The sequence below is a fragment of the Salmo salar genome, chromosome 15 (genome assembly GCF_965601325.2).
Source record: "Salmo salar chromosome 15, fSalSal1, whole genome shotgun sequence".
Taxonomy (NCBI): domain Eukaryota; kingdom Metazoa; phylum Chordata; class Actinopteri; order Salmoniformes; family Salmonidae; genus Salmo; species Salmo salar.
The window spans coordinates 5883202-6007500 of NC_138305.1; the positions used below are offsets into that span (position 1 = coordinate 5883202).

At 43.0% G+C, this 124299-nt stretch overlaps 5 protein-coding genes across 11 annotated transcripts in view; 4 read left to right on the forward strand and 1 right to left on the reverse strand.

Annotated features, from left to right (window-relative positions):
- Positions 1–16285: 16285 nt before the first annotated feature.
- Positions 16286–18501, forward strand: LOC106570878 (C-X-C motif chemokine 11-1-like). The gene is made up of 4 exons (XM_014143446.3): positions 16286–16401; positions 16602–16728; positions 17368–17461; positions 18481–18501. The coding sequence occupies exons 1-4, from the start codon at positions 16332–16334 to the stop codon at positions 18499–18501; spliced, it is 312 nt and encodes a 103-aa protein (XP_013998921.1). The 5' UTR covers positions 16286–16331.
- Positions 18502–51342: 32841 nt separating this feature from the next.
- Positions 51343–52571, forward strand: cxl13 (C-X-C motif chemokine 13). The gene is given in 4 exon segments (NM_001141099.1): positions 51343–51471; positions 51682–51817; positions 52142–52222; positions 52297–52571. Coding segments are annotated over 4 exon segments (357 nt in total). The 5' UTR covers positions 51343–51407; the 3' UTR covers positions 52373–52571.
- Position 52572: 1 nt separating this feature from the next.
- Positions 52573–78739, reverse strand: LOC106570868 (CCR4-NOT transcription complex subunit 6-like). Of its 6 annotated transcripts, XM_014143436.3 has the most exons (15): positions 78522–78738; positions 77917–78171; positions 76642–76763; positions 68706–68892; positions 68376–68461; positions 68104–68193; positions 67576–67644; positions 65203–65360; positions 64834–64988; positions 64170–64321; positions 63370–63597; positions 62990–63192; positions 60271–60479; positions 57094–57161; positions 54728–55517 (listed from the first exon to the last, which is right to left on the reverse strand). In XM_014143436.3, exons 3-14 carry the CDS (start codon positions 76751–76753, stop codon positions 57098–57100), a joined length of 1713 nt encoding a protein of 570 aa, XP_013998911.1. In that variant the 5' UTR covers positions 76754–76763; positions 77917–78171; positions 78522–78738; the 3' UTR covers positions 54728–55517; positions 57094–57097. The 6 variants fall into 6 exon arrangements, with proteins under 6 accessions (XP_013998913.1, XP_013998911.1, XP_045551334.1 ...); XM_014143438.3 differs by lacking the exons at positions 54728–55517; positions 57094–57161 and adding an exon at positions 52573–54064 and having other exon boundaries at positions 78522–78737; XM_045695378.2 differs by having other exon boundaries at positions 54728–57161; positions 78009–78171; positions 78522–78739.
- LOC106570869 (large ribosomal subunit protein uL1m-like) lies at positions 78121–96656 on the forward strand. Its single transcript, XM_045695379.2, is given in 6 exon segments — positions 78121–78194; positions 88432–90915; positions 93610–93681; positions 93814–93900; positions 93902–93926; positions 94932–96656. Coding segments are annotated over 5 exon segments (411 nt in total). The 5' UTR covers positions 78121–78194; positions 88432–90777; the 3' UTR covers positions 95021–96656.
- A 9217-nt stretch (positions 96657–105873) lies between these two features.
- fras1 (Fraser extracellular matrix complex subunit 1) overlaps positions 105874–124299 on the forward strand; it is a 359498-nt gene continuing 341072 nt past the window's right edge. For both annotated transcript variants that reach the window (XM_082961570.1, XM_082961571.1), the window contains exons 1-2: positions 105874–106452; positions 110946–110977. In XM_082961570.1, the coding sequence (XP_082817696.1) occupies positions 106383–106452; positions 110946–110977 (102 nt within the window). In that variant the 5' untranslated portion in view covers positions 105874–106382. The remainder of the gene's footprint in view (positions 106453–110945; positions 110978–124299) is intronic.

The window sequence follows — 124299 nt, forward strand, 5'->3', positions numbered from 1 at the left end:
TATATAATACAAAATGAGGTGAGGGCGATGGAAATGCATTTGGAGGTTGATCTACTTCTGTTCTGTAAATGGCACTGTGTGCTCTTTTTGAAGGATGGGTCCCAGCCTCTTCAGGGTTATGGGATACGGGGGGTCGGGGGTGGTCTGCCGGGCATTGGGATGACAACCCAACTCGGGTTGAGGAGGGCTTTTAGCGGGTGGAATAGTGGTGACCAATTGGAGGTTTATTTAGTAGCAATGCCAATATCATGGTACAGCTATATAGAGACTCAATCATCATGTTACTTTTTAATGGTACGTTTACAAACATAGATTTTCATAAATATAATTGAAAGTTGTGTCTCATTATGGTAATTAGTGAAATAAGTATAGCCAGTTCAACAATTTTAGATGAAGTTTTGTGGAAAAGGACAGGGGGGGGCGAAATATATTTCTCCTGTGGACAAAGAAATTCAAAAGGGGTGATGGTATTAATTAACAGTAATTTTGATCCAAATGTGCAAATCGTCCAAACAGATCATCAAGGTAGATGGATTATTCTAAATATGTTATTGGACAATAAACAGATATGGCTTATTAACCTATACGGTCCGAATAATGATGATCCAAGCTTTGAAAATATATATAAGAATTTATCAACTCTATAAGCCACACTAGACTCTATTATTATGGTGGGAGATTTGAATACGGTCTTAAATACCTCTATGGACCGGAAAGGAAATTACACTACAAACTATCACCCTCAGGCACTTAAGGAAATCATGAATGTCATGGATACATTGGAATTAGTGGATATATGGAGGCTTAAATTCCCTGACCTAGTGAGATATACATGGTGGAGGCTTAATCAAGCAAGTCGTCTTGACTACTTTCTCATGTCATTTTCTCTGCCACCAAAAGTTTAAAAAGTGTGGATAGGGGACAGAATGCGGTCGGATCATCACATAATTGGCATATATATATTTCTCTTACAGAATTTCCACGTGGGTGAGGATATTGGAAATTTAATCAAAACCTACTAGATGATAAATTGTTTAGAACTAGGACAGAAGAATTTATAACTGACTTTTTCAGACATAACATAGGCACAGCAGATCCCCTTATTGTATGGGACACTTTTAAATGTGCCTTTAGAGGCCATGTAATTCAGTACTCATCTATGAAACAAAAGCAATTTAGATCAAAAGAGTCCATATTAACAAAGGCAATTGAAGGACTAACATAACAAATAGATAGCAATAAAAACTGTACCATAGAGGCACAGAATAAGTTAAAGGAAAAACAAAAAGAAATGGAGGAACTTATTCAAGAAAGATCCAGTGTAATATATTATAAAAATAAAGCGAACTGGCTGGAATATGGGTAAAAATTAAACAAATTATTTTTCAATCTTCAATATAGAAATGCTACCATTTTTTTATTGAAACTTGATTCACTGACTGATATTTTGAAAGAGGAAGTAAAGTACTTTAAGAATATGTTTTCATTTCAGTCTCCTCCATCTCCACTAACTGAAACTAATTGTATAGATTTTTTTCCTAATAATAATGTAAAATAAACATCTGTACAAAAAGACTCATGTGAAGGCCAAATTACAGAGGAGGAACTTCAGCCTTTAAGGATGGGAAAACTCCAGGGCTGGATGGCATACCTGTCACAATTGTCGTAAGGATTAGACCAAAATGCAGCGGGTATGTGAATGCTCATATTTCCTTTATTGAGAACACGACACAAAACAAGAAAACGAAAAAAACGACCGACAGCTAAACAGTTCTGCAGGCTAACCATAGCAGTGCAAGAACAACTTCCCACAAAAGACAGGTGGAAAAAGGGCTACCTAAGTATGGCTCCCAATCAGCAACAACGATGTACAGCAGTTCCTGATTGAGAGCCATACCAGGCCAACACAAAGAAATAAACAACATAGAAAGAACATAGAAATACAAAACATAGAACAATACCCAAAAACACCCGACAACACAAAACAAACACACCCCTGCCACGCCCTGACCAAACTACAATAACAAATAACCCCTTATACTGGTCAGGATGTGACAATACCAGTGAAAGTATACCAAACCATTTTTGATATACTCAGAGGACCATTATTAGCATGATTTAACCACTCCTATATAAATGGTAGATTATCGGACACACAACAAGAAGGTCTGATTTCATTATTACTGAAACAGGACCCAAGTGGTGTACAGTTGAAGTCGGATGTTTACATACACTTAGGTTGGAGTCATTAAAACTCGTTTTTCAACCATTCCACAAATCTCTTGTTAACAAACTATAGTTTTGACATGTCGGTAAGGACATCTACTTTGTGCATGACATAAGTCATTTTTCCAACAATTGTTTACAGACAGATTATTTCACTTATAATTCACTGTATCTCAATTATAGTGGGTCAGAAGTTTACATACACTAAGTTGACTGTGCCTTTAAACAGCTTGGAAAATTCCAGAAAATGATGTCATGGCTTTAGAAGCTTCTGATAGGGTAATTGACATAATTCGAGTCAATTGGAGGTGAACCTGTGGATGTATTTCAAGGCCTACCTTCAAACTCAGTGCCTCTTTGCTTGACATCATGGGAAAATCGAAAGAAATCAGCCAAGACCTCAGAGACAAAATTGTAGACCTGGTTCATCCTTGGGAGCATTTTCCAAACACCTGAAGGTACCACGTTCATCTGTACAAACAAGAGTAAGCAAGTATAAACACCATGGGACCATGCAGCCGTCATGCCGCTCAGGAAGGAGATGCGTTCTGTCTCCTAGAGATGAACGTACTTTGGTGCGAAAAGTGCAAATCAATCCCAGAACAACAGCAAAGGACCTAGTGAAGATGCTGGAGGACACTGGTACAAAAGTGTATATATATATATATATACACACTAAAACGAATCCTATTTCGACCTGAAAGGCCGTTCAGCAAGAAAGAAGCCACTGCTCCAAAACCACCATAAAAAAAGCCAGACTATGGTTTGCAACTGCACATGGGGACAAAGGTCGTACTTTTTTGGAGAAATGTCCTCTGGTCTGATAAAACAAAAATAAAACTGTTTTGACATAATGACCATTGTATGTTTGGAGGAAAAAGGTGGAGGCTTGCAAGCTGAAGAACACCATCCCAACCGTGAAGCACTGGGGTGGCAGTATCATATTGTGGGGGTGCTTTGCTGCAGGAGGGACTGGTGCACTTCACAAAATAGATGGCATCATGAGGGAGGACAAGTATGTGGATATATTGAAGCAACATCTCAAGACATCAGTCAGGAAGTTAAAGCTTGGACGCAAATGGGTCTTCCAAATGAATAATGACCCCAAGCCTACAAATCTGACTCAGTTACACCAGCTCTGTCAGGAGGAATGGGCCAAAATTCACCCAACTTATTGTGGGACGCTTGTGGAAGGCTACCTGGAACGTTTGACCCAAGTTAAACAATTTAAAGGAAATGCTACCAAATACTAATTGAGTGTAAACTTCTGACCCACTGGGAATGTGATGATGGAAGTTAAAGCTGAAATAAACCATTCTCTCAACTATTACCTGACATTTCATATTCTTAAAATAAAATGGTGATCCTAACTGACCTAAGACAGGGAACTTTTACCAGGATTAAATGTCAGGAATTGAGAGTTTAAATGTATTTGGCTGAGGTGTATGTAAACTTCCAACTTCAACTGTATATAAAGATCCAGTCCATTTAAAAAATTGTAGGCCTCTTACACTTCAGTGTTGTGATGGAAAAATCCCAGCAAAATGCTTGGTGCATAGAATAAAAAAATTGTCACATATTATTCATCCTAATCAGACAGGTTTTTTACATGGACGATACATTGGAGATAATATAAGACAAATACTGGAAACAATAGAATACCATGAAATATCGGGGACACCAGGCCTGGTTTTCATAGCTGATTTTGAAAAGGCGTTTGAGGAAGTATGACGGGAGTTTATATATAAATGCCTAGAATATTTCAATTTTGGGGAATCTGGGGAAACAAGGTTGTCCACTATCGACATATATATTTATTATTGCCATCGAAATGTTAGCTGTTAAAATTGGATCCAACAATAATATTAAGGGATTATAAATCCGTGGCTTAAAAACTACGGTGTCATTGTACGCTGATTATTCATGTTTTCTTTTAAAACCACAATTAGAATCTCTCCACGGCCTCATAGAGGATCTAGATACTTTTGCTATCCTCTCTGGATTAAAACCAAATTATGATAAGTGTACTATATCACGTATTGGATCACAAAAAAATGCTAATTTTGAATTACCGTGTAGTTTACCAGTTAACTGGTCTGACGGAGATGTGGACATACTCAGTATACAAATCCCAAAAGAAAGAAATGATCTCACTACAATACATTTTTATAGAAAGTTAGCAAAAATAGATAAGATCTTGCTACCATGGAAAGGAAAATACCTGTCTATTTGTGGAAAAATCGCCCTGATTAACTCTTTAGTCATATCACAGTTAACCTATTTGCTTATGGTTTTGCCTACACCTAGAGACCTGCTTTTTAAATTATATGAACAAAAAATATTCAATTTTATTTGGAATGGCAAGCCAGACAAAATTAAAAGGGCCTATTTATATAACAAATATGAATTCGGAGGGCAGAAATTATTACATATTAAAGCATTAGACCTCGCACTAAAGGCATCAGTTATACAAAAGTTATACTTAAATCCAAACTGAGTAAATTGGTAGGAATGTCTCATCCTATGTTCAGGAATGGCCTTTTCCCCTTTATTCAGATTACAACTGCTCACTTTCGGTTGTTTGAAAAGGAAATAATCTCCAAAATATTGTTATTTTTTAAACAAGCCTTAGAAAGTTGGTTGCAATTTCAGTTTGTTCTAAAAAGACAAACAACAAATATTGTGGTTAAACCCAAATATACTAATTGATCAAAAATGAGTATTTTTCGAATACATTTTTAAAAAGGTATAATTTTAGTGAATAAAATCATAAATAGGACTGGTGGAGGTATGTCACACATGCAACTAACACAGACATATGGAAATGTCTGCTCTACCCAAAATTACAACCAACTAATTGTAAATCAAATCAATTCAAATCAAATTTTATTTGTCACATACACATGGTTAGCAGATGTTAAAACCTCTTGAGGATACCCTAGGATAGGGGGCGCCACAGCGCATTTTGAAAAAAAATCGTTCCCATTTTCAACGGCCTACTAATCAAACTCAGAAGCTAGGGCATGCATATACTTATTATATATGGATAGAAAACACCCTACAGTTTCTAAAACTGTTTTAATGGTGTCTGTGAGTATAACAGAACTCAAATGGCAGTCAAAACCCCGAGACCGATTGAAACAGGAAGTGGAATTCAGAATTGTGGACTCGACTTCTCATCTTTCCCTATAAATCACACCGTTAACCATGGTTCAGTGAGCACTTCCTATTGCTTCCACTAGATGTCGCCAGTCTTTTCACAGTGGTTTGAGCCTTATACAGTCGAAACTCAGTGAATGAGAGTCATTGGAAATTGGTCACAGGGGATGGGCCATCACCATTATGACGCCAGCGGCCATGTCTACCCCCACCTTTGGAAACGGTTTTAAAGGCAATGAAATCATCCCCCTCGAATCTTATTGGCTCTCTTGGTGTTACAGGCCCTGAAGATTAATGTTTTACAACGTTTGACATGTTTGAACGAACCTACAGGCGGGAGAATCTCATTTTATCCGGAACTTCAGCCCTGCGCTTGGAGAGAGCCCTAGGACGCGCTACCAACAGCAGGCTAATGGAACGTGAAGTATGGACTTTTTCGACCGAAAATACATCTGTTGTGGACCTGGGATGCTTTCTGATGAAGACAACTAAAGGTAGGCGATTACTGACAATATTATACAAGATGAGATGTGACATGCGATTGTTCCAAGATGGCGCCGAGCTCTGTATATTAGCTCATTTTCTGAGTATTGCAAAGTGTGATTACCCAGTAAAGTTAATTTAAAATCTGGTATGACAGGTGTTCTCAAGAGATATTCATCTATAAATGTTAGATTGACAATATAAATTTAAAAAATCGTTATCGGATAGTAATTTAGGGAATTGTAGCATTGTTTACCGGGACGCATTTGAGGGGAAATTATTTAGTCAACGTCAGACGCCGATGTAAAATGCTGTTTTTATATATAAATATGACCTTTATTGAACAAAAGAATGCATGCATTGTATAACATGATGTCCTAGGTGTGTCATCTGATGAAGTTTGTAAAAGGTTAGTGCTGCATTTAGCTGTTTTTTGGTTATATGTGATGCAAGTGGTTGGTCGGAAAATGGCTCTGTTGCTGCTTTTTACGATGGACTCATCTAACATAATCTAATGATTTGCTTTTCCTGTAAAACCTTTTTGAAATCGGACGACGTGGGTCGATTCAGGAGAGGTGTATCTATAAAAAAAAAATATATATATTATTATTATTTTTTTTTAATTATGATTTTTTTTAATGCTAATTGGCGATATGATTTTTCACTGGATTTTGATCCCGCTGACGGGATGAGACGCTGAAGAGGTTTTAATGCGAGTGTAGCGAAATGCTTGTGCTTCTAGTTACGACAATGCAGTAATTTCTAACAAGTAATCTAACAATTTCACAACAACAACCTTGTGTGTAAAGGAATGAATAAGAATATGTACATAAAAATATATGGATGAGCGATGGCCGAACAGCATAGGCAAGATGCAGTAGATGGTATAGAGTACAGTATATACATATGAGATGAGTAATGTAGGGTATGTAAACACTATATAAAGTGGCATTGTTTGAAGTGGCTAGTGATACATTTATTACATCCAATTTTGTATTATTAAAGTGGCTAGAGATGAGTCAGTATGTTGGCAGCAGCCACTCAATGTTAGTGATGGCTGTTTAACAGTCTGATGGCCTTGAGATAGAAGCTGTTTTTCAGTCTCTCGGTCCCTGCTTTGATGCACCTGTACTGACTTCGCCTTCTGGATGATAGCGGGGTGAACAGGCAGTGGCTTGGGTGGTTGTTGTCCTTGATGATCTTTTTGGCCTTCCTGTGACATCGGGTGGTGTAGGTGTCCTGGAGGGCAGGTAGTTTGCCCCCGGTGATGCGTTGTGCAGACCTCACTACCCTCTGGAGAGCCTTACGGTTGTGGGCGGAGCAGTTGCCGTACCAGGCAGTGATATAGCCTGACATGATGCTCTCGATTGTGCATCTGTAAAAGTTTGTGAGTGTTTTTGGTGACAAGCCAAATTTCTTCAGCCTCCTGAGGTTGAAGAGGCGCTGCTGCGGCTTCTTCACCACGCTGTCTGTGTTAGTGGACCATTTCAGTTTGTCTGTGATGTGTACGCCAAGGAACTTAAAACTTTCCACCTTCTCCACTACTGTTCCATCGATGTGGATAGGGGGCTGCTCTCTCTGCTGTTTCCTGAAGTCCACGATCATCTCCTTTGTTTTGTTGACATTGAGTGTGAGGTTATTTTCCTGACACCACACGCTGAGGGACCTCACCTCCTCCCTGTAGGCCGTCTCGTCGTTGTTGGTAATCAAGCCTACCACTGTAGTGTCATCTGCAAACTTGATGATTGAGTTGGAGGCGTGCATGGCCACGCAGTCATGGGTGAACAGGGAGTACAGGAGAGGACTGAGAACGCACTCTTGTGGGGCCCCAGTGTTGAGGATCAGCGGGGTGGAGATGCTGTCTCCTACCCTCACCACCTGGGGACGGCCCGTCAGGAAGTCCAGGACCCAGTTGCATAGGGCAGGGTCGAGACCCAGGGTTCTCGAGCTTAATGACGAGTTTGGAGGGTACTATGGTGTTAAATGCTGAGCTGTATTCAATGAACAGCATTCTTACATAGGCATTCCTCTTGTCCAGATGGGCTAGGGCAGTGTGATTGCATTACCACAAAAATGGAAGAGGAAAATAGAAAGGGAAAAAAGTAAGGAACTTGTATGTCGGCCCTGCATTAAAGAACATAAATGGTTAAAGAAAAGTGTGATAAATAAGAACATAAACCAATTTCGTTTCGGACCAAAAAACTGACAGCTGTGCCATATAAATTGCAAAATAGTTGGGAAGACATTTTCGATGTACCCATTCCATGGCACATGGTTTATGAATTGATACGCAAACAACGCCGGATACAAACTTCAAATCTTTCAAGTTAAATTACTATACAAAATTCTTGCAACCAATAGAATGTTATATATATGTGGGATACAATCTTCCCAGCTCTGCAGATTTTGCTGTGAGGAGGCATTAGAACATTTATGTCTCTCTCAAATGGCAATATTGTTGTTTAGGATAGTTGTCTTTGTTTCAGTTTACTGCGGAGCCCCTAGTCCCACTGAACATGCCTCAGATACCTCCTTTGTCCCACCTCCCACACATGCGGTGACCTGACCCAGCATAACTAACGCGTCCAGAGATGCAACCTCTCTTATCATCACTCAATGTCTGGGTTTACCTCCACTGTACCCACACCCCACCATACCCCTGTCTGTACATTATGTCCTGAATCTATTCTACCACGCCCAGAAATCTGCTCCTTTTATTCTCTGACGGAAACATGGATTACCACAGAGAACACTGCTACTCCTACTGCTCTCTCCTCGTCTGCCTACGTTTTCTCGCATACCCCTAGAGCATCGAGCCAGCGGGGTGGTGGCACTGGAATCCTCATCTCTCCCAAGTGGACATTCTCTCTTTCTCCCCGGACCCATCTGTCTATCTCCTCATTTGAATTCCATGCTGTCACAGTTACCAGCCCTTTCAAGCTTAACATCCTTATCATTTATCGCCCTCCAGGTTCCCTTGGAGAGTTCATCAATGAGCTTGACGCCTTGATAAGTTCCTTTCCTGAGGATGGCTCACCTCTCACAATTCTGGGTGACTTTAACCTCCCCACGTCTACCTTTGACTCATTCCTCTCTGCCTCCTTCTTTCCACTCCTCTCCTCTTTTGAGCTCACCCTCTCACCTTCCCCCCCTACTCACAAGGCAGGCAATACGCTTGACCTCATCTTTACTAGATGCTGTTCTTCCACTAATCTCATTGCAACTCCCCTCCAAGTCTCCGACCACTACCTTGTATCCTTTTCCCTCTCGCTCTCATCCAACACTTCTCACTCTGCCCCTACTCGGATGGTATTGCGCCTTCCCAACCTTCGCTCTCTCTCTCCCGCTACTCTCTCCTCTTCCATCCTATCATCTCTTCCCTCTGCTCAAACCTTCTCCAACCTATCTCCTGATTCTGCCTCCTCAACCCTCCTCTCCTCCCTCTCTGCATCCTTTGATTTCCTCTGTCCCCTATCCTCCAGGCCGGCTCGGTCCCCCCCTCCTGCTCTGTGGCTCGACGACTCACTGCGAGCTCACAGAACAGGGCTCCGGGCAGCCGAGCGGAAATGGAGGAAAACTCGCCTCCCTGCGGACCTGGCATCCTTTCACTCCCTCCTCTCTACATTTTCCTCTTCTGTCTCTGCTGCTAAAGCCACTTTCTACCACTCTAAACTCCAAGCATCTGCCTCTAACCCTAGGAAGCTCTTCGCTACCTTCTCCTCCCTCCTGAATCCTCCTCCCTCTCTGCGGATGACTTCGTCAACCATTTTGAAAAGAAGGTTGACGACATCCGATCCTCATTTGCTAAGTCAAACGACACCGCTGGTCCTGCTCACACTGCCCTACCCTGTGCTTTGACCTCTTTCTCCCCTCTCTCTCCAGATGAAATCTTGCGTCTTGTGACGGCCGGCCGCCCAACAACCTGCCCACTTGACCCTATCCCCTCCTCTCTTCTCCAGACCATTTCCGGAGACCTTCTCCCCTACCTCACCTCGCTCATCAACTCATCCTTGACCGCTGGCTACGTCCCTTCCGTCTTCAAGAGAGCGAGAGTTGCACCCCTTCTGAAAAAACCTACACTCGATCCCTCCGATGTCAACAACTACAGACCAGTATCCCTTCTTTCCTTTCTCTCCAAAACTCTTGAACGTGCCGTCCTTGGCCAGCTCTCTTGCTATCTCTCTCAGAATGACCTTCTTGATCCTAATCAGTCAGGTTTCAAGACTGGGCATTCAACTGAGACTGCTCTTCTCTGTGTCACGGAGGCTCTCCGCACTGCTAAAGCTAACTCTCTCTCCTCTGCTCTCATCCTTCTAGACCTATCTGCTGCCTTTGATACTGTGAACCATCAGATCCTCCTCTCCACCCTCTCCGACCTGGGCATCTCCGGCGCGGCCCACGCTTGGATTGCGTCCTACCTGACAGGTCGCTCCTACCAGGTGGCATGGCGAGAATCTGTCTCCGCACCACGTGCTCTCACCACTGGTGTCCCCCAGGTCTCTGTTCTAGGCCCTCTCCTATTCTCGCTATACACCAAGTCACTTGGCTCTGTCATATCCTCACATGGTCTCTCATATCATTGCTATGCTGATGACACACAATTAATCTTCTCCTTTCCCCCTTCTGACAACCAGGTGGCGAATCGCATCACTGCATGTCTGGCAGACATATCAGTGTGGATGACGGATCACCACCTCAAGCTGAACCTCGGCAAGACGGAGCTGCTCTTCCTCCCGGGGAAGGACTGCCCGTTCCATGATCTCGCCATCACGGTTGACAACTCCCTTGTGTCCTCCTCCCAGAGTGCTAAGAGCCTCGGCGTGACCCTGGACAACACCCTGTCGTTCTCTACTAACATCAAGGCGGTGACCCGATCCTGTAGGTTCATGCTCTACAACATTCGCAGAGTACGACCCTGCCTCACACAGGAAGCGGCGCAGGTCCTAATCCAGGCACTTGTCATCTCCCGTCTGGATTACTGCAACTCGTTGTTGGCTGGGCTCCCTGCTTGTGCCATTAAACCCTTACAACTCATCCAGAACGCCGCAGCCCGTCTGGTGTTCAACCTTCCCAAGTTCTCTCACGTCACCCCACTCCTCCGCTCTCTCCACTGGCTTCCAGTCGAAGCTCGCATCCGCTACAAGACCATGGTGCTTGCCTATGGAGCTGTGAGGGGAACGGCACCTCCGTACCTTCAGGCTCTGATCAGGCCCTACACCCAAACAAGGGCACTGCGTTCATCCACCTCTGGCCTGCTCGCCTCCCTACCTCTGAGGAAGCACAGTTCCCGCTCAGCCCAGTCAAAACTGTTCGCTGCTCTGGCACCCCAATGGTGGAACAAGCTCCCTCACGACGCCAGGACAGCGGAGTCAATCACCACCTTCCGGAGACACCTGAAACCCCACCTCTTTAAGGAATACCTGGGATAGGATAAAGTAATCCTTCTAACCCCCCTTAAAAGATTTAGATGCACTATTGTAAAGTGGTTGTTCCACTGGATATCATAAGGTGAATGCACCAATTTGTAAGTCGCTCTGGATAAGAGCGTCTGCTAAATGACTTAAATGTAAATGTAAATGTAAATGTCCCCAACGCACTAGACGACCAGTTGTGATAGCCTTTAGCCGTACCCTCATCCTACTCCTCCTCTGTTCCTCGGGTGATGTGGAGGTTAACCCAGGCCGTGTGTCTCCCCAGGCACCCTCATTTGTTGACTTCTGTAACCAAAAAAGCCTTGGTTTCATGCATGTTAACATCAGAAGCCTCCTCCTTAAGTTTGTTTTACTCACTGCTTTAGCACACTCCACCAACCCTGATGTCCTTGCCGTGTCTGAATCCTGGCTTAGGAAGGCCACCAAAAATTCTGAGGTTTCCATCCACAACTACAACATTTTCCATCAGGATAGAACTGCCAAAGGGGGAGGAGTTGCAATCTACTGCAGAGATAGCCTGCAAAGTTCTGTCATACCTTCCAGGTCTATACCCAAACAGTTCGAACTTCTAATTAAAAAAATTAATCTCTCCAGAAATAAGTCTCTCACTGTTGCTGCCTGTTACCGACCCCTCTCCGCTCCCAGCTGTGCCCTGGATACCATATGTGAATTGAAACTGGAATATGCTTAACACCCTTGCAGTCCTACAATCTAAGCTAGATACCCTCAATCTCACAGAAATCATCAAGGAACCCACCAGGTGCAACCCTAAATCCGTAAACATGGGCACCCTCATAGACATTATCCTGACCAACTTGCCTTCCAAATACACCTCTGCTGTTTTCAATCAGGATCTCAGCGATCACTGCCACATTGCCTGTATCAGCTATGGGTCCCCGGTCAAACGACCACCCCTCATCACTGTCAAACGCTCCCTAAAACACTTCTGCGAGCAGGCCTTTCTAATCGACTTGGCCCGGGTATCCTGGAAAGATATTGACCTCATCCCGTCAGTCGAGGATGCCTGGTCGTTCTTTAAAAGTAATTTCCTCACCATCATAGCATGACCCTTTCAAAAAATGCAGAACTAAGAACAGATATAGCCCTTGGTTCACTCCAGACCTGACTGCCCTTGACCAAATGGAATAGACAACAGGTGGAAATTATAGGCAATTAGCAAGACACCCCCAACAAAGGAGTGGTTCTGCAGGTGGTGACCACAGACCACTTCTCAGTTCCTAAGCTTCCTGGCTGATGTTTTGGTCACTTTTGAATGCTGGCGGTGCTTTCACTCTAGTGGTAGCATGAGACGGAGTCTACAACCCACACAAGTGGCTCAGGTAGTGCAGCTCATCCAGGATGGCACTTCAATGCGAGCTGTGGCAAGAAGGTTTGCTGTGTCTGTCAGCGTAGTGTCCAGAGCATGGAGGCGCTACCAGGAGACAGGCCAGTACATCAGGAGACGTGGAGGAGGCCGTATGAGGGCAACAACCCAGCAGCAGGACCGCTACCTCCGCCTTTGTGCAAGGAGGAGCAGGAGGAGTACTGCCAGAGCCCTGCAAAATGGCCTCCAGCAGGCCACAAATGTGCATGTGTCTGCTCAAACGGTCAGAAACAGACTCCATGAGGGTGGTATGAGGGCCCGACGTCCACAGGTGGGGGTTGTGCTTACAGCCCAACACCATGCAGGACGTTTGGCATTTGCCAGAGAACACCAAGATTTTCAAATTTGCCACTGGCGCCCTGTGCTCTTCACAGATGAAAGCAGGTTCACACTGAGCACAAGTGACAGACGTGACAGAGTCTGCAGACGCCGTGGAGAACGTTCTGCTGCCTGCAACATCCTCCAGCATGACCGGTTTGGCGGTGGGTCAGTCATAGTGTGGGGTGGTATTTCTTTGGGGGGCCGCACAGCCCTCCATGTGCTCGCCAGAGGTAGCCTGACTGCCATTAGGTACCGAGATGAGATCCTCAGACCCCTTGTGAGACCATATGCTGGTGCGGTTGGCCCTGGGTTCCTCCTAATGCAAGACAATGCTAGACCTCATGTGGCTGGAGTGTGTCAGCAGTTCCTGCAAGAGGAAGGCATTGATGCTATGGACTGGCCCGCCCGTTCCCCAGACCTGAATCCAATTGAGCACATCTGGGACATCATGTCTTGCTCCATCCACCAACGCCGCGTTGCACCACAGACTGTCCAGGAGTTGGCGGATGCTTTAGTCCAGGTCTGGGAGGAGATCCCTCAGGAGACCATCCGCCACCTCATCAGGAGCATGCCCAGGCATTGTAGGGAGGTCATACAGGCACGTGGAGGCCACACACACTACTGAGCCTCATTTTGACTTGTTTTAAGGACATTACATCAAAGTTGGATCAGCCTGTAGTGTGGTTTTCCACTTTAATTTTGAGTGTGACTCCAAATCCAGACCTCCATGGGTTGATAAATTGGATTTCCATTTATTATTTTTGTGTGATTTTGTTGTCAGCACATTCAACTATGTAAAGAAAAAAGTATTTAATAAGATTATTTCATTCATTCAGATCTAGGATGTGTTATTTTAGTGTTCCCTTTATTTTTTTGAGCAGTATATATATATATATATATATATATATATATATATATATATATATATATATATATATATATATATATATATACAGACACATTCAAATACAAAAACACAGTCATGGGAAGCACAAGTAAAGCATCACAAATCAACCAGGAAAACAGTTACATTCCTCTACAAGGTCCCCAATCGATACCTTAAATTGCCCAAACAACACCAGAACGTCAACATGAAATGTATTTAGATTTTTAAGGTATCTAGTTTCAGGCGTTTTTTTTATGCTTGCTATATTAGGTTAGCTCCTAGCAGAACTCGGAACATCTGTGCCTCGCATACTCCGTTAAAATACCTTAATTTGAAAAAATGCTGAAATAGTAGTTTGTCCCTCTTGAGACACTGTGACCAGTATATACTTCCTTAAAATGTTGTCATAACATATGTATGAACTGTTTCGCATGGGAGTTATGAGGACGCCTTTAAGTGGTGCCAAAAGCGTCTTAGGGTTTTGCCTGACGTCGTGATCTTTGACATCATGGAGAAGTAGCCACGAAGGCCATGGTTAACTTCTGCAGCGTTTGCCGCAAATGGCACCTTATTCTCTATTCACCGCACTACTTCTGACCATTGTCCATAGTGCTCTGGTCAAAAGAAGTGCACTATATAGAAAATAGGGCTCTGGTCAAAAGTAGTGCACTGTATAGGGAATAGGGGGCCATTTGGGATGTGGTAGAAAGACAATCTGTATCATCTCTCTGCCTTAAACATGCCCCAAAGTTCACTGTCAGAGAGAGTGTTTCTGAGAAACGGAAATCCTGTGTGAAAGGAGAAGCAGGGAAAAGGAGAAAGGAGCTGAGACAGAGAAAAGGGGAACACCCTCTCAATTCAATTCGAAGGGCTTTATTGGCATGGTAAACATATAAATCTAATTGTATTGGTCACATGTACCGAATAAAACAGGTGCAGACTGTGAAATGCTTACAAGCCCTTAACCAACAATGCAAGTATTTACTAAATAAACTAAAGTAAAAATTAAAAGAGCAACAATAAATAACAATAATGAGGCTATATACAGGGTGTACTGGCACTGAGTCTATGTGTGGGGTACAGGTTAGTTGAGGTAATTGAAGTAATATGTACATGTAGGAAGGGGTAAAGTGAGTAGCAGCAGTGAGTAGCAGCAAGTAGCAGTAGCTTAATAAAAAAAGGGGGGGGGGGGAACTGAAGGCAAATAGCCTGGGTAGCCATTTAATTAGCTGTTCAGCAGTTTTATGGCTTGGGGGTAGAAGCTGTTAAGAAGCTTTTGGACCTAGACTTGGCGCTCCGGTACCACTTGCCATGCGGTAGCAGAGAGAACAGTCTATGACTAGAGTAACTGGAGTCTTTGGCAATTTGTAGGGCCTTCCTCTGACACCACCTAGTATCGAGGTCCTGGATGGCAGGAGGCTTGGCCCCAGTGATATACTGGGCCATACGCACTACCCTCTGTAGCGCCTTGCGGTCGGAGGCTGAGCGGTTGCCATACCAGGCAGTGATGGAACCAGTCAAGATGCTCTCGATGGTGCAGCTGTAGAACGTTTTGACAGAATTCTCATATAGGTGTTCCTTTTGTCCAGGTGGGAAAGGGCAGTATTGAGTGCAGTAGAGATTGTGTCATCTGTTGATCTTTTGGGGCGGTATGCAAATTGGAGTGGATCTAACGTTTCTGGGATGATGGTGTTGATGTGAGCCATGACCAGCCTTTCAAAGCACTTCATGGCAACAGATGTGAGTGCTACGGTTCGGTAGTCATTTAGGCAGGTTACCTTGGTGTTCTTGGACACAGGGACTATGATGGTCTGCTTGAAACATGTAGGTATTATAGAATCGGCCAGGGATAGGTTGAAAATGTCAGTGAAAAGACTTGCCAGCTAGTCAGCACATGCTCGCAGTACACGTCCTGGTATTCTGTCTGGCGCTGAGGCCTTGTGAATGTTGACCTGCTTAAAGGTCTTTCTCACATCGGCTACGCCGAGCGTGATCACACTGTCATCTGGAACAGCTGGTGCTCTCATGCATGCTTCAGTGTTGCTTGCCTCGAAGCGCATAGAAGTAGTTTAGCTCGTCTGGTAGGCTTGTGTCAATGGAAAGCTCATGGCTCCATAATAGTTTGCAAGCCCTGCCACATCAGACAAGCGTTGGAGCCGGTATAGTATGATTCAATCTTAGTCCTGTATTTATGCTTTGCCTGTTTGATGGTTCATTTGAAAGCTGGATTTCTTATAAGCCTCCGGGAAAGAGTCCCGCTCCTTGAAAGCGGCAGTATGTTTACATCTATTGCCACTGCCAGAGAAAGGTTCACATGGGCAGGGCTTACTATAAATACAGTATACTGTAAATACAAGCCAAGCTCTCCTCCATTCACAACATCCATCACTTGACTGAGCTGTCCATCCAGACTCTTAAAGAAACTGAAGAAGCAGTATCCATGACCAACATGATAACATCAACAGTCCTCATCAGCTTCCTGGCCTGTCTGCTCCTGGTCAATGTTGAAGGTAACATCTATGAAATATTTTGAATTATATTTATAATATCTTTGACATCTTTATTAGAAATCTGTAGCATATGAAGCAACTTGCAAAGCCAGGGAAAAGTGTAGTCAAATATTACGTTTGATTTCTGACTGAAGAGTTTAGTTCTTAGCTGCAATCACACCATAACCAAACATGTCATAACCTTTTCTTGTCATCCCCAGGCCAGGTGGGTCATTCTAAAGCTCGGTGCCTGTGTCTGAATGGAATGGTGAACCACGTTAAACCTGTTCTCATTGAGAAGCTCGAAGTGTACACCTCCAGCCACTCCTGCCGGAACATGGAGATCATGTAAGAAATCTGTTTGTGTGTCTGTCTGTATGTCTGTCTGTCCGCCCATCTGTTTGTACTATATTAATATCAGTGCATATTGTCTGTTTGTACTATATTAATATCAGTGTATATTGTCTGTTTGTACTATATTAATATCAGTGCATATTGTCTGTTTGAACTATATTAATATCAGTGCATATTGTCTGTCTGTACTATATTAATATCAGTGTATATTGTGACAAGCTCAGTAGATGGACACAATGGTAAATGTTACTATTTATTTTTAACAAGATTCAAAAGGCACTCGCACATCTGAGCAATCTTGTTACAGGTGCATGGCAACAGTTGAAACAGGATGAATGAAAAAAGGAAACCGCACACTGTTCTTGATAGTATCACTGATATTTAATAAGCTTACGTATCGGCCTAACGGCCTTGGTCAGAGCTTTTGACGAAGGCCGTTAGGCCGATACGTAAGCTTATTAAATATCAGTGATACTATCAAGAACAGTGTGCGGTTTCCTTTTTTCATTCATACTATTTATTTTTAACCAATTGAAATTGTTTACACCTGTTGTAAGATAATATTTTGTATCTCTATGCTCAGTTGCAAAGTTGTGATGGTACTAACAGCAGTGTCTGTCCATGTGTGTTCAGTGTCACTCTGAAGAACGGAGAAGGGAAAAGGTGTCTGAATCCAGAGGCTCCATTTGCCAAGAAAACCATTGAGAAAATAATGAAAAAACAAAAGGTGAGGACTGCAGTATATCCGTACATCAGTATGTTAGTACATCAGTATATCAGTACATCAGTATATCAGTATCAGTATATCAGTACATCAGTATATCAGTACATCATTATGTCAGTATATCAGTAAATCAGTACATCAGTATATCAGTATCAGTATATCAGTACATCAGTATATCAGTACATCATTATGTCAGTATATCAGTATCAGTATATCCATACATCAGTATGTCAGTACGTCAGTATATCAGTACATCAGTATATCAGTATCAGTAAATCAGTACATCAGTATATCATTATGTCAGTATATCAGTATCAGTATATCAGTACATCATTATGTCAGTACATCAGTATGTCAGTACATCAGTATCAGTATATCAGTATGTCAGTACGTCAGTACATCAGTATATCAGTATGTCAGTATGTCAGTACGTCAGTACGTCAGTATATCAGTATGTCAGTACATCAGTATGTCAGTACATCAGTATGTCAGTATATCAGTATCAGTATATCAGTACATCAGTACATCATTATGTCAGTATATCAGTACATCAGTATGTCAGTACGTCAGTATCAGTATATCAGTACGTCAGTATATCAGTATATCAGTATGTCAGTACATCCGTATGTCAGTATATCAGTACAGCAGTATCAGTATGTCAGTACATCAGTATCAGTGCATCAGTATGTCATTATATCAGTACATCAGTATCAGTATATCAGTACGTCAGTATGTCAGTATATCAGTATCAATACATCAGTATATGAGTATATTAGTATCAGTATATCAGTATGTCAGTATGTCAGTACATCAGTATCAGTATAGCAGTACATCAGTATATGAGTACATCACTATATATGTATATCAGTACATCAGTAGATCAGTATCAGTATATCAGTGTCCGTACGTCAGTATATCAGTACATCAGTATGTCAGTGAATCTTGAATCTGTATTTATTAGTAGTTTTATAAATAATACATGTATTAATTATATAATTATAATAATTTATTTTCTGTTTCAGGAGTGTGCAGTAAATCTGTGAACTAATGACACCAATTCCACTAAGAACTTGATGGAACAGAGAGCACCATGAGAGAGAGATAATCCTGATGAATTACCACAGTTGAGACAGTGCCCTGAAGACTGCCTGAATACGTTTACACTGTTTAATGGTCCTTAGAAAGTCCTTTTTTAAATTGACAAAATTAGTATGTCTTACACAATATCACTTACTACTTGAGAGACATTCATAAAAACTTCCAATGGAAACTTAAATAGGCTGATATTTAGTTTTTTAAGTCAGTTTAATATTTTCTTGAATGTTCAATTGTTCATTGTTCATTTATGCAATTGAAAATATAAAAAGTATGTAAATATGTAGATATATTTTTTCATTTTGGAAGGTCAAGAATTGAAATGTTCTACATTTTGTTTAGTTATCAAAATGATCAACATCTGTGTAAATACTGTATATTCTATATGTGTTGTTTATGTTTTCTATCAAATTAATAAAGACGCATTTGACTCTACTTTTTGGTCTATTTTTCCTCTGTTCATCTAGACTTTGATAGCACACCAAATATCACTATAATGATGATAGTCAGATGACAGACTATGTAGAGTGAGATGTCTTCTAGAACATACCCTAAAGGAACACATTATGTAGAGTGAGATGTCTTCTAGAACATTGCCTAAAGGAACACATTATGTAGAGTGAGATGTCTTCTAGAACATAGCCTAAAGGAACACATTATGTAGAGTGAGATGTCTTCTAGAACATTGCCTAAAGGAACACATCATGTAGAGTGGGATGTCTTCTAGAACATAGCCTAAAGGAACACATTATGTAGAGTGGGATGTCTTCTAGAACATAGCCTAAAGGAACACATTATGTAGAGTGAGATGTCTTCTAGAACATTGCCTAAAGGAACACATTATGTAGAGTGAGATGTATTCTAGAACATAGCCTAAAGGAACACATTATGTAGAGTGGGATGTCTTCTAGAACATAGCCTAAAGGAACACATTATGTAGAGTGGGATGTCTTCTAGAACATAGCCTAAAGGAACACATTATATAGAGTGGGATGTCTTTTAGAACATAGCCTAAAGGAACACATTATGTAGAGTGAGATGTATTCTAGAACATAGCCTAAAGGAACACATTATGTAGAGTGGGATGTCTTCTAGAACATAGCCTAAAGGAACACATTATGTAGAGTGGGATGTCTTCTAGAACATAGCCTAAAGGAACACATTATGTAGAGTGAGATGTATTCTAGAACATAGCCTAAAGGAACACATTATGTAGAGTGGGATGTCTTCTAGAACATAGCCTAAAGGAACACATTATGTAGAGTGAGATGTCTTCTAGAACATAGCCTAAAGGAACACAAACACATCTAGAAATCATTATCCATTTTAGCAGCAACTACACATGTATAGAGCTTTCATACCATCTTCATAAAAACAACATAGATGCTTCGTAAATACTTGAAAGCAAAGTAATGCAACAAAGGTTGAGATAGGTCCCTTCATCTTTTCCTTCTAGCTCTGAATTTGATGATAACTACTTTATTGAGGAAACGTGTACTTATTACGACTCTGATATGTGATTGTCTCACCTGCCTATCTTAAGATTAGTGTACTAACTGTAAGTCACTCTGGATAACAGCATCTGTTAAACTACTAAAATGTTAGAATTGAAAAAACAGAATTGGGGGCGCTGTTGGAAGCCAAGGATGTAAAACGCGTTTCCCTATCGCTCCTGAGGTAGTGACCAAATGTATATATTTAACCTTGCAAAATGTTATATATTTCTGTTTGACCAGGCGTTTGAAGAGACCCATAAACAATTCAGATCAAGTTTGAGAAATGTAAGTTTGTAATGTCGTCTACCCGGCCAAAAATGGAGTCTGCAAGAGCAGGCCGCAGCAAGCCCGCGCCCTCTTCTGATTCACCCCCGCCACCGGACGCTGCTAATGCCGGCCCACGGAAACACTGACTGTGGAGATGCTACAATCCGTGATAGGCACCCTCAAAACTGATATTTTCGGCAAAATGTACTCTTTCTACCAATCTCAGGTCAGAGATATCAATCGTCAAAGACGAGCTTAAAAAAATCTATCGAGAGTATACAGAATAAGCTCGACGCACACGGAGTGGCCTTATCGGGTTTGGAACAAGGTGCTACAGACCACAGCACTCGCATTAGCGAGCTAAAGGCTAACGTTGGCTCATTGACAACTAAGGTGGCCTACCTCGACAATAGAGGCGAAGATATGGAAAGTAGAATGCGGAGGAACAACATTCTTCTACTGGGAATACCGGAGGGAGTGGAGGGCCCAAGACCCACGGAGTTCATGGCCCAGCTGCTTCAGGAGCTGCTCGGTCTGGAGGAGAAGCCACTGCTAGACCGGGCCCACTGCACTCTGCGTAGCCGACCCCAGGATGGAGAACCCCCGCGACCATTTGTCATCAGGGTGCATTTCTTTCACGTCCGCAATGACATACTGAGGAGATTGGGAGAAGCATCCCCTCTCCTCTATAAAGGATAAAGAGTCTCGATATTTGCAGACTACACCACAGCTGTGGCTAAGAAGTGGGCTAGCTTTGGAGCTGTGAAGCGCCAGCTACGCGCCTGCCCGGGCGTGAAGTTCGGCCTCATCTACCCTGCGGTTCTGAGACTGACTTTACCGGACGGCTCCACGCACAGATTCGAGGACCCGGCTTTAGCGGCAGATTTCATCAACAAGAACGTCAAAGCGGCTGTTGTACCGCATGGTGTGGAACAAATGGTTGGTCAGCAGGCTAGTTAGCAGGCCGAATGGTTTGCTAGCGAAGCCAATTCTACTGGGTTCATCGACATTTGAATGTCATTCTCTTTCATTTCTAACCCAGGTTGCTGCCTCTAAAGCCAGTATCTGGCTGTTTTCATGGTTCAGTCGTAGTTTTACCATCTGTATTGCTGTTAAACCTCTCTTAACCGAGGTTAGTTTTCCTTAGACTCTGTTGGGGACCAATCTATGTATGTTTGGCTTACTCTAGTTAAATGGTCACAAATCTCAGGTAGCACAGAGTAAGAGTTATCATGCTTTGCTCTAAACCTTTTTTGTATTTAGGGTTTTGCTTGCATCTTAGTTGGGGAGATGCTTCGGCAAGGGAGGGTGTGAGTGAAGGTTTTTTTTCCCTCTTTATTTGTATATAGTTTTTATATGTCTTTTGTGCCTCGTCGCTTGTCTTTGTTTTTAAAATTTGCGCTTTTAGGTTCAACTAAGATCCTCAGTCTACATTGTACCTTGTCCTATACACGTCCTCTCTCTCTTAAAACATGACTCAGCCTAGTGTAGCACATCCTGCTGGAGGGAATGGCTTTAATTTTCTCACTTGGAATAACCCAGTTAAACGTAGTAAGGTGCTACACCACCTTCATCAATTGAAAGCTCACATCAGAAACTCATCTGAAGGTATCACAACACTCAAGTCTTAGGTGCAGATGGGTAGGTCAGGTGTTCCATTCCTCATTTCAGATTAAGGCAATTTTACTTCACAGATCGGTACCTTTTATATGTTCTAATGTGATCGCAGAACCTCATGGTAGATACATAATTGTCATAATTGTCAGAATACAAATGTACTTCTTGTTAATATTTATGCTCCTAATTGGGACAATGGTGATTTTTTCAAATCGGTTTTCTCTACACTCCCAGATGTCTTCCCATATGTTGATCTTAGGTGGTGACTTTAACTGTTGGTTAGACCCACATTTAGATCGATCCTCCACTAAACCTACCACCTTTATGTCTGAATTCGCAGTTTCAGATCCTTGGAGAATGTTTAATCCAGCTGGAAAAGCATACTCTTTTTTTTCTCATCAGTTCACCACACTTTTATGTGCATAGACTACTTCCTTGTAGATGACAGGCTCCTCCATTCCATATCTTCATTTAATCCAGTTGTTGTATCTGACCACGCCCCTGTTACTATGGAAGTAGCCTTTCAAAATGTTGACAATCTGCGACCGCCTTGGCAGCTAAATACTCAACTGCTCAGCAATGAACACTTTGTCAATCTTGTTTTGAGTCAATCAAATCGAGTTTTTCATGATTACAAATAGAACCCCAAACATCTCTGCGTCTACTCTCTGGGAAACTTTGAAAGCTTATATCAGAGGTGAAATGTTTTCCTACACCGCACATGAGAACAAACTGAAAAAGGGATAGGCTATCTATGTTAACACGCTGTATTGCCCAATTAGATGACATTTATGCCGTTTCACCATCCCCGGATATTTATAAGGAACGTTTAACTCTGCAAGCAGAATTTGACACATTATTAACAGACCAGGTTACTGACCTGCTTGTCAAGTCTAGCCTCTTACATCTAGACGTTCCGCTAGCGGAACACCTGCTCCAATATCCAATGATAGGCGTGGCGCGAATTACAAATTCCTCAGAAATCCCAAAACTTCAATTTTTCAAACATATGACTATTTTACACCATTTTAAAGACAAGACTCTCCTTTATCTAACCACACTGTCTGATTTCAAAAAGGCTTTACAGCGAAAGCAAAACATTAGATTATGTCAGCAGAGTACCCAGCCAGAAATAATCAGACACCCATTTTTCAAGCTAGCATATAATGTCACATAAACCCAAACCACAGCTAAATGCAGCACTAACCTTTGATGATCTTCATCAGATGACAACCCTAGGACATTATGTTATACAATACATGCATGTTTTGTTCAATCAAGTTCATATTTATATCAAAAACCATCTTTTTACATTAGCATGTGACTAGCATGTGACTAGCATTCCCACCGAACACTGCCGGTGAATTTACTAAATTACTCACGATAAACGTTCACAAAAAGCTTAACAATTATTTTAAGAATTATAGATACAGAACTCCTCTATGCACTCGATATGTCCGATTTTAAAATAGCTTTTCGGTGAAAGCACATTTTGCAATATTCTAAGTAGATAGCCCGGCATCACAGGGCTAGCTATTTAGACACCCAGCAAGTTTAGCATTCACCAAAGTCAGATTTACTATAAGAAAAAAGTTATTACCTTTGCTGTCTTCGTCAGAATGCACTCCCAGGACTTCTACTTCAATAACAAATGTTGGTTTGGTCCCAAATAATCCATTGTTATATCCAAATAGTGGCATTTTGTTCGTGCGTTCAAGACACTATCCGAAAGGGTAAATAAGGGTTACGAGCACGGCGCATTTCGTGACAAAAGAATTCGAAATATTCCATTACCGTACTTCGAAGCATGTCATCCGCTGTTTAAAATCAATTTTTATGCCATTTTTCTCGTAAAAAAGCGATAATATTCCGACCGGGAAATCGTTTTTTATTACAAAGAGAGTGAAAGTAAAAGCATGCTATCCCCTCATGCACGAGCCTCAGTCTAATGGCCCTCTGATAGAGCACTTGCCAAACGCGCTAATGTGTTTCAGCCTGGGGATGGAATTACATCGTTCAGCTTTTTCCCGCCTTCTGAGAGCCCATGGGAGCCGTAGGAAGTGTCACGTCATGCCAGAGATCCCCTGTATTTTTTAGAGATGATCAAGGAGGGCAAGAAATGGTCAGACAGGCCACTTCCTGTAAGGAATCTTCTCAGGTTTTGGCCTGCCAAATGAGTTCTGTTATACTCACAGACACCATTCAAACAGTTTTAGAAACTTTAGGGTGTTTTCTATCCAAAGCCAATAATTATATGCATATTCTAGTTACTGGGCAGGAGTAGTAACCAGATTAAATCGGGTACGTTTTTTATCCGGCCGTGCAAATACTGCCCCCTAGCCCCAACAGGCTAGCTAAGATTTTGAAAGTATGATGTTGACATGATCAGCCCAATCAAAGCTAAGGTAGATCTATGATTTCACATTCTTTTATCTGTGGCCAATGACCTTGAGCCCTCTAGGATGATTCTAATGTAACTCTATGGCAGCACACAAGGGGCTTGAATTTTCAAGCTCTCCCTGTAGATTTTGTGTTGACATAGTGTCCCCATGAGTTACAGAACACTGAGCCAAGAACGGCGCAACTAGAGAAAATTACCAACCCCTACGCTCTGTATTTTCCGCTGGCTGCCCCACCACCACAGAAAGCACTAAACTAGGCTGAAACACCTGCATTTTGGAGCTGCCTTAGTCAATCAACAAAAATAGACCATGTGTGCAGCGGTGGAAAAAGTACCCAATTGTCATACTTGAGTAAAAGTATAGATACCTTAATAGAAAGATTCACTTTTACTTGAGTAAGTCAGCTAGTAAAATACTACTTAAGAAAAAGTCTAAGAGTATTTGGTTTTTAATATATTTAAGTATGAAAAGTAAATATATTTGCTAAAATATACTTAACTATCAAAAGTAAAAATAAAACTATAAATCACTTAAAATTCCTTATATTAAGCAAAGCAGACCGCACCATTTTCTTGTTTTTAAAATGTACGGATATCCAGGTTCACACTCCAACAATCAGAGATTATTTACAAAAGATGCATTTGTGTTTAGTGAGTCAGCCAGGCCAGAGGCAGCAGGGATGACCACGTGTTCTCTTGATAAGTGCGTGAATTTGACTATTTTCCTGTCCTGCTACGAATTCAAAATGTAACGAGTACTTTTGGTTGTCATAGAAAATGTATGGAGTAAAAAGTTCAATATTTTCTTTAGGAATGTAGTGAAGTAAAAGTATAAAAACTACTTAAGTAGTACTTTAAAGTATTTTTACTTAAGTACTGTACACCACTGCATGTGTGTACGCGGCTTTATTAACTAAATTCTTTATTTATTTATGTTTACATTGTTTGCAAACTGATATGTGACACATTTTAATGCCAAAATAAGATGCAAAACAGGTGGGGCTGCCCTGAATGACGGGTTGCCACCGCTCGGATACTACACACAATCTACTTTATAACAGGGTTTTCCCTGGGGTTGGGACCCATGTCGTCCAAAAGGTTATACTTCTGACTCATCTGTCCATAGAACATTCTTCCAAGAGTCTTGATGATCATCCTGGTGCTTTCAGGTGCTTTTTTTGGCAAACCCGAGTCAACTTTGTTGGACGAGATGAGTCCCATTTATGTCTGGCGAAAACCAAACACTGCATTCCACAGTAAGAACCTCATACCAACGTTCAAGCATGGTGGTGGTAACGTGATGGTTTGAGGATGCTTTGCTGCCTCAGGACGTGGACAACTTGCCTTAATAGAAGGAACCATGAATTCTGCTCAGTATCAGAGAAGTCCACAGGAGAATGTCAGGCCATCCTTCTGTTAGCTGAACATGAGGCGCAGCTGGGACATGCAGCAAGACAATAATCGTAAAACACACAATCAAGTCTCCATGAAAATGGCTAAAAAGCAACACATTTGAAGTTTTAGAATGGCCTAGTCAAAGTCCAGACCTAATCCAAATTGAGATGTTGTGGCAGGACCTGAAATGAGCAGTTCATGCTTGAAAACCCACAAATGTCTCTGAGGTTCAGCAGTTCTGCATGGAAGAGTGTGCCAAAATTCAAAAATCAACAATTACAGGAAGGGTTTGGTTTCAGTCATTGCGTCTAAAGGTCACACAACCAGTTATTGAGCGTAGGGTGGAAATTACTTTTTCACACAGGAGAATTGGGTGTTGCATAACTTTGTTAATTAAATAAATAAAATAAGTATTAAAAAAGTGCTCAGGTTCCCTTTATCTAATATTAGGTATTGGTTGGATATCTGGTAACATTCAGTATCAAAAACATGCAAAAGTAGAGACAATCAGAAAGGGGGAATTTACTATTTCATGGCACAACACTAAATACATTGTTTCTTAATTTCCTTGGCATATTAACTTATGGGTTACTTTTAAATTGTTCATACGTTATTATTGTGAAGTACCATTTTATCATGACATGTAGGCCTAAGTAAATACCTTGCCATTACTGTACTTACCTTTTCTCCACAGAGTGAACTTCAGAAAAAAAAAAGAAAAGTCTGTCTGAATCCAGACTCTGAAATGGGTAAGAAGACACAGACTGAGTGGGTCTTGAAGAACTGACCCAGACATAATGACCCAAACTATGTAATGATGGTGGAAACTGACCAACTCGCTCTAGATAACAGCATCTGCTAAATTACCAACACTTAAATGTAAATGTAACTTTGTTGTCTTTCTCTGCTGTCTCATCATTGAGTTCAGATACTTTAGACTCCTTGAGGTACTTTAGTGCTCCTTGAGGTACTTTAGTTCTCCTTGAGGTGCTTTAATTCTCCTTGAGGTACTTTAGACTCCTTGAGGTACTGTAGTTCACTTTGAAGTACTTTAGACTCAGATGTACAGCAATGGCGCCGACAGAGATGGACGCCTCGCTTATTATTTCTTACATTGTTAGCCCAGAAAATCTCAAGTATTATTACCTACAGCCGGGAAGAACTACTAGATATAAAAGCAACGTCAACTTACTAATATTACGACCAGGAATACGACTTTCCCGAAGCCGATCCTTCGTTCGGACCTCCAACCTGGACAGACGGAGCGGAGCGTTCTACTGGTCAGACTTAGAAGGCGAGCACACCACCCACTGCTTCCGCTAGCCGATGTGAGCGACCTGGTTTCTTCACGCATCACGCCGACAGAAACAAACATCTCTCTGGTAAGAAGAAGGGCTGGGGTGTATGCCTTATGATTAACAACTCATGGTGTAATCATAACAACATACAGGAACTCAAGTCCTTTTGTTCACCTGACATAGAATTCCTACAATCAAATGCCAAGCGTATTATCTACCTAGAGAATTCTGTTCGATTATAGTCACAACTGTGTATATCCCCCCGAGGCTGCATTTATTGTAGCTGGTGATTTTAACAAAGCTAATCTGAGAACATAGTTTCCTAAATTCTATTAGCATATCGACAGCGTTACACGAGATGGTAGCATTCTGGATCACTGCTTCTCTAACTTCAGCGATGCATACAAAGCCCTCCCCCGCCCTCCCTTCGGCAAGTCTGACCATGACTCCATTTTGTTGCTCCCAGCCTATAGACAGAAACTAAAACACCCCTTCTCAGGTCTAACCAACGCTGGTCTGATCAATCGGATTCCACACTTTAAGATTGCTTCGATCACGTGGACTGGGATATGTTCCGGCTAGCCTCAGACAACAACATTGACGTATATGCTGACTCGGTGAGCGAGTTTATTAGCAAGTGCATCGGTGATGTTGTACCCACTGTGACTATTAAAACCTTCCCTAACCAGAAACCACGGATTGATGGCAGCATTCACACAAAACTGAAAGTGCGAACCGCTGATTTTAATCAGGGCAAGGTGACTGGATACATGACCGAATACAAACAGTTAGCTATTCCCTCCGCAAGGCAATCAAACAAGCTAAGCGTCAGTATAGAGACAAAGTAGAGTCGCAATTCAACGGCTCAAACACAAGATGTATGTGGCAGGGTCCACAGTCAATCACGGATTACAAAAAGAAAACCAGCCCTGTCGCGTACATCGACGTCTTGCTCCAAGACAAATTAAACAACTTCTTTGCTCGCTTTGAGGACAATACAGTACCACTGAAACGGCCCGCTACCAAAGCCTGTGGGCTTTCCTTCACCGTGGCCAACGTGAGTAAAACATTTAAATGTGTTAACCCTCGCAAGGCTTCTGGCCCAGACGACATCCGTAGCAACGTCCTCAGATCATACGCAGACCAGCTGGCTGGTGTGTTTACGGACATATTCAATCAACCCCTTTTCGAGTCTGCTGTGCCCACATGCTTCAAGATGGCCACCATTGTTCCATTTCCCAAGTAAGCTAAAGTAACTGAACGAAATGACTATCACCCAGTAGCACTCACTTCTGTCATCATGAAGTGCTTTGAGAGACTAGTCAAGGATCTGATACCCTAGACCCACTCCAATTTGTTTACCGCCCCAATAGGTCCTTAGACGACACAATCGCCATCACACTGCCCTATCTCATCTGGACAAAAGGAATACCTATGTAAGAATGCTGTTCATTGACTACAGCCCAGCATTTAACACCATAGTACCCTCCAAACTCATCATTAAGCTCGAGACCCTGGGTCTCGAGCCCGCCCTGTGCAACTGGGTCATGGACATTCTGACGGGCGGCCCCCAGGTGGTGAGGGTAGGAAACAACATCTCCACCCCGCTGATCCTTAGGCTCTTTGAAGTACTTTAGTTCTCCTTGAGGTACTTTAGTTCTCCTTGAAGTACTTTAGTTCTCCTTGAAGTACTTTAGTTCTCCTTTAGGTACTTTAGACTCATTGAGGTACTTTAGTTGTGCTTGAGGTTCAACGCTACAGTGGTAATTACCAAGGCCTGTATTACCATTAAATACCTGTCTGTATACTAAGGCTTCTTCCCTGAGCAGGTTTCAACAGGGGCACAGATCGCCCATTCAGATGCTCTGATGAAGTACTTTAGTTCTCCTCCTGACAATGTAATTAGAAAGGAGTCGATTTATTTCAACGCTACAGTGGTAATTACCAAGGCCTGTATCAACATTAAAATACTCTCTGGAATTACCTGATGAAAGAATATCTTTAAACAGATACTGAGGCTTCTTCCCTGAGCAGGTTTCAACAGGGGAACGGATCTCCCATTCAGATGCTCTGATGTGGAACAACCACAATAAAAAACGTAGACAAACAATATGAAACTTCTGTTTGCAGCAGCCTTGCCTTCAAGGTTAAAAGCTTTTATCATCCTTTAACTTTCTAGGCAGTAAGTAAATTAAAAGTATAATACAATTGTTATTTCACAGGGTTGTTCCGTTGTTGAATTGTACCTTCATTTTTTACTTGTTGGATTGTTTTCCATATGTAGTGTAATGGAAGTGTGGTCTCTTATGTAAAACCGTTGAACCTGCATCTGTCTAGGACTAGATCTGTCATAATGCATTAAAACTATGTTATCGTCGTGAGCTAACCTTGATCAATAAAGATTCATAAATGAAAGCATTTGATAGACATTGTACGAAGCCCATTGTATTTATATGAATAAGAAGATAGATGAAACTATTGGACCTCAGTTCAGTGCTTGACAAAATCATACTGCTGCACACTTCGTAAGTGAACCTTCCGCTCAGGGGACAATTGTAGGAAACAATATTATCTCAACACATCCTGTCTTATCACCTCATCATATCCACATATGCAGGCAGGAAACATGTCTATGGTTTACAGGTACTTCTCCCTCTCTGGGAGTTACCATGCCTCTCCACATGTTGTCACATGCCACCCACTCGTTCATTTCATCACATATCACTCTCAATGAAACACACCCTGTGCTAATAACAGTCCCAGAAATGTACCTGCTGGTTTAAATGTAAAAGTTGTTTATGAATGACTGCCTCCTGTCCTCCATGCTCCTCCTTCCCTCTGTCTGTCTCTCCCCTCCCCCGATCTCTCTCCTTCCCTCTGTCCGTCTCCCTCCCTCCCTCGGTCTCTCCCCTTCCCTCTGTCTGTCTCCCTCCCTTCCTCCCTCGGTCTCTCTCCTTCCCTCTGTTCGTCTCCCACCCTCCCTCGGTCTCTCTCCTTCCTTCCTGTCCATCTCCCTCCCTCCCTCGGTCTCTCTCCTTCCCTCTGTCCGTCTCCCTCCCTCCCTCTGTCTCTCTCCTTCCCTCTGTCCGTCCGTCTCCCTCCCTCCCTCGGTCTCTCTCCATTCCTCTGTCCGTCTCCCTCCCTCACCCGGTCTCTCTCCTTACTTCTGTCCGTCTCCCTCCCTCCCTCAGTCTCTCTCCTTCCCTCTGTCCGTCTCCCACCCTCCCTCGGTCTCTCTCCTTCCTTCCTGTCCATCTCCCTCCCTCCCTCGGTCTCTCTCCTTCCCTCTGTCCGTCTCCCTCCCTCCCTCTGTCTCTCTCCTTCCCTCTGTCCGTCCGTCTCCCTCCCTCCCTCGGTCCGTCTCCCTCCCTCCCTCGGTCTCTCTCCATTCCTCTGTCCGTCTCCCTCCCTCACCCGGTCTCTCTCCTTACTTCTGTCCGTCTCCCTCCCTCCCTCAGTCTCTCTCCTTCCCTCTGTCCGTCCGTCTCCCTCCCTCCCTCCCTCGGTCTCTCTCCTTCCCTCTGTCCGTCTCCCTCCCTCCCTCTGTCCGTCCGTCTCCCTCCCTCCCTCGGTCTCTCTCCATCCCTCTGTCCGTCTCCCTCCCTCACCCGGTCTCTCTCCTTACTTCTGTCCGTCTCCCTCCCTCCCTCGGTCTCTCTCCTTCTTCATGTCCGTCTCCCTCCCTCCCTCGGTCTCTCTACTTCCTTCTGTCCGTCTCCCTCTCTCCCTCGGTCTCTCTTTCCGTCTCCCTCCCTCGGTCTCTCTCCTTCCCTCTGTCCGTCTCCCTCCCTCTTTCCATCTCCCTCCCTCCCTCAGTTTCTCTCCTTCCCTCTGTCCATCTCCCTCCCTCTTTCCACCTCCCTCCCTCCCTCCCTCCCTCCCTCGGTCTCTCTTCCTCCCTCCGTCCATCCCCACCCTCCCTCGGTCTCTCTCCTTCCCTATGTCCGTCTCCTTCCTTCCCTCGGTCTCTCTCCTTCCCTATGTCCGTCTCCCTCCCTCCCTCCCTCGGTCTCTCTCCTTCCTTCTGTCCGTCTCCCTCCCTCGGTCTCTCTACTTCCTTCTGTCCGTCTCCCTCCCTCGGTCTCTCTACTTCCTTCTGTCCGTCTCCCTCCCTCCCTCCCTCGGTCTCTCTCCTTCCTTCTGTCCGTCTCCCTCCCTCGGTCTCTCTCCTTCCTTCTGTCCGTCTCCCTCCCTCGGTCTCTCTACTTCCTTCTGTCCGTCTCCCTCCCTCCCTCGGTCTCTCTCCTTCCCTCGGTCCGTCTCCCTCCCTCCCTCAGTCTCTCTCCTTCCCTCCCTCAGTCCGTCTCCCTCCCTCCCTCGGTCTCTCCCCTTCCCTCTGTCCGTCTCCCTCCCTCCCTCCCTCGGTCTCTCTCCTTCCCTCGGTCCGTCTCCCTCCCTCGGTCTCTCTACTTCCTTCTGTCCGTCTCCCTCCCTCCCTCGGTCTCTCTCCTTCCCTCGGTCTCTCTCCTTCCCTCGGTCCGTCTACCTCCCTCCCTCTGTCCGTCTCCCTCCCTCCCTCTGTCCGTCTCCCTCCCTCCCTCTGTCCGTCTCCCTCCTTCCCTCTGTCCGTCTCCCTCCCTCCCTCTGTCCATCTCCCTCCCTCCCTCTGTCCATCTCCCTCCCTCCCTCTGTCCATCTCCCTCCCTCCCTCTGTCCATCTCCCTCCCTCCCTCCCTCCCTTGGTCTCTCTCCTTTCCTCCGTCCGTCTCCCTTCCTCCCTCGGTCTCTCTCCTTCCCTCTGGCCCCCTCCCTCCCTCTGGCCCCCTCCCTCCCTGGTTCTGGAAGGTGTATTATTCTATAGGCTTGATTGACTTGTTCTCATCAACATTCAATGGACATGTTGTTGTCAGTCAACTGGTCAAACAGCTTAAAGTATCATAGTAATTATATCCACACATGGACAATTTTTCCACACAGGCTATTTTGTTCTAACATACACAATCTCCAGTGGCAGTCTAGCCCTCTACTGGCTGTCTAGGGTAGTGTTTATTTTTTATTGTGTAAGGGTTTTCATCAAGCACTAAGGGGCGCTAATATCATGTGTCATTCTGTCAGTGTTGCTCAGCCTCACCATCACTATTTCACTGACTACCACCACACCACAAAGTCTATAGAAAAAAAAACACACAAAGTCTACGCCTATTAAACTGATTGTACATTTTCAAGTCCTACAGAGAAAAATGCAGTTTTCTCAGCTGAATAAACTAGCTGAATAAACCAGCTAAATAAACCAGCTAAATAATCTAGCTGAATAATCTAGCTGAAATAGTGTGTGAATGAAGTCAGCTGATTAAATTAAACATATGGTTAAGGGAACATAGACATGGTCCCAAGCTAGGCACGCTAATTTCCTTATTTCTTTTTTCTTTCAACACTTTTTTCTCCCCAATTTCGTGGTATCCAATTGGTAGTAGTTACAGTCTTGTCTCATCGCTGCAACTCCCGTACGGGCTGAGGGAACATAGGTCTGAGGGAACATAGGACTAAGGGAACATAGGGCCCAAGGAAAATAGGGCTGAGGGAACATAGGGTTGAAGGAACATAGGGCCCAAGGAACATAGGGCCCAAGTAAAATAGGGCCCAAGGAAAATAGGGCTGAGGAGACATAGGGCCCAAGGAACATAGGGCTGAGGGAACATAGAGTTAAGGGAACATAGGGCTGAGGGAACATAGTGCCCAAGGAACAAAGGACTAAGGGAACATAGAGTTAAGGGAACATAGGGGTGAGGGAACATAGGGCCCAAGGAAAAAACGGCTGAGGGACCATAGGGTTGAAGGAACATAGGGCCCAAGGAACATAGGGCCCAAGGAAAATAGGGCCCAAGGAACATAGGGCTGAGAAGACATAGGGCCCAAGGAACATAGGACTAAGGGAACATAGAGTTAAGGGAACATAGAGTTAAGGGAACATAGGGGTGAGGGAACATAGTCCTGAGGGAACATAGGGCTGAGGGAACATAGGGCTGAGGGAACATAGGGCTGAGGGAACATAGGGCTGAGGGAACATAGGGCTGAGGGAACATAGTGATGAGGGAACGTAGGGCTGAGGGAACATAGGGCTGAGGGAACATAGGGCTGAGGGAACATAGGGCTGAGGGAACATAGACATGGTCCTAAGCTAGGCACACTAATTTACAATGGAAACCAGACAACAAACATCTATAAGAGACAGCTCGATTAACAATTCTAACAGCTTTCACATTTTACTGCCTGGAATTTTGTGATTCTCATGGTTAGTGCTATGGCCTAGCTGATATGAGGGAGGGTTACTGTAGGCTAGTGATGTGCTGGTTGACTCATAACCCACAGCCCGCGGAAAGGGCGGGTTTAGGGTTATGAAATAGTGTGTGCATGAACCGCAGGAATACACCATCTGATTAAACCATCTGATTAAACCATCTGATTAAACCATCTGAATAAACCATCTGAGTAAACCATCTGAATAAACCATCTGAATAAACCATCTGAATAAACCATCTGAGTAAACCATCTGATTAAACCATCTGAATAAACCATCTGAATAAACCATCTGAATAAACCATCTGATTAAGCCATCTGAATAAACCATCTGATTAAACCATCTGATTAAACCATCTGATTAAACCATCTGAGTAAACCATCTGAATAAACCATCTGAATAAACCATCTGATTAAACCATCTGAATAAACCATCTGATTAAACCATCTGAGTAAACCATCTGAATAAACCATCTGAATAAACCATCTGAGTAAACCATCTGAATAAACCATCTGATTAAACCATCTGATTAAACCATCTGAATAAACCATCTGAATAAACCATCTGAATAAACCATCTGAATAAACCATCTGATTAAACCAGCTGATTAAACCATCTGAATAAACCATCTGATTAAGCCATCTGAATAAACCAGCTGAATAAACCATCTGATTAAACCAGCTGATTAAACCATCTGAATAAACCATCTGAATAAACCATCTGATTAAACCATCTGATTAAACCAGCTGATTAAACCATCTGAATAAACCATCTGAATAAACCATCTGAATAAACCATCTGATTAAACCATCTGAATAAACCATCTGAGTAAACCATCTGATTAAACCATCTGAATAAACCATCTGAATAAACCATCTGATTAAACCATCTGAATAAACCATCTGAGTAAACCATCTGAATAAACCATCTGAATAAACCATCTGAATAAACCATCTGATTAAACCATCTGATTAAACCATCTGATTAAACCATCTGAAAAAACCATCTGAGTAAACCATCTGATTAAACCATCTGAATAAACCATCTGAATAAACCATCTGATTAAACCATCTGATTAAACCATCTGAATAAACCATCTGAATAAACCATCTGATTAAACCATCTGATTAAACCATCTGAAAAAACCATCTGAGTAAACCATCTGATTAAACCATCTGATTAAACCATCTGAATAAACCATCTGAGTAAACCATCTGATTAAACCATCTGATTAAACCATCTGATTAAGCCATCTGATTAAGCCATCTGATTAAACCATCTGATTAAACCATCTGATTAAACCATCTGAATAAACCATCTGATTAAACCATCTGATTAAACCATCTGATTAAACCATCTGAATAAACCATCTGAGTAAACCATCTGATTAAACCATCTGAATAAACCATCTGATTAAGCCATCTGAATAAACCATCTGAATAAACCATCTGATTAAACCATCTGATTAAACAGATGAATAAGCCTGCTGATTAAACCAGCTGATTAAATTAAACCAGAGCTCATGACAACAGGAACTCCAAGGGAGACTGGTCTCTACCCATACACACCTAGACACTCTGAATTCTCCCTTATCACTATATAGGCCTAACACACCAGACAGAAGCATCAAAGTTGAACCTTCTGAGTGCAGTCTTGTGTTTCCATGTGGGTTCCTGAGTGGTTCCTTGTAGGTTCCTTAGTGGTTCCTTGTGGGAAAACCTAAATAGGATGGAGGTAACATAGGGCTGAGGGAACATAGGGTTGAGGGAACATAGGGTTGAGGGAACATAGGGCTGAGGGAACATAGGGCTGAGGGAACAAAGGGCTGAGGGAACATAGGGCTGAGGGAACATAGGGCTGAGGGAACATAGGGCTGAGGGAACATAGAAATGAGGGAACATAGGGCTGAGGGAACATAGGGCTGAGGGAACATAGGGCTGAGGGATCATAGGGCTGAGGGAACATAGGGCTGAGGGAACATAAGGCTGAGGGAACATAGGGCTGAGGGAAGGTAGGGCTGAGGAAACACAGGGCTGAGGGAACACAGGGTTGAGGGAACGTAGGGTTGAGGGAAAGTAGGGTGGAGGGAACGTAGGGTTGAGGGAACATAGGGCTGAGGGAACATAGGGCTGAGGGAACATAGGGCTGAGGGAACATAGGGCTGAGGGAACATAGGGTTGAGGGGACATAGGGTTGAGGGACATAGGGTTGAGGGAACAGTGACGAGGGAACATAGTGACGAGGGAACATAGTGCTGAGGGAACATAGGGTTGAGGGAACATAGGGTTGAGGGAACACAGGGTTGAGGGAACACAGGGTTGAGGGAACACAGGGCTGAGGGAACACAGGGCTGAGGGAACATAGGGCCCAAGGAACATAGGGTTGAGCGAACATAGGGCTGAGGGAACATAGGGCTGAGGGAACATAGGGCTGAGGGAACATAGGGCTGAGGGAACATAGGGCTGAGGGACCATAGGGCAGAGGGACCATAGGGCAGAGGGAAATAGGGCAGAGGGAAATAGGGCAGAGGGAACATAGAGCCCAAGGAACATATGGTTGAGGGAACATAGGGCTGAGGGAACATAGGGCTGAGGGAACATAGGGCTGAGGGAACATAGGGCTGAGGGAACATAGGGCTAAGGGAACATAGGGCTGAGGGAACATAGGGCTGAGGGAACATAGGGCTAAGGGAACATAGGGCTAAGGGAACATAGGGCTGAGGGAACATAGTGACGAGGCAACATAGGGCTGAGGGAACATAGTGACGAGGGAACATAGGGCTGAGGGAACATAGGGCTAAGGGAACATAGGGCTAAGGGAACATAGACATGGTCCTAAGCTAGGCACACTAATTTACAATGGAAACCAGACAACAAACATCTATAAGAGACAGCTCGATTAACAATTCTAACAGCTTTCACATTTTACTGCCTGGAATTTTGTGATTCTCATGGTTAGTGCTATGGCCTAGCTGATATGAGGGGAGGGTTACTGTAGGCTAGTGATGTGCTGGTTGACGCATAACCCACAGTCCCCGCGGTAAGGGCGGGTTTAGGGTTATGAAATAGTGTGTGCATGAACCGCGGGTTGGTGGCCGGCAGGTTGAATAAAGTTTAATTTATATTGTGCAATTTATTTCTATTGGCTACATTGAGGTTTTTCTTTCATTATTTTATGCTATCTGGCATTAGTGCATAAGCCTTAGGATCTAACAATATGTGCGCCAAATAGCTTACAAGCCAATCACCCGATGCTTTTGGGAACAGGCAGAACAAGTTCATGTCGATCCAAGCAGGGAAAAAAAGACAATGTCGGAGTTTAATTCAACAACAGAAGAGCTGATAAATAAAGAGTTGATTAAAAAAGAAAGCAAAGTGAGGACTAGAAATGTAATGTTTGGTAAATATTTGGTGAAGTGTTGAAAGAGGATCATAGCCGCTGCGGTGGCTACGTTATGTGTGATGATTGTGAGAAGGTAGATAAAATTTGGCAGTCACAAGATGGACTTCAAATAGGCCTATGGCACGTCAAGGGAACTGTAGCCTACTGTTCAGATGGGTTTAAATGGTAACTGATATCTGGACACTGACTGTAGCAGAAGAGACTGATGGGAGGAGCTATAGGAGGATGGACTCATTGTAATGACTGGAATGGGATTAAATGAACCTTATCAAACCACGTGTTCGACTCCGTTCCTCCCATCAGCCTCTTCTGGACTGTAGGTACTGCTCACATAGACTTAATATGAACTCCTGCACATTTCTTCTAGTAATATGATACATCAAACGCAGGCTACATTACTAAATCAAATCAAATTGTATTCGTCACATGCGCCGAATACAACATGTGTAGACCTTACAAGTAATTAAAGAGCAGCAGTAAAAAATAACAATATATACAGGGAGGTGCCTATACAGAGTCAATGTGCAGGGGGCACCGGTTAGTTGAGGTAGTATGTGCATGTAGGTAGAGTTATTAAAGTGACTATGCATAGATGACAACAGAGAGTGGCAGTGGTGTGGAGACGGGAAGGGGGGGGGGGGGTCAATGCAAATAGTCTTGGTAGCCATTTGACTAGATGTTCGGGAGTTTTATGGCTTGGGGGTAGAAGCTGTTTAGAAGCCTCTTGGACCTAGATTTGGCGCTCCGCTACCACTTGCCGTGCGGTAGCAGAGAGAACAGTCTGACTTCGGTGGTTGGACTCTTTGACAATTTTTAGGGCCTTCCTCTGACACCGCCTGGTATAGAGGTCCTGGATGGCAGGAAGCTTGGCCCCAGGGACGCACTGGGCTGTTCACACTTCCCTCTGTAGTGCCTTACCGGTCAGAGGCCGAGCAGTTGCCATACCAGGCAGTGATGCAACCGGTCAGGATGCTCGCAATGGTGCAGCTGTAGAAGCTTTTGAGGATCTGAGGACCCATGCCAAATCTTTTCAGTCTCCTGAGGGGGAATAGGTTTTGTCGTGCCCCCTTCACGACTGTCTTGGTGTGCTTGGACCATGTTAGTTTGTTGGTGATGTGGACACCAAGGAACTTTAAGCTCTCAACCTGCTCCACTGCAGCCCCGTCGATGAGAATGGGGTGTGCTCGGTCCTCCTTTTTCCTGTAGTCCACAATCATCTCCTTTGTCTTGATCAAGTTGAGGGAGAGGTTGTTGTCCTGGCACCACACGGCCAGTTCTCTGACTTCCTCCCTATAGGCAGTCTCGTTGTTGTCGGTGATCAGGCCTAACACTGTTGTGTCATCTACAAATTGAATGATGGTGTTGGAGTCATGCCTGGCCATGCAGCCATGAGTGAACAGAGGGTACAGGAGGGGGCTGAGAATGCACCCCTGAGGAGTCTGTGTTGAGGATCGGCATGGCGGCTGTGTTGTTACCTACACTTACCACCTGGGGGCAGCCCGTCAGGAAGTCCAGGATCCAGTTGCAGAGGGAGGTGTTTAGTCCCAGGGTTCTTAGCTTATTGATGAGCTTTGAGGGCACTCTGGTGTTGAACGCTGAGCTGTAGTCAATGAATAGCATTCTCACATAGGTGTTCCATTTGTCCAGGTGGGAAAGGGCAGTGTGGAGTGCAATAGAGATTGCATCATCTGTGGATCTGTTGGGGTGGCTTTAGGGTTTCTGGGATGATGGTGCTGATGTGAGCCATGACCAGCCTTTCAAAGCACTTAATGGCTACAGACATGAGTGCTACGAGTCCGTAGTCATTTAGGCAGGTTACCTTAGTGTTCTTGGGCACAGGCACTACGGTGGTCTGCTTAAAACATGTCAGTATTACAGACTCAGACAGGGAGAGGATGAAAATGTCAGTGAAGACACTTGCCAGTTGGTCAGCGCATGCTCGCAGTACACGTTCCTGGTAATCCGTCTGGCCCTGCGGCCTTGTGAATGTTGACCTGTCTAAAGGTCTTACTCACATCGGCTGAGAAGAGTGTGATCACACAGTCTTCCGGTACAGCTGGTGCTCTCATGCATGTTTCAGTGTTATTTGCCTCGAAGCGAACATAGAAGTTGTTTAGCTCGTCTGGTAGGCTTGTGTCCTTGGGCAGCTCTCGGCTGTGCTTCCCTTTGTAGTTTGTAATGGTTTGCAAGCCCTGCCACATCCAACGAGCATCAGAGCCGGTGTAGTATGATTCGATCTTAGTCCTGTATTGATGCTTGCCTGTATGATGGTTCGTCGGAGAGCATAGCGGGATTTCTTATAAGCTTCCGGGTTAGAGTCCTGCTCCTTGAAAGTGGCAGCTCTAAACTTTAGCTCAGTGCGGATGCTGTCTGTATTCCATGGTTTCTGGTTGGGGTATGTACATACGGTCACTGTGGGGACGACGTCATCGATGCACTTATTGATGAAGCCAATGACAGATGTGGTGTACTCCTCAATGCCATCGGAGGAATCCCGGAACATCTTCCAGTCTGTGATAGCAAAATAGTCCTGTAGTTTAGCATCTGCTTCATCTGATAACTTTTTTATTGATCTAGTCACTGGTGCTTCATGCTTTAATTTTTGCTTGTAAGCAGGAATCGTGAGGATGGAATTATGGTCAGATTTGCCAAATGGAGGGCGAGAGAGAGCTTTGTATGCGTGTCTGTGTGTGGAGTATAGGTGGTCCAGAGTTATTTTCCCTCTGGTTGCACATTTAACATGCTGATAGAAATTTGGTAAAACTGATTTAAGTTTCCCTGCATTAAAGTGCCCGGCTACTAGGAGCACCACCTCTGGGTGAGCGTTTTCTTGTTTGCTTATGGCGGAATACAATGCTATCTTAATTACAACCTCTGAGGTGGTATGCAAACAGCTACGAAGAATACAAATGAGAATTCTCTCAGTAGGTAGTGATGTCTACAGCTTATCATGATATACTTAACCTCAGGCGAGCAATAGCTTGAGACTTCCTTAGTTAATATGCACCAGCTGTTATTTACAATAATACATAGTCCGCCACCCCTTGTCATATGTTCTATCCTGGCGGTACATCGTATAACCAGCCAGCTGTATGTTGATATTGTCGTCGTTCAGCCACGACTCCATGAAGCATGATATGTTACTGTTTTTAATGTCCCATTGGTAGTTTAATCTTCCCCGTAACTCGTCAATTTTATTGTCCAAAGATTGCACGTTTGCTAGCAGAATTGAGGGAAGTGGGGGTTTCTTCCATCGCCTTCGAATTCTCAGAAGGCAGCCGCTCTCCAGCCTCTCTTTCTATGCCTCCTCTTCACGCAGATTATTGGGGTCATGTTCCCGAGGGAGCTGTATATCCTCTGCCTCGGGCTCATCAGAGTCGTGAAAGAAGAAAAAGGATTCTGCCAGTCTGTGGTGAGTAATTGCAGTCCCGATGTCTAGAAGTTATTTTCGGTCATAAGAGAAAGTAGCGGCAACATTATGTACAAAATGAGTAAAAAATAAGTTATAAACAACGCAGATAAACAAACAAAAAAACAATTGGTTGGGGGCACTTAAAACGTCTGCCTTCTGCTCCGGCGCCATCTTTTGACTCTGTTACACGGTTTTCACGTTAGATAAAAGTAGAGACTCAATGGTATATCTACACTACAGTTGAGGAACATGGGAAAGTAATTCTGCTTTGAAAGTTGATAAACTTGTAACTCGTGTAGTCCCGTGGAGCTCAGTTGGTAGAGCATGGTGTTTGCAACACCAGGGTTGTGGGTTTGATTCCCACGGGGGACCAGTACAGCGAAAAGAATGTATGAAATGTATCCATTCACTACTGTAAGTCTCTCTAAGAGCATCTGCTAAATGACTGAAATGTAAATGTAACTCCACTTTTGAGAAAATGGCCCTTGAATATTTTTTGGTACCTACTGGAGTGCTCTTCTTTGTCTACACCCATTCAGCATCGTTCACACCCTCTTAAGCCTTAGCCCCACCCATCTCTTTAAGGATTCACATGTGAAGCCATGTGCTAAACAGAGTCAGTAAAGTAGTGTAGTAAATAACCAAAGATTTCAAGACTAAAGGTGGTGCTAGTAGTAGCTTACAATAAGGAAAAACTCCAGGTAAAAATACACTTTATTTAGTCATTGGCCTATATCCTAATCTGACTTTGGTGCAGGTCATGTTGTCCTTCACATTACCGGCTATGGTAAACACACACAATATAAAATATAGAAAGTGTCCAGATAAAAATATTTTATTAATATTTTATAATTATTAGATGATGCTTACCCAGACACACTTGTCTAAATTGATGTGTCTTGTGAAATAAATGCTATAACCATCCCCCAGCCACATCTAGCTAAGTGGATAGGTCACTAATATCTAGACATGTAGCTAGCTAAACAATGAACCTAATGGTGCTTTCAAGACAACTGAGAACTTGGAAAAACACAAGGTCAAACCATGACGTCAGTGATCTTCAGGTCAGAAAGTCGAGGCTCTAGAAAGCGGGCCGAGTTCCCAAGTCTGTATTCCAAGTTGGAAGACCGGTCAAAGCGATTTTTCCCAGTCAGAGCTTGTTTCTCCCCCCCCCCCCCCCACCCAGAGTTCACAGTTGTCTCGAACACACCGAAGTCAGATGTCGGAGATGTCCAAATTCCCAAGTTGTTTTGAACCTGGCAATAATCCCAACCCATACTACTAGCAATACAAACTGATTGTCATAGCTAGCCACCATGCATGAACCTGCAGGTAGCTAAGCTAAAGCTAACCAACTAGGTTCAATGTTATCTAGCTAGCTAACAATACGCTATAATCAACAATGCAAATGGCTTTCTGAGGTACAAATAATAATACTACACAGATCATAGACATAACGTTAGCGTAGCGAGCTAACATTCACTTGCCAGCTAACAGTACGCTTTAACTTGCAATGAAAATGCCTTTCTGAAAAGAAATTGAAACGTAGAATGTCTGAAAATGTAGCTAGACTCTTACCCGTAAACACGGATGAACGCTTCACGGCTGACTGGAACCCCGTTAACTAAGTAAAATATGTTCTGTGTCGTTTCTTTTTTTCTTTTTTTTGTAGGAACAGCTTGTTTGGCTCATTATGTCATGTCACTCCGGTTCACACCGCAGAAAGTTGTCCATCACAACTTTTTCTCACTGCTCTTTGTCGATATATTCAGCAATGTTGTTGAGAGCACTTTTGCAGTTCTTCATGGCTAAAGTTATATCTTAAAAAAAAAGCTGCGGTAGAAAGGATTATCTACACATACTGAGCAGCTCATGTTATAGACATGTCACGTCCTGACCAGTATAGAGGATATTTTGTTATTGTAGTTTGGTCAGGACGTGGAAGAGGGGAGTTGATTTATGTATTACGGGGTTTTTTGGTCACTGGTTTATGTTTGTATTTCTATGGGTATGTTCTAGGTTAGTTTTTCTATGTGTAGGTTGGGTGCTGGACTCTCAATTGGAGGCAGGTGTTTCTAGTTGCCTCTGATTGGGAGTCCTATAAGTAGGTGTGTGTTTTGTTTGTCACTTGTGGGTAGTTATTTGTTAGCACTGCTTTTTGTTGAGCCTGCTACTCTGTTCCTGTCGTTAGTTTGTTTATAGTTTTTTTCGTGGTGTTCTCATTGTTATAATAAATATGTTGAGCACGCAACCCGCTGCGCCTTGGGTCCCATTCTATCTTCCACGACAGCCGTGACAAGACAGAAGCATGCAACATGGCAGACCAATCCGAACTCATCTCTAGGCATGTCCAGCCCATCCATTATATCATGGCTAGCGGGAAGGTTCCTGTATTTTTCCCTGGCTAAACCAACTAGGCTCGTAATTTAACAATTGTATTCGTATTCACAGAGAGCATACAAGTTTGTTATTAAGGCACATAAAAGTTTACATGTTCCAGAAGGTACACTATATATACAAAAGTATGTGGACACCCCTTTAGTGGATTCGGCTATTTCAGCCACACCCGTTGCTGACAGGTGTATAAAATCGAGCACACATTCATGCAATCTCCATAGACAAACAGTGGCAGTAGAATGGCCTTACTGAAGAGCTCAGGGACTTTCAATATGGCACCGTCATAGGATGCCACCTTTGCAACCAGGTGCCCTGCTGGATCTTCCCCGGTTAGCTGTAAGTGCTGTTATTGTGAAATGGAAATGTCTAGGAGCAACAACGGCTCAGCCGCAAAGTGGTAGGCCATACAAAAATCACAGAATGGGACCTCCGAATGCTGAAGCTCGTAGCCCATAAAAATCGTCTGTCTTCGGTTGCAACACTCACTACCGAGTTCCAAACTGCCTTTGGAAGCAACGTCAGCACAAGAACTGACGAGCATCATGAAATGGGTTTCCATGGCCGAGCAGCCACACATTGTAAAGTTTGGTGGGGGAGGAATAAAGGTCTGGTGCTATTTTTCATGGTTTGGACTAGGCCCCTTAGTTCCAGCGAAGGGAAATCTTAACATTACAGCATACAATGTCATTCTAGACGATTCTGTGCTTCCAACTTTGTTGCAACAGTTTGAGGAAGGCCCTTTCCTGTTTCAGCATGACAATGCCCCTGTGCACAAAGCGAGGTCCATACAGAAATGGTGTCGAGATCGTTGTGGAAGAACTTGACTGGTTTGCACAGAGCTCTGATCTCAACTCCATTGAAAACCTTTGGGATGAATTGGAATGCAGACTGTGAGCCAAGCCAAATTGCCAAACATCAGTGCCCAATCTCAATAATGTGGTTGTGGCTGAATGGAAGCAGTCCCAGCAGCAATGTCCAACATCTATTGGAAAGCCTTCCCAGAAGAGTGGAAGCTGTTATAGCAGCAAAGCGGGGACCAAGTCCATATTAAAGCCCATGATTTTGTAATGATATGTTTTACGAGCAGGTGTTCACATACTTTTGGTCACGTAGTATATTTCTGCCCAAAAACGCATTTTGATTAAAAAAAATTGTACAATTTTTTTTTTAAATACCTCTCCTGTGAAGTAGTAACTTGCAACATACGCCTAGCTTCTTGAAACGGGCCACAAATATCCATACAAGCCAAACTTAATTCGTATGAGAAACATGTTGGGTCATTTTTACAACTTCTATTTCCTTCCAACTAGTCAAAGTGATAACATTTGGAAATTTTGCACAGAAAATCGTTCCTGTTTTGTTGTTGTTGAGCCATTGCATTTTCTCCCCGGTCCCTAAATGTCTTTGCTCCACAAAAAAAGCAGAGTTGATGGAGAAAACTTTACTGTTGCCAATTAGACTGAAGTCAGTTTATGACATTATTCTGGTGAGCAAGGGTCTATTTAGTCTTCTAGGCAACATTTTATTTTATTTAACCTTTATTTAACTAGGCAAGTCAGTTCAGAACAAATTCTTATTTACAATGACGGTCTACCAAAAGCCAAAAGGCTTCCTGCGGGGACAGGGGCTGGGATAAAAATATATAAATATAGGACAAAACACACATCACGACAAGAGAGACAACACAACACTACACAAAGAGAGACCTAAGACAACAACATAGCAAGGCAGCAACACATGACAACACAGCATGGTAGCAACACAACATGACAACAACATGGAAGCAACACAACATGGTAGCAGCACAAAATATGGAACAAACATTATTGGGCACAGACAACAGCACAAAGGGCAATAAGATAGAGACAACAATACATCACACAAAGCAGCCACAACTGTCAGTAAGAGTGTCCATGATTGAGTCTTTGAATGAAGAGACTGAGATAAAACTGTCCAGTTTGAGTGTTTGTTGCAGCTCGTTCCAGTCGCTAGCTGCAGCAAACTGAAAAGATGAGCGACCCAGGGATGTGTGTGCTTTGGGGACCTTTAACAGAATGTGACTGGCAGAACGGGTGTTGTATGTGGAGGATGAGGGCTGCAGTAGATATCTCAGATAGGGGGGAGTGAGGCCTAAGAGGGTTTTATAAATAAGCATCAACCAGTGGGTTTTGCAACAGGAATACAGAGATGACCAGTTTACAGAGGAGTATAGATTGTAGTGATGTGTCCTATAAGGAGCATTGGTGGCAAATCTGATGGCCGAATGGCAAAGAACATCTAGCCGCTCGAGAGCACCCTTACCTGCCGATCTATAAATTACGTCTGCGTAATCTAGCATGGGTAGGATGGTCATCTGAATCAGGGTTAGTTTGGCAGCTGGGGTGAAAGAGGAGCGATTACGATCGAGGAAACCAAGTCTAGATTTAACTGTAGCCTGTAGCTTTGATATGTGCTGAGAGAAGGACAGTGCACCATCTAGCCATACTCCCAAGTACTTGTATGAGGTGACTACCTCAAGTTCTAAACCCAGAGGTAGTAATCACACCTGTGGGCAGAGGGGCATTCTTCTTACCAAACCACATGACCTTTGTTTTGGAGGTGTTCAGAACAAGGTTAAGGGCAGAGAAAGCTTGTTGGACACTAAGAAAGCTTTGTGTTAACAAGGTTAAGGGTAGTGTACATACAATGTACATACAGTGGACATAACAGTGTAATGACTGAAGAGAAGATGCATGGATGTAATTATAGACAAGTTGACTAATACATTGCCTACTAAAATGTGGGAAATTCTAAGCAGAAACATATCCAATTCAGGCAAAAAAATCCTGCACCCCCTGTTAAAAAACTATTTTCGCCGTATCTGACTGTTGCCTTCAGTGCATGTTCTATATAGTGGTTTAGGATCAGGCGAGGGCCTCATATTTTCACTTTATTACAGTAATGCAGTTGTGGATTAGTTATTAGCAATTGCAGGCGGGTACATTGCTCCGGAAGTAACCTGCAGCACCCCCTGATAAATCACTCATAAACAATATCATTAATATAAGCAAAGAATGTGTGAACTAGGCCATTATTACTCCTCTATGGGCGGAGAAAAATACTCCTCAGCAGAGCATGGCTGCATGCTGTTCCACTCATGTTATCCCACCCATACTGTAAGTTTCATTATATTGGCTTATTTGCTATTCTGATTCAGAGAAGTTGGAAAGTATTTTGGTAGATTCTGGAGTTTTGGTTCTGCAAAGCCAACAAAATAACCTGAAGTTAATGCCAATGATGATACTAGGATACTTACTACCTTATCTACTCAACTCAGTGTCAGTCTGGGGGTATTAAACTATGGTAATGTTGTAATACTTTTACATGTGTGTTTATTGTTGTGAATTGTTAGATACTACTGCATTATTAGAGCTAGGAACACAAGCATTTCGCTCCACCCGCAATAACATCTGCTAAATATGTCTATGTGACCAATAAAATTTGATTTGATTACTAGAAAACCCAATTAATAACTTTATTAGTTGCTATAAGATTGTATTAGCCTTTATCTTATTACAAAAGGTTATAATATGTTGTCTTTACATTGAGCAATGATAAGAATTATTATAATTTTATATACATTTAAATAAAATAGCTTTTATTTAGTCAGGATTAATATGAAATAAGCTGTTATGCAACATTTACGGGGCATTCACTGCCAATATAGAACTCTTTCAGTCAGTCTACTAATAGAAAAGATTATCTGGCTTATTTAATGCTTGTTAGCATGTTTCTGTTCCTCATTCTGGGTTCCTTGTGTCTGATCAAGTGAAATTAATCTAAATTTAACACGAGTGATATGAAGATATGAGCCTTGTGTGCCAAAATGATAAGAGGATTTGAGATATACTGGACGTTACTATAAGTTAATTAATTTTGAGGATCTGAGGGCCCTAGTCTACAGCACTAGACAAGTTACTGTCTCTGTAATAATCTTCAGGAACCGTATGTAACACTCTAATGCACCGCTCTCCATTCAGATGATAACTTAAGCATAATCAGATAATGCTTCCTGAAAGATGCACCTCATCTAGACAGCATATGGTGTCAGGAAGCTGTTGGATGTTTTATCTGGATGCTCGGCAGTGAATACAATGAGCATTAGTTCCCTGGTATCATCCTGGTTTACAGTAAGCTTTCAGCAGTGCATTGTGTAATTAACCCCTTTCCCTTGTATAACCCCCCTTCCCCCTTATTACCACATCCTAGTTTAACTCAGTGGAAAATGTATTGAGGTTGTCTTTGCGTAATCTAAGTGAACAAGGCTTTAATCTCAGAACAGATGTATTTAGATGGTCTAGTCTACATGATATATAACGCCAAATTAACTATTGTATTGTAGGTATCAATAGACATTTTAACTTAGTTATTTGCAATATAGCCTACCTCAATATTCTGGATGGATTAGTGTCTATAGATGGAGATATGTCTGTTATTATGATACGTACTGTCTGGATTAGTCTCGATCAGTGGAGGCTCCTCAGAGGAGGAAGGGGAGGACCATCCTCCTCAGTGAGTTTCATGGGGAAAAAAGTGAAACATTAAAAAAGTTGTCTTTTTTAGATAAAACTATAATAAAATATATCCACGTCACCAAATAATTGATTAAAACACTGTTTTGCAATGAAGGTCGATTGCCACCGGGGGCCATCAGTGTAACTGCTAAACTGCTTGCTAAATGTACTGCATGATTGTAGCGGGTGTACTAACACATTAATTCTATTAGCCGTGTTGACTTGACGTTAGCTAATATGGTGACCACGATGTAGGCTGTGTGTAGCATTTAGTGGTTATGATACAAAGGTTTGGCTTGGAGAGGTTTAATCACCTGGTCACAGACAGCTGATGTGTTGTGCACTGAAGTCCAAAAGCGAAGGGAAAAGGTGAAAGGAGGAGACAGCGTAGATACAAGAAGGAATTATCCAACGATCAAAGGGATCATGCTGTTTATATGTGGCTGCTATGAAAGTGAACTGTGTTTGCATGCGATCAGGGGTGTATTCATTCCGCCCATTTTTTAATTTATTTATTTTTCACCCCATTTTTCTCACTATCCAATTGGTAGTAGTTACAGTCTTGTCTCATCGCTGCAACTCCCGTACAGACTCGGGAGAGGCGAAGGTCGAGAGCCATGCGTCCTCCAAAACACAACCCAACCAAGCCGCACTGCTTCTTGACATAATGCCCATCCAACCTGGAAGCCAGCCACACCAATGTGTCGGAGGAAACACCGTACACCTGGCGACCATGTCAGCGTGCACTGTGCCCGGCCCGCCACAGGAGTCGCTAGTGCGCGATGAGACAAGGATATCCCTGCCGGCCATACCCTCCCCTAACCCGGACGACGCTGGGCCAATTGTGTGCCGCCCCATGGGCCTCCCGGTCGCGGCCGGCTGAGGCAGAGCCTTGACTTGAACCCAGAATCTCTAGCGGCACAGCTAACACTGCAATGCCGTGCCTTAGACCACTGTGCCACTCGGGAGGCCCTTCATTCCGCCCATTCTGTTTGAAAAACATTTCATAAACGGAAGCAAACGGAATAAACATACCTGAATTTGTCCAATAGAAACTCTCATTTGCAACTGTTGGACTAATGATTATACCCTAGCTTAGCTAGATGCAAGATTGACTGCATTGCAGTACCGCCATGCAGCAATGTCTGTCACCTTGATCACTCAAATTTCACTCAAACTGTGCACCTACAGTGCCTTCGGAAAGTATTCAGACCCCTTGACTTCTTTCACATTTTGTTAGGTTACAGCCTCATTCTAAAATGTATTAAATTGTTTTATTTATTCATCAATCTACACACAATACCACATAATGACAACGCAAAAACATGTTTTTAGATTTTCTTGCTAATTTATAAAAAATACAAAATTGAAATATCAAAATGTACATTCAGACCCTGTACTCAGTACTTTATTGAAGCACTTTTGACAGTGATTACAGCCGAGTCTTCTTGGGTGTGACGCAACAAGCTTGGCACACCTGTAATGTGGGAGTTTCTCCCATTCTGCTCTGCAGATCCTCTCAAGCTCTGTCAGTTTGGATGGGTAGCGTTGCTGCACAGCTATTTTCAGGTCTCTCCAGAGATGTTCGATCAGGTTCAAGTCCGGGCTCTGGCTGGGCCACAAGGACATTCAGAGACTTGTCCCAAAGCCACTCCTGTGTGGTCCTGTTGGGAGGTGAACCTTCGCCCCAGTCTAAGGTCCTGAGCACCCTGGAGCAGGTTTTCATTAAAATGAAGGATCTCTTTGTAATTTGTTATGTTCATCTTTGCCTCGATCCTGACTAGTCTCCCAGTCCCTGCCACTGAAAAACATCTCCACAGCATGATGCTGCCACCACCATGCTTCACCGTAGGGATGGTGCCAGGTTTCCTCCAGACGTGACGCTTGGCATTCAGGCCAAAAAGGTCAATCGTGGTTTCATCAGACCAGAGAATCTTGTTTCTCATGGTCTGAGTCCTTTAGATGCCTTTTGGTGAACTCCAAGCAGGCTGTCATGTGCCTTTTACTGAGGAGTGGCTTCCATCTGGTCACTCTACCATAAAGGCTTGATTGGTGGAGTACTGCAGAGATGGTTGTCCTTCTGGAAGGTTCTCCCATCTCCACATAGGGACTCCAGAGCTCTGTCAGAGTGACCATCGGGTTCTTGGTCACCTCCCTGACCAAGACCCTTCTCCCCCGATTGCTCAGTTTGGCCGGACGGCCAGCTCTAGGTGGTCTTGGTGGTTCCAAACTTCTTCCATTTAAGAATGATGGAGGCCACTGTGTTCTTGGTGACCTTCAATGCTGCAGAAATGTTTTGGTACCCTTCCCCAGAACTGTGCCTGGACACGATCCTGTCTCGGAGCTCTACGGAAAATTCCTTCGACCTCATAGCTTGGTTTTTGCTCTGATATGCACTGTCCACTGTGGGACCATATATAGACAGGTATGTGCCTTTCCAAATCATGTCCAATCAATTGAATTTACCACAGATGGACTCCAATCAAGTTGTAGAAACATCAAGGATGATCACTGGCACCAGGATGCACCTGAGCTCAATTTCAAGTCTCATAGCAACCGGTTTGAATAATTATGTAAATACGTTTTTTTTTTTTTTAAGAATTTTATATAGATTTGCAAAATCATTATGGGGTATTGTGTATAGATTGCTGCCAAAATTGTTTTATGTAATCCATTTTAGAATAACGTAACAAAATGTGGATAAAGTCAAGGGTTCTAAATACTCTCCAAAGGCTGTAAATCTTCTTTCTTCACTGTATGTTGTAAACTTTCATTCATATGCTAGGTTGTAGCAACATCATGGTGGATATAGGGACAATTTGAGTTTCATGTAGTAGCCTAAACCTATCGATGTTACATTGAGCTGGGTGAATGGAATATGAACAAGTCATCCAATATTACTGTAATATAAATAAGGCCATGCTCATTTAAAAAAATGTATTGTCCTCGTCTTAAAAGGCATCGACTGCCACTGCTCTCTATAGATAATCTGTCTGTTAGCATGATACATACTGCATGGATTAGTCTCTATAGATAGTCTGGAGATAATCTGTCTGTTAGCATGATACGTACTGCATGGATTAGTCTCTATAGATAGTCTGGAGATAATCTGTCTGTTAGCATGATACACACAGCATGGATTAGTCTCTATAGATAGTCTGGGGATAATCTGTCTGTTAGCATGATACGTACTGCATGGATTAGTCTCTATAGATAGTCTGGAGATAATCTGTCTGTTAGCATGATACGTACTGCATGGATTAGTCTCTATAGATAGTCTGGAGATAATCTGTCTGTTAGCATGATACATACTGCCTGTTATACACAACACTATAATCTTCAGATGTTAATCTCACATATCTTTATCAATAAATGATTATTCTCAATGTTGACAGCATATTAATGTATCACGAAAAGTTCAACCTTATCATGATAGAATGCTGTTATCTCTTCACCCACCTAGCTACTGTATTCTCCCCTGCTCCAGTTAAGGCAGTAGTTTGCTTTATCTGCAATGTCAACGACGGCTGAAGCTCATTTCTACGTTATGTAGTGGCCAAGAGTGTGTCAGTACATTCCATTTGGAACTGTAATGACATAAACATCAATCTGCCTCAACTGCTGCTTAAATGACTGTAACCTTTACAGCCCTGTTAAAGACTAATGTATATATAAAACAGAATGAGATCGAGAGGGAGAGAGGAGAGAGCAAGAAGGGGGGGAGAGAAAGGTGATAGAGCAACAAAGAGAGATATATATGTTGCTCTATGTATGACTAATTTTGTCTAGATGTTTCTGATATGAAGACAGCTTCTGTTCAGTTTCAGAGGTTTCATTATAAGGTTACAGTAGAATTGAAGGTTAATGTAGGAAAGTAGAATTTCATTTACTGCAAAAATCTGATTGTACTTGAAAGGGTACTTTAATTACACTGCCAAAAATGCAAATCTTACCTAGATTTTTGATAAAATGACTGCAGATCTTAAAGCATTTTCTGCATGTGAAATCAAGTGTAATCAAGCTTAAAACAAATAACTGGGTAAGCTAAATCAACTCAAAACAAGTACATTTAATTTAAGCATCTCAATACAAGATTACATATCTAGGTAACATTTTCATGTTTTGAGGTGTAAAAAAAAAAAGCTTACAGCTACAATATTAGGTATACCCACCAACACCGACTCAAATAGATTAATGTCGGTAAATCTAATGAATCCGTTATTTTTGTGATGAGGGATTCCCCAACCCACTTCCTTATTTCCTTATTTCCTTATTTGCGGCAATATAAACCCAGAATGCACATCAGCTCCATCACTCTCTCAGAGCACACCGGTCTTGTTCTTTAACCTCAGCCGACCACAGCCAACCCAGACCCAAGATGCTCTTCAAGCCACACTACTTGTTGGTCGTCCTGACTCTCTGCTGCTTTGCTGCTCTTCACGGTGAGATACAGATCTGTTAAAAAGCACCTTAAATAGTTTGCAGTAAACATTTTTTTTTAATTGCAATAGGACCTAAAACATAGCATATGAATGTTTTTCATAACAAACTGTTCCCTTTAAAAAGTTAATCTATCAGTTGGTTTTAAGGATTTGACTTGACCTGCATTTACTTTGCTTTACCTATTATGGTCTTCCTCTTCATTCCTGCAGCGTTTCCTATGGGTGGCTTTGCTCCACGTCTGACGTGTCGCTGCATCCGGACGTCCTCTGCCTTCATCTCTCCTATGCGGTTTCACAAGTTGGAGATCTTACCAGCAGGATCCCACTGTAGTCGCATTGAGATCATGTAAGTCAACAGAATGTCACCATTTCAACATATTCTAATGAAACCATGGAGTCACTGGGCCTGGGTGAAGCACTAAACAGAAGTTTTCAAATGCATGTATGAAAAGTATGGAAGACAGGAAGTAGTGGAAGAAAAAAATAAATAAAAAGTGTCACATTACTGTCTTACATCCAAACCCATTAGAAGTCACTGAAGAGTTCAAGTCTCCCACTTCACACAACAGGCTACAATAAATTATGCCATTGTCATGGCAAAGCTCAGATATATATTTCTATGGTAGTTCGACTTCTCCTTGGCTGTAATGTACCCCCCTCCATTCATCAGCGTTACCAAGAAGGACAAGACCATCGTCTGTGTGAATCCAGAGGCGAGATGGATCAACAAAGTCATTGCCCTGTTACAAAGGTAAATACATCACACGCAACCAAAACTTTTGTTGACTCTAACTTTTTAAAAACACAGACCATCTCTTTCAACAGGAACAAGGCAAGTGCAGGTGTCCCCATCTCAACCACTACGGACGGCATCAACACGATAGTGGAACAGCTACAGTAAAATTGTAAACCTCATCACATCATTCAATCTGAAGCAAAATAGAATGAACACAACACCAGTTTATGTAATACCAATGCATTCATTTGTAATAACAAATGATTTAGTTTCTCTGAAATAATCTCTGTACGTATTATGTGTTATTATTTCATGTCCTTATAATGTATTGTCTTTAACCCAGAAAAATAAAGATGTACAAGACATACTTTTTAAAATGACAATTTTATTGCCTGACGACGGACAATTATACAATTGCTGATGAGCGTGTATATTTTCTTTTTTTATGTTAACATTACCCCAAATAAATCCATAAAACTAAACACTGTTTTCAGAGTAATATAAAAGTTAGCACCTCCACCTGATTGGTTGACAGATTCCACACCCAGCAGGAGGTGGGACTGGGGTGGTCGTAGTTTACTCAACTTAAACCCTTTTGCTCTTTGGGGACTTCCTGGTCATAGTTGTCCTTGATCACATGGTTAGTATTAACGTATTGACACGACCACATTGACCACAATCCCTCTGTCCATACTCTGTCAAATATGATTTATGATTATAGGTAAAACATTGAAATCCACCAGTTTTAGGTACACCATGTAGGATGGAAGGCTGGGATGGATGCATAAGGGTCAGATAAACGAAGACAATCACATATTTAAAAAGTGCTTTCTTTTTAATCACACTAAAACGATGACCTAGCAATAGCATTCAGCTTTAAACCTGAATTAACATACTATAGATGCTAACATTTCTCTTCTAAAAATGTGGCTTAGGTCTGAAAAGACCAAGTGATATTCACCAAAGTCTAGAGTTCACTATTCAAAAGATGTCTGCTAACAAAACCTCTAGCAATTCGATCGCTCTGTGACAAGTCTACCTAATTATGACCCGAAGGAACAAATAAAAACAAAATCGAAATCAAATGAAAACCTTCTACATTCAGAAACCCACCGGAACGTGTGCAGCTGGGTAGCAGTTGTTTGAGCCTCCGGTCTAGCCGTAGATATGAAACCCTCTATGGATCTAGAATGGTCTCCGAGGGGCTACCAGTGGGCACTCTCAATATGGCTGACACAAGCAACTGAATGATCGTTCCTACTAGTGACACACGGGTTGACTCAACCTGCAGTCCATCCGGTTATATCAGTGGAGCGGGGAGGTTTAGGGTCATGAAATATTGTGTGGATGAAGGGCGTGGGCTGGCTTGAGAAAGAAGAAAATCTATAAAATGTATAATTATTGCTCAATTTATATGCTACACTGAGGCACTATCTGGCATTAGTGCATAAAGCCTAAAACTTAAGGCCTAAGCGGGCCAAATAGCCTACAGCGAATCACCAGATGCTTTTGGGAATGGGCAGAAAAAAGTTCATGTCGATCCAAGGAGGGAAAAAAAGACAATGTCGGAGTTTAATTCAATAACAGAAGAGCTGATAAATAAAGAGTTGATTAAAAAAGAAAGCGAAGTGAGGACTAGAAATGATTTGTTTGGGAAATATTTGGTGAAGTGTTGAAAGAGGATGATAGCAGCGGCGGTGGCTACGTTATGTGTGATGATTGTGAGAAGCTATATAAAAATTTGACAGGTCACGTCAACGGAACTGTAGCCTACTGTTCAGATGGGTTGAATGGAAACTGAAATCTGGACACCGACTGTAGGTCTATAACCTCTCACATGGGCCTTAATAGGAACTCCTGTAGAAAAAAAAGACAAAAAAAAAAGAAGCATATCTAGCAGTAAAATGATCAACCAAATGTATGCAACATTTTTACTCTGGAACAGCAGTGGAGAAATATTATTTATTTATTTTAGCATCTTGACAGAATGTGAATGCTCATTTAGATAGCATCTGTAGAGCTGCCATCTTTAATTAGCATCATAAAAATGAATAGTATTTCAACCAAATAAAATATGCATCCAAGCCAACCTAAAATCTAATCAGAAACATGTTGGTTTGTTTTCACAGATTTCTATTTCCTTTCAACCGGTCAAACTGACGTAATTTGGAAATTCTGCACAGAAAATGGTTTCCCTTATAATTGTTTGTTTTTTTAAATCTCCAGTTATTGCATTTTCTCCCCGGTCCCTGAATGTCTTTGCTCCACGAAAGAAGCAGAGATGACAGAGAAAAGTTTACCGATGTCAACTACACTGAAGCATTCATTCTATTGATTTGATGACATTACTCTAGTGAGCAAGTATCTAATTATAGTTGACTAACAAACAGCCTACCAAAATGTTGGAAATTATAAGCAGATGCATAGTTAAATCAGGCAACAAAATCCTGCACCCCCTGTCCAAAAACATCTCAAATCAGGAAAAGTAATTCCATTCAAAAAATAAATAAATAATAATAATTCAAATAAATAGCTTCAGTTTATTGAGAAAAACATTGCAAATAGATGCCATTTTTTTCAATTATTGAATTGGAATTTCAGTTAACTTCGATGTGAATTGCAACAGAAGGGCAACCCGAGTGGTATGAAACGAGAGGGTTCTGGTGACACTGCGTGTCATCCCTGTACCTCATCTACGTTTAACTTCACTTTTCATATACCTTCAGAGGTTGGAGCAGGGGATGATAGAAGAGAAAAAGGATGGACGGATGGATGGAGGGAGGGATGGATGATGGATGGAGGGATGGATGAATGAATGGAAGGAAGGATGGATAGATGTTGGCTCATGGTTAGTCTGAGCTACTCAGGCTGGGTTTAAAAACAGGCAGACAATTCTGTTCTTTTGACAAATTATTGGCAAAACAAATTCTGATCTGATTGGTCAAAAGTTAGGGGCAAAAGATCAGATTTGGTCTGCCTGTGTAAACGCAAATGTATTTTCCTAGGCAGTGCTGCTGTTGGAGAGGTTGTATACTGTACAAACGAGGCACGTTGTTTTTGATGTAGTAAGAAAATGGAGGTGTGCTCTACAAAACTAACTTTGATACAGATGTAAAGTACGAGTGGATGTGTTCATGAGAGAGAGAGAAAAAAAGGCTGTGATATTAAATTAGATATGTGGAGGGGTGCAGGGGAAGGGTGCTGGAGAGGGGGGGGGGGAAGAGGGATACAGCTGAAGTTGGGGAAATGATTACGGTGTTTGGGAGTGGGAGTCCTTGTTCAAAAATAAAAAGTCCTAGGAGATCATCAGCTGAAAAAAGGGACAAAAAAAAAAATATGGATTTAGAAAGAGTCGACCATCACATAAAACATTTCAGTCTTAATAAAACCCATTAACAACAATCTCTTTTCAAAAGCTTGTAATTACTGTTTTCACACAAAAGTACCAATTTATAGACTGCATTTAGATCACAGACAAAAATGCTCATAGTTTAAAAACAAGCTTCGAATTGAAGCATTGGTTCATATACTGCTGTCTGTACTGTGTTGAGCTGTGTCACACACAAATGGTGGCACACTGACTGGGCATACAGATCAGATTGACAAACTTTGGACTTGAGTCAAAATCTAAATAACCCTTCTAGTAAGAAAATTGTAGCCTGGCCCCAGATCGGTTTGCTTTGTCGCAAAAACAAATGACCATAAGAGTTGGCAAGACAGAACAAACATCCACTACATGACCAAAAGTATGTGGACACTGCTGGTCCAATATCTCAATACAAAAAATCATGGGCATTAATATGGAGTTGGTCCCCGCTTTGCTGCTATAACAGCCTCCACTTGTCTGGGAAGGCTTTCCACTAAATGTTGGAACATTGCTGCAGGGACTTGCTTCCATTCAGCCACAAGAGCATTAGTGAGGTCGGGCACTGATGTTGGGCGATTACGCCTGGCTCGCAGTCGGCATTCCAATTCATCCCAAAGCTGTTCAATGGGGTTGAGGTCTGGGCTCTGTGCAGGCCAGTCAAGTTCTTCCACACCGATCACAACAAACCATTTCTGTATGGATCTAGCTTTGTGCGCGGGGGCATTGTCATGCTGAAAACAGCAAAGGGCCTTTCCCAAACTGTTGCCACAAAGTTGGATGCACAGAATAGTCTAGAATGTCATTGTATGCTGTAGCGTTAAGATTTCGATTCACTGTAACTAAGGGGCCTAGCCAGAACCATGAAAAACAGCCCAATACCATTATTCCTCCTCCACCAAACTTGAAAGTTGGCACTATGCATTGGGGCAGGTAGCGTTCTCCTGGCATCCGCCAAACCCAGATTCGTCTGTCAGAATGCCAGATGGTGTAGCATGATTCATCACTCTAGAGAACGTGTTTCCACTGCTCCAGAGTCCGCGCTTCAGCACTCGGCAGTCCCGTTCTGTGAGCTTGTGTGGCCTATCACTTCACGGCTGAGCCGTTGTTGTTCCTAGACGTTTCCACTTCACATAACAGCACTTACAGTTGACTGGGGTCAGCTCTGACAAGGCAGAAATTTGACTAACTGATTTGTTGGAAAGGTGGTATCCTATGACGGTGCCACGTTGAAAGTCACTGAGCTCTTCAGTAAGGCCATTCTACTGCCAATGTTTGTCTATAGAGATTGCATGGCTGTGTGCTCGAATTTATACACCGGTCAGCAACAGTGTGGCTGAAATAGCCGAATCCACGAATTTGAAGGGTTCCACATACTTTTGTATATATAGTGTATCTGAGACCAGGCTAGAAAAATTGTACATTACCCCCAACAGATATAAAGCAGTTATTGTGATCAGACAGTCACAAAAGACGATAATATATCTGGTTTAATATACAACTGCCATAAAAATAGTCGTACCCCACTAAATGAAGATCTGGGGGAGTATGGGCCCAGAAATGCCCCCCGTTCTCACTCTCTCAGGCAGGCTGGTCTCACAGAAGTCATTGAAATTGGAGGCATAGCATGTTAGATAATCATGTGCAAATAAAGCAAAGCCAATGTTGTCAAGAAGGCATGTTATAACGTTATGTTATGTCGACTCAACGCAGCTTCAACCTGCACACACACAGTACAGCGTTGCCATGGTATTATTGTATCCCCATTAGGGTTGCAAAACAATTCTGCTAACTTTTCCAAAATCCACAGGTTTTGGTTGGAGGATTCCTGGATTTCCTGCTTATTCCCTCTTGATTCAGGGAATGTTCTAACAAGGATTTCTGGGAAAAAAAACTGTAAGTTTTGAGAAAGTTAACATACTTCAACCTTTAAATCCCCATAAATATATGGCTTCTTTCATTCAAATCCCTCTGGGAACAAACACTAGGTTTGATCACTTTTACAACCCCTCAACTCTGTATCACTTTAGATAGTTATAGAAATGACCAGGTACTTAAGAAATGACATGGTAAAAATGGTAATTACTCAGTAATAACCTATTGCAGGGTGCTACCCCCAAACTCTGTCAGACAACCCTGCGTCAGCTATATAGCCTATAGCCTGTACTGAACATGAATGTATGTGTAACATACATTATCCAAGTCATTGTTACGGACCTAGGGATTTGAAAGCCTTCACAAAACAACAGCTTCTCAAAAGCGGAGGACGCTACTCTAGAGTCTTGGTCATGAACAGAAGAGGTATTTTTGAATGCATAGTACACCCCCTGGGGTTCCACCGCAGTAAGCGGCCATCACATTGAGTTTGGCTTATGTCCCAAATGGCTCCCAATACCCTACACTCAGGCTGTGTTTACACAGGCAGCCCAATTTTGATATTATTTTTGCACTAATTGGTATTTTGACAAAATCAGACCAGCTCTAAAAAAATATGTAATGTGAAATTTCTGATGTGATTGGTCAAAAGACCAATTAGTTGAAAAAAGATCAGAGTTTGGCAGCCTGTGTAATCACAGACATGACGCACTACTATAGACCAGAACCATGTGGCCCAGGACAACAGCAGTGCACTACGTAGGGAATAGGGCTCTGGTCTATAGTAGTGCACTACGTAGGGAATAGGGCTCTGGTCTATAGTAGTGCACTACGTAGGGAATAGGGCTCTGGTCTATAGTAGTGCACTACGTAGGGAATAGGGCTCTGGTCTATAGTAGTGCACTACGTAGGGAATAGGGCTCTGGTCTATAGTAGTGCACTACGTAGGGAATAGGGCTCTGGTCTAAAGTAGTGCACTATATAGGGAATAGGGCTCTGGTCTATAGTAGTGCACTATATAGGGAATAGGGCTCTGGTCTATAGTAGTGCACTATATTGGGAATAGGGTTCTGTTCTAAAGTAGTGCACTATATTGGGAATAGGGTGACACTTGGGACGTAAACTATTATTTTTACCTAACAGACACACATTTCCAATGGTTTAGAAGCTACTGCTATATAAAATTGAGCTAAAACCCACTGCGGTTGTTGCGAGCCTTTCGAAAAGAAATACATTCAGCTCAGCATTAATCAATGACAGGACATGACCCCTTTCCTTATAATGACATCTGGCTTGGAAACACACCAATCCTTTCTCATGCCTCTTAATACATAGATAACGCAACACATGGCAAGCAAATGTGATTGGTTTTGGGAGGATTCTTCAATGAATCTATCAATCAAACATTGATGGATTGATGAGGACTCTTGGCTATGAGCCTCGGGGAAGTTGGGCTATGAGCCTCGGGGAAGTTGGGCTATGAGCCTCGGGGAAGTTGGGCTATGAGCCTCGGGGAAGTTGGGCTATGAGCCTCGGGGAAGTTGGGCTATGAGCCTCGGGGAAGTTGGGCTATGAGCCTCGGGAAAGTTGGGCTATGAGCCTCGGGAAAGTTGGGCTATGAGCCTCGGGAAAGTTGGGCTATGAGCCTCGGGGAAGTTGAGCTTAAGACTTATGACTTTAAAAGGTGTTAAATGCACTGCAATTTAAAAGCTAAAGACCAAATCATAATGATTAACAAGATAAGGTTGGTCAAAGACATATCTAAAATGACTGCAATCCATAAGTTCATTTTGGTTTGGGTCAGGGGAACACAACACTCGCAAGCAACTCAAACAGGCGAGGGGAAATCAGTGCGTAGTGTCAACATAAATAGCAACGTGAGGTGAAAGCAACGCAAGTTGACACGGATGCTGGGTTTTAGTTAGTAGGGCTGGGATCCTGTTCCAACGATCGTTCCTATAGGTTTCCATAGAAGCCACACGAAGACGCCATTTCACATTTTGATTTCCATATTGAAATCTACATTTTATCTTCGATTGATATAATGACGTGATAAAAACCACATCTGTCCTCTTACTTTACTCCAAATAGAGCAATACTGAAAAGTCCCACACCCCGTCCTTTGTGATTTAGGAGAAGAACAAAACGTGTTGGGGTAACATTTATGTTGAAATGATAGGACTTAACATGATCATAAAATACAATTCAGTAGAACTTTCGATGTCATATTTGTAAAATATGTTAAGTAGTTGTCTTGAGGATTGGGTTTCCTCGAAATCTAACGGAGAGAATTCAGATGTCGGCTGACATTGTTACTGTAGAAGGTTATGTGACAAAAAGCCGCCCCCATCCAAACCAGGTTTAAGGCAAAAAAACCACTGACATCAGATCAGGATGACCTGAACTTGGGGCTCCCTCCCAAATGGAACCCTATTCCCCATATCGTGCACTACTTTAGACCAAGACCCCATAGGGCCCTGGTCAAAAGTAGTGCACTATATAGGAAATAGGGTGCTATTTCAGACGCACTTTTGGGAGTTTCCAAGGAGAAGAGCAGCGGTATGTAATGTGACCAGAAAACAACACAAAACACAAATCCCAACCCTAATTTGGTATCAAGCCGTTCATGTAGACAAAGAAAGACAACAAACAAAACAAACAGAAATCCAATCAGAGTGCAAAATTGAGGTTAAAAGAGGAGCAGAAGGGGTGAATACTCCTTTGGGGGATGGCCTGTCTGGGTTTGTTTGTTCGGCAGAGATGGGGCAGGGCATTAGGGGTTCAAAGGTCAAGGATCACGGGTGAGAGGTTGGGGCCCCACTACCTGTGGACGGGCAGGTGCAGGCCGTTGAGGGAGGTGGTGACGGGCGGGTGGAGCTCCAGCTGGGCGAGCAGAGAGAAGTGGTCAGAGGGGATGTGGGGGTGGGGACAGCCGGTGATGTTGTTGTCCGTTAACCACTGAGACTCCAGGGGACCGAGCAAGCCGGCTACAGACATGTGAGTCTTGGAGAAGAAGATGTAGTCGATCACGCCCTGCGGAAGGAGGGAGAGATGGGACGAGGGGGAGAAGGTGAGAGGGGGAAACAGAGAGAATGAAATAGAGATTGTCTTTACTATTGTTACACGTAAAAATATGAAACACACAGCCTCACTGCTGGTCAAGGGGTTCCTAGGCTTGTCTAACTGGGTCGAAACATGACAAACTTTGAGCACTCAACTGAAGACAGATCATCTTCCAGAGCAGTTCAGTTTTACCTTGAAGTCATACGAATATAGTTGGTGTATTAAGGTGTGATGGGTTCTGAATTCTAAACTTGATCTATGGAATATACTTGTTCATGGTACTGAGGGAGAGAGCAGAATGCAGAACATTTACATTCTGTCAGAACATGTTATTGATTGACATCAGGTATCCTATGGAAAGGAGAAGGCCCACAGTCTGGCTTCAGTTGTTGGGTTGTAATTTGAAATACTTGCTACAGCAGAAGTGAATGGTTATCTATAGCAGCAATGTATATGGTGGGGGTCAATTAAGGTTGGATATGGGCGCTTGGGAATGTTACTGAGTAAGGGAAAGGTAATCACATGGTTGTGGTCACTGATGCGTGTGGATAGCTGTGAATTAGAGGGAATGGGGGCTGAGGTCAGATCAGGTCACAGTAAGGGAGAAGGAACAGCTTATTACTCACATCACAAAACTTCCTGCCTAGCAATAAAGACGTCATGTTTAGAGAAAAGGAGACCTCACCTAAAGTGGGGTATATACAGTTGAAGTTGGAAGTTTACATACACCTTAGCCAAATAAGTTTAAACTGAGTTTTTCACAATTCCTGACATTTAATCCTAGTAAGAATTCCCTGTCTTACGTCAGTTAGGATCACCACTTTATTTTAAGAATGTGATATGTCAGAATAATAGTAGAGAATGATTTAATTAATATTTTATTTCTTTCATCACATTCCCAGTGGGTCAGAAGTTTACATACACTCAATTAGTATTTTGTTGAATTGCCTTTAAATTGTTTAACTTGGGTCAAACGCGTCGGGTAGCCTACCACGAGCTTCCCACAATAAGTTGGGTGAATTTTGGCCCATTCCTCCTGACAGAGCTGGTGTAACAGTCAGGTTTGTAGGCCTACTTGCTCGCACACGCTTTTTCCAGTTCTGCCCACACATTTTCTATAGGATTGAGGTCAGGGCTTTGTGATGGCCACTCCAATACCTTTACTTTGTTGTCCTTAAGCCATTTTGCCACAACTTTGGAAGTATGCTTGGGGTCATTGTCCATTTGGAAGACCAATTTGCGACCAAGCTTTAACTTCCTGACTGATGTCTTGAGATGTTGCTTCAGTATATGCACATAATTTTCCTGCCTCATGACGCCATCTATTTGTGAAGTGCACCAGTCCCTCCTGCAGCAAAGCACCCCCACAACATGATGCTGCCACCCCAGTGCTTCATGGTTGGGATGGTTTTCTTCGGCTTCCAAGCCTCCCCCTTTTCCTCCAAACATAACAATGGTCATTATGGCCAAACAGTTCTATTTTTGTTTCTTCAGACCAGAGGACATTTCTCCAAAAAGTACAATCTTTGTCCCCATGTGCAGTTGCAAACCATAGTCTGGCGGTTTTATGGCGGTTTTAAAGCAGTGGTTTCTTCCTTGCTGAGTGGCCTTTCAGGTTATGTCGATATAGGACTCGTTTTACTGTGGATATAGATACTTTTGTACCTGTTTCCTCCAGCATCTTTACAAGGTCCTTTGCTGCTGTTCTGGGATTGATTTGCACTTTTCACACCAAAGAATGTTCATCTATAGGAGACAGAACGTGTCTCCTTCCTGAGCAGTATGACGGCTGCGTGGTCCCATGGTGTTTATACTTGCGTACTATTGTTTGCACAGATGAACGTGGTACCTTCAGGCGTTTGGAAATTGCTCTCAAGGATGAACCAGGCTCGTGGAGGTCTACACATTTTTTTTTCTGAGGTCTTGGCTGATTTCTTTTGATTTTCCCATGATGTCAAGCAAAGAGGCACTGAGTTTGAAGGTAGGCCTTGAAATACATCCACAGGTACACCTCCAATTGACTCAAAGTATGTCAATTAGCCTATCAGAAGCTTCTAAGGCCATGACATCATTTTCTGGAATTTTCCAAACTGTTTAAAGGTACAGTCAACTTAGTGTATGTAAACTTCTGACCCACTGGAATTGTGATACAGTGAATAATAAGTGAAATAATCAGTCTGTAAACAATTGTTGGAAAAATGACTTGTGTCATGCACAAAGTAGATGTCCTAACCGACTTGCCAAAACTATAGTTTGTTGACAAGAAATTTGTGGAGTGGTTGAAAAAAAGACTTTTAATGACTCCAACCTACGTGTATGTAAACTTCCGACTTCAACTGTAAACACACTTGTGCTGATGGGAACATGCCTTTATCTGTTCACCTGTTTGTCCCATTGGGTGAATAAACTTGGTTTGAGCTTTTCCTAGTAGTCCATTCGTTTTTACTCGGTTAATTTAGTACCTAACCGGTGTAACCTACCTTGAAGTCATACGTATAGTTGGTATAAGACATGAGGCTGCCCTGGTAGGCGCTCTTCAGCTGGAAGCTGTGTGTGATGCTGCCGTCAGAAGGGCCGTTCTTCCCCTGGCAGCTGAAGTTGCTGAGAGCTTCGTTGTAGCGCAGCTCTCTGAAGTCCTTATGGTTCTCTGCTACACCACCGTTACTCAGATACTCCACTACACCTGGTGGGAGGGGGGACATTAAAACAGTTAATACTGGATGGGGAACGAAGGGGCATTGAAACAGTTAACCTCTGTTTTCTAGTTTATTAGAGTACCTGAATAACAGATAATATGGAACACAGATTTGCTTCAGTGAAAAGGGTTAGTTCTGAGCCAGGTCAAAGGTCAGATCCTTACCAGAGTCTGGCAGGGAGTTGAGGTCAGCACAGAGCACGATAGGGATGGAGGTGGGGTCGGAGGTCGGGGAGCCTGTTGCCACGGAGCTCAGCGCCCTCTCTGTGATGCTCTTCAGCTCAGACAGGAACATCATGGTCTGGATCAGCTTGACGTCACAGAACTCTGGGTCCCAGTGCATGTGGGCGTTAGCCACCAGAAGGAACTGTGTCTCCTGCAGAGGCTTCATGCCTTACAAACAGAAGACAAATACTTTATTGTCCATTTTCCTTTTTCAGGTGACCATGAAACCTAAAAAGTAGTGGACTTGTTTGCATTGTATCAGGCCAAAACTAAATCAAACTAAAAAGTTGTATCATGTAAATATTTAGGACTTTGGAGAAGCAGGGACTGCCATCTACTGGTAGAGTTAGGTACTGGTAAAAACCACATAGACATCTCAGGGAAAAACAAATTATGGTGATCTCTAGGATAGGGAGAGAATACTGTTGAAGTTTCATTTTCGATTTTCATCATTTAGCAGATGCTGTTAAGAGCAAATTTCTCAAGCAAGAATTTTGCTAGGACTGTCTGGAAGTGGTGAAAACTAGCTTTTATTCGCACAGAGGTTTGAAACTCTTTCTTATTGGTCTATGAACTAATTGACCACCTGGTGATGTCACCAGGCAAGCCAAAACTCCATCCAACCAAAACAGGAGGACATTTCAGCCAGTCTTTTCAAACAGCTCTTACTCTAAAAGGGCATTATATTTTTGATTGATTGGCTGATTGATGACTGACTGACTGATTAACAGGTTCCTCACCACCAGAGAATATGTCCTTGTTGACCTCCAGCAGGACAGCGACCCCGATGTTGTCCTTGGTCATGACCCTGTTCAACATGACCTCTGAACCCTCAGAGTTTGCCATGGCAACCTGGTTGAACTCCACCGTGTGTTTCTGCACCAGAGTAAATCTGAAACATAAATAGTGTTTGAACCCATGTCTGGTTAAATTATTTTAAATACTTTGAGCATTTGATTTAAGCCCGGCTGGAGTGCCTTGATTTTAGCCCGCCTGGAGTGCCTTGATTTAAGCCCGCCTGGAGTGCCTTGATTTAAGCCCGCCTGGAGTGCCTTGATTTAAGCCCGCCTGGAGTGAATTGATTTAAGCCCGCCTGGAGTGAATTGATTTAAGCCCGCCTGGAGTGAATTGATTTACCCTGCCTGGAGTGAATTGATTTACCCTGCCTGGAGTGAATTGATTTACCCTGCCTGGAGTGAATTGATTTACCCTGCCTGGAGTGAATTGTGGGTGGGGTTTGCACTTTTTTATAGGTTCCCATTGCGGGCAAGTTCCATCAAGTACAGGTAAATTATTAGGAATTATTCACTTTTAGGCTGGGTATCTGTAAAGCACTTTGCTGTAAAGCACTGCAAATGCAAAATGGGCTTTATAAAATAAGTGTAATTGATTAAATTTACTCACTTCTCAGTCTTGAAGAACACAGCACATCCGTCCACGTGCTTCCTCTCCTGTTCTGAGACCAGTTTGGCACGAGACTTTGGGCAGAAGTACCCGTCGTACCCATGGTCCTTTAGAGTCTCCAGGAAGAGGGCGTAGTACTGCTCCGTCTCCACCTCCTGAGGACACACGACCGTCATGTTAGAATAGTTTTAGTGGATGTTTACTTCGCTCTGGTGTAAAGGACGCAGGCCTGGATCTGAATGGGTTTTACTGAACACATCCAACACACTGGGCTAAAACGACCTCGATGTGTGGAGGTTTACTGGTTTTATTGTATACCGATTAACTGGTATAATCTCCTACCCGTAGACTGACGATGCCAGACCCTACCTGTAGACTGATGATATCAGCGTCACAGTGTGTGATTTCCTCCATGATGCCCTTCTTCCTGTACTCCCAGTTGAGGGCCCAGGAGGGGCAGTAGCCATACAGCTGACGGGTGGCGTACTTGTCACACAGCACGTTGTAACACATCACTGTGAACATGGCTGGGAGAGGGAGGCAGGGGGAATATTCAATACACCATCAACAACTCAATGACATACAGTACCAGTCAAAAGTTTGAACAGACCTACTATTTAAAAGGGTTTTTCTTTATTTTACTATTTTCTACATTGTAGAATACTAGTGAAAATATCAAAACTATGAAATAACACATATGGAATCATGTAGTAACCAAAAAAAATAATAAAAAAAGTGTTAAACAAATCAAAATATATTTTAGACACTTTAAAGTAGCCACCCTTTGCCTTGATGACAGCTTTGGACACTCTTGGCATTCTCTCAACCAGCTTGACCTGGAATGCTTTTCCAACAGTCTTGAAGGAGTTCCCACATATGCTGAGCACTTGTTGGTTGCTTTTCCTTCACTCCGCGGTCCAACTCAAAAACTTCTCATTTGGGTTGAGGTCGGGTGATAGTGGAGGCCAAGTCATCTGATGCAGCACTCCATCACTCTCCTTCTTGGTCAAATAGCCCTTACAGAGCCTGGAGGTGTGTTGGGTCATTGTCCTGTTGAAAAACAAATGATAGTCCCACTAAGCGCAAACCAGATGGGATGGCGTATCGCTGCAGAATGTTGTGGTAGCCATACAGGTTAGTTAGGTGTGCCTTGAATTATAAATAAATCACTGACAGTGTCACCAGCAACGCACCCCTACACCATCACACCTCCTCCTTCATGCTTCACTGTGGGAACCACATATGCCGAGATAATACGTTCATCTACTCCGCATCTCACAAAGACAGTGGTTGGAACCAAAACTCAAATTTGGACTCATCAGACCAAAGGACAGATTTCCACCGGTCTAATGTCCATTTCCCGTGTTTCTTGGCCAAAACAAGTCTCTTCTGCTTATTGGTGTCCTTTAGTAGTGATTTCTTTGCAGCAATTCAACCATGAAGGCCTGATTCACACAGTCTCTGCTGAACAGTTGATGTTGAGATGTGTCTGTTACTTGAACTCTGAAACATTTGTTTGGGATGCAATTTCTGAGGCTGGTAGCTCTAATGAACTTATCCTCTGCAGCAGAGGTAACTCTGGGTCTTCTTTTCCTGTGGCGTTCCTCATGAGAGCCAGTTTCATCATAGCACTTGATGGTTTTAGCGACTGCACTTGAAGAAACGTTCAAAGTTCTTGAAATGTTGAAAGGTGGCAGGGTAGCCTAGTGGTTAGAGCGTTGGGATAGTAACCGAAAGGTCGCAAGTTTGAATCCCCGAGCTGACAAGGTACAAATCTGTCGTTCTGCCCCTGAACAAGGCAGTTAAGCCACTGTTTTTAGGCCGTCATTGAAAATAAGAATTTGTTCTTAACTGACTTGGTAAAATAAAATTTTAAGAAAAAAAAAACTAAAATGTTCCGTATTGACTGACCTTCATGTCTTAAAGTAATGATGGGCTGTCATTTCTCTTTGCTTATTTGTGCTGTTCTTGCCATAATATGGACTTGGTATTTTACCAGAAAGGGCCATCTTCTGTATACCACCCCTACCTTGTCACAACACAACTGATTGGCTAAAACACATTAAGGAAAGAAATTCCACAAATTAACTTAAGTCACACCTGTTAATTGAAATGCATTCCAGGTGACTACCTCATGAAGCTGGTTAAGAGAATGCCAAGAGTGTGCAAAGGTGTCATCAAGGCAAAGGGTGGCTACTTTGAAGAATCTCAAATATAAAATGTATTTTGATTTGTTTAACACTTTTTTTGGTTACTACATGATTCCATATGTGTTATTTCATAGTTTTGATGTCTTCACTATTATTCTACGATGTAGAAAATAGAAAAAAAGAATGAAAAACACTGGAATGAGGAGGTGTCCCCTAACTTTTGACTACTACTACTACTACTACTACTACTAATAATAATAATACTACTGCTGCTGCTACCACTATCCCAAAGTCCCTGTGGGGACCATTGGGAGTTAACCCAAAGTCCCTGTGGGGACCATTGGGAGTTAACCCAAAGTCCCTGTGGGGACCATTGGGAGTTAACCCAAAGTCCCTGTGGGGACCATTGGGAGTTAACCCAAAGTCCCTGTGGGGACCATTGGGAGTTAACCCAAAGTCCCTGCGGGGACCATTGGGAGTTAACCCAAAGTCCCTGCGGGGATCATTGGGAGTTAACCCAAAGTCCCTGTGGGGACCATTGGGAGTTAACCCAAAGTCCCTGCGGGGATCATTGGGAGTCATCTTAAAGTACCTGTGGGGATCATTGGGTCTCGCTCCTTCAAGGTGATCCAAGGTCTCTGGGGGAGTTGTTCTGGGTGCACTAAACAAAGAAAGGACACAATAAAATACAATTCATAAACAAATGAACTAATTGATTAATTAGAAAGGGAAACAGGCCTTTAATTATATTTGGTTCAGGAGAAGAAAATATGACAATTCAAGTGCTCAGGTGAAGTTTAGAGACTCAATATGTATCTTGTTTTGTTGTGACGTGAATCGGTTGACTCATTTACCTGCTAGATTGTCAAGCATGTATAGTTTAGCCATTTACCTGCTAGATTGTCAAGCATGTATAGTTTAGCCATTTACCTGCTAGATTGTCAAGCATGTATAGTTTAGCCATTTACCTGCTAGATTGTCAAGCATGTATAGTTTAGCCATTTACCTGCTAGATTGTCAAGCATGTATAGTTTAGCCATTTACCTGCTAGATTGTCAAGCATGTATAGTTTAGCCATTTACCTGCTAGATTGTCAAGCATGTATAGTTTAGCCATTTACCTGCTAGATTGTCAAGCATGTAGTTCAAGAGCTTTCTGGTTCCGTCTGATTCCTGGTACAGGTTGAGGATGTCTTGGGACAAAGGGTTACCTGCACAGAGATACAATAAGCCTTAATAATAATAATAATAATAATCTAACACTGTGGTTACCTGCACACTTAACTGTTTGTGTCTATACATGTTTAATTAATAATGAATTAAGTCATTATAAACCCTTTATAGGACTATAAAGGTAACCTTAAAAGTAAAGCGTTACCAAACTAAGACATACCTTTTAGCCCCAGGGTTTGTAACTGGAACAGCCGCCCGAGTTCGTAAGGTAGAACTCGCAAAAGATTGTTGTTTAAAAGCAACTCCCTGGGGGGGAAAAAGTGATAGGGAACACAGCGTGAAGAAAAGAAAGTCTGTAGAAAGCGGAAAACCTCCACCATCCTGGTGGTGTCTTACGCCACTTTGCAAATGCTTCTATAAACAGAAACTTACAGTACAGTGAGTGCATACATTTTCAGTTAAGTGTTTGTGATCCCAACCGGAATTGAACCCACAACCTTAGAGTTGTCAGCACCACTTCAGGAATACACAACCACGTAAGAGCTCTTACCTGAGAGACACCATGTTTCCGAGCTCGGCGGGCAGGCTTCGGAGCTTGTTGGACGACAGGTTCAGGTAGGCCAGGTGTGGCAGCTTGGCGATGTCGGGCGGGATGCGACTCAGGTTGTTGTCGTTGATGTGTAGAGCCGTCAGGTGGGTGAGGGTCCACAGAGAACTGCTCAGACTTCTGACCCGACCTGGGGAGGAGAGATGGGTGAAATGGATGTGCCACTTGTTAGCACTAAATGCTACAGATAAGGCTTCCAATATTGCATTCTTCACAGTAGGGATGGGCATTAGATCTTGACTGTTCGAGTACTCGTATGATTTTTTTTTCAAGTACTTGAGTACTTTTTTAACACGGGCTGTACTGGAAAAAATATGTGCTCATTTAACTATATGCCAACACTGAGCAACAATGCCTAATTTATCATAACAGATAATAAATCCTAATTGCTAAATTGCCTCATATACAGTGCATTCGGATATTATTCAGACCCCCTTCCACATTACATCTTTAATATAAAATGAATTAAATCGTTTTTCCCCCCTTAATCAATCTACACACAATAACCCATAATGGCAAAGCGAAAACAGGTTTTATATATTTATTAAAAACAGAAATAACTTATCTACATAAGTATTCAGACTCTTTGCTATGAGACTTGAAACTGAGCTCAGGTGCATTCTGTTTCCATTGATCATTCTTGGGATGTGTCTACAACTTCATTGGTGTCCACCTGTGGTAAATTATATTGATTGGACATGATTTGGAAAGACACACACACCTGTCTATATAAGTCCCACAGTTGGCAGTGCATGTCAGCGCAAAAACCAAGCCATGATATCGAAAGAATTGTCCGTAGAGCTCCGAGACAGGGTTGTGTCGAGGCACAGATCTGGGGAAGGGAACCAAAACATTTCTGCATTATTGAAGGTCCCCAAAAACACAGTGGCCTCCATCATTCATAAATGGAAGAAGCTCGGAATCACCAGTACCCTTCCTAGAGCTGGCCACACTGCCAAACTGAGCAATCGGGGGAGAAGGGCCTTAGTCAGTGAGGTGACCAAGAACCCGATGGTCACTTTCACAGAGCTCTACAGTTTCTCTGTGGAGATGGGAGAACCTTCCAGAAGGACAACCATCATTGCAGTACTCCACCAATCAGGCTTTTATGGTAGAGTGGCCAGACGGAAGGCACTCCTCTGTAAAAAGGCACATGACAAACCTTTTTGAGTTAGCCAAAAAGGCACCTGAAGGACTCAGACCATGAGAAACAAGATTCTCTGGTCTGATGAAACCAAGATTGAGCTCTTTGGCCTGAATGCCAAGCGTCACGTCTGGAGGAAACCTGGCACCATCCCGAGGGTGAAGCATGGTGTTGGCAGCATCATGCTGTGGGGATGTTTTTCAGCGGCAGGGACTGGGTGACTAGTCAGGATCGAGGCAAAGATGAGCAGAACAAAGTACAGTTAGATCCTTAATGAAAATATGCTCCACAGCACTCAGGACCTCAGACTGGGGTGAAGGTCCATCTTCCAACAGGACAATGACCCTAAGCACACAGCCAAGACAACGCAGGAGTGGCTTCAGGACAAGTCTGAATGTCCTTGAGTGGCCCAGCCAGAGCCTAGACTTGAACCCGATCGAACATCTCTCAAGAGACCTGAAAATAGCTGTACAGCAACGCTCTCCATCCAGTTTTTGCTGTGCCCCATCCACTTTGCTAATCAATCAATTTTAGAATAAAAATAATAAAAAAGTGGAAAAGGTCAGGTTGAAGTCAGAAGTTTACATACACTTAGGTTGGAGTCATTAAAACTTGTTTTTCAACCACTCCACAAATTTCTTGTTGACAAACTATAGTTTTGGCAAGTTGGTTAGAACATCTACTTTGTGCACTTTTACGCCTTCCCTGTGGAAGGGAAGGCCAGTACAAAAAAAAATGAAATGTATGTATGTATTCACTACTGTAAGTCGCTCTGGATAAGAGTGTCTGCTAAATTACTAAAATGTAAATGTAAAAATGCATGACACAAGTAATTTTTCCAACAATTGTTTACAGACAGATTATTTCACTGTATCACAATTCCTGTGGGTCAGAAGTTTACATACACTAAGTTGACTGTGCCTTTAAACAGCTTGGAAAATTCCAGAAAATGATGTCATGGCTTTAGAGGCTTCTGATAGACTAATTGACATAATTCGAGTCAATTGGAGGTGAACCTGTGGATGTATTTCAAGGCCTACCTTCAAACTCAGTGCCTCTTTGCTTGACATCATGGGAAAATTAAAAGAAATCAGCCAAGACCTCAGAAAAAAAAATTGTAGACCTCCCAAGTTTGGTTCATCCTTGGGAGCAAACAAGTGAAGGTACCACGTTCATCTGTACAAACAATAGTACGCAAGTATAAACACCATGGGACCAGGTTGCCATCATACCGCTCAGGAAGTTCTGTCTCCTAGAGATGAATGTACTTTGGTGCAAAAAGTGCAAATCAATCCCAGAACAGCAGCAAAGGACCTTGTGAAGATGCTGGAGGAAACAGGTACAAAAGTATCTATATGCACAGTAAAACGAGTCCTATATCGACATAACCTGAAAGGCCACTCAGCAAGGAAGAAGCCACTGCTCAAAAACCGCCATAAAAAAGCCAGACTGCGGTTTGCAACTGCACATGGGGACAAAGATTGTACTTTTTGGAGAAATGTCCTCTGGTCTGATGAAACACAAATAGAACTGTTTGGCCATAATGACCATTGTTGTGTTTGGAGGAAAAAGGGGGAGGCTTGCAAGCTGAAGAAAACCATCCCAACCGTGAAGCACTGGGGTGGCAGCATCATGTTGTGGGGGTGCTTTGCTGCAGGAGGGACTGGTGCACTTCACAAAATAGATGGCATCATGTGGTAGGGAAATTATGTGGATATATTGAAGCAACATCTCAAGACATCAGTCAGGAAGTTAAAGCCTGGTCACAAATGGGTCTTCCAAATGGACAATGACAATGACCCCAAGCACACTTCCAAAGTTGTGGCAAAATGGCTAAAGGACAACAAAGTCAATATATTGGAGTGGCCATCAAAGCCCCGACCTCAATCCTATAGAAAATGTGTGGGCAGAACTGAAAAAGCATGCGCGAGCAAGGAGGCCTACAAACCTGACTTAGTTACACCAGCTCTGTCAGGAGGAATGGGCCAAAATTCACCCAACTTATTGTGGGAAGCTTGTGGAAGGCTACCTGAAACATTTAACCCAAGTTAAACAATTTAAAGGCAATGCTACCAAATACGTGCATGTAAACTTCTGACCCACTAGGAATGTGACAAAATAAATAAAAGCTGAAATAAATCATTCTTCCTACTATTATTCTGACATTTCACCTTCTTAAAATAAAAAGTGGTGATCCCAACTGACGTAAGACAGGGAATTTTTACTAGGATTAAATGTCAGGAATTGTGAAAAACTGAGTTAAATGTATTTGGCTACTGTATATTCTGGGTAGCCTCTGAGAATAACATTGGCGCTTACACGGACACGGTGTCTGAGTTCATCAGGAAGTGTATAGGGGATGTTGTTCCCATGGTGACTATTAAAACCTTCCCAAACCAGAAACAGTGGATAGATGGCAGCGTCGTGGAAAACTGAAAACGCAAACCACCGCATTTAAACACGGCAAGGTGACTGGGAATATGATTGAATACAAACAGTGTAGTTATTTCCTCCGTAAGACAATCAAAACAGGAAAAAAGTCAGTACAGAGACAAAGTGGAGTCGCAAGAGATCAGACATGAGAAATGTATGTGGCAGGGTCTACAGACAATCACAGATTACAATGGGAAAACCAGCCACATCGTGGACATCGACGTCTCGCTTCCAAACAAGCTAAACACTTTCTTCGCCTGCTTTGAGGATAACACAGTGCCATCGACGCAGCCCGCTCCCAAGGACTGTGGGTTCTCGTTCTCCGTGGCTGACATGAGTAAGACATTTAAGCTTGTTAACCCTCGCAAGGCTGCCGGCCCAGACGGCATCCTTAGCCGCGTCCTCAGAGCATGCGTAGACCAGCTGGCTGGAGTGTTCACGGACATATTCATTCTCTCCCTATCCCAGTCCGCTGTCCCCACTTGCTTCAAGATGTCCACCATTGTTCCTGTTCCCAAGAAAGCAAAAGGTAACTGAACTAAATGTCTATCGCCCCCTAACACTCACTTCTGTCATCATGAAGTGGTTTGAGAGGTAAGTTAATGATCGGATCACCTCAATCTTACTTGACACCCCAGACCCACTTCAATTTGCTTACTACCCCAATAGATCCACAGACGATGCAATCGCCATCGCACTGCCCCATCATATCTGGACAAGAGGAATACCTTAGTCCATACCTGCTGTTCATTGACCATAGCTCAGCCTTCAACACCATAGTACCCTCAAAGCTCATCATTAAGTACTGTGTCCTAGGTCTGAACCACGCCCTGTGCAACTGGGTCCTGGACTTCCTGACGGGCCGCCCCCCAGGTGGGAAAGGTAGAAAACAACACCTGGGGCCCTACAAGGGTGTGTGCTCAGCCCCCTCCTGTAGTCCCTGTTCACCCATGACTGAGTGGCCACGCACGCCTCCAACTCAATCATCAAGTTTGCAGACGACACAACAGTAGTAGGCCTCATTACCAACAATGATGAGACAGACTACAGGGAGGAGGTGAAGGCCTTGGCGGAGGGGTGCCAGGAAAATAACCTCTCCCTCAATGTCAACAAAACGAAAGAGCTGACCGTGGACTTCAGGAAACAGCAGAGGGAGCACCCCTATCCACATCGATGGGACCGCAGCGGAGAAGGTGGAAAGCTTCAAGTTCTGAAATGGTCCATCCACACAGACAGTGTTATGAAGAAGGCACAACAGTGCCTCTTCAACATCAGGAGGCTGTAGAAATTTTGCTTGGCACCAAAGACCCTCACAAACTTTTAGAGATGCACAATTGAGAGCATCCTGTCGGGCTGTTTCGCCGCCTGGTACGGCAACTGCACTGCCCGCAACCGCAGGGCTCTCCAGGAAACCTACAGCACCCGATGTCCAGAAGGCGAGGTCAGTACAGGTGCATCAAAGCTGGGACAGAGAGACTGAAGAACAGCTTCGATCTAAAAGGCCATCAGACTGTAAAATAGCAATCAATCAATAGCCGGCTACCACCCAGTTACTCAACACTGCAACTTAGAGGCTGCTGCCCAATATACATAGACATGGAATCACTGGCCACTTTAATAATGTTTACATACTGCTTTACTCATCTCATATGTATATTCTGTATTCTAGTGTATTTTAGTCAATGCCACTCCGACATTGCTCGTCCAAATATTTATATATTTCTTAATTCCATTCTTTAACTTTTTGGATTTGTGTATTGTTGTGAATTGTTAGATACTAGTGCAGTGTTGGATCTCGGAACACAAGCATTTCGCTACACCCGCAATAACATCTGCTAAATATGTGTGTGTGAGCAATAAAATTTGATTCGGCAAGGAATGTAGCTTGTGTATCCCTTCAGTTAAATACGTTTTATTAGCATTTATATCTGTATGCGCACTTAGCACGCACAGTGCCTTGCAAAAAGTATTCATGCTCCTTGGCGTTTTTCCTATTTTGTTGCAGGTCAACCTGTAATTTAAATAGATTATTATTTGGATTTCACGTAATGGACAGACAAAATAGTCAAAATTGGTGAAGTGAATTGAAAAAAAGAACTTGTTTCAAAAACTGTAAAACAGAAAAGTGGTGTGTGCATATGTATTCACCTCCTTTGCTATGAAACCCCTAAATAAGATCTGGGGCAACCAATTACCTTCAGAAGTCACATAATTAGTTAAATAAAGTCCACCTGTGTGCAAGTGTCACATGATCTCAGTATATATACACACACCTGTTCTGAAAGGCCCCAGAGTCTGCAACACCACTAAGCAAGGGGCACGACCAAGCAAGCAGCACCATGAAGACCAAGGAGTTCTCCAAACAGGTCAGGGACAAAGTTGTGGAGAAGTACAGATCATGGTTGGGTTATAAAAAAAATATCCCTGGGTTATAAAAAAAATATCCCAAAATTTGAACATCCCACGGAGCTCCATTAAATCCATTATTAAAAAATGGAAAGAATATGGGACGACAACAAACCTGCCAAGAGAGGGCCGCCCACCAAAACTCACACACCAGTCAAGGATGGCATTAATCGGAGAGGCAACAGAGACCAAAGATAACCCTGAAGGAGCTGCAAAGCTCTACAGTGGAGATTGGAGTATCTGTCCATAAGACCACATTAAGCCATACACTCCACAGAGCTGGGTTTTACATAAGCGTGGCCAGAAAAAAAGCCATTGCTTAAAGAACAAAATAAGCAAACACGTTTGGTGTTCACCAAAAGGCATGTGGGAGACTCCCCAAACTTATGGAAAAAGGTACTCTGGTCAGATGAGACAGAAATGTAGCTTTTTGGCTATTAAGGAAAGTGCTATGTCTGGCCAAACCCAACACCTCTCATCAACCCGAGAACACCATCCCCACAGTGAAGCATGGTGGTGGCAGCATCATGCTGTGGGGATGTTTTTCCATTGGCAGGGACTGGGAAACTGGTCAGAATTGAAGGAATGATGGATGGCGCTAAATACAGGGAAATTCTTGAGGGAAATCTGTTTCAGTCTTCCAGAGATTTGAGACTGGGACAGAGGTTCACCTTCCAGCAGGACAATGACCCTAAACATACTGCTAAAGTAACACTCGAGTGGTTTAAGGGGAAACATTTAAATGTATTGGAATGGGATTGAGCCAAGACCACAATCCAATTGAGAATCTGTGGTATGACTTAAAGATTGCTGTACACCAGCGGAACTCTTCCAACTTGAAGGAGCTGGAGCAGTTTTGCCTTGAAGAATGGTGAAAAATCCCAGTGGCTAGATGTGCCAAGCTTATAGAGACATACCCCAACAGACTTGCAGCTGTAGTTGCTGCAAAAGGTGGCTCTACAAAGTGTTGACTTTGGGGGGGTGAATAGTTATGCACGCTCAAGTTCAGTTTTTTTGTATCATTTCTTGTTTGTTTCACAATAAAAAAATATTTTGCAACTTCAAAGTGGTAGGCATGTTGTGTAAATCAAATGATACAAACCCCACCAAAAAATACATTTTAATTCCAGGTTGTAAGGCAACAAAATAGGAAAAATGCCAAGGGGGTGAATACTTTCACAAGCCACTGTATGTGTAGAAGGAGCGGTCAGAATGCAATTAAGTGAGTGAGACACACACAGAGGGGAAAGAGAATTTAGGGAGCAGAACCAAATATTTTTTTATAACAACTGTGATGCTTAGCTTTGTTTATTTTTTGTTTTGTCCCACAAAGGCACATGTACAAACGAAACACTAGAGTCAAAGCAAATGAATGTTTTCTTCAAGACAAAATTGACCAAATAGCTTTTATTACCTCTGTTAAAGATGGAGTTTTGACGTCATTTCGAGTACTCGTGCCCATCCATACTTCATAGGACAGATGTGCATTTTATTCGCTTTTTAATTTTTAATTTTAATTTTTTAATTGTCTTTCACTGACTGACTGTCTGGCTAATTGAATAACCTGATATCTCCAGCTAAATAACTGACTGCCAAACTGACCTGATATCTCCAGCTAACTGACCGACTGACCTGATATCTCCAGCTAACTGACCGACTGACCTGATATCTCCAGCTAACTGACCGACTGACCTGATATCTCCAGCTAACTAACCGACTGACCTGATATCTCCAGCTAACTAACCGACTGACCTGATATCTCCAGCTAACTAACTAACCTGATATCTCCAGCTAACTAACTGACCTGATATCTCCAGCTAACTGACTGACCTGATATCTCCAGCTAACTGACTGACCTGATATCTCCAGCTAACTGACTGACTGTGACTGACTGACCTGATATCTCCAGCTCGGCCCAGTGTGACTTCTTCCCGTTGGCTGCCTCCTCGGCTGACATGATGGTGTATAATCGGCGAGGATCCGGGGAATCATATTTTTCCTTTGGCATACCTGTTAATCTGAGGAACACACACCAACGAGCCAGGTCAAATGCCTAGTAGACACACACCAACAAGCCAGATTATTACACAAGACATGTTGATTCACCAGGGTTTGAATTACACATGGTCTCCTGGGGTGCCTCCTGTCTGTAGGAGGTGTCCATCTTTAATATATTTAATTGTGTGGGGGGGGGGGGGGGAATCCACATTGATATTTTAGTTATATTGTGCAGATGTCTCACTGAGAAAGCATTCTGGTGTCAGTGACATGGGAAAGGCATTTCAAAGCTTGCAAGCTACAGAGGAAGTAAGAATTAGTAACACAGATACTTAGAATGTCAAAGTTGAAGTGTAGCTATCAGGGAAGACGTTTGGAGCTGGCTTAGTAGTTACATAATCTGTTTATCTGTCTAAACACAAGTCGGCCACACGTTCTGTACCAGTGATAGTGGCAACAACACCACCACCACAGTATGAATAGGGATTCAATAGGGTTCGTTCCTTGGCTGGTTACCGGGTTTAAGAAATAAACACCGGCTGTCATCCGAGAATATCTTTTCGAGGTCCATTGACAGCTGCTTACACAGCCAATTTGTGTCTTTGATAATGACACAGTAACTACAACACTTTAGCAACCTAGCTACATTTCAATAACGTTACATAGCTCATTTTCAATTATTCAACTACCGATGATTGTAAACGCAGTGACAATTGCGTGTTGATTTGTTATCTGACAGTATTGCTAAATGTCAAAAGTCTAAACAGCTATGCAACAACACCAGGCCTGCTTTGCAAGAGAAGTTTACTTGCCAGCTGTCAAAACCATTCAATGGCTGTCAAAACCATTCAATGGCATGCATGACACATTTGTACTTGAGCAACAACAGCACCTAGCTACAAATACATCTCAGCAGTTGTAATAACTTGAACACACAACGTAACGTGTTGTCCCGTTACTTTCTAAAGTAAATATACCAAAGGCTGAAGCATGGGTCTTGAGTAATTTGACAGGCGGCCTGAGAGCACACCCTATCCTGCGCTAACAAGCTAGCTAGCTCTGGTACTTGGACCTTGGGAAGAGGTGAGGTAAAACGGACGGGAGAATACGAAGAGACACATATTCGTCGATACAAATTGTCACTGCAACTATGAACAATAAAACATGTATTACCTGCATTCGGGGGGTGGTAGAGAATATTTAGTGGCGATATTGTTAAAGACATGCAGACGGGAGTTCCTTGAACGTTCAGACCCTGAACGTACCGAACTCCGAAGTGGCGGATGGAAGAACAACAAACATGGCTTCCGCTCGTACCGTCTGCCCCATCAGTGTGCCCAAACCAGCAGCAAAGTTGCCTGCGTTGTTTCTAGACGTGACGAATTTAACGTAGTAGGTAAGTCACTGGTGCGATTTAAACATGGCAACCTGCACGAAGAGGATTGAAAAAGGTCAGTTCTACAAATGAGTATTATCTTAAATTCAATTGCAGTTCAAGGTTTAGAATAAACTGTCCACATGATGATACATAGCCAATGCATTTATGTTGCATACTGTACTTAGCTGTCGACTCAGACCAACTCGGGCCAGTAGCTAACGTTAGCAAATGTAGCTAGCTAGCAGCCTTTTGCCAGTGCCACTCATGTAGCTAGCAAGCTAATGTTCTAATTACTGATGCTAGCTAGTAGAGTTCAATAACTCAGCGTGGTCTCTTACACTAGAAGTAAAATAGGATACTTAAATGAGTGTGATATGTTACGTTTGGCATGGTTACTTACATAAGACTGGTGGTTACTTAAGGCAAAAACTAAAGTCGTGCGTATAACAAGAACGTCTAGCAACCCAAAGGTTGCGAGTTTAAATCTCATCACAGACAATTTTAGCTAATTAGCAACTTTTCAACTCCTTCAAAAAAAGTGTATTATTTAACTAGGCAAGTCAGTTAAGAACAACTTCTTATTTACAATGAAGGCCAAGCCCTAACCCGGACGACGCTAGGCCAATTGTGCGCTGCTCAATTGGACTCCCAATCAAGGCCGGATGTGATACAGCCTGGAATCGAACCAGGTCTGTAGTGACGCCTCTAGCACTGCGATGCAGTGACTTAGACTGCTGCGCAACTCGGGAGCCCTTACTTACTACCAGGGTTAGATTACCAGCAAAAATATTGTAATCAGATTAGATACTTTTGAAAAACGACATGATTACTTTGAGGATTACTATGACTGGGGTGGCTGGAGTCTTTGACAATTTTTAGGGCCTTCCTCTGACACTGCCTGGTATAGAGGTCCTGGGTGGCAGGAAGCCTGGCCCCAATGATGTACTGGGCCGTACGCACTACCCTCTGTAGGTCGACCGATTATGATTTTTCAACGCCGTTACCGATTAATCGGTATCGGTTTGTATTATATATTTGTAATAATGACAATTACAACAATACTGAATGAACAATGAACACTTATTTTAACTTAATATAATACATCAATAAAATCAATTTAGTCTCAAATAATGAAACAAGTTCAATTTGGTTTAAATAATGCAAAAACAAAGTGTTGGAGAAGAAAGTAAAAGTGCAATATGTGCCATGTAAAAAAGCTAACGTTTAAGTTCCTTGCTCAGAACATGAGAACATATGAAAGCTGGTGGTTCCTTTTAACATGAGTCTTCAATATTCCCAGGTAAGAAGTTTTAGGTTGTAGTTATTATATGACTATTTCTCTCTATACCATTTGTATTTCATATACCTTTTGACTATTGGATGTTCTAATAGGTACTTTAGTATTGCCAGCCTAATCTTAGGAGTTGTTAGGCTTGAAGTCATAAACAGCGCAATGCTTGAAGTACAGCAAAGAGCTGCTGGCAAACGCAGGAAAGGGCTGTTTGAATGAATGCTTTACGAGCCTGCTGCTGCCTACCACCGCTCAGACTGCGCTATCAAATCATAGACGTAATTATAATATAATAACACACAGAAATACGAGCCTTAGGTCATTAATATGGTCAAATCCGGAAACTATCATTTCGAAAACAAAACGTTTATTCTTTCAGTGAAATACGGAACTATTCCGTATTTTATCTAACGGGTGGCATCCATAAGTCTAAATATTCCTGTTACATTGCACAACCTTCAATGTTATGTCATAATTACGTAAAATTCTGGCAAATTAGTTCGCAACGAGCCAGGCGGCCCAAAATGTTGCATATACTCTGACTCTGTGTGCAATGAACGCAAGAGAAGTGACACAATTTCCCTAGTTTAATATTGCCTGCCAACCTGGATTTCTTTTAACTAAATATGCAGGTTTAAAAATATATATACTTCTGTGTATTGATTTTAAGAAAGGCATTGATGTTTATGGTTAGGTACATTCGTGCAACGATTGTGCTTTTTTCGCAAATGCGCTTCTGTTAAATCATCCCCCATTTGGCGAAGTTGGCTGTCTTTGTTAGGAAGAAATGGTCTTCACACAGTTCGCAACGAGCCAGGCGGGCCAAACTGCTGCATATACCCTGACTCTGTTGCACAGAATGCAAGAGAAGTGACACAATTTCCCTAGTTAAAATAAATTAATGTTAGCAGGCAATATTAACTAAATATGCAGGTTTAAAAATATATACTTGTGTATTGATTTTAAGAAAGGCGTTGATGTTTATGGTTAGGTGCACATTGGTGCAACGACAGTGCTTTTTTCGCAAATGCGCTTGTTAAATCACCCGTTTGGCGAAATAGGCTGTGATTCAATGATAAATTAACTGGCACCGCATCGATTATATGCAACGCAGGACACGCTAGATAAACTAGTAATATCATCAAACGTGTAGTTAACTAGAGATTATGTTAAGATTGATTGTTTTTTATAAGATACGCTAGATAAGCTAGCACCTTACCTTGGCTCCTTGCTGCACTCGCATAACAGGTAGTCAGCCTGCCACGCAGTCTCCTCGTGGAGTGCAATGTAATCGGCCATGATCGGTGTCCAAAAATGCCGATTACTGATTGTTATGAAAACTTGAAATCGGCCCTAATTAATCGGCCATTCCGATTAATCGGTCGACCTCTACTACAGGCTGTGTCATCGTTGTCGGCAAACTTAATGATGGTGTTGGAGTCATGCCTGGCCATGTGGTCATAAGTGAACAGGGAGTACAGGAGGGGACTGAGCACGCACCCCTAATGGGCCCCCGTGTTGAGGATCAGCGTGGCGGATGTGTTGTTACTAACCCTTACCACCTGGGGGCGGCCCGTCAGGAAGTCCAGGATCCAGTTGCAGAGGGAGGCGTTTAGTCCCAGGCTCTTTAGCTCAGTGATGAGCTTTGAGGGCACTACGGTGTTGAACGCTGAGCTGTAGTCAATGAATAGCGTTCTCACATAGGTGTTCCTTTTATCCAGGTGGGAAAGGGTAGTGTTAGAGATTGCATCATCTGTGGATCTGTTGGGGAGGTATGCAAATTGGAGTGGGTCTAGAGTTTCTGGGACAGTGGTGTTGTGAGCCATGACCAGCCTTTCAAAGCACTTCATGCTACAGACGTGAGTGCTATGGGTGGGTAGTGATTTAGGCAGCTTACCTTAGTGCTCTTGGGCACAGGGACTATGGTGGTCTGCTTGAAACATGTTGATAATAAAGACTCAGTCAGGGACAGGTTGAAAATGTCAGTGAAGACACTTGTTAGTTGGTCAGCGCATGCTCGGAGTGCAAGTCCTGGTAATCCGTCAGGCTCTGCGGCCTTGTGAATGTTGTTTAAAGGTTTTACTCACATCGGCTATGGAGAGCGTGATCACACAATCGTCTGGAACAGCTGATGCTCTCATGCATGTTTCAGTGTTACTTGCCTCGAAGCGAGCATAGAAGTAGTTTAGCTCGTCTGGTTGGCTTGTGTCACTGGGCAGCTCGTGGCTGTGCGTCCCTTTGTAGTCTGTAAAGGTTTGAAAGCCTGCCACATCCGAGCGCCAGAGCCAGTGTAGTTCGACGAATTTGGAGAGCCTGTTAATGTCCTGCCCTTGACTTTGGTGCAGGGCATGTGATATCCTTAGCCTCTTCGTCGCAAAACTCCCTGATCTTCTCAAAAATATACGTTTGTCTAGCTGTGTCCAGTCCAGGTGGTGCTTGAACAGGCAGACCATCTATGGGAGGAAGGATGTCAGCATTGCGTAGCAGCTGAAACCTGGTCCCGACTGAGTCCAAACGGTCCTTGGCGACGACACCAGGCTCTAGAGAATCAAAGCTGTTAAACAGGAAGTAACAGAAAAAATGTGAGCTGAATAAAACTAGTGCCAATCATGTTGGAGGTAAATTAAATTATGCTCTGGTTTGAGTCACGTTGTTCGAACTGGCGAGAGCTTTCCGAGCTAAAGGTTAGCTGATGGTTTGGTTTGCTAGCAATGGTTTGCTGACTGATAGCTTGTAGGTAGTTAGCTGGCTAGCTTCAGTTGAGGGATTCCAGATCTGAAGTAAATAGAAATACTTTAGGGGAAAAAACAGACCCACGCCACATTGGGTGAGGCAGGTTGCAGGAGAGTATTTCGAATTTGAGGTTTAGGAAAATATTTGAAAGATATGCGAAGAGAAAGAAACCTGCTTCTTGTACTCTCTGTTCCGAACGTGCTAGACGGCAAGTTCATTTAGTCTTTAGCCGTACCCTTATCCTACTTCTCCTCTGTTCCTCTGGTGATGTGGAGGTTAATCCAGGTCCTGCAGTGCCTAGCTCCACTCCCACTCCCCAGGTGCTCTCATTTGTTGACTTATGTTACAGTAAAAGCCTTGGTTTCATGCATGTTAACATTAGAAGCCTACTCCCTAAGTTTGTTTTACTCACTGCTTTAGCACACTCTGCCAACCCGGATGTCTTAGCCGTGTCTGAATCCTGGCTTAGGAAAACCACCAAAATCCCTGAAATCTCCATTGCTAACTATAACATTTTCCGCCAAGATAGAACTGCCAAAGGGGGCGGTGTTGCAATCTACTGCAAATATAGCCTGCAGAGTTCTGTATTACTATCCAAGTCTGTACCCAAACAATTCGAGCTTCTACTTCTAAAAATTCACCTTTCCAGAAACAAGTCTCTCACTGTTGCCGCTTGCTATAGACCTCCCTCTGCCCCCAGCTGTGCCCTCGATACCATATGTGAATTGATTGCCCCCCATCTATCTTTTGAGCTCGTGCTACTAGGTGACCTAAACTGGGACATGCTTAACACCCCGGCCATCCTACAATCTAAGCTTGATGCCCTCAATCTCACACAAATGATCAATGAACCTACCAGGTACAACCCCAAATCTGTAAACACGGGCACCCTCATAGATGTCATCCTAACTAACTCGCCCTCCAAATACACCTCTGCTGTTTTCAATCAAGATCTCAGCGATCACTGCCTCATAGCCTGCATCCGTAATGGGTCTGCGACCAAACGACCACCCCTCATCACTGTCAAACGTTCCCTAAAACACTTATGCGAGCAGGCCTTTCTAATCGACCTGGCCAGAGTATCCTGGAATGACATTGACCTCATCCCATCACTAGATGATGCCTGGCTATTCTTTAAATAAGCATGCCCCACTCAAAAAATGTAGAACTAGGAATAGATATAGTCCTTGGTTGACTCCAGACCTGTCTGCCCTTGACCAGCACAAAAACATCCTGTGGCGTTCTGCATTGGCATCGAATAGCTCCCGTGATATGCAACTTTTCAGGGAAGTTAGGAACAAATATACACAGGCAGTTAGAAAAGCTAAGGCTAGCTTTTTCAAACAGAAATTTGCATCCTGTAGTACTAACTCAAAAAAGTCCTGGGACACTGTAAAGTCCATGGAGAATAAGAGCACCTCCTCCCAGCTGCCCACTGCTCTGAGGCTAGGAAACACTGTTACCACCGATAAATCCACTATAATTGAGAATTTCAATAAGCATTTCTCTACGGCTGGCCATGCTTTCCACCTGGCTACCCCTACCCCGGTCAACTGCCCGGCACCATCCACAGCATCCCGCCGATGCCCCCACCATTTCTCCTTCACCCAAATCCAGATAGCTGATGTTCTGAAAGAGCTGCAAAATCTGGACCCATACAAATCAGCCAGGCTAGACAATCTGGACCCTCTCTTTCTAAAATGTTCTGCCGAAATTGTTACAACCCCTATTACTAGCCTGTTCTACCTCTATTTCATATCGTCTGAGATTCCCGAAGATTGGAAAGTTGCCGCGGTCATCCCCCTCTTCAAAGGGGGTGACACTCTAGACCCAAACTGCTACAGACCTATATCTATCCTACCCTGTCTTTCTAAGGTCTTCGAAAGCCAAGTTAACAAACAGATTACCGACCATTTCGAATCCCACCGTACTTTCTCCGTTATATCTGGTTTCAGAGCTGGTCATTGGGTGCACCTCAGCCACGCTCAAAGTCCTAAACGACATCATAACCGCCATCGATAAGAGACATTACTGTGCAGCCGTATTCATCGACCTGGCCAAGGCTTTCGACTCTGTCAATCACCACATTCTTATTGGTAGACTCGACATTCTTGGTTTCTCAAATGATTGCCTCACCTGGTTTACCAACTACTTCTCTGATAGAGTTCCGTGTGTCAAATCGGAGGGCCTGTTGTCCGGACCTCTGGCAGTCTCTATGGGTGTGCCACAGGGTTCAATTCTCTGGCTGACTCTCTTCTTTGTATACATCAATGATGTTGCTCTTGCTGCTGGTGATTCTCTGATCCACCTCTACGCAGATGACACCATTCTGTATACTTCTGGCCCCTCTTTGGACACTGTGTTAACTAACCTCCAGACAAGCTTCAATGCCATACAACTCTCCTTGCGTGGCCTCCAACTGCTCTTAAACTCAAGTAAAACTAAATGCATGCTATTCAATCGATCACTGCCCGGACCTTCTCGCCCATCCAGCATCACTACTCTGGACGGCTCTGACTTAGAATACATGGACAACTACAAATACCTGGATGTCTGGTTAGACTGTAAACTCTCCTTCCAGACTCACATCAACCATCTCCAATCCAAAATTAAATCTAGAATCGGCTTCCTTTATCGCAACAAAGCATCCTTCACTCATGCTGCCAAACATACCCTCGTAAAACTGACCATCCTACCGATCCTCGACTTCGGTGATGTCATCTATAAAATAGCCTCCAACACTCTACTCAACAAATTAGATGCAGTCTATCACAGTGCCATCCGTTTTGTATCCAAAGCCCCATACACTACCCACCATTGTGACCTGTACACTCTCGTTGGTTGGCCCTCGCTTCATACTCGTCGCCAAACCCACTGGCTACAGGTTATCTACAAGTCTCTGCTAGGTAAAGCCCCACCTTATCTCAGCTCACTGGTCACCATAGCAGCACCCACTCGTAGCACGCGCTCCAGCAGGTATATCTCACTGGTCACCCCCAAAGCCAATTCCTCCTTTAGTCGTCTTTCCTTCCAGTTCTCTGCTGCCAATGACTGGAACGAACTGCAAAAATCTCTGAAGCTGGAGACTCATATCTCCCTCACTAACTTCAAGCACCAGCTGTCAGAGCAGCTCACAGATCACTGCACCTGTACATAGCCCATCTGTAAACAGCCCATCTATCTACCTACCTCATCCCCATACTGTATTTATTCATTTATTTTGCTCCTTTGCACCCCAGTATCTCTACTTGCACATTCATCTTCTGCACATCTACCATTCCAGTGTTTAATTGCTATATTGTAATTACTTCGCCACCATGGCCTATTTATTGCCTTACCTCCCTTATCTTACCTCATTTGCACTCGCTGTATATAGACTTTTTGTTTTCTTTTGTTCTACTGTATTATTGACTATGTTTTGTATATTCCATGTGTAACTCTGTGTTGTTGTATGTGTCAAATTGCTATGCTTTATCTTGGCCAGGTCACAGTTGCAAATGAGAACTTGTTCTCAACTAGCCTACCTGGTTAAATAAAGGTGAAATTAAAAAATTATCAAAATGTTGTTTATGCTTTACATACCAAGTGTTGTCATCGATTCCTTTAGAGACGCCATACCGCTGCTTTTGTCACATGGGATGGCAGCAGCTTTCCACCAAAGTGTTGCTTCCTGGGTGGCGTCCTGCTAATACTATTGGATTATCCTCTGCGTAGTTGTTGATGAAGTGCAGAACCATGTAAACACCAGCTCGGCAAGTGTGCATGTGTTTTTATCTTGTTTTTATCTCCGCATGCTTCAGGTGATTGAAATCTGAACGCTCTACCAGTGCTTTAAACAGTTCTTGTAATTCTACTTTCCTGTGGATATATTGTCTCACATTCCTCCCGCCAAAAGGACCAACCGCACAGACAACCAGTACACTACTTTGAAATATAATTGTTTTCAACATTCTGGCTTGTAGAGGTCGTTAGAGGAAACTTTCCTGATTCAAATGCTCATTTCTGCCTGTCGTACAATTCAATGTAACGTCGGGTTTCCAGGCAATTCTCTAGCTAGCTATCTTTTTAACGAAGCTTACCTGTCCCGTGTCAATGTTGGTCTGTGTGTTACAGTTACTCAGGCAGCATAATTCGGATCTTTTTTCACTAATTGGTCTTTTGACCAATCCGATCTGTAAAAAAGATCTGATGTGATTGGTCAAAGACCAATTCGGTGGGGGGCGGGGGGGGGGGGGACACTTCAGAATTGATCTGCCTGTGTAAACGCAGCTTGTCTGACTCTTGGGCTGCATCAGATTATCTTTTTATATTGACCTGATACTGTAGTGGCCCCTCTAACAATGAAAATGCATTCCTTAAAGAACGGAAGGCGGACAGGAGGCGGCCAGATCAGGTGGGACCTTTCTAGCCAATGAGAGGGAACAGGCGCAACCCCGATATAACTTTTTTTTTTTTTTCTCAAAGTTTCCTGGATGTCCTGAGTCCTACTTAAATCAGTACACTTGTAACAACCTAATTATTACACAACTTCTATTTAATCAAATAACCAACACGTAGCAAATAAGCCATTGCATTTTCGATTAATAACCTGTTATGGATAGGGGGCAGTATTTTCACGGCCGGATAAAAAACGTACCCGATTTAATCTGATTATTACTCCTGCCCAGAAACTAGAATATGCATATAATTATTAGCTTTGGATAGAAAACACTCCAAAGTTTCTAAAACTGTTTGAATGGTGTCTGTGAGTATAACAGAACTCATTTGGCAGGCCAAAACCTGAGAAGATTCCAAACAGGAAGCGCCCTCTCTGACCATTTCTTGGCCTTCTTGATCATCTCTAACCAAAACAGGGGATCTCTGCTGTAACGTGACACTTCCTACGGCTCCCATAGGCTCTCAGAAGGCGGCAAAAAGCTGAATGGTGGCTTTGCAGGCCCTGGCTGAAAAACACTAGCTAATTTTGATAGTGGTCAATAAGAGAACAGAGACTGGAGGCGCGTGCACGAAGCGACCCCATGTTTTTATTCTTTCGTCTTTGAACAAAAACTACGACTCCCGGTCGGAATATTATCGCTTTTTTACAAGAAAAATAAGCATAAAAATTGATTTTAAACAGCGGTTGACATGCTTCGAAGTACGGTAATGGAATATTTAGAATTTTTTTGTCACGAAAAGCGTCGGGCGCGTAACCCTTCGTCACCCTTGGATAGTGTCTTGAACGCACGAACAAAACGCCGCTATTTGGATATAACTATGGATTATTTTGAACCAAACCAACATTTGTTATTGAAGTAGAAGTCCTGGGAGTGCATTCTGACGAAGAACAGCAAAGGTAATACAATTTTTCTTATAGTAAATCTGACTTTGGTGAGGGTCAAACTTGGTGGGTGTCAAAATAGCTAGCCTGTGATGCCGGGCTATCTACTCAGAATATTGCAAAATGTGCTTTCACCGAAAAGCTATTTTAAAATCGGACACCTCGATTGCATAAAGGAGTTCTGTATCTATAATTCTTAAAATAATGTATGTTTTTTGTGAACGTTTATCGTGAGTAATTTAGTAAATTCACCGGAAGTGTTCGGTGGGAATGCTAGTTCTGAACATCACATGCTAATGTAAAGAAACACCGCCTACTGGAGAGCCATTGTTGGCCCAGTTTATTCCTCTGGCTAGTGATGGGGAAACAGTATCCTGAAGCATTGAGGCTTTCCAGACAATTATGCCAAATAGGTTAATCACTCGAGGTTTTAATCAACAGTGTACACTCGTGGCAAATTATTATCTTTGCCTGAAACCAGTACCAAACCAATCGGGTGGTTGTTCAACCAAACAAAGCTTCGGATAAAGTGATGCATCGAAGTAAACTGCTTAGCCATTTCGACGCATGCCTCGGAGCTCCGGTATCAAACGTAACATCACTATCTCTCTGGCTGCGATTAGACAGGCAGCCCTAATCTGATGTTTCTTTTCACTAATTGGTCTTTTAACCAATCAGATCAGCCCTGAAAAAGATCTGATGTGATTGGTCAAAAACCCATTAGTGGAAAAAATATCAGAATTAGGCTACCTGTTTGAACGCAGATTCCTGTATGTGTTTTTTTCACCTACTATGCAGGCCTTTTTGATTGATTTCATGTGTACCATGTTTATCTAACTTGCTAAAGCTTTACAGATTGTGTGGTGAAATTGCACCTATACTTCAAGCAATCGAACAGCATTCAAATGAACTGCTGTGAAGTCCTGCTGTGATACTTACTGACTCGCTATGCTTCAATTCACTTAGTTTTAGCAGGATGCCAAAGACATCTCCTGATGGTTGGTGGTCCAACATACGGAAGTGTCTCTCAGACTGCACCCAGACATCTCCCTGTTAGGATCTATGCTGCCACAACGAAGTAAGTCATCACAAACCCACACACACCCTCATCGAATGCTTTCCAAATTCTCCTTTCGCATCATAGACTGATTGAACATAAAACATTTTTTGATGATGATTTACATATATATTTTTCACCAATTTTCCACCAATTCGGTGCCTTTTGAGAAGTGTAACTTCTTAACACGTTTTCCCATCTCAAAATGACTAATAACTGCCAAATAAAGTAACAGGGTTGACTGTTGAGTGCAAGCCTCACAAAAAGTTTTCACCGTATTAAAGAGGTAAGTTGACGTAACAGGGTTGACCTTAACGTGAGGGAACCTGAACATGAGGGACAGACGTAAATGAATCACTGATCACATGAATTAAATAATAATCATTAATTACTTTTGAAAAGCAGAAAAATAACTAGGGCTTTACAATGATTGTGAAAACCCCAAAAATGTCTCCAGGTTAAGTGTGATTAAAATCGTTCTAGGAGTCAGAGGAACATGTAAAAATGCTGAATTTAGGCACTTTAGCAAGTCTTAATTCTTAAAAAAAAATATATATATTTATTGAATTATCCATGTGGTCTTTATTGAAGGGCTTTTACATTCAACCCCTGTGCTACACCTTTATGTATCTGGACTTAACCCCATCAATCACCGTGGCCTGAGTTCTGTCACTAAGATAACCATGAGCAGGTGTCAGAGCTCAGACCTATAGAGGACAACTTATTCAATTAAATAGCTTGATCAACCATATGAAAAGCTTTTGACAGGTCCACAAACAAAGCAGCACATTGTCGTGTCTAAAGAATTGACAAGATCATGAACAACTAAAGTGATTGCTATTATAGTGCTATTCCCAGGCCTAAACCCTGATTGGATGCCCAGGCCTAAACTCTGATTGGATGCCCAGGCCTAAACTCTGATTGGATGCCCAGGCCTAAACTCTGATTGGATGCCCAGGCCTAAACTCTGATTGGATGCCCAGGCCTAAACTCTGATTGGATGCCCAGGCCTAAACTCTGATTGGATGCCCAGGCCAAAACCCTGATTGGATGCTCAGGCCTAGACCCTGATTGGATGCCCAGGCCTAAACCCTGATTGGATCCCAGGCCTAAAACCTGATTGGATCCCAGGCCTAAACCCTGATTGGTTTACATTCTAAATACATTTTTCTGATTTTTAATTAAAAAAAAGAGCAAACTTGTACATTTAATAAGGATTCAAGAATCTGAGCTCGACAAGGAGGCCTTGAAATGGTGTGATAATGATGAAGATCTCTACTGTCCCCATCCTTATGGAGCGGCAGCACAACAGCTGATTTCCATACTTTTGTTATTTCAAAGAGAGAACCCGCTGAAATAAAATGGTGATTAAATGCATCAATGATGGCATTTTTTTTTGTAATGAGGCCAGGGTCTGAATTAATTTCTTGTGGCAGAGAGGAGGAAGTTTCCTGAATTTTAGCCGTGTTCCAATTACACAATGATTCCTCAGTTGTTTAAAAGCTTGCCAGTCGGGGCCTAAGCATGTGTTCCTGGCCTTGACCCAAGCATCCATCTCTTTTTATGAATGACTTCTGATAATTCCAGAGTGCACCAATGCATTCAATCTGTCTTTAACCCTTAGTTTTTTAAAGGCAGCATGATTATCCACAATTGTATTGGATAAGACCTCTTCACAGTGGCTCAAAGCTAAATCACGTTCAGGGATAGCTGAAATACCATCAAGGTCACTAAAATAATAAATCATGAACTTCAAATTCCAAAAACGGATTTAGTAATCGCAGATGGTGATGAAATACATAATGAATTGAGTCCAGTCATCTTGGTAAAACATGAACAGGAAGGAAACAATCTAGTAGTTGATTAAAGAAGACATTAGTTGCATCTGAAATGGCACCCTATTTCCTCAGAGCCTGGTTCCTCTCTAGATTTCTTCCTAGGTTCCTGCCTTTCTAAGGAGTTTTTCCAAGCCACCGTGCTTCTGCATTGCTTGCTGTTTTAGGGTTTTACGCTGGGTTTCTGTATTGCACTTTGTGACGTCAGCTGATGTAAAAAGGGCTTTATATTGAAATGTTATTAACATGCACTGCGTTTGACCAGAGCCCAAAAGGTGCACATCGTGCACAATGGGGGTAGCGGTTCCATTTGGGATGCACACATTTTGTTGTCATGTTGTCCTAGGATGGTAAACGTTGTTGAGTAAAATCCAGATTCCTTCATCTGCTTGCCACATATTGTTTTTTATGTAGGCTTTGATGTCGCAGGCAGCACAGCAATATATTTACATGCATGTTTTGAATCTTTTCCAGAAAAAAGTGGATCTCTTTGTCAGCACAGTTTATTTACCATACTTGTTCAAGACAGATGTCAACAAAGTTTCAGTTTTTACAGAGGTAAGTTATCTGACTTAACAGTAACCTTTATTCTTTGTCTTTTTTAATCTCCTGTGCAGTTTCCTACATCAATAGCTAATTTATTCAGTTGATTTATGTTATGTCTTCCTTGATGGACCTTACCGAGTCCCTAAGTCATTTACATGTTAATCAGTCATTCTATTGAAATCCCTTGTTGATCTGGTAGTGATGTATACATGGAAATACAGTACATTTGGAAATGATTCAGACCTCATGACTTTTTCCACATTTTGTTACGTTACAGCCTTATGTTGGTTGGTAGAGCATGGTGTTTGCAACGCCAGCATGGTGTGTGCAACGCCAGGGTTGTGGGTTCGATTCCCACGGGGGGCCAGTACAAAAACAAAATGCATGAAATGAAATGTATGTATTGACTACTGTAAGTCGCTCTGGATAAGAGCGTCTGCTAAATGACAAAAAAAATGTAAAAATGATTAAATCAACTTTTTTTCCCTCATCAATCTACACACAATACCCCATAATGACAAAGCGAAAAACAGGCTTTTAGAAATGTTAGCAAAATAAAAAAACTGAAATACCTTATTTACATAAGGGGAAAAGGGGATACCTAGTCAGCTGTACAACTGAAATGTCTTCCGCATTGAACCCAACCACAATGAATCAGAGGTGCTGGGGGCTGCCTTAATCGACATCCACGTCTTTGGCACCCGGGGAACAGTGGGTTAACAGCCTTGTTCAGGGGCAGAACAACAGATTTTTACCTTGTCAGCTCGGGGATTTGATCCAGCAACCTTTCGGTGAATGGCCCAATGCTCTAACCACTAGTATTCAGACCCTTTGTATGAGACTCAAAATTGAGCTCAGATGCATCCTGTTTCCATTGATCATTCTTGAGATGTTTCTACAAGTTGATTAGAGTCCATCTGTGGTAAATTCAATTGATTGGACATGATTTGGAAAGACACACACCTGTCTATATAAGGTCCCACAGTTCACAGTGCATGTCAGAGCAAAAACCAAGACATGAGGTTGAAGGAATTGTCCGTAGAGCTCCGAGACAGGATTGTGTCGAGGCACAGATCTGGGGAAGGGTACCAAAAAATGTATTCAGCATTGAAGGTCCCCAAGAACACAGTGGCCTCCATCATTCTTAAATGGAATAAGTTTGGAACCACCAAGACTCTTCCTAGAGCTGGCTGCCCGACCAAACTGAGCAATCGGGGGAGAAGGGCCTTGGTTAGGGAGGTGACCAAGAACCCAAAGGTCACTGACAGAGCTCCAGAGTTCTTCCGTGGAGATGGGAGAACCTTCCAGAAGGACAACCATCTCTGCAGCACTCCACCAATCAGGCCTACATGGTAGAATGGTCAAGTCTCTGAATGTCCTTGAGTGGCCCAGCTAGACGCTCCCCATCTAACCTGACAGCTTGAGAGGATCTGCAGAGAAGAATGGGAGAAACTCCCAAATACATGTTGTAGCGTTATACCCAAGAAGACTCGAGGCTGTAATCACTGCCAAAGGTGCTTCAACAAAGTACTGAGTAAAGGGCTTGAATACTTATGTAAATGTGATATTTCAGTTTTTTTGTTGTTGTATTTATACATTTGCAACAATTTTTTTCTTTGTCATTATTGGGTAGATTGAGGATTTTTTAAATTTATGAATAAGGCTGTAACATAAAATATTAGTCAAGGGGTCTGAATACTTTCCGAATGCACTGTATATAATCTGTATGTCAACTAGAACTGGCAGTGATGTACAGTACCAGTCAAAAGTTTGGACAAAAATAAAAAGTAGTGAAGACATCAAAACTATGAAATAACACATATGGAATCATGTAGTAACCAAAAAAGTGTTAAACAAATCCAAATATATTTCATATGAGATTCTTCAAAGTTGACACACTTTACCTTGATGACAGCTTTACACACTCTTGACATTCTCTCAACCATCTTCATGAGGTAGTCACCTGGAATGCTTTTCCAACCGTATTGAAGGAGTTTCCACATATGCTGAGCGATTGTTGGCTGCTTTTCCTTCACTCTGTGGTCCACCTCATCCCAAACCATCTCAATTGGGTTGAGGTCGGGTGATTGTGGAGACCAGGTCATCTGATGCAGCACTCCGTCACTCTCCTTCTTGGTCAAATAGCCCTTACACAGCCTGGATGTGTGTTTTGGGTCATTGTCCTGTTGAAAAACAAATGATAGTCCCACTAAGTGCAAACCAGATGGGATGACGTATTGCTGTGGTAGCCATGCTGGTTAAGTGTGCCTTGAATTCTAAATAAACCACAGACAGTGACACCAGCAAAGCACCATCACACCACCACCGTCATCCTTCACAGTGGGAACCATGCAGAGATCATCTGTTCACCTACTCTGCGTCTCACAAAGATACGGAGGTTGGAACCAAAAATCTCTGTCTATTGCTTGTGTTTCTTAGCCCATGCAAGTCTCTTCTTCTTATTGGTGTCCTTTAGTAGTAGTTTCTTTGCAGCAATTTGACCATGAAGGCCTGATTCACACAGTCTCCTCTGAACAGTTAATGTTGAGATGTCTATTACTTGAACTCTGTGAAGCCTTTATTTGGGCTGCAATTGCTGAGGCTGGTAACTCTAATGAACTGATCATCTGCAGCAGAGATAACTCTGGGTCTTCCTTTCCTGTAAATATAAATGAAGGACACTGGGTTTCTGTCTGTTCTTGTCAGAATCCTGATCAAGCCAAAGTAGCCCAGGAGAACGGAGCAGCGTTTGTGGGAGGAGCCGACCTTGTGCAGAGAGTGAGTGTCAGAAGTTTCTCTCTCTGAGGGAAATTCAATCTTTCCCCCTTCTGTTTCTGTCTCTCACACTTCCACACACAAATCACTCACAAACTTTTTGTTCATATTTCCTGTGTTCTCTGTTCTTTGTAGATCTTGGATGATGAAGTGGATGTGGACTTCTACATAGTAGTACTAGACATCATCTCCAAATTACTGCCTCTGAAGAACAAACTACGCATTGAAGTTCCCCAAGAACAAGAGAGGTGGGCAACACTCCCGTTATCAATCAATCAAATTTACATTGTCCTTTGTACATTTGTCAAAATGCTTTTGACACCCCAAAAAACCCTAGGAACAAAACCTTGAGAGGAACCTGACCCTGAAAGGAGGCCCCCCCATGTGCTGTTTAAAGGAACATTCTAAAGGCTTCCCCCAAAAACCTTCCCAATTAAAAGTTGACTGAAAACGAGGTCTACTTGGCAGAATGATTATCTTGATTATTTGTATCGATCACAGCATTTTTTTTGTAGCCTAGCTGGTACATTGTACAGTACGAAAACACCACTAGCCAAACACAATGGTCTACTTGCTAGGTGTGCAATTGAATGGAAGGGCAACTACACCTGCCAAGTAATTGTTCCCAGACCTGCAAAGTGGTCTTGTGATTTCATTTTTAAAGTTAAAGCATCAAATTTGTCGTTTTTCTAATTTAAAAGTGTGATTTTTGAGAGGGAATTTGGGAAACTCTGAAACCGGGAAACTGTAGAGTGACCAAAACAATAACACCCTTTTTCAGATTGCGCAAATGTTTTATTTTCTCCCTCCAAACAATCAATGTAAAAATGTAATTATTTGTATATGGAGGCTAGGTTATTATAGCCCGCAAATTACAGGTAACATTTCAATAATGCACATATCATCCGCTTTCCCGGGCCAGTATTCTCTTCATTATAGGCTAGTAGTTTTCATTTGGCACTGGCCCGGTGTGCCGCTGGCAAATTTACCTGACTGTCAAGCTCTGCGAGGGCATGCTAATTTAAAAGATGGCTAGTTTATTTGTTAGCCTGGTTCTGGATGGAGTACAGGTACAGTATGGGACATGGGTCAGAAAAAAAATGTGTGCAACCAAATCATATGCTGGTGCATCCAACTGAATAAGTTAGTAGTAGCAATGCCACCAGTGGAAAACGTTAGTTTAGAACCCTGGTTAGGAGAACCCTGGTTAAGAGAACTCATGACCTAACCATGTTTCTCTCTGGCTGTTTCAGGATCGGTTGGAGTCCACATTCCCAAGATGCTGGAGTTGTTCCAGACTGGCCATGAGTATATAGTGGAGAAGGAACGCTGTCCTCACTAGAGTAGGAACGGTAAGTCTGAAGGAACGCTGTCCTCACTAGAGTAGGAACGGTAAGTCTGAAGGAACGTTGTCATCACTAGGGTAGGAACGGTAAGTCTGAAGGAACGTTGTCATCACTAGGGTAGGAACGGTAAGTCTGAAGGAACGCTGTCCTCACTAGGGTAGGAACGGTAAGTCTGTAGGAACACTGTCCTCACTAGGGTAGGAATGGTAAGTCTGAAGGAACGCTGTCCACTAGGGTAGGAACAGTAAGTCTGAAGGAATGCTGTCATCACTAGGGTAGGAACGGTAAGTCTGTAGGAACGCTGTCATCACTAGGGTAGGAATGGTAAGTCTGAAGGAACGCTGTCCTCACTAGGGTAGGAACGGTAAGTCTGAAGGAACGCTGTCCTCACTAGGGTAGGAACGGTAAGTCTGAAGGAACGCTGTCATCACTAGGGTAGGAATGGTAAGTCTGAAGGAACGCTGTCATCACTAGGATAGGAACGGTAAGTCTGTAGGAACGCTGTCCTCACTAGGGTAGGAATGGTAAGTCTGTAGGAACGCTGTCCTCACTAGAGTAGGAATGGTAAGTCTAGGAATGCTGTCATCACTAGGGTAGGAATGGTAAGTCTGAAGGAACGCTGTCATCACTAGGGTAGGAATGGTAAGTCTGTAGGAACGCTGTCCTCACTAGGATAGGATCGGTAAGTCTGTAGGAATGCTGTCATCACTAGGGTAGGAATGGTAAGTCTGAAGGAATGCTGTCATCACTAGAGTAGGAATGGTAAGTCTGAAGGAACACTGTCCTCACTAGGGTAGGAACGGTAAGTCTGAAGGAACGCTGTCATCACTAGGGTAGGAATGGTAAGTCTGAAGGAACGCTGTCATCACTAGGGTAGGAACGGTAAGTCTGAAGGAACGCTGTCCTCACTAGGGTAGGAACGGTAAGTCTGTAGGAACGCCGTCATCACTAGGGTAGGAACGGTAAGTATAAAGGCATTACGGAATGACCTACAGTATAATCACCACAACGTTAAAGCATACGTGTAATCCTCACTAATGTCTGTCAGATTATCCAAGTACTATCCAGCGCATCATTGTTAGTAACATGACATGTACCTATACTAGAGTAACTACGGTGTAATTATTAATGAACTAGTAGTAGCCATAGAACATAGTTGTAGGAGCCATTTTGGCCAGTTTACTTGTTTTGGACACTAGAGGGCACTATGTTGGGGTCATGGGTCACTGTTCACGTGTGTGTGGGGGGGGCAGCACAGGTGACTAGGAACAGTTAGCACAGGTGAGAGGAGGGGACATACAGTTGTTACAGCTTATAGAATGCATCTCTCTGCACCTTTTTCTATAGGAATATGTGTTTTGGAGCTATTTTATATGTGCAATAAATGGGAACTTCACTCAAAAAGAATAATGTTTGGAAAGCTGATTTATTGTGGACGTGTTATGGAAAGATCTCTCCTGTGCCAATGGCAGTTCATTAGGGAATCGCCAATACAATAGTCGTGCATAATTTACCATTTTTATGCCAGCAGTTATGGAGTTGGAGAAACTCTACGTAAGCAGAGCCAACCTGTTTTTAGATGATTTCTGGTATAAATCAATCACAGCACGTTTCAGGACTAATTCAGTAGTTTTTACCTGATTTAAGTAGAATACTATTGGCAATTTAATGTTGTAAGTTCTATTTTATATTCATAAAACATGACTTGAAAATGATCCTGTCGCTGCTTCCTGTTGACAACAACTTTTGATAAATAGACAAATGTCAAAACACCATTTTGAAGTGTCCAAATCAATAATAAATATGCAGAAACAGTTTGATATATTGAGAAAAATAAACTGGAAATATTGTTCACATCACTGGTCAGAGGACAACCTGCTGAAGTCAGTCAGTTACATTTTGGAGTGATGTATTTTGATTTGGGGGTCGCCAAAATGGAAAGAGAAACGCAACACTTGTTTGTCCATCACTCGTATCCATATGCATTTTCAACAAACATAGACACATGCATACAAACACATGGATTTTGTATTGTAGATATGTGATGGTAGAGTAGTGGTCTGACGGCACACACTTAATGTGTTGTGAAATCTGTGGTGAATGTAATGTTTTTAAAATTGTAGAACTGCCTTAATTTTGCTGGACCCCAGGAAGAGTAGCTGCTGCTTTGGCAGGAACTAATGGGGATCCATAATAAACCCCAGGAAGAGTAGCTGCTGCCTTGGCAGGAACTAATGGGGATCCATAATAAACCCCAGGAAGAGTAGCTGCTGCTTTGGCAGGAACTAATGGGGATCCATAATAAACCCCAGGAAGAGTAGCTGCTACCTTGGCAGGAACTAATGGGGATCCATAATAAACGCCAGGAAGAGTAGCTGCTACCTTGGCAGGAACTAATGGGGATCCATAATAAAAACATGTTGAAATCAATAGAACGAGGGGGGGGCGAAGTCACACCAAAGTTACAGACTCTGGGAATAATATGTGCTATGTAATAATATCACTGGTCCAGGGCAACTTGTAGAAGACCGCCAGCTATATGTTGGCTTGTTGCATTTTGTTTCAATGCGGAAAGGTAAACGTAACAGTATTTTTATTTTTTTTAAGCACTCATATCAATATCACGTTGAAATCAGAACATAGTCGTGAAAATGTGGGTTGTATTTATGACTAGTCTTCCTGTCACTACCGCTGAAAACATCCCCAAAGCATGATGCTGCCACCACCATGCTTCACCATAGGGATGGTGACAGGTTTCCTCCAGACGTGACCCTTGGTATTCAGGCCAAAGAGTTCAATCTAGGTTTCATCAGACCAGAGAATCTTGTTTCTCATGGTCTGAATCCTTCAGGTGCCTTTAGGCAAACTCCAAGCAGGCTGTGATGTGCCTTTTACTGAGAAGTGGCTCCCGTCTGGCCACTCTACCATAAAGGCTTGATTGGTGGAGTGCTGCAGAGATGGTTGTACCTCTTGAAGGTTCTCCCATCTTCACAGAGGAACATTATATCTATGTCAGAATGACCATCGGGTTCTTGGTCACCTCTCTTACCAAGGCCCTACTCCCCTGATTGCTCAGTTTGGTCAGGCAGCCAGTTCTAGGAAGAGTCTTGTTGGTTCCAAACTTCTTCCATTTAAGAATAATGGAGGCCAATGTGTTCTTGTGGACCTTCAATGTGCAGAATATTTTTGGTAACCTTCCCCACATCTGTGCGGGACACAATCCCGAGACACAGTCCTGTCTCTGAGCTCTACAGACAATTCCTGGCTTGGTTTTAGCTCTGACATGCACTGTCAACTGTGTGACCTTATATAGACAGTGGTGTGCCTTTCCAAATCATGTCCAATCAATCTAATTCACCACAGGTGGACTCCAAGTTGTAGAACCGATCAATGGAAACAGGATATACCAGAGCTCAATTTCGAGTCTCATAGCAAAAGGTCTGAATACTTATGTAAATACGTTTTTTTTTTTTGGCTTAAAATGTACGTGTTTTTTCTTTGTCATTATGGCGTATTGTGATGTCATTATGGGGTATTGTGATGTCATTATGGGGTATTGTGATGTCATTATGGGGTATTGTGTGCAGATTGATGAGGAAACACATTGATTTAATACATTTTAGATTAAGGCTGTAACATAAAGTGGAAAAAGTCAAAGGGTATGAATACTTTCCGAATGCACTGTATGTACTGTATTCAATGTATTATGTCTGAAATGAAAGTAAAGTCTTGACAGATTATAGAAACTGCTCAACGTAGTTTTCCTTCCCACAGCTGGACATGCCCAAACAGCAGCTCATAGCCAACAGACTGTTGTTGAGTATGTCTGTTACCACCAGCCCACTAGCTTAGCTACATACTAAGCTACGTACGGTCAATTTATTTTATTCAACAAATACCAGGTTTCTGAAGTAAATTACATACTCTGTGTACAAAACATTAAGAACACCTGCTCCTTCCATGACAGACTGACCAGGTGAATCCAGATGAAAGCTATGATCCCTTATTGATGTCACTTGTTAAATCCACTTCAATCAGTATAGATGAAGGGGAGGAGACAGGTTAAAGAAAGATTTTTAAGCCTAGAAACAATTGAGACATGGATTGTGTATGTGTGCCATTCAGAGAATTGGCAAGACAAAACAAAAAAATGCCTTTGAAAGTGGTATGATAGTAGGTGCCAGGCGCACCGGTTTGAGTCGAGAACCACAACGCTGCTGGGTTTTTCACTCAACAGTTTGTATCAAGAACGGTCCACCACCTCAAGGACATCCAGTCAACTTGACACAACTGTGGGAAACATTGGAGTCAACATGGGCCAGCATCCCTGTGGAACGCTTTTCGTCACCTTGTAGAGTCAATGCCCCGACGAATTTAGGCTGTTCTGAGGGCAAAAGGGAGGTGCAACTCAATATTAGGAAGATGTTCTTAAAGTTTTCTACACTCGGTGTATATGACATGTATGTCACATTGGGCTTTAGAGGGTTAAAATATGTATAGAGGAGCCTCGGTCATGTGAGTACAACAATACATACCTGGATACCCTCCTTGACAACATGACCGTTCCATGGCTCTCTGGGACTTACTTGGCAGTGAGACTTCAAGGCTGTGCTACATGCTATCATACTCTCCACGATTCCTCATTATAGTTATTGAACTACACATCCCACTCCACGATTCCTCATTATAGTTATTGAACTACACATCCCACTCCACGATTCCTCCTTATAGTTATTGAACTACACATCCCACTCCACGATTCCTCCTTATAGTTATTGAACTACACATCCCACTCCACGATTCCTCCTTATAGTTATTGAACTACACATCCCACTCCACGATTCCTCCTTATAGTTATTGAACTTCACATCCCACTCCACGATTCCTCATTATAGCTATTGAACTACACATCCCACTCCACGATTCCTCCTTATAGTTATTGAACTACACATCCCACAGCACTGAATGTGGGTCTGTGGACTTTAATACAAAGCCTTCCAATGCAATATTGTGTGCTAGATAGGTGTGTAATTTTTGCCTGCAAACCAATAGGGATTTGTGTGTATTATTTGAACAATGTTTCCTGACTGAGGTGCTGTATGTCAGAATGACAACACCTAGATAAGAGTGGAGCTGAAGAGACTGGGCTGGGTGACGTGGGAGGATGGCAATTATTGTTTCCTGTTCAGACTGACGTTCTTTACACACCGGTAGTCGTTTGAAGACTCTTAGTCCCCCACACACACACACACACACACTAGATATATCCAACCCACCTGGGGAAAATGGAGTGTGAAGCGATGTTGTCTTTAATTCAATGCCAAGGGATAACTATAGTAAAGGATCTATAGTACAGGATCTATAGTACAGATCTATAGTAAAGGATCTATAGTACAAGGCCAGAACTCATACTAGTGCATTCAGAAAGTATTCAAACCCCTTGGAAATTGAGCTCAGGTGCATCCTGTTTCCATTGATCATCCTTCAGATGTTTCTACAACTTGATTGGAGTCCACCTGTGGTAAATTCAATTGATTGGACATGATTTGGAAAGGCACACGCCTGTCTATATAAGGTCCCACAGTTGCCAGTTTGCCTCTCTCAGGCAGGCAGGGAGAGAGATGGAGAGAGAAAGAGGCAGGCAGGGAGAGGGAGAGAGGCAGGGAGAGAGAGAGAGAGAGAGGCAGTCAGGGAGAGAGAGAGAGAGAGAGGCAGACAGAGAGAGGCAGGCAGGGGGAGAGAGAGAGAGAGAGAGAGGCAGACAGAGAGAGGCAGGCAGGGGGAGAGAGAGAGAGAGAGACAGGCAGGGGGAGAGAGAGAGAGGCAGGCAGGGGGAGGGAGAGAGTGAGGCAGGCAGGCAGGGAGAGAGAGAGGCAGGCAGGGGAGAGAGAGGCAGGCAGGGGGAGAGAGAGAGGCAGGCAGGGGAGAGAGAGGCAGGCAGGGGAGAGAGAGGCAGGCAGGGGGAGAGGGAGAGGCAGACAGGCAGGGGGAGAGAGAGGGTGAGGCAGGCAGGGGGAGAAAGGGCGAGGCAGGCAGGGGGAGAGAGGGCGAGGCAGGCAGGGGGCGAGAGAGGGCGAGGCAGGCAGGGGGCGAGAGGGCGAGGTAGGCAGGGGGAGAGAGGCAGGCAGGCAGGGGGAGAGAGAGAGAGAAGCAGGCAGGGGGAGGGAGAGAGTGAGGCAGGCAGGGAGAGAGAGAGAGAGCGAGCGAGCGGGGGAGAGAGGGAGAGGCAGGCAGGGGGAGGGAGAGAGAGAGAGAGAGAGAGGCAGGCAGGGGAGAGAGAGGCAGGCAGGGGGAGAGAGAGGGCGAGGCAGGCAGGGGGAGAGAGAGGCAGGCAGGGGGAGAGAGAGGGCGAGGCAGGCAGGAGGGGGAGAGAGAGAGGCAGGTACGGGGAGAGAGAGAGGCAGGTACGGGAGAGAGAGAGAGAGAGAGAGAGAGAGAGAGGAGAGAGAGAGAGAGGCAGGCAGGTAACACAAATACCCTCAGGGAGAGTATTCTAGAATGTAATGGAAATCTTCTTGACAAGTGGTCTGAAAAGAAAACAATAGATTTGTCATGTTGCATCAGATGTGTGTCTGAGCAACTCTGTTCAGGTGTGTGTCTTCATAACCTGGCATCCTGCTACTCCTGTCCTAACGTCTGTCCATGTGGAGTTCCGTACTTCAGTATTTTCTGATGAATGTTGTGAGGGATGAAATGGAAAGGAAGAGAAAGGTAAAGTAAGGCATAGGGGCCTGAACAGGGATTGAACCCCTGCCACCAGGGTTATGGTTCAGGGACGGCAGCACAACTACTAGACTGGACCCTGGCACTGTCTCAATGTCTCTGACACCTCTTCCCTTGACTCCACAGGACATTTCATAGAGCGAGCGATCGTCGGCTGTCAGATTAGTGAAGCCCTTCTCTTTAAGAGTGAAGAACTCGTACAGAAAGTGACAGTGAAAAAGGACGGTTTAAGGTGCTTGTGATTTAATGTGTTAATGTGTATAATGTATTCAATAAAGTATGAAGATATTATGGATTTACTGACTGTCTTGTGAACATTGCATGTTTAGAATTGACTGTTATGTCGCTCTGAATAAGTCGCCTGGTGAATCCGACTGACCGTGTTTAGAGAAATGGAGTGTGATCTCGCGAGAAAAGGATGGTCGACCGAGGCTACTGGTTAAAACTAGAATGTACATGTAACTGCTATAATACAATATTGAGTAGGCCAGAGAAAGATCTAACTGTACACTGGACTATTCCACTCTACAACACCAGATGGCAGTAACAACATGTACAACAATTCTTATTGTATTCCCAAGAGTTAGAGGTTCAATTACATTTTAGTCATTTAGCAGACGCTCTTATCCAGAGCGACTTACAGTAGTGAATGCATACATTTCATACATTTTTTTTCCCAAACTGGTCAGGGAATCAAACCCACAACCCTGGCATTGCAAACACCATGCTCTACCAACTGAGCCACACGGGACCATTTAAAACCTCCACTGTCGGGATGTTGTCACTTAGACGTTGTGTATATTCTGTACAGCTGGGCTAAAGACTTCTCAATATGTTCTGTAGTTGGAGGTACAGACGGACTACCTCAACCTGTTTAATACTGTAAATTATGGAGGCACATTTAGCCATTGGGAATAAACATGCAAATGAACAGGGGGATAAATAATCAAGTGCCAACATCAGGGGATTCACTATGACCACATTGTAAACAATATAGCTTTTTAGGGTAATATACTTGGATAGTAAGCTATCCCAATCTAAATTGCTACCTTATTTTAAAAAAAATATGGAATGTCCATTGCACATAGCCAACTTCACTTGGTGGGAAAGCTGAGGAATTCAGGCATTCGTGTGGCAGCAGCGGCAACTGTTGTTTTCTAAAGGCCAAGAGTCTGTCTGATCTCCCTTCTCAGCCAGGGACAAAAGCATTGCCATTGACTGAAGATCAGGTTGCTCCTGTGTGACCTAGAGGAATGCCAGCTCTTAGAATGTGCTTACTTAATGGACCGTTTATTTAATTGTCAGCTCTTCCAAATTTGAGTATGTTTATAGGCCAGCAATAATGGATTGTTTTATAACACTATAATATACAATTGCTACTACAAACCGAATCCATAACAACCTGGTAGAATTTTGTTGGGCCTGTTCAGACCGAACCCATAACAACCTGGTAGCATATTGTTGGGCCTGTTCAGACCGAACCCATAACAACCTGGTAGCATATTGTTGGGCCTGTTCAGACCGAACCCATAACAACCTGGTAGAATATTGTTGGGCCTGTTCAGACCGAACCCATAACAACCTGGTAGAATATTTTTTGGGCCTGTTCAGACCGAACCCATAACAACCTGGTAGAATATTGTTGGGCCTGTTCAGACCGAACCCTCAACTACCTGGTAGAATATTGTTGGGCCTGTTCAGACCGAACCCATAACAACCTGGTAGAATATTGTTGGGCCTGTTCAGACCGAACCCATAACAACCTGGTAGCATATTGTTGGGCCTGTTCAGACCGAACCCATAACTACCTGGTAGAATATTGTTGGGCCTGTTCAGACCGAACCCACAACAACCTGATAGCATATTGTTGGGCCTGTTCAGACCGAACCCATAACTACCTGGTAGAATATTGTTGGGCCTGTTCAGACCGAACCCATAACAACCTGGTAGAATATTGTTGGGCCTGTTCAGACCGAACCCATAACAACCTGATAGCATATTGTTGGGCCTGTTCAGACCGAACCCTCAACTACCTGGTAGAATATTGTTGGGCCTGTTCAGACCGAACCCATAACAACCTGGTAGCATATTGTTGGGCCTGTTCAGACCGAACCCATAACTACCTGGTAGAATATTGTTGGGCCTGTTCAGACCGAACCCATAACTACCTGGTAGAATATTGTTGGGCCTGTTCAGACCGAACCCATAACAACCTGGTAGCATATTGTTGGGCCTGTTCAGACCGAACCCATAACAACCTGGTAGAATATTGTTGGGCCTGTTCAGACCGAACCCATAACAACCTGGTAGAATATTGTTGGGCCTGTTCAGACCGAACCCATAACTACCTGGTAGAATATTGTTGGGCCTGTTCAGACCGAACCCATAACAACCTGGTAGAATATTGTTGGGCCTGTTCAGACCGAACCCATAACAACCTGGTAGAATATTGTTGGGCCTGTTCAGACCGAACCCATAACAACCTGGTAGCATATTGTTGGGCCTGTTCAGACCGAACCCTCAACTACCTGGTAGAATATTGTTGGGCCTGTTCAGACCGAACCCATAACAACCTGGTAGAATATTGTTGGGCCTGTTCAGACCGAACCCATAACAACCTGGTAGAATATTGTTGGGCCTGTTCAGACCGAACCCATAACAACCTGATAGCATATTGTTGGGCCTGTTCAGACCGAACCCTCAACTACCTGGTAGAATATTGTTGGGCCTGTTCAGACCGAACCCATAACTACCTGGTAGAATATTGTTGGGCCTGTTCAGACCGAACCCATAACAACCTGATAGCATATTGTTGGGCCTGTTCAGACCGAACCCTCAACTACCTGGTAGAATATTGTTGGGCCTGTTCAGACCGAACCCATAACTACCTGGTAGAATATTGTTGGGCCTGTTCAGACCGAACCCATAACAACCTGGTAGCATATTGTTGGGCCTGTTCAGACCGAACCCATAACTACCTGGTAGAATATTGTTGGGCCTGTTCAGACCGAACCCATAACTACCTGGTAGAATATTGTTGGGCCTGTTCAGACCGAACCCATAACAACCTGGTAGCATATTGTTGGGCCTGTTCAGACCGAACCCATAACTACCTGGTAGAATATTGTTGGGCCTGTTCAGACCGAACCCATAACTACCTGGTAGAATATTGTTGGGCCTGTTCAGACCGAACCCATAACAACCTGGTAGCATATTGTTGGGCCTGTTCAGACCGAACCCATAACAACCTGGTAGAATATTGTTGGGCCTGTTCAGACCGAACCCATAACAACCTGGTAGCATATTGTTGGGCCTGTTCAGACCGAACCCATAACAACCTGATAGCATATTGTTGGGCCTGTTCAGACCGAACCCATAACAACCTGGTAGAATATTGTTGGGCCTGTTCAGACCGAACCCATAACTACCTGGTAGAATATTGTTGGGCCTGTTCAGACCGAACCCATAACAACCTGGTAGCATATTGTTGGGCCTGTTCAGACCGAACCCTCAACTACCTGGTAGAATATTGTTGGGCCTGTTCAGACCGAACCCATAACAACCTGGTAGCATATTGTTGGGCCTGTTCAGACCGAACCCATAACTACCTGGTAGAATATTGTTGGGCCTGTTCAGACCGAACCCATAACTACCTGGTAGAATATTGTTGGGCCTGTTCAGACCGAACCCATAACAACCTGATAGCATATTGTTGGGCCTGTTCAGACCGAACCCATAACAACCTGGTAGAATATTGTTGGGCCTGTTCAGACCGAACCAATAACAACCTGGTAGCATATTGGGCCGTTCAAACGGAACCCATAACAACCTGGTAGCACATTGGGCCGTTCAAACGGAACTCATAACAACCTGGTAGCATATTGGGCCGTTCAAACGGAACCCATAACAACCTGGTAGCACATGGGCCCGAAAAATCTGTTAGCATATTGGGCCTGTTCAAGCATGATTAGAGGAATGAGAAAGATGTAAAATAGCTGTTGTTGCATAGGAAAGCCCTATCTTTTATTCATTGTGAGCAGACCGCACATCATACGTTTCTATCCCTAGACTGCGTTCAATCGTCCTGGTGGAGTGCTGGGGGACGTCCTACGGGTTGGAGTGTGCTTGGAGAGAGAGAGGGAGAAGAAACGCTGCATAGCAGGGCACTTTATATCGTCGCCTCAGTTCTTGCACAGCGCGACCATTGCAAGTGAGCGAGCGTATTTTAGTCTATAATTATACGGGTTGGAAACGGATTTTCATACGTCGTCATGCTGTACAGCTTTTAAATCTACGGTCGATGACACCTGCGTTTTTGTCTTGAAGTTTCGCCGATCGCGAACAGTTGGGACTGCATTCCTTCGCTCTGGAGTCCAGACCTGCAGCGTTTTTCAGAGTGAGTGAGAGAGATAGAGAGAGAGGGGGTCCCCGTTCCTACCTGCTGTCTTTACGTGTAACTTCTGAACTATTCTCCAGACCAGTCAAACATTCTCTGGCTGGCTTTACGCAGTGTTGTCGTTTATCTGTAACATCGGAAAATCAATAATGATATCTGAGAATCGATTAGTTTTGAACTAGAAAGATTCTGCATTTAAGTTCTGCCCCATTGGATTGAATGCCTTGTATGCGGTGACTATGGCTTTACAATGGATCCTCGTAGCCGCTTTGACTGGAATTCTTCTCACCGCCACTTCAGAAGTACATGGTGGGTATTTAGGCTCTTATTCAATCACGTGAATTAACCATTTATTTATCGATTATGGAAATAATATCTGTATAAAACGGTTAGGCTTGTATATTATTCATATATATATATTAATATATTGCAAAAGGTTGAGTTGCAAACATAGACAGTATATTTGACTGTTTAGGTTCTAAATATATATTTTCTGCGTCAAACATCCTATCTGGTTAAGGGAAACTTCATTGTGACATTCTAAAACAGAAATACAACTCAAGACATTATGACTTTTAAGAATAGGCTATATGCACATATTTGGATATTCCATGTTATTACAGGGGAATGCACCACTCTAATAGTCACATAAACCAGCTGGCTCCTTTCCTATCTTTGTCTGTGTGTAAAGAAATGTCCCATTTGTCTGATTTATTATTAATGTCCAGACAGAATATAATCCCAACCAGCCAGGTAAATCTGTCATCTGTAATCTGCCTCTAACTGAGATTGAATTGATCAAATGCCTCACAGTCACTCACACACATGTACTTGTTTTACTGTAACCTAAATATAGTAATAACCCTAGGCTAAGGTTTTACCTCATCCCAGTCAACTCCGATGGCATGGAAACATACATATTATATCACTGTTAAGTTAAATAAATGAGGAAGCTTTGTATTATATATCCTGATAGGCCAACTTCCCTCTCCATGCATCTGACATTGAAATGTTGGGCCACAGTAAATCAAATCAAATTAATGTTTTTGGTCACATACACATATTTAGCAGATGTTATTGCAGGTGTAGCGACATGCTTGTGTTTCTAGCTCCAACAGTGCAGTAATGTCTAACAATACACAACAATAAACACAATACACACAAACCTAAAAGTAAAATAATGGAATTAAGGAATATATAAAATATTAGAATGCTGTATGTAATAACATAAAAAATGTCCTGGGCTAATAATGTAATAATGTTTTTTTTATATATACTGCAAAGTTGTTTAGGAGCTAGAAGCAGAGCTACCCTATCTGTTTGTATAATCTTTCCATAAGAGTCTCTGCAGGAGTGTAAGGCAAAGTTTAGCTGTGGATCTGGTGCTCTCTCCCATAGGGGACTGCTGGACATTCATTCACTGAAGGATATGAGAAAACCCTGTGGGTATAACACTTTACTGACAGCCTGCAGGTATAATGGCATATTACCTGTTATAAGCATGTATAAGGCTTTATGATGTCTTATAATACAATAACTAAAAAGATCTACAGAGATCATGCTCAGCTCTTAAAGTACATAAACTGCACAGGCCAAGTGGAAGTATAATCATAGCCAGTATTAAAATTTAGTAAAAAAAATAAATATATTTTGTCATTTACAAAATAGCCTCCAACACTCTACTTAGCAAATTGGATGCAGTCTATCACAGTGCCATCCGTTTTGTCACCAAAGCTCCATATACTACCCACCACTGCGACCTGTCATCTATCGTCGCCAAACCCACAGGCTCCAGGTCATCTATAAGTCTTTGCTATGGTAAAGCCCCGCCTTATCTCAGCTCATTGGTCACCATAGCAGCACCCACCCGTAGCACTCACTCAAGCAGGTATATCTCACTGGTCACCCCCATAGCCAATTCCTGCTTTGGCCGCTTTTCCTTCCAGTTCTCTGCTGCCAATGACTGGAACGAACTGCAAAAATCACTGAAGCTGGAGACTCATATCTCCCTCACTAGCTTTAAGCACCAGCTGTCAGAGCAGCTCACAGATCACTGCACCTGTACATAGCCCATCTGTAAATAGCCCATCCAACTACCTCATCCCCATACTGTTATTTATTTTATTTATTTTGCTCCTTTGCACCCCAGAATCTATACTTGCACATTCATCTTCTGCACATCTATCACTTCAGTGTCTAATTGCTAAATTGTAATTATATTGCCACTATGGCCTATTTATTGCCTTACCTCCCTTATCCTACCTCATTTGCACACACTGTATATATAGACTTTTTCTATTGTATTATTGACTGTATGTTTGTTTATTCCAAGTGTAACTCTGTGTTGTTGTTTGTGTCGCACTGCTTTGCTTTATCTTGGCCAGGTCGCAGGTGCAAATGAGAACTTGTTCTCAACTAGCCTACCTGGTTAAATAAAGGTGAAATAAATAAATTATATAAAAATAAAATCACCCAGTCAATCCTGAGTTTCCATTTGAATGATGTAGACAGCTGTCTCAGAGGACAGTGGTCTCAGAGGACAGTGGTCTCAGAGGACAGTGGTCTCAGGGGGACAGTGGTCTCAGGGGGACAGTGGTCTCAGAGGACAGTGGTCTCAGGGGGACAGTGGTCTCAGAGTACAGTGGTCTCAGAGGACAGTGGTCTCAGGGGGACAGTGGTCTCAGGGGGACAGTGGTCTCAGTGGACAGTGGTCTCAGATGACAGTGGTCTCAGAGGACAGCTGTCTCAGAGGACAGTGGTCTCAGAGGACAGTGGTCTCAGAGGACAGTGGTCTCTGGGGGACAGTGGTCTCAGAGGACAGTGGTCTCAGAGGACAGTGGTCTCAGGGGGACAGTGGTCTCAGAGGACAGTGGTCTCAGGGGGACAGTGGTCTCAGGGGGACAGTGGTCTCAGAGGACAGTGGTCTCAGGGGACAGTGGTCTCAGGGGGACAGTGGTCTCAGAGGACAGTGGTCTCACGGGGACAGTGGTCTCAGAGGACAGTGGTCTCAGGGGGACAGTGGTCTCAGGGGGACAGTGGTCTCAGGGTGAGAGTGGTCTCAGAGGACAGTGGTCTCAGGGGGACAGTGGTCTCAGAGGACAGTGGTCTCAGGGGGACAGTGGTCTCAGAGGACAGTAGTCTCAGAGGACAGTGGTCTCAGGGGGACAGTGGTCTCAGGGGGACAGTGGTCTCAGAGGACAGTGGTCTCAGAGGACAGTGGTCTCGCGGGGACAGTGGTCTCAGAGGACAGTGGTCTCAGGGGGACAGTGGTCTCAGAGGACAGTGGTCTCAGGGGGACAGTGGTCTCAGGGGACAGTAGTCTCAGAGGACAGTGGTCTCAGGGGGACAGTGGTCTCAGGGGGACAGTGGTCTCAGAGGACAGTGGTCTCAGAGGACAGTGGTCTCGCGGGGACAGTGGTCTCAGAGGACAGTGGTCTCAGGGGGACAGTGGTCTCAGAGGACAGTGGTCTCAGGGGGACAGTGGTCTCAGGGGGACAGTGGTCTCAGAGGACAGTGGTCTCAGGGGACAGTGGTCTCAGGGGGACAGTGGTCTCAGAGGACAGTGGTCTCACGGGGACAGTGGTCTCAGAGGACAGTGGTCTCAGGGGGACAGTGGTCTCAGGGGGACAGTGGTCTCAGGGTGAGAGTGGTCTCAGAGGACAGTGGTCTCAGGGGGACAGTGGTCTCAGGGGACAGTGGTCTCAGGGGGACAGTGGTCTCAGAGGACAGTGGTCTCAGGGGGACAGTGGTCTCAGAGGACAGTAGTCTCAGAGGACAGTGGTCTCAGGGGGACAGTGGTCTCAGGGGGACAGTGGTCTCAGAGGACAGTGGTCTCAGAGGACAGTGGTCTCGCGGGGACAGTGGTCTCAGAGGACAGTGGTCTCAGGGGGACAGTGGTCTCAGGGGGACAGTGGTCTCGCGGGGACAGTGGTCTCAGAGGACAGTGGTCTCAGGGGGACAGTGGTCTCAGGGGGACAGTGGTCTCAGAGGACAGTGGTCTCAGAGGACAGTGGTCTCAGGGGGACAGTGGTCTCAGAGGACATTGGTCTCAGGGGGACAGTGGTCTCAGAGGACAGTGGTCTCAGGGGGACAGTGGTCTCAGGGGGACAGTGGTCTCAGAGGACAGTGGTCTCAGAGGACAGTGGTCTCACGGGGACAGTGGTCTCAGATGGTGCTGAGGTAGATAAAGTAGTCTGAAAGGTCTTGTGGACCTGAAGCCTTGCACTACCTAGGTTTTAGCTCAGATGGCTAACTATCTTGTGGCACCCAGACCTGGGTTGGGCACCTGGTCGGTCACGTCACATGTACAGCAGACTACACCACAGTTGTTCACATCCATTTCACTTCTGTTGTGGTGTTGTTTTGGGTGTGAAGTCTGTTCAACTCTCACGGTGACCCTTTCCCAGTACTAGATTCACCCAGACCTTTTGTCACCCCCCCAAGTCCCAGATGTATTGAAACGTGTGATCACTGCTAGTTCATTTTCTCTATGTTTAGACTTCCAAAGGAGAATCATTGCCACTCTGTTGTTTACATTTTCAGCTTCCTTATGTAATGGCTACAGGCTACTGTACAAGTCGAGTAAGACCATGTACTGGTTCAGATGGACACACGTCTCACACACACATAAAATGACGTGTAGCTTCTTTACCTACTCTTACCTAGGTCGTGGTGCAATATTTATGTAGGTATAAGGCTTTAAGTGCATACTTCAAAAATATTGTATTGTACCTTTTGAACTCGCTCTTAACGCTGTTGTGTTCTCCCCTCTTCCTCCTCCTCCTCGTCCTCTTCACCCACAGGAGCATGTCTCTATCAGGGATCTCTGTTCGCGGTAAGTGCACCTTTCATCATTCCTTCCTACCTTCTTCTTCCGCTGTCATATTTATTTACACAACTACTGTTCACTGAGTCTATAAAACATTAAGAACACCTGCTCTTTCCATGACATACACTGACCAGGTGAATCCAGGTGAAAGCTGTGATCCCTTATTGATGTCACCTGTTAAATCCACTTCAATCAGTGTAGATGAAGGGAAGGAGACAGGTTAAAGAAGGATTTTTAAACCTTGAGACAATTGAGACATGGATTGAGACATGGATTGTGTGCCATTCAGAGAATGGGCAAGACAGAACAAACAAGTGCCTTTGAACAGGGTATGGTAGTAGGTGCCAGGTGCATCTATTTGTGTCAAGAACTGCAACGCTGCTGGGTTTTTCACCCTGAACCGTTTCCTGTGTGTATCAAGAATGTTCCACCACCCAAAAGGACATCCAGTCAACTTGACACAGCCGTGGGAAGCACTGGAGTCAACATGGTCAAGCATCCCTGTGGAACGCTTTTCGACAACTTGTAGAGTCCATGCCCCTGACGAAGGGCAAAAAGAGGGGGGTTGCAACTCAATATTAAGGTGTTCCTAATGTTTTGTACACTCAGTGTACTGTAACTTATGTAGGAACACATGATGAAGGTGGTGTTTCTGAAGCAGAGTTACAGTGAAGATGACCCGGGTCTTTACAATATCACTGGAGATTGTTTCACGGGTTCTGTTGTATGTCCCAAATGGCACCCTATTCCCAATGTAGTGCACTTCTTTTGACCAGGGGCCATAGGGAATAGGGCTCTGGTCTATAGTGGTGCACTATATATAGGGAATAGGGCTCTGGTCTAAAGTAGTGCACTATATAGGGAATAGGGCTCTGGTCTGTAGTAGTGCACTATATAGGGAATAGGGCTCTGGTATATAGGGAATAGGGCTCTGGTCTGTAGTAGTGCACTATATAGGGAATAGGGCTCTGGTCTAAAGTAGTGCTCTATATAGGGAATAGGGCTCTGGTCTAAAGTAGTGCACTACATAGGGAATAGGGCTCTGGTCTATAGTAGTGCACTACATAGGAAATAGGGCTCTGGTCTAAAGTAGTGCACTATATAGGGAATAGGGCTCTGGTCTATAGTAGTGCACTACATAGGGAATAGGGCTCTGGTCTGTAGTAGTGCACTATATAGGGAATAGGGCTCTGGTCTAAAGTAGTGCACTACATAGAGAATAGGGCTCTGGTCTAAAGTAGTGCACTAAATAGGGAATAGGGCTCTGATCTATAGTAGTGCCCTACATATAGGGAATAGGGCTCTGGTCTAAAGTAGTACACTACATAGGGAATAGGGCTCTGGTCTGTAGTAGTGCACTACATAGGGAATAGGGCTCTGGTCTGTAGTAGTGCACTATATAGGGAATAGGGCTCTGGTCTGTAGTAGTGCACTACATAGGGAATAGGGTGCTATTTGAAGACGCATTCGGACATGTAGCTGAGTAGATGCTCCTCATCAGTCAGTCGTTGCTGCTGATGACATTGTGAATAATAACAGGGAGGATGATATGACGACTAGATCCTGTTTGGCTGTGTCTCTATGACACCCTCTTCCCTCCATAATACACGCATAGGGACTCTGGTCAACGGTAGTGCACTGCGTAGAGAATATGGTGCCGTTTTGGGACACAGGAGACTAGATCCTGTTGTCTTGGTAATGGTTGCTTGTCTCCGACTCCTACTTATGGAGAAAGCTGTACGGATGTCTGTGAGGACTGTAGGAGAAGGTCATGCACTTGTAAAGTTGAGAGAGAGAGAGAGAGAGAGAGAGAGAGAGAGAGAGAGAGTCTGGTATTATTTTTTGAAGTTAGAACTCTGCAATGCCTACAAACTAATAGCCATGCTTTTCATTTTGTTCAATATCTCATCTAGGGATGGTTTGTATTGATTGGTTGCTCTTACCTCTCTTTCATTCTGTATGTGCTTTGTCATTCTTGCTATTTATGTTGAGTGTATTTACATCTTACTCCCATGACTCACTAGTTGTATGAAGCAATCCAAACTCATTCAAATGTATTTTTCTGACCAAAACATCATTCATGTTCATAAATAGACCAAGGCTGTTCTGGGTCTGTCCAAGGCTGGTCTGGGTCTGTCCAAGGCTGATCTGGGTCTGTCCAGGGCTGGTCTGGGTCTGTCCAGGGCTGGTCTGGGTCTGTCCAAGGCTGATCTGGGTCTGTCCAGGGCTGATCTGGGTCTGTCCAAGGCTGGTCTGGGTCTGTCCAAGGCTGGTCTGGGTCTGTCCAGGGCTGGTCTGGGTCTGTCCAAGGCTGGTCTGGGTCTGTCCAAGGCTGGTCTGGGTCTGTCCAAGGCTGGTCTGGGTCTGTCCAGGGCTGGTCTGGGTCTGTCCAAGGCTGGTCTGGGTCTGTCCAGGGCTGGTCTGGGTCTGTCCATAGATGTATAGGCTCTTTGTTTCAAGTTTCAGACCCCATCAAAGAAAGGAAAAACACAACTTCTTACTTGGCAGTGAAAGGCAGGAGCCCTGCTTGTGTGAGAAGTTAAGAGCAGGTGTAGAGAAGTTAATAGATGGTGTAGAGAAGTTAATAGATGGTGTAGAGAAGTTAATAGATGGTGTAGAGAAGTTAATAGATGGTGTAGAGAAGTTAAGAGATGGTGTAGAGAAGTTAATAGATGGTGTAGAGAAGTTAAGAGATGGTGTAGAGAAGTTAATAGATGGTGTAGAGAAGTTAATAGATGGTGTAGAGAAGTTAAGAGATGGTGTAGAGAAGTTAAGAGATGGTGTAGAGAAGTTAAGAGATGGTGTAGAGAAGTTAATAGATGGTGTAGAGAAGTTAAGAGATGGTGTAGAGAAGTTAAGAGATGGTGTAGAGAAGTTAATAGATGGTGTAGAGAAGTTAAGAGATGGTGTAGAGAAGTTAAGAGATGGTGTAGAGAAGTTAAGAGATGGTGTAGAGAAGTTAATAGATGGTGTAGAGAAGTTAAGAGATGGTGTAGAGAAGTTAATAGATGGTGTAGAGAAGTTAAGAGATGGTGTAGAGAAGTTAAGAGATGGTGTAGAGAAGTTAAGAGATGGTGTAGAGAAGTTAAGAGATGGTGTAGAGAAGTTAAGAGCAGGTGTAAAGAAGTTAAGAGATGGTGTAGAGAAGTTAATAGATGGTGTAGAGAAGTTAAGAGATGGTGTAGAGAAGTTAAGAGATGGTGTAGAGAAGTTAAGAGATGGTGTAGAGAAGTTAAGAGATGGTGTAGAGAAGTTAATAGATGGTGTAGAGAAGTTAAGAGATGGTGTAGAGAAGTTAAGAGATGGTGTAGAGAAGTTAAGAGATGGTGTAGAGAAGTTAAGAGATGGTGTAGAGAAGTTAAGAGATGGTGTAGAGAAGTTAAGAGATGGTGTAGAGAAGTTAAGAGATGGTGTAGAGAAGTTAAGAGATGGTGTAGAGAAGTTAAGAGATGGTGTAGAGAAGTTAAGAGATGGTGCAGAGAAGTTAAGAGATGGTGTAGAGAAGTTAAGAGATGGTGTAGAGAAGTTAAGAGATGGTGTAGAGAAGTTAAGAGATGGTGTAGAGAAGTTAAGAGATGGTGTAGAGAAGTTAAGAGATGGTGTAGAGAAGTTAAGAGCAGGTGTAGAGAAGTTAAGAGATGGTGTAGAGAAGTTAATAGATGGTGTAGAGAAGTTAAGAGATGGTGTAGAGAAGTTAATAGATGGTGTAGAGAAGTTAAGAGATGGTGTAGAGAAGTTAAGAGATGGTGTAGAGAAGTTAATAGATGGTGTAGAGAAGTTAAGAGATGGTGTAGAGAAGTTAAGAGATGGTGTAGAGAAGTTAAGAGATGGTGTAGAGAAGTTAATAGATGGTGTAGAGAAGTTAAGAGATGGTGTAGAGAAGTTAATAGATGGTGTAGAGAAGTTAAGAGATGGTGTAGAGAAGTTAAGAGATGGTGTAGAGAAGTTAAGAGATGGTGTAGAGAAGTTAAGAGATGGTGTAGAGAAGTTAAGAGCAGGTGTAAAGAAGTTAAGAGATGGTGTAGAGAAGTTAATAGATGGTGTAGAGAAGTTAAGAGATGGTGTAGAGAAGTTAAGAGATGGTGTAGAGAAGTTAAGAGATGGTGTAGAGAAGTTAAGAGATGGTGTAGAGAAGTTAATAGATGGTGTAGAGAAGTTAAGAGATGGTGTAGAGAAGTTAAGAGATGGTGTAGAGAAGTTAAGAGATGGTGTAGAGAAGTTAAGAGATGGTGTAGAGAAGTTAAGAGATGGTGTAGAGAAGTTAAGAGATGGTGTAGAGAAGTTAAGAGATGGTGTAGAGAAGTTAAGAGATGGTGTAGAGAAGTTAAGAGATGGTGTAGAGAAGTTAAGAGATGGTGCAGAGAAGTTAAGAGATGGTGTAGAGAAGTTAAGAGATGGTGTAGAGAAGTTAAGAGATGGTGTAGAGAAGTTAAGAGATGGTGTAGAGAAGTTAAGAGATGGTGTAGAGAAGTTAAGAGATGGTGTAGAGAAGTTAAGAGCAGGTGTAGAGAAGTTAAGAGATGGTGTAGAGAAGTTAATAGATGGTGTAGAGAAGTTAAGAGATGGTGTAGAGAAGTTAAGAGATGGTGTAGAGAAGTTAAGAGATGGTGTAGAGAAGTTAAGAGCAGGTGTAGAGAAGTTAAGAGATGGTGTAGAGAAGTTAAGAGATGGTGTAGAGAAGTTAAGAGATGGTGTAGAGAAGTTAAGAGATGGTGTAGAGAAGTTAAGAGATGGTGTAGAGAAGTTAAGAGATGGTGTAGAGAAGTTAAGAGATGGTGTAGAGAAGTTAAGAGATGGTGTAGAGAAGTTAAGAGATGGTGTAGAGAAGTTAAGAGATGGTGTAGAGAAGTTAAGAGCATATAAAATAAAATAAAAATGTTTTTTTTTCTTTGCATTATCTTTTACAATATCTAATGTGTTATATTCTCCTACATTCATTTCACATTTCCACAAACTTCAAAGTGTTTCCTTTCAAATGGTATCAAGAATATGCATATCCTTGCTTCAGGTCCTGAGCTACAGGCAGATAGATTTGGGTATGTCATTTTTGGCTAAAATGGACAAAAATGGGCGGATCCGCAAGAGGTTATTAAGAGCATCTGTAGTGAAGCTGTAGAGAAGTTAAGAGTAGTTGTAGAGAAGGTGTAGAGAAGTTAAGAGCAGGTGTAGAGAAGGTGTAGAGAAGTTAAGAGCAGGTGTAGAGAAGGTGTAGAGAAGTTAAGAGTAGGTGTAGAGAAGGTGTAGAGAAGTTAAGAGCAGGTGTAGAGAAGGTGTAGAGAAGTTAAGAGCAGGTGTAGAGAAGGTGTAGACAAGTTAAGAGCAGGTGTAGAAAAGGTGTAGACAAGTTAAGAGCAGGTGTAGAGAAGGTGTAGAGAAGTTAAGAGCAGGTGTAGAGAAGGTGTAGAGAAGTTAAGAGCAGGTGTAGAGAAGGTGTAGAGAAGTTAAGAGCAGGTGTAGAGAAGTTGTAGAGAAGGTGTAGAGAAGGTGTAGAGAAGTTAAGAGCAGGTGTAGAGAAGTTAAGGGCAGGTGTAGAGAAGGTGTAGAGAAGGTGTAGAGAAGTTAAGAGCAGGTGTAGAGAAGGTGTAGAGAACTTAAGAGCAGGTGTAGAGAAGGTGTAGAGAAGTTAAGAGCAGGTGTAGAGAAGGTGTAGAGAAGTTAAGAGCAGGTGTAGAGAAGGTGTAGAGAAGTTAAGAGCAGGTGTAGAGAAGGTGTGGAGAAGTTAAGAGCAGGTGTAGAGAAGGTGTAGAGAAGGTATAGAGAAGTTAAGAGCAGGTGTAGAGAAGTTAAGGGCAGGTGTAGAGAAGGTGTAGAGAAGGTGTGTTCTTCTGTATGTCCTGAATACCTTCTGAGGAAACAAGCCATGTCATTATTACAGACACAGTTGTTACTTTAGTGACCTTCCTTTTCTCCCCCTGAAACAACTGTTCATCTCTCTTAAAACACAGTTAAACACAGTTCTCAGGGGTAGAATTGTGGTTCCCAGGCACACAGGTTTAATACTGCTTGCACCGCTGTGTTATCAACATAATTACAGTAAGGTTAGAGTTAACTGTCTCTCTGTCTCTCTCTCTCTCTCTCTGTCTCTCTCTCGCTGTCTCTGTCTGTCTGTCTGTCTGTCTGTCTGTCTGTCTGTCTGTCTGTCTGTCTGTCTGTCTGTCTGTCTGTCTGTCTGTCTGTCTGTCTGTCTGTCTGTCTGTCTGTCTGTCTGTCTGTCTGTCTGTCTGTCTCACTCTCTCTCTCTCTCTCTCCTTTCTATCTCTTTCTTTCTCTCTTGCTCTCCCCTCATATAAGCTCTAAGAACACTGCAGTTGGGGCACAGATCATCCATTGTATAATTTTCAGTTCACTTCAGTGAGGAAGGAGAGGTGGAGAGAGGGAGGTGGAGGTAGTGGTTGAAGGGTGGGACGTGGGAGAGGAGGACAGGAGGAAGGATGAGTAGGAGAGGTTGGGGGGGAGATGAGGAGAAGGGGAATGAGTAACGAGAGGAAAGGGGGGTGGGGACTGGTGTAGCTGGTATGCCTGAGCATGTTCTAACACAGTCAGGAAGAGGCCCTTCTGGAGTTCAAAGAGGAGAACTAGCTTAACACCTGGAATTGGACCTGGGTACTACCGGAAGAAAACAACACACACACACACAGATTAAAGTGGAAGCGCATCCTAATGGAAGCCCTGAGAAACTCAAAGAGTTTTGTTGAAGTCTCCGGTCAAGGCATTTGCACATCAAAATAACCAGAGAACAAAGACGTACAGGGGTTGTGTTTTGAGGTAGGAGTATGTGTGTGTTTCACTGTGCTGTGTTTCAGGTTCCTTGGCAGCTTGATGTGGCTAAGCACTGCTCAAACAAACCTTTAAAATGCACTATGCAGAAATCGCTCCATCATTTCCTGGTTGCAAACATTCTAATAGTTCCCCTAATTTCAGTTCATGTAACAAAAACAAGCACGTATAGTGTAGAGATTCATTGTACTATCTAAATCGCTGTGAAATATATTTTCCATAACTAAAAATATTTTATTTTCAGCTGTTTGAAGCTAGTGTACCAAACCAAATGTAAAATACACAAAAACTAAACTTCCCAGGGCAAGATTCATGACAGTAAACGACAACCTGCGTGTACTTTACCTACCACTTTCACAAGGAGTACTCTGCTCTGAATTAGGCCTACCAATCTCACAAGGAGTACTCTGCTCTGAATTAGGCCTACCACTCTCACAAGGAGTACTCTGCTCTGAATTAGGCCTACCAATCTCACAAGGAGTACTCTGCTCTGAATTAGGCCTACCAATCTCACAAGGAGTACTCTGCTCTGAATTAGGCCTACCAATCTCACAAGGAGTACTCTGCTCTGAATTAGGCCTACCAATCTCACAAGGAGTACTCTGCTCTGAATTAGGCCTACCAATCTCACAAGGAGTACTCTGCTCTGAATTAGGTCTACCAATCTCACAAGGAGTTAGGCATATTACATGAGGCATATTTTAGATTCCTTCCTGGTCTGAAGAAGCTGCACTCTCATGGGTGACATATCCTACACAGTGGTGTAAATAAGTCAGTAGAAGTGACCCCTGACGCGCTGTACTGGCCTGACATACTGACGTACTGTACTGTAAAGTTTACTTCACAGCAACACGGAGACAGCCAGCACCATGCAAGTCCAAATATATCACTAGTGCCTCAGAGCAGGCATTCCTGGCATTGCAAGTCATCCTCCCTGTAAGGGGTCCAAATGTAGGGCACTTTAAGAATAGAACCATCGATAACAGCAGGCAGGGAAGGGACACCAATGAATCAAGAGCAGAAGAGCTGTAGGCTGCTGTACAAAAGAAAACGGAGATCTTTTTTCTTGATGTGTTGGTGATGTCAGGGAAAGGTCTGACTGTACACTACTGGTCAAAAGTTTTACAACACCTACTCATTAAATGCTTTTTCTTTATTTGTACTATTTTCTACATTGTAGAATAATAGTGAAGACATCAAAACTTTGAAATAACACATATGGAATCATGTAGTAACCAAAAAAGTGTTAAACAAATCAAAATATATTTTATATTTGAGATTCTTCAAATAGCCACCCTTTGCCTTGATGACAGCTTTGTACACTCTTGGCATTCTCTCGACCAGCTTCATGAGGAATGCTTTTCCAACAGTCTTGAAGGAGTTCCCAAGAAGGAGAGTGATGGAGTGCTGCATCAGATGACCTGGTCTCCACAATCACCCAACCTCAACCAAATTGAGATGGTTTGTGATGAGTTGGGCCGCAGAGTGAAGGAGAAGCAGCCAACAGGAGCTCAGCATATATGGGAACTCCTTCAAGACTGTTAGAAAAGCCTTCCAGGTAAAGCTGTTTGAGAGAATGCCAAGAGTGTGCAAAGCTGTCATCAAGGCAAAAGGGTAGCTATTTGAAGAATCTCAAATATGAAATATATTTTGATTTGTTTAACACTTTTTTGGTTAATACATGATTCCATATGTGTTATTTCATAGTGTTGATGTCTTCACTATTATTCTACAATGTAGAAAATAGTAAAAATAAAGAAAAACCTTTGAATGAGTAGGTGTTCTAAAACTTTTGACCGGTAGTGTATCTGTGCTTGCGTTTGTTGCATGGTTTGTATTGCAATATGGGGCGACAGGCAGCCTGGTGGGCCAGTAACCAAAAGGTTGCTGGATCGAATCCCAGATCTGACAAGGTAAAAATCTGTCCTTCTGCCCCTGAGCAAGGCAGTTAACCCCATTGTTCCCCGGGCGCCGATGGCGTGGATGTCTATTAAGGCAGCCCCCCTACACGTCTCTGATTCAGATAAGTACAACCCCAATATGGAGCCTAAACCCAGGGTCACCAAGTTTATTTAAGAGAGGGTGATCTGTAGGCTACTTCATAAGAAAGACGTTGAAATCTTTGCTTGGCATGTTGATGATGTCATATAAGGTGGGTGCAGTGTGTGTGTGTGTGTGTGTGTGTGTGTGTGTTGGAGTTTGTTGCATGGTATGCAATGCGATATATTCCGTAAATAGAGACATTGAGACATTGAGAGATGAACATGTCTTTGACGTATAGAATCGATTGCCTAACACTGTGTTATCGATATGCTTCAGTAGGTTATTTGTAGTTGTACTAGTCACTGAAGAATGCATATACATAGTTAAGTAACCATGGTAACCAAATGCCCTATGAACTTTTGTTTACCAGAGCTAAGCCTAACCCTCAGACTGTAGTCTCTATGACAACAACTACTAACCCCCAGACTGTAGTCTCTATGACAACAACTACTAACCCCCAGACTGTAGTCTCTATGACAACTACTAACCCCCAGACTGTAGTCTCTATGACAACAACTACTAACCCCCAGACTGTAGTCTCTATGACAACTACTAACCCCCAGACTGTAGTCTCTATGACAACAACTACTAACCCCCAGACTGTAGTCTCTATGACAACAACTACTAACCCCCAGACTGTAGTCTCTATGACAACTACTAACCCCCAGACTGTAGTCTCTATGACAACAACTACTAACCCCCAGACTGTAGTCTCTATGACAACAACTACTAACCCCCAGACTGTAGTCTCTATGACAACAACTACTAACCCCCAGGCTGTAGTCTCTATGTCAACAACTACTAACCCCCAGACTGTAGTCTCTATGACAACAACTACTAACCCCCAGACTGTAGTCTCTATGACAACTACTAACCCCCAGACTGTAGTCTCTATGACAACAACTACTAACCCCCAGACTGTAGTCTCTATGACAACAACTACTAACCCCCAGATTGTAGTCTCTATGACAACAACTACTAACCCCCAGACTGTAGTCTCTATGACAACAACTACTAACCCCCAGACTGTAGTCTCTATGACAACAACTACTAACCCCCAGACTGTAGTCTCTATGACAACTACTAACCCCCAGACTGTAGTCTCTATGACAACAACTACTAACCCCCAGACTGTAGTCTCTATGACAACAACTACTAACTCCCAGACTTATTTTTAACTCTCCATTTCACAGCTTTTCTCTTATTGAATTCAACTCCGACATAGTCCTTTTTGCCTCAGTGGATCGATGTTTACTTTATCAGCCCAAGTTCCCAAAAGCATTTGGCGATTGGTGTGTATTTGGCGCACGTGCTGTTAGGCCCTAAAGCTTAGGCTTACGCACTAATGGCAGGTAAAAATAAGGAAAGAAAAACCTCAATGTATAGTTCCTATACATGTATGGATATGTATGCATGTATGGTTGTATGTATGGTTTCTATAGATATGAATTGCACAATAATTATTAATTCATTGATTTTTTAATTCATTATTTTCTCTTTATCACCTGCCCGCCACCCACCCGCCTTTCATCCACACAATATTTCATGACCCTAAACCCGCCCGCCCCATTGATATAACTGCATGGACTGTGGGTTATCAGTCAATCCACGCATCACCAAGTCAAATATTATGGATGGATTAGATTGGGACTACTAGGTGATGGGACTACTAGGGTGCTTTGTCACTATAATCCTGATATTTTTGTTGTTAGCTACCTAACAAGCTAGTCGTGAAGCTAGCTAGCTACTACTGCTACCTATATCAGTCAATAACAGCTAATTAGGATTCCTCTTGACATAAAACGTTTAGCTATAATCCAAAGTATTTAAAATAGTAGGGAATGGCGATATTGTTGTTGTGTGGAGGATCTACTTCGACTTGCTGTCTTGTTGGCTAGCTAGCTAACATTAGCATGTTAACTGCTTCTAAACAGCCCACAGGCCGGCCAACTCTTACAAACCACATCATTTGAAATAGAAGTCACTGGAGATATTGTTGTTGCATAGGCGTTGTCCTTTTTTTGCTAACGCTAGCTGTGAATTGCTTGGTTTGCTAGCTTGCTTGTGTCCCGTAAGCTCGTGTCTTCCCAAGTCTCATGAGGGATCCTTTTCCCCACTGGAGAATTTTGAAAAAAGGAACTGTTGTAGTTGTTTTTTTTTAAAGTGTTTTTTCTCCAATTTATCCTTTTGCCACAAATACATAAGACTGGTCAACAAAATTATTTTGGGGTATAAGTTAACACAATATGAACTTATAAAAGTGAGATTTTCACAAGAAAGTAACTTTTAAGATATTCATATGTTTAAGCCGGCTGCATAAGTCATACTGTTACGCCAGGAGGAACATCCTAAGCATGGAAATACATATCTAGCGACATTGTTCCCCTACTGGCCTTTGATGCTTAAGTATAACTTTCAGCTAGTTGAAATGAACATTTAGAGGAAATCCATAGACATGGACATGGTGACGTTGAGAATGACGTTAAGAGTTAATAGGATCGGACTGTCACAGAGCTGAGCTGAGGAGAATCTGGATATGAAAGGCAACTGACTGGATTAATACTGGAGCCCTGCTGGAGATAAGTCGTTTGTGTGGCGGCAGTGGGGTCGCCGTGTGTGTGTGTGTGTGTGTGTGTGTGTGTGTGTGTGTGTGTGTGTGTGTGTGTGTGTGTGTGTGTGTGTGTGTGTGTGTGTGTGTGTGTGTGTGTGTGTGTGTGTGTGCGTGTGTGTGTGGCAGCACCAGTGACTGATGTTTCAGGCTGGGGCAGTCCCGGGGCTCAATGCCCTAACCCCCATGTGATCAGAGGAAAAGCCCTATCAGACCTTCATGTGCCCTGGAGTAACCTTTCAAAGGGAGGATATATTACTGGGAAGTTTCAAAGTTTACCAGTAAACTCCCAGAATTGTCTTTCAAGGATTTATATGTAATCTATCACAATACGTCTAGTAGCCCTTTTGGTTACTTCAGACTATCACAGGTGTCTGTAATTATCTCTGTCCCTCTGTGTGGCCTTATCACGTGTAAAATATATGGAATAATTAAATAAGATGAAAAATATAATGACAAAGCTGTAAAACATTATCCTAAATATAACCCATCAGTGAATAGCTTTGGTATTTATTATGAGGGTTTCAGCATAAAACATCCTTTATATATATATATATATATATAGTGTGTTAATATATATATATATATAAACACACTTAGTTATTTTGCTATGTCAATATGTATTTGTTGACAATGTTTTTGCATCAAACTGCTTGCAGTTGTGAAAAAAGTCAATAGCTGGACGAGTTGCAGAGGTAATTGAATGCCATTGTTGATTAAATGCTTTTTTTCATTAATTAGGCTATTTTCTCTTGAACCATATGTATTTTTTTTACTAGAAACTCATGGACAATATGGACACATGTACACTGGACGAAAATATAAACACAACATGCAACAATTTCAAAGATTTTACTAAGTTACAGTTTATATAAGTCAATTAATTAGGCCCTAATCTATAGATTTCACATGACTGGGAATACAGATATGCATCTGTTGGTCACAGATACCTTAGACAAAGTAGGGGTGTGGATCAGAGAACCAGTCAGTATCTGGTGTGACCACCATTTGTCTCATGCAGCGCGACACATCTCCTTCACATAGAGTTGATCAGGCTGTTGATTGTGGCCTGTGGAATGTTGTCAGACCCCTCTTCAATGGCTGTGCAACGTTTCTGGATATTGGCAGGAACTGGAACATGCTGTCGTATACGTTGATCCAGAGCATCCCAAACATGTCTGGCGTTGGAGGTGGCTTATAGTACAGAGATTTACATAAAATTCTCTGGCAACAGCTTTGGTGGACATTCCTGCAGTCAGCATGCCAATATTGCTCCCTCAAAACCGTGACATTGTTTTGTGTGACAAAACTGCACATTTTCCAGCGGCCCTTTATTGTCCCCAGCACAAGGTGCACCTGTGTAATGATCATGCTGTTTAATCAACTTCTTGATATGCCACACCTGTCAGGTGGATGGATTATCTTGGCAAAGGAGAAATGCTCACTGAGAGGGACGTAAACAAATTTGTCAACAACATTTTAGAGAAATAAGCTTTTTGTGCCTATGGAGCATTTCTGGGATCTTTTATTTCAGTTCATGGGGACCAACACTTTACACTTTGCGTTTATATTTTTGTTGAGTGTAAAATAAATGAATACTGTATATTATTACTTTTTTAAAGTTTAATACATTACAATATAATGCAATAGATTTTCTGTTAATTACCAAAATTACTGAAGATTCTGGTACATTTTGTAAATTACTTGTAGCTTTGCAACCCTACCTTGGAGAGAAGACATGGACTGCCGGAGAGAGAGAGGGATAGAGGGGAGAGAGAGGGAAAGAGGGGAGAGAGAGGGATAGAGAGAAGAGAGAGGACAAGAGAGAGAGAGGGAAGGAGGGGAGAGAGAGGGATAGAGAGAAGAGAGAGGACAAGAGAGAGAGAGGGATAGAGGGGAG

Excerpts from the sequence above, each read along its gene's own strand:
- LOC106570878 (XM_014143446.3), top strand. The coding sequence starts at position 16,332 with ATGACCAACATGATAACATCAACAGTCCTCATCAGCTTCCTGGCCTGT. Across the intron at positions 16,402-16,601 it reads GCTCCTGGTCAATGTTGAAG|GCCAGGTGGGTCATTCTAAA; the intron begins GTAACATCTATG and ends TGTCATCCCCAG. Across the intron at positions 17,462-18,480 it reads AAATAATGAAAAAACAAAAG|GAGTGTGCAGTAAATCTGTG; the intron begins GTGAGGACTGCA and ends TTTCTGTTTCAG.
- LOC106570868 (XM_045695378.2), bottom strand. The coding sequence starts at position 76,753 with ATGCCAAAGGAAAAATATGATTCCCCGGATCCTCGCCGATTATACACC. Across the intron at positions 63,598-64,169 it reads CAAGGACATATTCTCTGGTG|GCATGAAGCCTCTGCAGGAG; the intron begins GTGAGGAACCTG and ends TCTGTTTGTAAG. Across the intron at positions 57,162-60,270 it reads CTGCACCTGCCCGTCCACAG|CCTGCCTGAGAGAGTGAGAA; the intron begins GTAGTGGGGCCC and ends CTGTGAGACCAG.